Source organism: Nuphar pumila, chromosome 6 (assembly GCF_984573655.1).
Source record: "Nuphar pumila chromosome 6, dmNupPumi1.hap1.1, whole genome shotgun sequence".
NCBI lineage: Eukaryota > Viridiplantae > Streptophyta > Magnoliopsida > Nymphaeales > Nymphaeaceae > Nuphar > Nuphar pumila.
Window position 1 is genome coordinate 127,565,259 of NC_143254.1, and position 144,179 is coordinate 127,709,437.

General features: G+C 37.0%; 4 protein-coding genes across 11 annotated transcripts; 3 read left to right on the forward strand and 1 right to left on the reverse strand.

The window, feature by feature from the left end:
• Nucleotides 1-26,103: 26,103 nt before the first annotated feature.
• LOC149836136 (shaggy-related protein kinase epsilon-like) lies at nucleotides 26,104-43,665 on the forward strand. 2 transcript variants are annotated; one of them, XM_090010800.1, is made up of 13 exons: nucleotides 26,104-26,302; nucleotides 35,470-35,733; nucleotides 35,880-35,972; nucleotides 36,729-36,788; nucleotides 36,885-37,157; nucleotides 37,261-37,335; nucleotides 38,894-38,950; nucleotides 39,060-39,200; nucleotides 39,939-39,989; nucleotides 40,081-40,176; nucleotides 40,284-40,367; nucleotides 42,948-43,050; nucleotides 43,156-43,665. In XM_090010800.1, exons 1-13 carry the CDS (start codon nucleotides 26,243-26,245, stop codon nucleotides 43,215-43,217), a joined length of 1,419 nt encoding a protein of 472 aa, XP_089866926.1. In that variant the 5' UTR covers nucleotides 26,104-26,242; the 3' UTR covers nucleotides 43,218-43,665. The 2 variants fall into 2 exon arrangements, with proteins under 2 accessions (XP_089866926.1, XP_089866925.1); XM_090010799.1 differs by having other exon boundaries at nucleotides 35,871-35,972; nucleotides 43,156-43,350.
• Nucleotides 43,666-53,422: 9,757 nt separating this feature from the next.
• On the forward strand, nucleotides 53,423-96,575 carry LOC149836137 (E3 ubiquitin-protein ligase XBAT33-like). Of its 6 annotated transcripts, none has more exons than XR_016432396.1 (11): nucleotides 53,423-54,452; nucleotides 54,549-54,608; nucleotides 55,111-55,182; nucleotides 55,291-55,463; nucleotides 55,798-55,958; nucleotides 56,064-56,122; nucleotides 56,315-56,361; nucleotides 56,463-56,606; nucleotides 81,848-81,939; nucleotides 95,859-95,929; nucleotides 96,028-96,575. XR_016432396.1 is itself a non-coding variant. In XM_090009019.1 (11 exons), the coding sequence occupies exons 2-11, from the start codon at nucleotides 54,276-54,278 to the stop codon at nucleotides 95,367-95,369; spliced, it is 1,530 nt and encodes a 509-aa protein (XP_089865145.1). In that variant the 5' UTR covers nucleotides 53,423-53,941; nucleotides 54,207-54,275; the 3' UTR covers nucleotides 95,370-95,652. The 6 variants fall into 6 exon arrangements, 5 of the variants coding, with proteins under 5 accessions (XP_089865145.1, XP_089865147.1, XP_089865148.1 ...); XM_090009019.1 differs by lacking the exons at nucleotides 95,859-95,929; nucleotides 96,028-96,575 and adding an exon at nucleotides 94,825-95,652 and having other exon boundaries at nucleotides 53,423-53,941; nucleotides 54,207-54,452; XM_090009021.1 differs by lacking the exon at nucleotides 95,859-95,929.
• Nucleotides 96,576-105,643: 9,068 nt separating this feature from the next.
• Nucleotides 105,644-106,618, reverse strand: LOC149836138 (CEN-like protein 2). The gene is made up of 4 exons (XM_090010801.1): nucleotides 106,418-106,618; nucleotides 106,241-106,302; nucleotides 105,963-106,003; nucleotides 105,644-105,861 (listed from the first exon to the last, which is right to left on the reverse strand). The coding sequence occupies exons 1-4, from the start codon at nucleotides 106,616-106,618 to the stop codon at nucleotides 105,644-105,646; spliced, it is 522 nt and encodes a 173-aa protein (XP_089866927.1).
• Nucleotides 106,619-120,211: 13,593 nt separating this feature from the next.
• Nucleotides 120,212-127,561, forward strand: LOC149836139 (E3 ubiquitin-protein ligase At1g12760-like). Of its 2 annotated transcripts, none has more exons than XM_090009025.1 (5): nucleotides 120,212-121,062; nucleotides 125,102-125,221; nucleotides 125,311-125,443; nucleotides 126,661-126,825; nucleotides 126,996-127,561. In XM_090009025.1, the coding sequence occupies exons 1-5, from the start codon at nucleotides 120,521-120,523 to the stop codon at nucleotides 127,167-127,169; spliced, it is 1,134 nt and encodes a 377-aa protein (XP_089865151.1). In that variant the 5' UTR covers nucleotides 120,212-120,520; the 3' UTR covers nucleotides 127,170-127,561. The 2 variants fall into 2 exon arrangements, with proteins under 2 accessions (XP_089865151.1, XP_089865150.1); XM_090009024.1 differs by having other exon boundaries at nucleotides 120,261-121,062; nucleotides 126,658-126,825.
• Nucleotides 127,562-144,179: the final 16,618 nt, after the last annotated feature.

Sequence of the window (144,179 nt, forward strand, 5' to 3'; positions counted from 1 at the left end):
CCTTTTCACCCTCCTCTTTACCACGAGCGATGATGTAAAAACTGCAGATCCATGCATTCCACCTTTCTCCTCTCCTGCAGACTAATCGTTGGGATCTGTACTACCATGAAGAGAGCAACATAAAAAAGAGGAGAAGAAAAAGAAAAACAGTACGAAGATGAAGGGCAGGCTCTGCTGGTGCTGACTTTGTATGCTGCTCTGCTCTATCCCCAATATGGCCTTTTCTACCCCATCAAGTGTTTCTTCTGCTCACTTTTTAACCCACTTTTACCCTCTACCCCTTTCCCCATCTGGATGAAGCAAAACCCTTTTCAAATTAATTAACCAATGGTTTTGAGCACAAATAGTTTTGGTGACTCGGAACTATGCGTCTCGATTCGGTTGTGAGTCGGAAATAAACGTCTCGAATCGGTTGTAGCTCGGAATATCGTCTCGTATTGGTTATGACTCGGACCGTTTTTTTCTAATAGATGGGTTATATTCTACCAATGACTGAACGTGTGGCACTGCAGGTCGTTTCTGTCAATGGTGTGTTTTGAAAAAATCATTGTCAAAATATCCCGATATTTTTGAAAAGTTCACGAAGATATTGTTGCCCTTTGTCAGTCGTTGTATGCCCGTTCAACATATCGTAATACTTTTGTTCCTTTTACCGTGATATTTACGTTTTTATCAACTGTTTTTTTAAGCAATGATCGTTTCTATTATTTATGTATTTTTTACTTTTATTTTTTGTTGCATGCTTTATTATTTATTTATTTTTTGATATTTTGCTGATAAACAATTTAAGAAAAACAAAATTTACAATTTTCCATGCCTAAAATATAAAGATCTTAAATTCGATGCTCCCTCAATCAGATTCAATACTTAACCCAATCAATGCTCCTTCAAGAATGCTCAAATTTTATAACTGTAGGGATCAGTGACTTGCGTACCTATCAACTTAATCCGACCACCCTACCTTATATGGTCCACCTCCGAAAGCTATATACACACTCATGCACTAGCAGGGTTTGATCCAATGCCTTTATCTCAACACCCTCACAACCACCCTGCTAGCCACAAGGGCGACCCTTATGGGCGGATGTTATCCTACCTTTCCTATTTTCAGTTTAAGAATAAACTATAATCACACAACATTCAATGATGTATTAACCAATGGGTAATCTAATTTTAACTTTATCTCGATCCAGTTAATGGCATTTTGGTGGGTTACACGGTTTTTTTCACAATAAATAGCCGTTTCAAACTTAAATATCGCTTTTAAATCATGGTATTTTTGTTTTTTCATAAATCTTGCGAGAAATTGCCGTTTTAAACTTTCAGGCAATTTCTCACGATATTATCGCGAGATTTTCTTAAGCCACTATGGATAGGACAAGAACCACCAAATTACTCTCTGAAATAAGAATTGAATAAGAAAAGGAGTGCCATTAAAGGCATCATTAAGGGCAAACAAGCAAAGTGTGGCTCTTTATTGCACAATGAATGAGAAGCAAAGCTAGGGGATTCCCTAAATGTTGTGCTTTAAATAACTAACAGTAGCCCTTCTTACTTCGTCATCACCTAACATATTTCCCTCCATCTTCATTTTCATTATTAAAATCACATTTGATTTCTAATCTTGCTTGTCTATTCATTGTAAAGGTGTCTTAAAGAGTTGAAATAACTTCAAGGCTTGTCTCAGAACTTGGCCAAAACCAGTGAAGAGCAATCTGTCAAGCTCTTTTGATTAAATTATTACTCATTTTTAATTAATGAAATTATTTTTAAATTTTGAGCTTGTGTTCAATCATTGGTACCATGACAGGACCTAGCTCTGCCCCGAATAGTCCACTCAGATAGTTGTGTCAGTCTCCACTATCACTTATGATTAGGGATGTCAATTAATCAAATTTTATCTTATATCCAACAGATTTGATTCCATTTAGTTGCATTTGGTAAGCCAAAATAATATTCAATTATACTAGGATGCCGATATGTTTTTTGATTTTTTACAGCTGAATCTGAAAAATATCTGAATTTGATCGGTACTTGAACCCGTTTACCTATGAAAAAGCGGATTTGGTATGAGTTTTTCACCATCTAAATCCAAATCTGAATTTGAATCCATTTAGCCAACATCTGATTAGTCTAATATGATATTGACCACATCCGATCCCAATCCAAAGAGTTTACATTCCTATGTGTGATGGCGTGCATCACATGTCAATCCTAGCCATCCAACTAGACTAATCTTGATTGTTGACATTCTCATGTGTTTGTACATATGATCCTAACCATCTAGATGAATTTGGTTGAATGTCTAAGACTAATATGCGTGATATATTAATACATTTTTTTAGATCCATGTTTTTTTAAAAGACCTCACCGTTCCTTTTCAAAATCAATGTGAAGCTTTGATCAAACCTCAATGAGTTGCTTGCATGATCTAAGCTGGTGGATAATGAGGTCTCCCTCTATCTTGATGACAAGTCCTCAAGTGATCTCTCATTTCTACATGGACGCAAACAATTCGGATTTGGAATAGCTAAATACATGGGAGAGTCAGATTTGGGACAACCAAAATTTGCAAAACCTCTATCCTAGGTCTGATATGTTTGCATCCTTAAGAAGGAGGGTGTTTCTTGGGAGTCAAGAAGGGCACCCACTAAAACCTTGTATAGACTTAAACAAATTCTTAAGCAATGGCACGAGAATTTTGATAGAGTTTTATATGTTAATGGTTTTGTAATTAATAATATCAATAAATGTGTTTATATTAAAATGTATACGGATAATAATGTTATTATTTGTTTTTATGTGAATGATATGATGATAATTGGTTTTAGCATGTATCATATTGAAAACACAAATAAATTTTTGTCTTCTAATTTTGAAATTATAGGTATAGGTGTTGAAGATATGATTTTATGAATTAGACTCGTTATGGCTAGTAAAGTGTTTATTTTATCTCAATCTCATTATATAGAAAAGATTATTAGATAATATAATCATTATAATTGCAAAATTGTGATTACACCTTATCATACCAATGTCAAATTAGAGCTTAATAAAGGTATGTGTGTTTCTCAATTCGAATATGCTAGTATTATTAGTAAGTTGATGTATGTTATGAATTGTATTAGACCTGACATTGCATATATTGTGTGTTAATTACGTAGATTTACTAATAACCCAAGAGCAGTACCTTAGAATCTAGAGTTCTTAAATATCTAAGAAGAATAGAATATAGAATTCACTAGTAATATCCAACAATATTGTAAGGATTTACTGATTTCAACAGGATTACGAATCTTAATGAATCAAAGGCCACCGGTAGATATGTTTTCACTATTGGTGAATGTATTGTTTCATGGAGATCTAAAAAGTAAACACGTATTTCACATTGCACCATGTAAATGAAATTTATTGCTTTGGCAGCAACATGTAAGAAGCCGAATGACTTAGATACTTATTAATAGATATTCCATTAATTGAAAAACCTCTACCTTCAATATGCTTGCATTGTGATTATCAATGATTGATATTAAATACATGTAGCGAGGTTTATGGTGAAAATCAAAACATATTAATCTTAGACATAACTATATAAAAGAATTACTTAAGTAATGAACAATTAAGGAAACTTTTTTAGATATGGCCAAATTTTGGTTGATTTATTAACAAAAGGCCTTATAAGAAATATAATATATCAAACTTCTAAAAGGATGGGGATCAAACCTATAATGTCATAAGTTACTAATAACTAAAACTCTAACTAAAGTTTTTTGAAATCCCAAAACCTAAATTCAAATGGACAACCAAGTTATTGGGTGATTAAGAAATTAACAACACTTAAAATAAAAAAAATTAAAAGAAATTTTAAAAAAAATTGTTTAGAATTCTTATCTCCATCTATTAAAGTAAGTAATACTTGTGACTATAACAATTAACAAGATGTGATTTAATCATTTAAAAAGTCTATATGCTTATAATGCTGAAGAACTTTAGTTAAGGGTTTTTTTTTTTATGGACTTACCTATGTAGATGTGTAAGCGAAGCCAGTTCCTATAGGATGTAGTCCATCCCTAGAGCATCTACTACTACATGAAGGCAAGCTAAATGCCATAATGTGCTGAGTTGATCAAATGCCTACATGAATATTTAAAATAGTATATGTGTGATATATCTAGCGTCTTGATGAATTTTGATGTATTTATACTAAATGAAGATTCAAACCCACAATGTACCTTCAATTATGCATAAATTTCTTGATGAATTTTGAATTTCATATCTTATTATTTTGAAAATATGTAGGAAACATTGTACAAGTTTTGTGAGTTGGTTTTAAAATTTTATTTGGGGTTGTTTGTAAATATCCAAAACTCTTTTCTTGTCTCATCTTCTATTTTTATCTTTTAGCGAAGTACTCTGATTGATTTTGTTGTTCTTTTTATAAGCCCCATTTTATATGTATGATTTCAATTTAGCTAAAATAATTTTTTGGCACTTACATCAAATTATTTGACAAGCTAAAAAGTTTAGTGTGAGAAAAAATCAAGTGAGTTTATATAGGTTAGGTTTGTCTTAGAGAGAAAGGTCTTTTGGGGGCTAGTTAATTGCATTTACATTTGCTTATGCTTGTGATTGTGCCTAGGTACAAGCCTATGCCTCAAGTTTGGCCTTGGCTTAGCTTAGGATTGGTTTGATTTTGAATCAAAACCCAACATTTATTTTTGTTCATGTTGGCTGCTTTATTGAGATGTCAAATGGGTTCAAAGGTTGTTACTCTTCTTTGGGTTTACAGGATGTTCAAGACCATCCAATTTGTTGGATGAGTTTGATCATTCTGAAGAAGTTAATCAGTGAAACCATGTAGTTTTCAAAGGGCATGTCTTGAATGGAGGCGACAGCTGATAAGTTTGCCCCTACTCTATTATAAATGGTCACCCTAATTGACAAACCTTATAAGAATTCTTTGCTAACTCTCTCATTTCTTGATATTATTTTTTTTTTTGCATGGGTTGTTAGAACATTGTCAATGTTTAAGCATCTTGATATTTTGTCAAATTTAATGTTCAGCCCCCCGGGCTTTAAGTGTGGCCCTTCTCAGAGATGGTCGGGCTCACTTATTAACGGCCTGGGTTTTGAACCCAGGGTTTTAACGAGCTCGGGTTTGAAGAACAGCTATTGTGAGGCGGGCCCAGACCAATCCAATATCCGGCCCAAATCCATTTATAAATAGTAATAATTAATAAATTCTCAACTTTCTATGCACCCAATTAATTATCTTTCTAGTTTTTATAAGATTAACCTAACTAATTAGGTAAATATTAATAGTTACTAAATTATTATGCAATAATTAAAATTTTTAAAGTTTTATATTATTAAAAATTAATAAATAATTTAAGCCCATCGAGCTGGCTCAGGCCCGACCCACGTATTTGACCCGGTAACTAATGGGTCAGGGCCTATAACATTGGCCCAAACCCAAACCATGGCTTGACCCATCAAACTATCCGGCATGTTGCCCACCTTTACTCTTGATAATGCAGTTAAAATCACAGTTTTTATTAATGTAGTCCTGCACTAGGGCCAGTTGAGTTCACAGTTTTGTTTGATGAGAGTTTGGCTTAGCTCCCCAATATATATATATATATATATATATTTTGTACGTGAACCCTAGGTCCTGGACTAATAAATTAGACTATGATCTGAACAAATTGTGTTGAGAAATGTCTCGACTTTGGGGACAAAGTTGGCTGATTGACATAGAAAAGGAAGGCCATATTGAAGAAGGTGTGGCCCTAGAAAGAAACCAATCAGAAACCACCAACTCTTGTGAGTCCCAGAGTCAAAATGTCTTTGTCACTTTATATTTCAACATGACGTTTGTCCAAGGAAAAAAACCTTCATGGAGAAAGGTAACTTTTGTTTCTTTATTTTTACTACTCTAAAGGCTATTCTAGCTATGCAGTGTAAAAAAAAAATAAAACTTACTTTTCAGTCGGCCATTTTCAATATGGACGATTTTAGGGTGAAAAATAAACAGCAACCCAATGAGTACAATTTGTCCATATAATAAATGACAAAAATGATCAATTTTATACTTCCTAAAATATGATGTTATGTACAGTTTGGCGTTTATGATAACCCAATGAATCAATCAATGCCATTGTTAGACTTTTAGGTGCCAGTTGTGATGGGTCATTTTCTAGAATCATCTTTTCCACTATTTATTATGATGTTCAATGGAAATTCCCATATTGTTGATATTTGATATTGGTATGTATTTTTTATTTACAGGTTTTTACAAAATAGTCCCCATTTATTGCCAAATAGTCTCTACCTTATGAGATTTTGCAAATTGGTTTTGCCTTTCCATTAACCCTTGCAAATTAGTAGTCGAGGTTTTTTTTTTTTAAGGGGAAAGTTAACATAATTTTATTTAATCTAATTGATGATTCCACCATCACAGGACTATTTTGCAAAAACAAAATAAGACAAAAACTAATTTCGAAAAAGTGAGTAAAAATTATTATTCTTCCCTCTTATTGAGAACAGTTTTGCAAAATAAAAAAAATAAAGCAAAGACTGAATTACAAAAAATGAACACATTTCAGATTGTATGAGGGCCGTTTTTTTGTTAATATACAACCGTGGTTGATGCCTAACTGTAGTTAACTTGACACCAACCCAATGGAAGAACTATTTTGCACTAACAGTGCAAAAGGCAGGGACCAATTTGCAAAATCTCACAAGGCAAGGACTATTTTGAAAAAAAACTTTTATTTAATAGAGCAATAGAGGAAAATTTGAGAAACATGAATATATTATTGGATATCAGTTTGGATTCTCAGTCAACTCTTCAATATAATTAAATCCCAAGTTTTGTAGATAGTGATGTCTTCCCTTTGTTTTTTTCATTAAATTATACCATGCAATAATTGTTCATTGAGCAAATCCAGGGTTCTTCTCACTAGAATCAACAATTCAGCAAAGTCTCCCCCAAAGTTGGATTTTCTTCTAATTTTGGGGGAGACTTTGCTGAATCTTTTGGCCAACTATTCAGCTGTATCAGGTTGATACGATACTCAAGTGCCAAAAAAAAAAACATTACATGTCAATCAGAATGTGATACTTGTTAAAACTATTAAAATAATATTTAAAAATTAGTTTTTATATTTATTAAAAAATAGCCAATTCAAGGATGATGCATAATTGTTTACATCACAATCAAGTAGCCTCTTGATGCCTGGCATGCACATGCATGGAAAAACTTGCAACCAATATTGGCCTAGTTGCCCAAGTTATGGCTTGACCAACCAACTAATTTAAGACCGCCCAATTTGGTGACATCACATGCATATATGGTTTGATCTGTTCCTTACTCAACTTGCAAAGGCTTCTTGAATTGAATCCCTTTTGCTTACCTTAGTTTGTATCTTGTTGATGCAATTTATTTGATTGTGATTGTTTTAACCAATGTTGTTAAAATCAGTTCACTAGGTGAATCGGTTTCTTAAAAAAAAATGAAAAAACAAATCGAAAAAAAAAATCGAATAGATCTTGAAATTGCCCCTTTTTACCATTAGAAAACCTGCCATTAAAAAATAAATTTTTTTAATGTATTTCTCTTAAAAATATTTAAAAAGTGAATTTGAATCGGTAATCGTCTTTGGGCCAATTCGATCTGAATCGGCCGATTCAAACTGGTTTTGAAAACATTAATGAGTTTTAACTATTTTGACTGGTAGGCAGAGTACTCATGGAGTTTTATACCATGAACACAAAAACAAGGAAGCCGATCAGGTCATGCTGAACATTAGCGTTTTTGCTCATGCCGACATCGTGGCCGTCTGTTTGCATTTTGGATGAATGCCAAGTGGTTTTGTTGACTTTTGATCTTTTTAAAATGCAAATCAGACGGCGTCGGCATGACCCAAAAACGCTCATGTTCAGCATGACCTGATCTGCTTCCCAAAAACAAGGCCATGGTCAACACGAAACTCAGGATGTCCAAACCATAACATTGATTTTTTCCTTATTATAAGAAAAAAAATTAACTATTTTTTGTCGCATAAGCGAGATGTATTCCACCAACTAACACACACGAGGTTTGTATTAAAGTTTTAATAATGTTTGTCCAGATTAAATAGAACTTTACATATTATTCTGCTTGTCCGGCGGGCGCAGTTAGGGCATGTTTGATGGTGCATCCCACACATTGCTCAGGACGAAAAGCCTGATTTTCACATGTTTTGTAATAAAGGTGGGATGCGGCAAACACGCGGAACGCCGTCTAGAATAGGGAGTAAACACCATTCCACCTCCTGTTAAATGAACAGGGATGAGGAGAACAAATGAAAAAAAATGCATCAAATGAAGAAATAAAATGATAGGGGTCGGCATTTTTTTAAAAAATGACTGCCACATTCTCTTGTAATCGCAAGTTTGCTTTGAACTGGACCTCATTGTTGGAAAAAAATGAGGTGAAAGTCGACTGAACCAATTTGTAGCAGAACTGAACCAGAAACCAAAGGAAAGCATCAAAGGGGACCAGGTGGTGGTGGTGGGATCAGCACCAGATGGCTCACTCTCTTCTGCATTTCTAGCTTCTGCTTGGGTGCTCTAATCTCCAACAGGTCTCTCTGTCTAGAAATTATATGTGGGTGCTGTTTCTGTTGCCGGGTAATGGTTGTTTCACCTTTCCATTGTCAATATTTTCTGGTTTCTGCCTCTGGATTGAAGATGGAGTGCTTCAAACGGGGTTATTCGATGAGATGTTGGGTGTTGTTTTGGAGGTTTTCTAAGAACATGTTTGTTACTTGTGCTCTTTGTGGTTTAATTTTCTGATTGCCTTGGTTGAATCTTTGACACTTTATTTGGGGCTAAAACAAAATGTAAACATTCTTGTTGTATTTGGATCCGGTTTGAGATCTATATTTGTTGCTAAAATTCATAAATTTTTGATAAACTTTCATAATTAGATTTAATAAGACATCGCTTAAAGCATTCATATATATAAAAAATATCAATTCTTATTTTTTTCAAAGTATCCAACTTTTTAAATATATTTTTAGTTTTTAGATCCATTTTGATATCTATACGCAAAATTAAAATCCATAATAAAAACATTAAAACACTCTTATGGTTGGGTAGGTCGGGTCATAAATCAAAAACAAAGTAATCCGACCCATTATTTATGACTGTCTAAGTTGTCGCACATGGATATTTAGAACACAACATCTGAGTACGGTACAAACAAACCTTGAACTTAATACAATTGTTACAGTGCCAACGTAACCAGTGTTTTGTTCTGTTTTTTTTTTTTTTCATTTCATCCTACCATGAACAAACCATCAAACATGACCTTAGTGCAGATCACCGTGTGTTGACTTGGCAAGTTCGAATCCCAACAGTATACTTATATAAGTGGTCGGGCTAACCCTAGCTTTGTCTATAAAAAAAATATAGCTTTTATTAAATTAGAAACTAAGAAAAATTTTGTCCTCACATACAACTTAAAAAAAAAAGTGTAGTTCTTGCCTTGTATTTTTAACGAGTCTGAGTCCACGTGACAAAGTGCACCAATACTTGCATGATCCTTAAAACTATATGAAATTGGTATGTACCATGGACGGAGCCAAGATTCTAACCTACGGTGGGCACAAATACAAAGTAAAAAAAAAAATAATTACTAACAATATGTTTCAAAAAATAAAATCAAAACCCTATTTCTACAAACATCATAAATGGTTCATTTATGCTAGATAAAAAAACTTAATATTCTAACAAAAAATTAAAGCACACAATTCATTAATTCATGTCGAATGGCAATTAAAAAAGAAAACACAAAAACTTTAAAACTATAAACTAATAATTTATATCTTTTTGAAAAAAATCAAAACCAATAACTACAAACAACATAAATTATGCATTTATGCTGAGTAATAAAAAAAATACTAATATTCTAACCAAAAATCACATCTTGCAATATTCATATATCCATACCTAATGATAATTGAAACAAAGAATAGAAAAACTCTTAAACCATAATTAAACATTTATGTCATTTAAAAAAATTTTAAACCCTAATCCCTATGACATTGTAAATTATGCAGTTATGATTAATTAATAAAAATTATTTAATATTCTAATCAAAATCAAACCACACAATATTCATAGATTCATGCCTAATGGTAATTAATCGTACACACATTAAAACCATAAACTAAACATTTACTTTATTCTAAAAAACAAATAAAAATCTTAAATCCTAATATACATCACATTATAGCCATGCTAATTTAAAAAAAAAACTTAATTAAATATTTATGTCATTTAAAAAACAAAATAAAAGGCATAAATCATGACAAAAGTCAAAGATTTAGGGGTTAATTTGATAACCAAAATCAAGCATTTATTAATAAAATCACCCTTAATGATAATTAAAACGAAAATAAATGATAAAAACCCTAAAACCCTCATTATATAATCATGTAATTAAAAAAAATAAATCAATACCCAAAATCTCAAAAAAAAATCATAGATTTATGCTAATTAAAAAGAACAAATAAAAGCTCTAATATTCTAACAAAAAATCAAGCATTCTTTATTAATGCTTAATGCTAATTAAAAAAAAAGACATACATACAAAACGCTAACCGGAGAGAGAGAGAGAGAGAGAGAGAGAGAGAGAGAGAGAGAGAGAGAGAGAGAGAACCACCAATCACAGCTGGAGCAAATGGTCGGCACCAACCTCACAGTGCAGGGGGGCGAAGAGAGAGAGAACCACCAACCACAGCAAGGGTGAATGGTCGGCATCGACGAAGCCTCACAGGGAGTGCGGAGAGCCGGAGAGAGAGAGAGAGAGAGAGAGAGAGAGAGAGAGAGAGAGAGAGAGAGATTGGAAAATGTGTAACCAAAGGAGGGTCGTTGCCCTTTGGTTTTGGTACCCCCACCTCGACCCGGTCATGGTGGGTACTACCCAATGTATCAGATGGGTCAGGGTGGGACCCTGACCCAAGCTTCACACTCTGATTGACAAGAAGTATTTTTAATCATTTTGTAGTCGATTCAAAACTATTCACTTGAAAATCAGTGTCGGCCAATTCACCTGAATTGTTGGCCAAACATTCAGGGCCAATAGTGATACAGACAACATTGGTTTGGGTGTTAGCCAAATTCTTGAACTTCCTAGATCTTGAATTTCTTATACCATTATGAGTCTAAGATATGTTTCACATATTTTGTTGACGATGAGGAACCCAGTGGTAGAAACGAAAACCTCGGGTAGGGCTCAACGACCACCCTGCCTTACATGGCCAACCTGTAAAAGCTATCAACACACCCCTCCACCAGTTGGGTTTGGTACAACGCCTTTATCTCAGCACCCTCACAACCACCCCGCTGGCCAAGCAGGCTACCCCACCGCGTGTTCCACATTTAAGAAAACAATTCTATGCTATTGGAATTTCAGTATTTTAGGGAAATTAAAATTCTATATATATATATATATATTTTTTTTTTCTTTTTTCTTTTTTTATTAACAAATGAAGTTACCATCGAATAGGCTCAAATAATTATAGGACACTTTTAGGAAAAATTCCTAGCTGGGGCCCACATGGCAGCATGCTGGGATAAGCAAGCTCTTAATAAATGCAAACAAAATTTACACGCTATAATTGACATATAGAACATATTGAAGGCTGAAACCTTGAAAAAATATACATATAGTGTACGGCAAATTGATTGCCAAATTGACGCAATAAAAATGACAGAAGTGTTTGAGCTAACCATTAAGATAATTAAATGCTAGAAATTCAACTCAATTTTTATAATTTATTTCAAACAAATGAAAACTCACATTATTATCCAACCATTACATTTTTAGGGATGGCTCGTGAAGGAAAACAGGTTGTTGAAGCTCGGCTCAAGCTCGAGCCGAGCTTGAACAACCAGGTTTAGAATCGGGACTCGGCTCAAGTTGAAAACCTTTAATTTAAAAATATTTTTAAATTTTTTGAAACTTGTGTAAAATGTTATTTTGAAAGAGATGCAGACAAATGAGTTGTCCATTAAGGTAAGACACACATTGGTATTAAGAATGTGAACAAAATATATAGATATATAAATAGATTTTTTTTTTATATAACTATATGAACAAGCCTAATCGAGCTTACTGAGCTTATTCGAGCTGGACTGCCAGTTCAAGCTTCGCTCATTTATGTGTTCCGAGCCTGAAACCTTGTTCAAGCTTGGCTCATTTATTTTGTAAACAAGTTCGAGCCGAGCTTAAATGAGTCGAGCCCATGCTAGCTTGGCTCGTTGTGCATCCCTAATTACATTCAATAACAAAAAAATGAATGAATTCATAAATAAACCATTTTATGCTAATTTAAGCATGCCTCAAGTAGAGGAAATATTTGAAAAAGAGAACATAGCACAAGCAAGTTAGTAAAACATAATTATCAGAATGATTATGAATTTAAAGGATATTTATGTATACATAACTTCAAAGCTCAAACAATTTTATGTGATTGGGAAGTACTACGAAAGGAACCCTTTTTTTTTTATAAAAGGAAAAAACCCCTCGTCAGCGATTGCACATTGGCTGGCCTCTGGTTGGTAAAACCCTTGAGGTCCTCTTGCCCACCGGGGAGTGCACCCAGCTTCGACCTTTCGACAAGGGATGCCACCCATGGGTTTCGAACTTATGATGCCCTGTTAACTTGGTGATATTTATAAGTCGGCCCTACCAGACGAGCACAGCCCTTGTGGGTAAGGGAATCCAATTATTTCAATAAAACATCCCTTAATTGGCTTGTTATTAAAATTAGGACAAGAATAGGAGAAATTTTGAAAACCACAAAGATTGGAAACAAGATCAACGGGATGATGGATGTTTAGGCATACAGTAACCATATTAGCTAGTATAGAGCACACATATATGCTATAAAGCTAACCTCATTAAGGGCTAGTTTGAAAAGTAACCGAGTGATTTATTTTCATATGAAAATGAATATTTTCTCACTTGACAATAAATTCAAGTTACACCCAACTTTATGTGTCTTTAATAACCAAGAAGTTAAGTTTTTCTCACCCATAATTTATGCCTATTTTTGTCGACAGAGAAAGCTGGGGTTAGGCAGAATTTATGCCTATTTTTTTTGCTCTCTCTCTCTCTCTTTTTAAAAATGTAAATAGGTTGGATATGAAATTTACCAAAATTAACTCAATGACATCTACATAATGTAAAACCTTGATTTGGATTTGATATTGGATAAGATAGTTAGATGTTCAAATACATTTTGTTTTGCATATAATACAGTTTTTTTTGTTAAATTTAAATTTTATCATGAACTGTAACTAAATGAATAATATTGAATTCAACTTATTATGAGATCAAATCTTACTTAAAAAGTTTGGTTGTATCTCCAATTTATTATAACATAAAACAGACGTGACAAATTGAATCTCATCTCAAATCATAGTCAAAACAAGCATAAGAGACTAATACATTGGATTGCAAATAATATGATACAGTTATATATGATTTACTTCCATATGTGAAAGTGAATTCCTTTTTCCAAAAGTGCCCCAAATACATTTTCCTATGTGATTATAGATTATTTGGGTTTCCCAAATGACTTGTTTTCACTTTAGAAAAATCACATCTCATATTAACTTTACATTAATAAAATTCTCTTGTCAAATATTAACTTCCTGGTGATCAAATTTGCACAATATAATACCTATAGTTACTATATGGTAAGAGTATGTATGATAACTAGATCAAATGTCTTCATTGTGCAAGTATGCCTTATGAACTTTTGAAGTGATTAGAGGTTTAAAGCACTGTCTTTGCTTGTTATATGTAGTTGATTTTGCAGGTTTCCTTTCTGCATTTCAATAATTTGCTGTAACAGAGCTAGTTATGTTAGCCCCAAGGGGTTTGGTGCAGTCGAAGGTACCTTGGCCATTAGACGCGTGGTCAGGGTTCTATTCTCATGAGCGTCAGCCGCGTGCTCAGTCGAAGGTACCTTGGCCATTAGACGGGTGGTCAGGGTTCTATTCTCATGAGCGTCAGCCGCGTGCTCAGCCGAAGCTTGGCGACTCCTCGGGAACAAAGGGTGTGGCACAGGTTTACACCATTGGGATAGCGGCTGTAAGTATGGCAGGCTTAGCCAGCACGACTAGGTTTCTGATTTCGAGGGAAGGTGAAAAAAAAAACAGAGCTAGTTATGTTAAATTGGATGTTGTATACAATTGGATGGGTTATGCATATGGCTGGCAAAGAAGCTGACCTACTCGTAGCTTGGCTCATATTTCGCTCATAAAGTGCTTGCTCAAACTTGTAAAATAAACTCGGAAAGCTGAACATGAACAATAGGTACTCGTCTCAGACTAGTATGAGCTTGTTAAGTAGTAAGAAAATATATTTTGGATATATTTTTCATCATATAGTATATGTAGAACATATGATTGAACTATTTGGCTTGCGAAAAATAGGTTTATTGGTAAATCTTATCACTTCTAGCTCTGAAAACAATGCATTTTTTTGTAATCTTATTCTTTCCAGATCTAAAACTATGCATTTTTTTTTGTAAGCAAGCCAGCTTGAACCCAGCTCGTTTAACTCAGGCTCATTATGAGCTCTTTGGGCTGGTTCACCAGCTCTAGTTATGCATGTGTTACTGTCATCTTCTTAACGAGATTAATTTGGACTATGACGCTAACAAATCCTTTTTTCATCAATTGGGACCTCCAAGGAGATCTCTGGTCACTTTGCTTAAATATTCAGTCATACCTGAACCTGCACCTGAATCAAACTGGATCAGATTTGGGTCTATTTGTTAGACCCCATTAATAAACTGGTCTATATTAGTACCAAACCGATTTGCACCCGAACCCATTGACCCATATTGGTCATCAATTTTAGCCATACCAAACCCAAATTAAATCAGGTTGGTCTGGGATCTAAAATTTTAAACCCAATTCAGAAATGGGTCCGACAAGACCCAACCATAACTCGAACAGAGCCCGACCCAGATACACCTCTAATCTCATTGCTGGAAAAGAACATCCTGGTCAAGCCCACATGAGCTTGGCCCCTCTACCCTACTCATCTATGTTTACCTCTTTCCATTAAGGAGCTTTTCTTTGACACAATTTTTGACAATGACTATCTTCCCGTCTGGTTTTAGTCCAAATGACGTGGGTTCAACTCGCAAGTAGGATTTTTTTTTGGAAATGTGGACGTGGAATTTTTATATTTTAATTAATAGAAAACTATTTATTATTTTAATACCAAAAAGTGTTTTTATTGAAATAATATTTCAAATAATTAAATAATATAAAAACAATGGCTGTACATATTGGACAATGTATCCACGTGTCAGTCTCCATGTCCATGTGTCCACGCATGTCCTATCATGCCACCAGGGACACATGTTCATGTGACATAGAGCAACTTTATTTTCAAAATTACCGAAAAATGTCTAAAGCATAGTGACAACTATCGCGAGATTTATTAAAATCTCGCGATAATATCATCATGAGAAATTGCTTGAAAGTTTAAAACGGCAATTTCTTGCGAGATTTTCAAAATATCGCAAGATTTATGAAAAAACATAAATATTGTGATTTAAACACGATATTTACTTTTTAAACGGCTATTTATCACGAAAAAAATGTGTATTTTTATTTTTAAATAAATTTTTATAATATTTTCTTATAAAAAATAATTTTTATCTTTTTTAATTTATTTTTTTATTGCCAAGATTTTGACAAAAAATGCAAGATTTATGAAAAAATTTCAATTTCTCACGAGTTTTTGAAAAACGAAAAATTGCCGTTTAAAACGTTTGTCACTATGGTCTAAAGTCGTCCCTTGTGCAAATGTCTTCTGATACAACTTTCCCACTGCCTTTACCTGGTGATGTTCCCACCTTCTAGGATCTCTGATATACCTCTCAAGGCTTATTGGGGATGGCAGTGGACCGGGGTGGAGGCAAGGTCTCCACTCTCGTCTCGTCTCGAAATCCTGATCTCCATCTCCATCCTCGCACGGGTTTTGATTTTAACCTCCATCCCTGTTTTATGTTCTCCATCCCTGGTCCAAACGTGGTAAGGCGGGGTGGGGTCCCATTTTTCCTTGGTCCACTGCCATCCCTAAAAAAGGATTGGGGATGAGGTAGGACAGGGCAAGGCGTGGATTGGAACAGGAACAAGGGAAATCATAAGTTCATTCCCACCTCCATCTCCGCACAGGTTTTGATTTTAACCTCTATCCCCTCCATCCCCGATCCAAATGAGGCGAGGCGGGGTGGGGCCGTTTCCCCCAGTCCACTGCCATCCCTAAGGCTTATCCCTTGTTTATATTTTTCAAAAATGCCTCATCACACCTCACGCCTATAAAATCCCTGGTGTGAGTGCATCCAAGGTGAGCCTAACATATATATATATATATATATATATATATATATATATATATATATATATATATATCTTTTAAAAGACAATTTACCAATATTGTATAGTCCAAGGTCTAATAATACAAAAAGTAATTGGTCACCCAAGGTTGTCACCTTATGCTCATCTGGTAGGGGCAACTTGTGAATGCCACCGAGTTAATGGGACTTCTCAAGTTTGAAACCCACGAGGAGTGTCCTTTGCCGCAAGGTCAATGGCGGGGTTCAATATTTTTTTTTTTTTACCAACGGGATGCAGTCAATGTGCACTCAGTGATGGGAGAGTTTTTCCCCTGGATTATCCAAAAGAAGAAAAAAAAGGTTGCCACCCTACCTGCCCGTGTCTCACATTTTTGTATTATTTTTTTATTTTGAGCTATGTTTGTTGACAATTCAGTGATTTCTGAAAAAAGAAAATCACCATTACATTTTGCACTTTAAAAAAATCCCTTCAGCATTCAGCTATTTTTTGTAGAAGACATCGTTAATGAAAAAACAGGCATGGTAAAGTACTCGAGCCACACAAAAAATAGAAAATTGCGAATGCATGCAACACAAAAATTTGTGAAGTGTGCAGTGATCTTCTGCATAAAATGCAAAACAGAAAAAATTTGCTACACGTTTAACAAAAACATAGGGCTCCTACCAACCAATGGGGGCTCCGCTTGTCTGGTAGGAGCAGCTAGTGCATGTCACCTTGCATTGGGACGTTGCAGGTTCAAAACCCAATGGTATACCACAGCTTGCCTTTCAAAATAAAAAGAAAAAAAAATAAAGGAAAACATAGGGCTCCAGCTGGCCAGGATATGTGTGTTGCATTTGGATGGCCAAGCACAAGGTACTCAGTCTAATTACTAAATCTCGTCTTAAAAATAGAAAAGAGTTGTGTACCAAGTTTAAAAGGCCAGTGCATGAACACCACTGAGTTGGATAAGTTAAATAGTCTTATATCTGAATATTCAGCTGCACTGTAATACTATATGTAGGCTCTGTTTGGAAACTGACACTTGGATGGAGTTTATGCATTTGGCAAAGTTGTAGCTATCGAATCCTGAATTTGGCTGCCACCAAATCCAGGTTTAGTGCAAATACAAAGGGAGACGAAGCCGCTTCCTTTCCCAAATGCATAAACTCTCACTCCGGGTGCTCTCTCTCTCTCTCTCTCTCTCTCTCTCTCTCTCTCTCTCTCTATATATATATATATATATATATATATATATATATATATATATATATATATATATAGTGACCCGTATCATCAAACGGATATATATATATATATACGGATATATATATATATATATATATATATATATATATATATATATATATGCCAAAGGCGTGTTTTTCTTGCATTCATTATTTTTTCAAAACATTCTACAAAACCAAGAACTTTTTTTGATATTTACACCGAGAAACCGCCTCCAGGATCAGAGACCTAGTCGTGCTGCTCTGCTTGCTTTTCTTACCGTCGCTGTCCTGTCAGAGTAAAACTCTGTGGGCTTACCCCTTTTTCTGAGTGAACAAAACCAAGAACTTGAAAATAAAAAAAGTAAGTTTGAAAACCCTTGCACAAAGACAAAGTAAGTTTTGAAGAAAGAGGCTTTTTTCCAGACTAACGTTCAACGTAGTAGTTAATGTGCTGGTCCCAGCATAAAAACCAAAACCACCCATCCTAGAGGCCAACCATGTTTGATGCGGCTGACATTTTCAAGTATTGAATAGCAATCCTTTGTGGAGATGCATTCACATTCCACATGCAACCTTTTATCAGCTTTCAGATGGACGGGCATGCAGATTTTTTAAAGACCATTTAAGAAAAGCAAATGTAAAATGAAGTTATAATACAAATCATGTCACAGATCCCCATTCAGGAGTTTCTGAACATGAGAAAGATCTCATCATAAATTTGTATTATTTGGTAAAGTTGTGAGTTCAATACATGAGATGTGCTCTCGTCTCAAGGCTAAAGCCAATGAAAAACTATCTCCAATGGGTAGGGGAGGGTGCTCATAGAATTTACATAGCAAACATTGAAATAGGTCTATGTTATGCCCAAACCATACTTACCGAAAACTTCTTGCTATATGGGTAAGCTCAATTCAAAAGTAGGAAACTCTTTACTTTCCTAAAAAAAACAGAAGCCCTGAGAAACTCACTTCGAAAATATGAAAAACCTGGTTCCTTTTAGTAGGAAGCTCGCTTCCTCTTTGTTTCACAAATCAATTCCCTTTTGCTTCCTTAATGTTGCCTTCTCGCTTCACTTTACTTTCCTTGCACTTTTTATGGTTTTTATATTAGAAAATTATAACTTTTTTTTGTAACAGGCTTGCTTGTTGGTTTTATATGATTTTATTTGTTGTTCATGAGATCACAAAAGATAAATAGTACCATACTCATGCTGTCGCCCATCATGTTGAACTGACTTTGAGAGAGAGAGAGAGAGAGAGAGAGAGAGAGAGAGAGAGAGAGAGAGACCACATGTTTTTGATATGGACCCAAGTTAAGTTCATTTAGATTTTGTAATAAGAATCTTACTTTCACTAGCATTTGCACAATTGCTTTCCAATGTTATTTTGATGGTAAACTAGAGCGTTTAGTCAGATTCTAGCTTGCAATAGTTAAGACAATATTGTGGGAATATTGAAGCTTCAACCTCCCCATGTTGGTGGCTGTAATGAAAAGATCAGGTGCATTATGATTGCACAAATCTTTGTGCATTAAGCACCTGATCACCATCCATCCTGCGGACAGGGCCTGTCAGTTGTGGGGTCCAAGGCCTGATGGAGGGCAATCAGGTGGTTAATGCACAAATTTTGCTCCATGTGATTGCACCCAGTGCCGACTTGTCTGTAAGGTTTCAACTTGATCCTAGTCTTTTGTTAGCCAAGTCAGGGATGGCTAGACCATCAGATAATGCACGGGTACCTTGCCAGCGCTCTGCATTTTTCTAATAATGGCATATTTTACAAAATTCACCGAACTTCTTAATCCATCTATCTACAGAATGACATATATGCCATTATACATCTAGGTAAATGTTACAATTATTTTTATTCAATAAATTTGATTGTTTGATACGAGTTGATTTTCTGTTATGATAGATCGAAGAAACAATAGCTGGTTGGCTGCAATAACAATAATAAAGACCAAGAAAATGCCATCATTGTACTATTCAGGCCTTTTTTTTAATGTAAAAACCTCCAGTTTCAGGAAATCAGCAATCGATAGGGACTTTATAAAATTGGAAGGAAGAACATGAATTTTTTTATTTTTGGGATTTAAGATATCATATCCAGCAATAAGAAGAATGATTAATATAAATAACTCACTTCTTGGTTTCCGGCCCATTCATCTCTAAAAGTACCTTCCAATCAATGCACCGAGATGTGTCTATTTATCTATCTCTTGACAGGATAGGTTTGAAAAAGAATTTTAAGAAGTTTTATTAACACTTTTTTTTTTTCTCATCAGACTTATTTCACTGTCATGCCATTCATTTTTAAGGAAGAAAGGGCAACAAGCACACTCGAAGAGCATAGTACAATGGAGGTTGTATGTGTCGTTTGAGAAGGATGAATTGTTCCTCAAAAAAATTATATTATTTCTCTCCTGATTGGTTGGATAATTAGTGTGATGATTTATTTCACGAAAAATGTCTCTGGGCATCAGATGCTCGGAGTTGATAAAGTGAAGCTCTTGTGATTGGATGTCTAATTGTCTAGATGATAATGACATTATGTTGTACCTAAACTGATGGCTTACTTTTCTAATTAATAGAAAAGAGGATTGAAACATGCCCTTGAAGACTCTATGGAGAAAAGTAGGAGCTGTAAAAAAACCTAGAGGAAGTAGGAGGCTGTTGGTCAGATCGAGTATCGATCATAAACACTTGTGGAAAAATGGGGACTATTTTAAGTAAACGATATGCAAACTTTCCCCAGATAAGCCTCTTCTTGCACTGTGAATATTGTAGCTGCTCATGAGAGATTTTCTACCAGTCAAAATGAGCTTTTGTTTCATTTTTCTTAAAAGAGTTTGAATGATGGAATGGAGAGCAAAATCAATTCAAACCTACACTAACAGCAAGTTTGGCCAAGCCTACATGTGTTGCATAGAATAGAAAGCACTGTGTAGCGAGTGATGCGATTGTTGACACCTACCCTTTCTCCACTGCGAGTTTCGCTTACAAGAAGTGTGCCTATAAAACTGTAAGCGTGCATTGGTTGCTTGAAGGAGGTTGCATAAAAAGCCAGATAAGCCAAACAGGAGACTAATGAATTGGCTTGCAAATGAAGGAAGGAGAGTGCCAATTGACAATTCAACGAGTTGAAAATCACTATTGTGTCCATCATATGAGCAGGATGTGTGTCATGTTTGGGTGGCTGAGTAACTTTCAAAGTACTCAGTCCGATTATTTGATCTCATCTTGGATGGCTTCCTATGGGATTCAGACTATATCCTTTTGAAAACCCTCACTGATAAGAAGAATGTAATGGAATTGATAAAGAGAGGCATAGACCTAGGTTGGATAGGAGAATTGATAAAGGCAATAGAGACGATGATAATAGATCATACTGAGAAATAGAAGAATTCCATACAGGTACAACTCTTATTTGAAAGAAGTGCAAAAAATGTGATATTTGTTGAATAGAACATTGACTAATACTGTTTTAGCTTAATTTGCTTCTCCAATGTAAGCAGGTGATGATGCATTTAAATAGTAACAAGAGGAAGGGGATACTAAATTGGGAGAGCTGAATTGGTGATGGATGTCTCTTTGCAGTACCATCTATATAAATGTGGTTTTCTTTTGAACACCAACTTCTCACCTTAAACAAACTTTTGGAGCTTAAGCGGCTGAGCCACCAAGCATGTACTAAATGTCAATTATATTCGGGCAGAAAGGCCACAATCAATACACCATCATCATCTTTAATATAAGAATAATTGCACAGACATTTTCATACAGAATGGCTGCAAAGTGCAATGCTAAAGGAGAGCTGAGAATTCTCTTGAAGAACCAGTAGTACACAATATAACTTCACCGAAATTCGAGGGAGGATCAGGTGCAATGTGATTTCACGCTTTTAGGTGCTGCTGCACTTGATCACTCACCATCTTTGGCAAGTGCAGCAGCACACTAAAAGTGTGCAATCACATTGCACCTGATCTTTTCTCCCATTATACAGTATAATTATTATTGACCACACTGTACTGCTTATAAAATTTCAGCAGTACTGGACTTAGCTAGATGGTAATGGGTTGAGGACAGTGTCTTTGTGCCTGGGCAACTTATGTGTATAAAACATTGTGAGTTCAATACCCACGGTGTGCATCCTTTGTTGCAAGGTCGAAGCCAACAGGAAATTATCCTTAGTTGGGGGAGGGAAGGGGGAGAGCAGATCAAGTGATCTGCCAAATCACTTTTATAAAAGTGATTTGACATCCTCACCGAAGCAATGGACGGTGAAGATGTCAAATCACTTTTTTAAAATGATTTGACAGATCACGCTCTAGGAAAAGGGGGTTGGTGGGGAGAGTACTGGTGGAGTTTTACACTGCAGACACCGAAACAAGGACATGGTCAATGTGGCACCTCTTGGCCCTACAATGGAATGCCCAAGCCAGGATGGTGGTTTCTTATCATATTCGAAAAAAGAAAAAAATTTGTTTTAAGTGGAATACTTAGAAATGGGATGTGCTGGATACAACCCATTGCATAATAAATGCTGTATTGAGATGGACAACCATCATCCTTGAGGTTGCTATGGAAGATGGTTGCACACTGCAATGAAAAGTTGCTGTCAAGTGGGAGTCATGCCCAAGAATGCTTTAATTGATATCAAAATTGCTATAAGCTAATGTATGACACAGCTGGATTTGGTAGAGTAAGCATCTGATCCATAATCAGATTATAATTCGGCATAGAGATTTACAACTGGATCCGAATCAAAACTGAATTTAGCAGATATTTGAGACCATTTTACATGCAGAAATGCATCTGTTTAGCTGTTTGAGCTTATCAAATCTGAATTTGAGCTTATCATAAATGCGAGAGAATGATTCGAATTCTTGAAAGAATCAGAGTCACGGGGTGAACCCTATGACTCCGATTCTCACGAGATTTAGGGAAATGACAGAGAATGTGATTCATTCTCTCACGTTCCCATGTTTTCATATTTGCTTGCACGTGAGAAAATGCAGCTCCTGAGAATCATTCTCATGCAAATCTGCCTCTCTAAGCTATAATGTATGCAATTATTGAATCAAGGACACCAGATTCTGCTACTCTTGCAAACTGCATAACTGAAGACAAGAAACCAATGGGTGTTGCTTCCCATTGCGATCTTCTGCCTATAATAGTTTATTAAACCAATCCTAATGTATTTTAAAATAGTGTTGATGCAGTTCTAGACCTAGAAAGGTCTTCATTTGGAAGGATAAGCCATTTAGATTGGTTCCCGTCTTCTACTGACTTGTAATTGACTCACGCATTTTAATTGAAATCTTGATCGAATATTAATCCCACGTTTTAGTGATCAAAATATATAATACTATATGCAGGGTTGAATGAGTGAGTTGGATGTTTTTTTTTTTGAGAGGAAAGATGAAGATATTATTAAAGAGAGAGTTGGATGGTTAAGTCGTACTATTAACAGAGGGGTCCCAGGTTCGAATCTGCTGGAGTTAACTCCCAGTATTAATGTGCATTTATAACTATGTCGACATGCTTACTTTATATATATATATATATATATATATATATATATATATATAGAGAGAGAGAGAGAGAGAGAGAGAGAGAGAGAGAGTCACTGAATATAGAATATGGGAACTAGAAATATGGGCATTTTCAATATTTTTTTTTGCAAATCCAAACCATGTGGATGTGCTTGGCTCGGTGAATTTGCTAGGAATCAACAATTGGATTGTTTATTTTCAATGAAAGAAGTGTGATTTTTGAATGTTTGAATTGTTACGAAGATTATGATTCATTAATTTTAAAGCCTTAAAAAATCTTGTTTATGCATCAAAATCGGATGATTCAAGAGGGGGTTCTTATAAAGCCTAGATCACATCCCTATGCTTAGATTGAAGAGAAAAGAATAAAAAATCCATAAATATCTAGGTTGACACACTAGTTCTTATATTTTCAGTTCTCATATTCTAGTGAATATATATAAGCATGTTATATAACTTATCTTTAGACTTGACCGGGGCCAAATCCCTAAAACCCGATACGGCATAGGGCCCAGAATCCATGCCCAACAAAGAACCCAAATGGGTCAGATTAGTTTTCAAATGTAGGCATTATTGAAGCAGACATGAGAAGGTCTCAACCAACTTAGATTTGGATTTGAATTTATATAAAGATGAAAAAGATATTGCTTAATCTGGATCCAATTAGCTCCATCTTGTAGACTTCTACATGGCATTGGGATACATATGTTAGTTAGATTCAGATTCATATATAAAACCATGACTAATATGGCATCCCGTTTCTCACTCATTTTCCCTTAGCTTTCTCTTTTTTTAATGTATTTTTCATGTTATTATTCATTTATTATTTTTATTTTTCCCTGGTCTCTTTCATGTTTCCTTTTTCACTTCTCACATGCTTCCACAATCGCTTCCAAGACAAATCTTGCTTCACGCTTCATGCTACTTTTTAACACTTGTTTTTCCACGGTTGCTTCAAAAACAAATCTTGCTTCACCCTTCATACTACTTTTTAACACTTGTTTTCCTGCTTCTGCTCCGCCCATCATTTCCCATATCCATTTTGCCTTGTGGTAACTATGATCCATCCTGCTTAATTAATTAAATCTGGATTTTTGGTAAGTTGGATATCTGAAGTAAATTTGATCTGTTGGCATCCCTACTCTTTTTAGTTGCTCTGGAACAATTAAGAAACTAAACCGGGTTTGGGTTGTGTATCCAAATCAACTGACTACCATTAATCTGTATCCAGTAAGCTCATCGTGTGGGGTTGATTAGTTAATGGCCGGTTCTGTTCATTGAATTTCATATCCAAACCAAGTTCTCAATCCATTTACATTTAAAACCAGATTGAACCAGGGTGGAAATGCTAATAAGATGCAGACCTAGCGAGGACTTTGTACTTATATTTGGATCTGGATTTTATTGTCCTACACACAATTGTTTAGGATGCAGTAACCGTAACACCCACATTGGAACTGACTCTGAACTGTTTGCTATTTACATCCCCAGACCTAGATCCAATCCCCCATCATCAGGAAGGCAGAGACTAGAGAACCCAAAACTTTTTTGGCCCATCACGGATGAAAATTTGGTCAGGTTCCGACCCATAGTTAACCCACACCAGAATGCCAGTCGGATCCATAACTTATTTGCCCGGTTCTATTTGGATCTGGATCCAGAACCAAAAGTTTTTGAACCATCATAAATGAAAGATGGCCAGGTTCTGACCCAAAACCATCATATATGGGTAATCCACACCCAAATCAGGGTTGGATCCAGAACTTATTCTACCAGCTCTGTTTGGATCTGGATCCAGAACCAATAGTAAATTATCAATGGATCCAAGTCAAAACCAGGTTCTAGCACGGTCTGTTTTACATCTTCTATTTCTATACTAAAAAAACTTAGCGGAGAATGTGATTTTTAGGCTCTGTTTGGCATCCGGTGTCGGAAGCAGAGACGGGGATTTTCGAGATCCCCAACTCGACTCCACTGGTTGTTTCAGGTTAGTTGAGAGGGGAGAGAAGTTCGCATAGGAGTTGGATGATCTGCTCGTTGTTTTTGGTGAAGTTCAACATCATCTCTGTCGACCCATCTCTTCTCCGGATCGTATAAAACGGTGGGTGACACTTGAATTAGTACTTGTGATTGTTTTTATACTATCCATATTCTCTCTTCTCCCATCTCCATTCTCGTCTCCCTCTCAACTCCGAGTCTCCGACTACCAAATAGAGCCTTATCGGATCTGGTATCATGAAAGTTCAGGACATAATCATATCCAGAACCCACTGTGAGATCCGGTTCAGATTCGGAACCTGACCCGGATTGTAGAAAACTGTCACGACCCGACCCGACCCGGAAAAAGCCCTACTTAAAGAGACAAGACCTACCAAAAAAAAGACCCAAAGAATAGTTAGGGCAAATACAAAAAGCTAATCCGGACTATGGGTCCCACGGGCCACACACCCACTCCGGTCCGAACTTTCAAAGTCCGCAACCACCCCGGCCCTCTGCCTTTTCCGCGGGGCCCACCACTTCTTCCATGTCCCGAGCCTCGGTAATCCCGTCATTTCACGCAAAATCCAGGGGCGATTCCATAACCCGAAATCGATGGAGACGAGTAGGAACGCCAATCAGCAAAAAAACCGCAGATCACTGGGCCCACCTCCACCCAACCGATCGCCGTTCGTTGTATAGATGGACGGACAAGATCCTCCGGTTCCATAACGGTCAAGGGGTTCGCATGATTGTTGTGGCGGAATTTCGCCTGCGAATAAAATAGCAATTTTTTGGCCCGGATGTGGGCTTTGACTTTGACCGGTCATGGAAGGGGAAAAGCAGGCCCCCCCTTGTCTCCTCTCTCCTCTCTCCTCTCCTCTGCTTCGTCTTCTTCGCCCTTCCTCCCAACCACATTGCTCTCTGTAAATGGAGAGAAGGGCGAGAGGCGAAGATAAGAAGGGGGAGGATTGATCATTGAATACGACATATAACGTTTTGTATTTTTTTTTTTAAATTTTGGTGATTTTTTTGGGGGGGTTTGGTGAAAATTTTCGGCAGCCATGCATGTAATGCGACGCCTCAAGAGCATTGCCTCGGGCCGCTCTTCCATTTCGGATCCTGTGAGTCTTCTTCTTCTTCTTCTTCTTCTTCCTCTCGTGTTTCCTGTGCTCTGTTTCTCGTTTTGTTGGGGATCCCGATTTCTAGGGTTTCCCTCTTCGTTTTTGCAATTTTGATTGGGAGTTAACTTGATATTGTTGATTTTTTTTGTTGGAATTTGAGAGAAGGATTGTGGTAAGTGAGGAAGATATATCTTTTTGTGATTTTTTGTGGATTGTTGATTTGATTTATTGTGAGGAAGTGTTTTCTTTCGTTTGTGTTCTATTTTGAGATTGTTTAGGGGTTTTTTGCGGGTTATTGAATTTGTAATTAGTCTAGATGCCGTGATTTTTTATTAACATGTTTTTTTTTGCTTTATTTTCTTTTGTTTGATTGCGAGAATGTTGGAGTGAAAAGGATTGATTGGGTGAGTGATATGTGGAATGTGGCATTTGTCTATTTATGGATGAGAATTTTACGAAATCTTTTGAATGGAACTCCTACCATATGACATATCTAATATGTTATTGAGGGAAACTGTATCAGCGATTAGAATGGATATGCTATTAGATGTTGCAGGGTTGTTTTATGAGACTGATGAAAACTTTTGCGCGATCGAAATGCTTATATCATGCTAGAGTCAATATTTGAAGCACGATACGTGCTTGGAAGGTGTGAATTTTCTTACCACGGTTTGAAGTCTGCATATTTTATTTTATATAAGGACTTGGTAAAGTTGGGTAGTGCGTGTTGCGTTTTTATGACAATGTTGTAAATATCGTACTGTATTGTACTATACATGTAGTAACTATGGCCTAACTCGATACAATACAGACTTGTATTGTGATACGAGTGTGTATCTGTATAGTCATGTATGGTACCATATCATACAATATATGTCTGACATATTTTAAAAGGGCAGAAACTTGACTTTTTTAATTTTGGGTTTTAAAGACCTCCCTAGGGTCGATTCTCTGATTTGTGTAGAGGCTTTTAGAGGAGAACCCACGCACTCTAAGATGCATGCTAATTTTTTGAGATGGTTCGTGCGTAAGGAAGATGACTTTTGTAGATTTCTCATATTATAGTGCATTTTCAACATTTTTTGACTCAAGAGAGGGGGCTAAAGTAACAAATCTGTATTCCTTGTTTTCTATTGATTTTTTTCACTCAAGGGAGTGGGCTTCAACCGAGTGCTACTATTGTCATCATATTATTTCGGGTAGTATCTCTCAGTTGAAGCACATTTAGCCGGGATACATCATAATGTTGCCCCTTGTATGTCAAGGGATGTGTTGGATGCTGTGAAATGACAATGCCAGCAATTAGTTACTTAGTTACTGGTATGAGAAAAAAAGATGAGTAAGGCAGAAATGGGGTATGTGCAAGCCTGAGAGGATATGTATGATGAAGATGAGCTCTCTGAAAAAGTAGGGTTCATTATAATTTGGGTCTGGACATTATACCAGACCCGAGTCCATGTTGTGTACAGTATATATTGTATTCTGGGTCTGGATATTATACCAGACCCGGACCCATAGTGTATAGCAAAACAATAAATACATGTTTTAGGTCACAATTTCATTTAGGGATGGCAGTGGACCGGGGAAAGCGGGGCTCCGCCCTGCCTCGCCCTGTTTGGACTGGGGATGAAGGGTATGAAACAGGGACGGAGGCGGGGATGAAGTTAAAATCCATCCTTGTTCGGGGATGGACTTGCACTTTTCCTTGCCCTACCCCGCCCCGCCCCATCCCATCCCCAATCCTTCTAAAGGATGGCAATAGACTGAGGGGAAATGGGGCCCCGCCCCGCCTCATCCCCATTTGAACCGGGAATGGAGGACATGAAACGGGGATGAAGGCGGGGGTGGAGGTTAAAATCCATCTCCGTGCGGGGATGGAGGCGGGGATGGAGGTTCTAATTTTGAGACGGGGCAGGGGTGGAGACCCTGTCCCCCGCCCCTACCCCCCCGGTCCATTGCCATCCCTAATTTCATTATTGAAATCGTGACAGCCGCAACCCTCATTCTCTTTTGCTTTCTCTTTCTCACAAGACAGGTTCTAGGGAAGATTCTCACATGGTATCAGAGCCTAGATCCACCTAGGGTTTGAAGGGGCTTCCAAAAAAAAGGTACGACCAGAACCAGAGGTTTAAGGTTTCGATTCTTTATCTCTCTCGTGTTTTTCACTTTCGTTTCTTCAACCAAAAAAAGGTACGACCAGAACCTAGGGATTCTTTATTCTCTCGTTCCCTTTGTTTCTTTTCTGGTGGATTCACGTCTCACGTGAAGTCTAATATCATCATGTCTAACGTGAATCTCTTAAATATCCAAAAAAAAATCACGTGACTCTCCTGTTTCACGTGAATCCCTAAAGTCAACCCCTCTTGGTCTGATCGTCTGGTATTGGAAACTACCTCAAATATTTTCCAATATTCGACTCTTCTTCTTCGTCTGGTATATCCAGATCTAATCGTGCCTTTGCACCAGATCTGGATCACTTCCCTTCTATGCATTTTCCTTCTTCGTCTGGAGCATTTTTCTTTTCGCTGTCCAGATTTGTTTTTTTTACAGCAGTTTTCAATCTGATTCTATTTCTATCCAGCGTCTCCATCTTTAGTCTGTTTCTTCTCGCTGTCACAACTAGCATTCACATTGCAGTTGTCTGCCCACATCGTATTCATCTAGGTTTTGTCTAAAAACACAGTCATTTTAAAATTTTGTTCAACGTGTGAAACATTCTTATTGCATCAATCTCAAAATTTAAAAAAAAAAACGGAAAGAGAGGAAGGGAAAATTCAGACCTGATTCCCCTTTAAATCTGACAGTCTCCGTTCGACTACTTCTTGAAGGTTGCTCAGCCGCAAAAAAAAAAGGCGACCAACACACTTTTCGGGCAATAGACTGATCACATAAATTTTTTTCTCTCCATTTCCTTCATGGATTCTCATTCTTCTCAATCGAGTCTTCCCTCGTGTTTTCTCAATCAGCTTGTTTCCAAAAAGTTAACCACCTCAAACTTCTTGATTTGGAAGAGACAAATCATTCCTTTTATAAGGAGCCAAGGTCTCTTAGGTCACCTGGATGAAACCACTCCAGTCCCGCTGGAATTTGTTACGAGAGAAGAGAAAGATGATAAAAGGGAAAGTTCAATTGTGTATGTCAAAAATGCAGAATATCTCAACTGGGAAAGGGAAGACCAATCAATAGTTGCATACATCAGATCTACCTTGTCCAAGAGGTTCTTATTGCAATTCCTGACAATTGTACAACCCTGCAACTCTGGGAAATATTGGTTCAGACGTATTCACAAGTCTCACAGGCGAGGATGGTTTTCCTCAAGAGAGAATTTCAGCTGCTGAGAAAAGACTCCATGACCATCATGGAATATCTAAACAAGATGAAGACTATCACAGATCAACTTGCAGTTATAGGATGTGCAGTGAGTGACAGTGATATGGTGCAACAAACTCTGAGTGGATTGGGATCCAACTATAATATGATCGGCACTTTATTACTGTGCCTGCCTGCTCTTCCTATTTTTGATGAGTTGCGAGCTAAATTAATTCAGTATGAAATGACTTTGAAGGGATTTTCTGAAGAAACCCATGTTCATGCAAATTCTCAAAAAGTTTTTGCCATTGGCGTGACTTATGGTTGAGGACAGGGGCGAGGGGGACAAGGGCGAAATGGACACGGAGGACGTGGATTGCTTCCTACTCCAAATATGTTGACTCATGCTCAGGGACAAAAATCTATTCCCACTTGCTTTCTTTGTAACAAAATGGGGCATATCAAGGCGAATTATTGGCACAATCCTAAAAATAAAGGAAAGACTCCACAGTCAGAACCAAAAAGAAAGTCCAACAATATCAGAGACAGTGGGGAGCTTAGAGATTTGTTGATATCCACCTTATCAGAATTGAATTTAAAGCAGAATGATCAAGGAATTTGGTTCGTTGACTCAGGGGCAGCAACTCACGTGACTGGCGATGCAGGTAAACTTTCTAAACCTATTCCTTATTTTGGCAAAAGTAAGATTGTCACTGGTGATGGATCCTACCATTCTGTTTCTCATATTGAAAAATCTGTCATTCCCATGTCACATTCTACTCTTGAACTTTCTGATGTCCTTCATGCTTCAAATATCAAGAAAAATATTGTCTCTGTTTCTAAACTTGTTGATGATAATCATGCTTCAGTCAAATTCACTGCCTTTTCTGTGTAGGTCAAGAACCTGCGCACGAGGGAAACATTCGTTGAAGGAAAGAGACAAGGCAATATGTATGTCTTTCAAGAAGCTCCATGTCACCACCCTCCGCCCTACTCATCTGGATTCAAAGCTTTCATTAGAGTCGTGTTATTTCTCTTCAACAAATGTTTTTAGTATTTCTGAATGTAATAAGCCTTACCTATGGTACAGTCGGTTAGGACATTGTGGGAGTCATTTTATTGAGAAACTTGTTTCTAATAATCTCATTCCAAAGGAAAGTCTCAATGTGGATGAGAAAAGTCAGAAGTGTTCCAGTTGTCTTTTATGCAAAAGTCATGTATTGCCTTTTCATTCTGTTAATAAGAGAGCTTCAAAGCCTTTTGAGATAATATGTTCTGATATATGGGGACCTGTCCCAGTTGTCTCTGGATCTGGAAGCAGATATTACTTAATTTTTGTTGATAGCTACTCTTGATACACCTGGATATATTTCATAAAAAATAAGTCAGAAGTTTTCCTTTTGTTTCAAAACTTCTTTTCCTTAGTAAAAAATCAATTCTCTGAGTCCATCCAATTCTTCCAATGTGATGGAGGGTGGGGAGTTCTCATCTAGTGACTTTATTTCTTTTCTTCAAAATAATGGGATAGGAAGAAGGGTGTCATGTCCACACACACACCTCAACAAAATGGGATTGCTGAGCGAAAACACAGACATATCGTCGAAAGTGCCATGAGTATGCTCCATGACAATAATCTTCCCATTAATCTGTGGACAAAAGCTTTTCATTCTGTCGTACATGTGATAAATAGAATGCCTATGGTTGTTTTGGAAAGTAAGTATCCTTATTACTGTCTCTTTGAGGTTCATCCTAGTTATCATGATTTACGTGCCTTCGGATGTGTTTGTTATGTGCACATTGATCGGCCTCTGAGAAACAAGTTTCAGGACAAGGCTCAAAAGTGTAGATTTGTGGGATATGCAGATGACTACAAAGGATATAGGTGTTATGATCCCGGCAACAGACGTATCAGAATCTCAAGAAATGTTGTCTTTGATAAACAAAATTTTGATCACCAAGCTGGCACAACGGATATGTCCCCTACCACAACCGAAGTTTATTATCCTTGGATGAATTTAGAACTTTTTGCTAGCTCCAATGCAGTCTGTTCTCCAGATTGTGTGCAGCAGGATGAAGAAATGTTCGCGACTATTGGTACATCGGGAGCACAAAATGGGGGAAGAAGTACCATCATCGGTACCGGGCAGATACAAGGGCATTTCATATACTAGACAGAGAACGTCATCATCAGGCCTTTTAAATTGCGCCCCAGCAACTGCGCCTACTTCATCTCATACTTTCGAGGTCGGAAGATCCAATCGCATGCGACATCCTATTGATCAGTGGGTCAGCTATAACAACTTCTCCTTGGATTTTCAGCTTTTTTTATCTGCCCTCAATAAGGAAGATGAACCTATCATGTACTATCAGGCAACCACTTCTACCAAATGGGTAGAAGCTATGATTGATGAGATGCAAGTCTTACATGAATGTGGAACTTGGGAAATTATTCCCAGATCACCTGACAAAAATGTTGTCAGATGCAAATGGGTCTACAAAATAAAGTATAAACCAGATGGAACCATTAAACGATACAAGGCAAGACTGGTGGCAAAAAGGTTCACCCAAGAAGCAGGTCAAGACTATGATAGAAACCTTCAACCCAGTGGTGAGAATGGGAACGATTCGAATCATTCTTTCCTTGGCTGTTGAACATGGATGGAAGCTAAGTCAACTTGATGTAAAAAATGCATTCTTGCATGGGGATTTGAAGGAGGAAGTCTACATGGAACAACCCCCTGGATATCTCGCGCAAAATTGTAAAACACGTGTGCAGGCTAAAAAGAGCTATCTATGGCCTAAAACAAGCATCTCATTCTTGGTTTAACTTTTCACTTAAGATTCAAAAACATGGATTTCCACGCTCTCTACTGGATCACTCATTATTCATTTTTAGAAGTCAGAATGTGACCATGCTATTATGAATTTATGTTGATGATATTGTCATCATAGGAAACTCTGAAGATCATATCCAAGAAGTGAAAAACCTATTGGGTCAGAGGTTCAAAATGAAAGATCTTGGTGCCTTGCACTATTTTCTTGGTGTATAAGTCGATAGCCAGACTCATGGCTTGACTCTCACTCAGCACAAGTATACGATAAATGTTCTCAGCAAGGCAGGTATGAAAGACTGCAAGCCTCTAGGAACTCCAAGTGTGCTTCATAAAAAACTAAGTGCTCATGATGGAAACCTGTGTGAGGATCCCACCAGGTACCGCAGTCTAATAAGGATGTTACAGTATCTCACATTCACTCGATCTGATATTGTTTATTCAGTCAATCAAGTGTCTCAATTTATGCATGCGCCACGTACTGGCCATATGGAGGTGGTTAAGCGGATACTCAGATATCTGAAAGAAACCATTGGAGATGGGTTGATATATTCTCCACAGTCGTCTGGCAAGGATGTGCGTGAACTTACTATATATTGTGATGCAGACTGGGCAGGGGACCCTGATAAACGAAGGTCTACATCAGGATATTGTGTTTTTATTGGAAGAAACTTAGTCTCTTGGAGTAGTAGAAAATAAAAGGTTGTCGCTAGATCAAGCACAGAGACTGAGTATAGATCCATGGCTGCTGCTACTGCTGAAGTCACATGGGTCAGGCATTTACTAACTGAAGTGGGAGAAATAATCTCTCGTTCTACATTATTGTGTGACAATCAAAGTGTTCTCAACATGTCATTCAATCCAGTACATCATAGTCGTGCTAAGCATATTGAGATCGACCAACATTTTGTAAGACAAAAAGTTGAAGAAAAAGAAATCGAGCCTGAATTTGTTAATACTGAAAAACAAGTTGCAAACATATTTACAAAGGGCTTGACAAAAGATCGTTTTTTGATGCTTAAAGACAAGTTGTTCATGGTTCAAGACCATGTTCAACTTGAGGGGAGGTGAAAAAGTAGGGTTCATTATAATTTGGGTCTGGACATTATACCAGAGCCGAATCCATGTTGTGTATAGTATATATTGTATTCTGGGTCTGGATATTATACCAGACCCGGACCCACAGTGTATAGCAAAACAATAAATACATGTTTTAGGTCACGATTTCATTATTGAAATCGTGACAGCCGCAACCCTCATTCTCTTTTGCTTTCTCTTTCTCACAAGACAAGTTCTAGGGAAGATTCTCACACTCTCTTCTTCTGATCCTACAACCCTTTGCATTCCATCATGAGAAGAAGATAATGATGATGATTATTGAGGTTACAGAGGAATAGTTAGGTACCTAATGCTTTTTGTCCTACAGATCTTAGATAGGGGTTTTCAGGCTATGTCACACAGACTCGACTCCAAGGTCGACGCACCCGCGTCGACACGCACCAACACGGGTGCGGCTCGGACTCGGTCAACCCGACCCTGGGTGCGGTCAACGCACCCAGGGTCCATTTTGGTCCATTTTTTGGATTTTTTTTTTTAAAAAAAAATTGGGCTACAGAATTAAAAAAAAAAAATCTTGGGGTGTGTGTGTGTGCTGCCCCCTATAACCCCCATCCAGGGGCGACCCCCCCGGACCCCCGCCCGCAACCGTGCAGCGGGACCCACACCGGGGAACACCCCCCCCCTTTCCCCCTCCTGTAAGGAAAAAAACCCTGAATCAGGCTTCACAACTCATCATTTGTCCCATAATGGGCACAACTTTGACCGAGTCTTATATATATGTATATATATATATATATATATATATATATATATATATATATATATATATATATAGCCTAGTCCCCGTGTCCAAAAATTTTGAAATTGCGCCACACTCGTGTCGCACCCGCACCTGCACCCATGTGACATAGTTTTCAGGTTTTTTTTTTTTAAATCTGACCTTACATATGTGTTTTAGATGATTGATTTGGGCTAAAAAATCACACTTGGATCATGTTTTTGAGAAAAAAGATGACTTTTAAGCAATGAATATTTTTTATTAAAATTGTAGACCGCTGATTTTTGAATGTTATAAAAACCTAACTTGGTGTTGGAATGACGATCCAAAAGTCGATTCCAACAAAATCAAACTTGTAGATCACATTTATATGGTCAGATTTTAGAAAAAATAGAAACAATCTTTCTAAAGCTCAGTAGGCACGTGGTAGGCACAAAAAGCGTTAGACACCTACCCATTATTCTGAGGTTATATTTTCAAAAAACTTAGTTATTTAACACTTAATTATTCATAAACTTGGTTATTTTGTTTTTGTTTATATAATATAAAAGTATGAGTCTTGTGGCATGTTCTTAATTGCAAGATATTTAATATTTTACATTGTTCTTGTGAGATATGCATGCAATATTATGTATATTAGTTGATGTTTGATGATGTCTTATGCAGTTGATAGAGACATAAATTCTTCATATATGAATTTATAGTTGTATTTTGTGCAATTCATCATTGTTTCACGTGTCATGATTTTTTTAGAAATTTTTCTGTTTTTCTTGATTTTTTAAAAAATTTGAACAAAATTTATTATAAATTTATAATTTTTTACGATACGCTATGATACGTATTTAACTTTATGCGCGACCGATATGGGTAACAATATGCTACTTACAAACTTGGTTTATGGTGTGAAGATGCAGGTAAAATTCATGTGGTCTGGTCTCCTTTTGTGACAGCTTCATTTTGCTTTATTGTTCAGAGTTGCCCAAATATCGATTTGATTGAATTTTTTATTTTTTTTGGAACTAAGCACAACTTCCCCTGAATCATTGTCTATCTAAATTACAGTGTAAATGGTGCTATTTCTGTAACTTGAGATTAAAAAAAATTCCTGACTGTTGAAGGCCATCACTTTAGACACTTGGTTGCGATTGGTTTTGAATATAATTGCATCTTTTTATTTCTGTTGAAACCAGGTTGGGGATTCTGGCTCCAAAAGAGCAAAGTTTGATCAGGGAGGAAAAGGCAAAGTTCCAGCGGCATCGGATTCCGTGGAACATGCTGGGATGAGCCTCCAGCAGCCTGTGGCTGCTGCGGCTTCAGTGACTGATATGGTTAATGTGGATGCACCAAATGCCAGATCTATTGCTAAGAGTGAAAATGTTGGTGTTGAAAACCTTCCCAAGGAAATGCATGACATGAAAATTAGTGATGATAAAGTTGATCGTCACAATGATAAAGTAAGCTTTTCCTCGTTCACTTTTGTTTATACAGTTTTATGAGAAGAAGTTCTACAAATGCCAATATATGCTATGGTTGCATTTGTTGCTGAGAGCCTAATGTTCTCATTGATGTTGCCTGATTTGTTTGTTTGAAGGTGACACAGGGTCAGGAGGCAACTGTTGTGAATGGAAGTGGCACCGAGGCAGGTCATATCATTAGAATGACTATAGGTGGTGAAAATGGCCAGCCAAAACATGTACGCTTCTTGAATTTATCTCATGTTGTAATGAACACTTGTCTAAATGGTCTTGAATCATTGTTCCCTTGGTGGCATGTAGCAAGTGTGTCTTTTATGGGTTCATAATGATTTAATTTGACCAATATTACAAAGCTTGTTCTCTGGAAAATCTCAGCAAGGGAAATTCCGGAGATAAAATTAAAAAAAAATCTGAAAATTTTGTCCTGTATTAAAATATAAACACATGTAAATATGAATAAAAGTATGAAGATAACATATGAAAGTATTTTTGTCACATTAAAATGCAATATTCTAAAAATAGATATTTGAAACTGTATTTTTTTTATGCGGATTATATCTGCTTTTGTAAAAATCATGATATTTTCAAAATATCACCAATACTTGTTGTGTAGATTTTGTTTCTGCTTCATGTTGGCTTATTCTGTAAACAAATGATTTTGGTTGCCATCCTCTATTGGGTTGTACACTTTCTTGTTGACTATCATCCAATCTTTGCAAAAACTAATTTAGATCTCTTGCGAACATGGTCTAAACATGAATTCTTGTCTGTTAATTATGAAGCTGTCCAAGTTTGCATTGTTCTGCCTACTCTCTTATCTTGTTTCTTCCTTCAGTTTTTTGTGCTTGATTCTTTGACTTGGGAATTTTTTGCTTCAACGAACTTTCTGAAATTTAAATTGAATTTGATAATGGCCTCTAAATGGTTTAGCATGTGCTGATAACATTTCTCCTGTTGTTTGGATTTCTATGCAGTCAATATCATACATGGCAGAACGTGTTGTTGGAACTGGTTCCTTTGGTGTTGTCTTCCAGGTATGTGTTGCAAGTTTATGATCTTTTATTTAGAATAAGGTTTTTGCTTTTCCAGAATTTTCCCCATTTGGATGCACTTTAATGTGTTATATGCAGGCCAAGTGTCTAGAAACTGGTGAAGCAGTTGCTATAAAGAAGGTTCTACAAGATAAGAGATATAAAAACCGGGAGCTCCAAATAATGCGGTTGCTTGAACATCCTAATGTGGTTCAGCTGAAGCATTGCTTCTTTTCAACTACTGACAAAGATGAGCTGTACCTTAACCTTGTGCTGGAGTATGTTTCTGAGACAGTTTATCGAGTTTCCAGACAATACACCAGGATTAACCAACAGATGCCTATCATCTATGTTCAGTTGTACACTTATCAGGTAAGTTATGTTGATGCCATTGGCATGTTTATTTCTCTTCAAATGGTAGGCTCTGGTATTATCTTTGCCTTTATTGATTAAACTTGTGTTCTTTCTTGGTCAGATTTGCAGATCACTAGCTTACATTCATGGTGTTCTTGGTGTATGTCACCGTGACATAAAACCACAGAATTTATTGGTGAGAGTAGTATTAATGTTTCCATTTATCTTCTTTCTTCTACTCTAGCATCACCTCTTCATTTTTTTAAGTGTAGGTTCTAAGTGAAACTTACATATTTAGGTTGGCTTGTTACCAGACTTTTCTTTGGTACAAAATGTATATGGGGTTGGAATTGGAGTTAGTGTGCTAGGATTGAAAAGCATAATATGCACTACAAGTAAATGAAAATTTATGGTAAAAAGAAATGGAGACAGTTTATATATGAAATCAGCTGCATGCATCTTTTACACAAAAAACAATAATTCTATGGAGCTTCTACATATGAACACTGAGGGAAATCGGAAAAAATTGAGAATCACATTCTTGGTACACCTGCATTCAATTTGAAAATTTTTAGAATTAACTAAGATGCATAGTTCAAAGAATTATAAGCTAAGCTATTTCATCTTATTTTTTCAAAAAGACAACTTTCGAAGTGTGCATGCATGTGTGGGTGTTCCATGAATGACGACCAATTAAAGAGAGGGATGCCTGCGATTATGCATATCTTGCTGCTTCTACCTAAGAATCTTTTATTCCCTTCTAGGAAAAGGTGGAGTTTGAACTTTGCACCGAAGGTTTCTTGTATAAAATGATGCCACTTTTCCTTCACCATTGTTATAAGGTTTTCCTTCTATATATTTTGTCTTTACTAGTGTTCGGTCAAATAAATAATGATCATTTTTTCCATTAAAATTACCTCTGCTGATGATATAAACCATGATGGCATCGTGTGCATTTAAATGAAAAAAAAAGAGAAAAATCCTCCTTCCAAAGACTCGGTATACAGTTCTGCTATGCTTCCATATCCCAAATTTTCTTTGTTGTCCATTGGGTGCAAGCATTAGTGCCTTACTAGTATCAAGTACGTAGACCACATCCTACATTGGTTTTGGCAACTGCCATTATGACCGTTTCATGGAAATCAGTGTCATCATTATTGGCTAAGAACATAACATGATGTGAGGTGCGATGTCTGGTAGTCTGGCCATCTTGTTCAGGTATGGTGCTTCATGATCCACTGGAAAATTGTGAACTGTTAATAGTATTTAATACTGAAGAGGAACACATCATACTTTTATGCTTATTACTGGTCATGAATTTGGAAGTCACTTCCAGAAAGATCAGACTTTCTCTTTCTTTGTTATACTTGATATTTTATGGTATTGTAATCCTTCTCAAGATTCTCAAAATCAATGTATGATATATATATATATATATATATACACGAAAAAAAACAGCCAGAAGTTTTTGGGGATTTTGCTATTAAAATTGTATATATTTATATTCATTTGAAAGATAAAATTATGAAATCTTTTACATCTTGGGTATTTATTGTGTTTTTGCTTTACCAAAATGTAGCATCTGCTTGCAAGATTTGTATGTATAGAATGGTGGATGATCTACCATTTGTATGTATACTCGAGTTATTATTTGTTCCTTGTGAGTAAATTACTTATTCAATCAATAGAACTACAAGTGAAAATAATGATAAAATCTTTCTTGATAGTTACTAGAATATGGCATAGTTTTGCAGGTTAATCCTCACACTCATCAACTGAAGCTTTGTGATTTTGGGAGTGCTAAAGTGCTGGTAAGGTCTCTCTCTGTTCATGTGCAGGTGGAAAGCACCTTAATGTATTTTTATTCTGAATCGCCTTGGAATGTTCATATACTAAATGGCCCTTCATTTGTTATTGCAGGTGCCAGGTGAACCAAATATATCGTACATATGCTCACGATATTATAGGGCTCCAGAGCTAATATTTGGAGCTACAGAGTACACAACTGCCATAGATATGTGGTCGGCTGGCTGTGTTTTAGCTGAGCTTCTCCTAGGACAGGTTGGTATACTTGTTTTTTGTAGTGTTTTCTCCACCATACTGGTGTAAAAAAAATGGGCAACTCTGGCATCCACTTGGGTTTTTAACTTTGATAGTAGTGAAGCAAGTCCAAGGCAGTGAACAAATGGCTTTTCTATGTGATTACTGATTTGGAAATGTGGAAATTATTTTGTTAAAGTTTAATTGTTCAGTTTGTCTTGTTTTTTTTTTCCTTTTGCAAGCTGGAGTTTGGTCCTACTAGCTGTATGGTTTCAATTATGGTCCGTAAACAAGCATGGAGAGAGAGAGAGAGAGAGAGAGAGAGAGAGAGAGAGAGAGAGAGAGAGAGAGAGAGAGAGAGAGAGGATCTTGATCCAATTCCGACCTGACTGAAAAGAATATAGACGGATACGGATCAAAATTTTGATTCCATTTTAGAAATGGATCAGATTTGAAACCTGCAGTTTCAGGTTGATTCAGATCCAGGTCAGAACCAGATAGATAAATAATCATAATCAATCCGACCCATGTGAAATGTGTTGCACTGCTTACCCTCTTTTCTTACATGTCATGGTAATGCTACAGTATAGGTCTGAAATTCTGCATACATGGCATTTTTCTTTTATCAATTTCCATAAAATAAGTTATTCAGTTGAGACCTTGCCCATCACTTCTTCCACTTGCTATTACTAAATGGACTGTCAGCCAACATAAGTTTGGAGTCCTTTGCTGAATCAATATGATTGTTTCTTTGTGCAGCCCCTGTTTCCAGGTGAAAGCGGTGTTGATCAGCTGGTGGAAATTATTAAGGTTTGAATTGTGATGCCTGACACTTAGTGTCACACTTAAGCATGTAATTGTTGTATTAAATCCTTAATGTGGCTGTTGATGTTTTTTTTAGATTTTGGGGACTCCAACTAGGGAAGAGATTAGATGCATGAATCCAAATTACACAGACTTCAAGTTTCCTCAGCTTAAAGCTAATCCTTGGTACAAGGTCAGGCAGAAACTACTATTGATTATCTGTTTATTTTATTTTCTTACTATCCATGTCATGTTGTGATTCTTGTCCAGTCAGCTTATCTTTGAAAGATACATGTGTAGGTTTTTCATAAGAGAACACCCCCTGAAGCAATTGATCTTGTCTCAAGGCTGCTCCAGTATTCCCCTAATATGCGTTGCACTGCTGTAAGGATTTCCATGCTCCGCTCTTTGTGATGCCCAAATTTGTTCTTCAATAGTTTTTTCATATAACATGTGCATTATGCTTCTCTTTGGACACATTCTACATTTAACTTTTATAGCGATGATATTTCCAAGGAAAAGGCCTTGGTTTTCCAATTCTTCAAGGTGAAAAAAAAGAGCATTGTCTACTAGTTCTTTTGGTGGTTACATCTATTCTAGTAATGGAGTGTATCCTCAGTTGTGTTTCTATTATGTTCAACCTGTTACTATTATGTTGAGTTACAATAACCTTAATGGTTGCATGAGTTGTCATCATTGTTGACATGCTTTCTTGGTTGTTTATGTGTTCATTTCCACCAGCTGGTGCAATTGAACACTAATCTATGAGACTGACCTTTCAGTGGTTGAAGTATGCAGTCTGTCTTGGTATGTTCTTTCAGACTGCCAGATTTAGGGTGCTACTTAAAAGGGGAGGTGTTTCCAAAATATATTTGTCTGCATCTAGGCTTTTTTATGTATAAAAGAAAGGAATAAATAGAAGCAAACAGTATGAACACTAATGGAATTCCTGCCCATAGGTCGCCCATAAGTCGTATATGTTTTTTGTTATTATTAGTTGCAAGAATTTACTTATTAAAATATAATAATGATGGACTATATAGAACCATGATATCTCCAAAAAGATTAGCAAAAATATAGATAAAAAAACACAGTTAGTAAATGTAAAACACAAAGAAATTGAATAACTCAGATAAATATATCTACATACATACAATACTTACATACCTATATACGTATAGATGTATGTAGAGTGAGTGTGTGTGTGTGTGTGTGTGTGAGAGAGAGAGAGAGAGAGAGAGAGAGAGAGAGAGAGAGAGAGAGAGAGAGATGATGGTGATGATAAATTCATGTAGCACTTTGGTTTAGTTTGACTGTAGAAATAATAATAATAATAATCACTGAAAACAAAAGGTGAACCACCATTTCAGTAGGCATGTGAACTTTTTACAAGTTCTATAAAGAGGTAAAAGTGTGAGGAAGGATGGGGGTTGGGGAGAATTAAGTTAATTATGATAAAAATATAAAGATGAGATCAATCTACTTTTGGGAAAGGATGGATGTGTCTTTTGAAATATTTTACCTAATCGAATTATTGTAACTAAATAAGTAAAAAAGATTTGTTGAGAAGATAAGTGAAAACCCTTTGGAACATTGTTATAAATATTGTATCGTCTCATGTGGTATGATACATTGTGATGTATCGTAGTATCTCTAGCCAATGCGATACAATATGCCCCCCTGAATAAGAAAGAACTGTGTATTGGGCTGTATCATACTATACATGCCTTATCCTAAGACATGGTTATTTTCCACATTTTTTGTTGAGAATTTTCAGGTAATTTATTTTGGATCCTTTTTCACTTTTAGTGACAACTTTTTACATAAATGAAGCTTTAGTAGAGTCTTATTCACTTATTTCATAAGCTATGCGAACAAAAAAGTAGAAATTTCTTCTTAATTTATTGTGATTAGTGAAGACAAGAAAGAATAGAAGTATTATTATGGAAGAACACACATTATTCAACTTTTTTGCTTATTGTAATTAGTGAAACTAATCAATGAAAGACATTATGAAACTTTTTTTTAATTATTACTAATGAAATGACATTACTTTCTTTTTTTTACTCTTTAATGTTTAATCTCGGACTCTTTTGATATATGTAATAGATATATTGTTATAGCATCATAAGTATATCTTTTATACTTGATAATTCTTACATATTTAATCATTCTCAATTTATTTCATAATTAAGTTTACTTAATATTGTAGTTTGACTACTTAAATGTGTTTTATTTCTCTTTGTGGTCATATTTTTTAATTTTTATAGCTATTTTAAATTGTATTTTATTTTGAATTATGTGATTGTTATAGTTTGTTTATTCAAAACTTTTTTCTTTTGTTTTGTTATCTAATGTGACTCTTTAATAGTAAACCTTTTGTTTTGTTAGTTGTTAATTTGTTACAATATTGTTTCACATGCTATAATAATACGTGTATGTTTAATTGTTCATAATGCTTCATTTGATTTCTTTTTTTTCCTATTTCATTCTATGATTTTTTCTAATTTTTCTGATTTTGTGTATTTTTTGTGATTTTTAAAATGGAGTTTTTTCCAAATCTTACGATGTGATATGATTCAGTATAATACATCCATATCGCCAGCCTGTCCAATGCAGGTTCCAATACGATAGTTACAACATGGCTTTGGAAGGTTATTCATCTTATTACTAGTTTGAGCAACCATTTTTTACAGAGCAATGATTGGTGTCAAAACAAAATTGTAAAGCTGTGAAATATCACTCGTAGTGTCATGTTTTGGAAAAAGTTTAGAACAACAATTTTTTGTCTTGACTTCCCACTTCTGATTTGTGTGTGTGTAACCCAATGTTCCTTGCAAAGTCTTGATATCATCGACTTTGATGTTAAGTTGACCTAGCAATTCAGCCACATTCTCCCTGAAGCCATAACATGGAATCTGTATGATGTTTCTATTATTCTAATGAATTTGTTATGCTTGGCAGTTGGAAGCATGTGTGCATCCGTTCTTCAATGACTTGCGAGATCCTAATGCACGCTTGCCGAGTGGTTTGCCCCTTCCTCCACTTTTTGACTTCCGGCCTCAAGGTAGAACTTGCTGCCCTTAAACACAATCAATCAAGTACAATTTTAGCTACCTGTTTTTGTTTAATTCAATTTTATGTATTTTTTGCCTTGCAAAACATCAAATAGAGCTGGCAGGTGCTTCTCCTGAGCTGCTGCAACGTCTCATCCCGGAGCATGCAAGGAAATAAAAGTCATTTTCCGGTCGTTCAGTGTTCTTGTGATGGTAGAGTAGCACATAGTACCTAATAACTTCAGTATAGCAGCAGAAGAGAAATGTCGCTCTCACCGAACTAAGGATGACCTCTTTGTCCTGCTACAACATTCGTTGGTGTCCATAAGCATCCATTCTGTTTGCTTGTTGAGGGTATATGGTGAGCAAGACAACAGAGAAATGGAGGGGCCGTGCTCTGCTAATTTGATGTCAAAGTGAATGTTACCTCTTTGAATGTAATGTCCTAATATGTATGTGCTGTACGCAAAGAAATCTGAGTTGTGTTTTTTTTCCTTTTTGTCTGTAATTTATATTTGGAATAGATGGGAGGATTATTTACCACTTGTACAACTCTCATCCTGGATGTTTAGTATGTAGAATTTCTCAATCTAATGGAAGTTCTTGTATCGATTTGCGTTGCAAAATTTCTATCGACTTGTGGACATTTATTATGAGAAAACTTGTGTTTAAGGGCATGTCTGAAACCTATCAAGTGCCATTGTCACATCGTGCGGCACCTGGTGATTCCCTATCATCAGCCTGATGAGCCTAAGGAAGCCACTGCACACACACAAAGACGAACGCAAGATCACAAACGAGGTGCCACGGCTCCGTCTCACAATCACACATGCAAAATATCAATGCAGATCATTTGAAGAAAACATCTATGCATTATAAGAAAGCAATTGTACATCAGTAAAATACTTGTACTCATTGAAGTTGCAGCGAGTGCAATCGAGCTTCCACTAACGCATACAGGTAGGCTTTTAGGTTGGCCCAACACTTAGCAAGAAATGAAACACCCATTACAAATAGATCGTTCTAAGGGACAAAACATGAATTTACATCATATTTACAAGCAATTGGCCACACAGGGCATATGTAAAATAGTACAGGGCTGGTGGTAGTGCAAAAGAGGGGGTCGGTGGAACATGCTCCCTTGCCTAAGTTTGCACTGTCCTCCATGCTATTTGCTGGTGGTAGTTTTCATTCTGCTATTGAAATTGGTGGATGTTGTGTGGCGTCTTTCAACTTCGCTTTCTGACAGACCCTTCCACTACAATAGGTATTTATTCACTTCGCCAAGGTAGTTGTTTACATGATCCATTATAACTCAACTTCTCCAAAAGCTTGTGTGCATGTTGATGAGGGTACTTGTTGCAGGATGGGCGCTCGCTGAGAAATGCTCAAGCTAGGATATTCTTTGTCTTCATCTTCATTGAAGGGTTTCAGGTTGTATACAGGAAAAACTAAATGAACTTGGAAACTGGTGGAAAGATCTAACTTTTACACCAGGTTATCTACCCACTGGGTGATGACGAAGGGTCCATCATATACTTCTGAATGAGCCCACTATGATGTCTTCAAAAAATCACTACCCTTTCAAGGTATAACTTGACTAGCACCTTGTCCGCTACTCAAAATTTAGCTGGCTGATGGTTCTGGTATGCCCACTTCTTCATTCACTTAGTAGCTTTATATAAAAATGCCCTCACCAATTTTATTTGATCTAATCAATTCTTAACAAATTGGTTGGAAAATGGTGCATTTCCTTGACCCTGGACAACTATGGAATGAGGTGTTTGTGGTTGCTACCGGGTAGCAATCTTGACAGACTTGTGACCTGAGACTTCACTTTTCTGAAGATTGTAGAAAATTGAGCAATATCGAGCAACTTCGTCTAATTCTTAATTATTAGCACTAACAAAGTGTTATAGATACTCTTCTAACATCTCATTGGTGAGCTCTGGTATCTATTTGTGGATGAAAGCTAGTAGAGAAGTGTAGTTCAAACCCTAGTAAACAAAAAGCTTCTCTCCAAAACCTACCACTGAAACAAGCGGTCATTGATAATACTTTTAGGAATGCCTTAATACTTTACTACATGCTTCACAAATAATCAAGTCATATCTTCGGCTGAGCAAGTGACAAGAGAAATTGCAAACGTCGCATACTTAGATAATCAATCAGCCACTATGAATATAGAGTTGTGTACTCTATCTTTGGCAGGCTAACAATCAAATTCAGTGATATGCTCTCCCAAGGCCAATTTGGGATGAAAAGTGGCTCTATCAGTCTTACAGGCTTTTGATTTATAGTTTTATCTTGCTAACATATCAAACAAATGTGCATATACCCATCTACATCATCATGCATTTACGGCCGATAGCAATGCCAAAGTTCTCTCATGTTCTGGGTGCCCCCTGCCCATGAAGCGTGACAATCCTTCAGTACCTATCATTGCAAGAATCCCAATCAGAACACATATACCTAGCTTTTAGTTGTCATCAATACTCCATCTTGTTGCCAAAATTGTCTTGTCTTTCCCTCCCTTGCAAGAAAAATGACGTGTTGCATTGTCAGGGCTTCTCGTAGACCCTTACGAATCCTATCAAGGAGGAAGCTTCAAAGTTCTACAATTGAGGTATCCTCCCTAACTAAGGCCACCAATTCAGCCTTCCTATTCAAGGCATCTGTCACCACATTTGTTTTGTTAGGTTTGTACTCTATAATCATATCAAACTCTGCAAAGAAATCTTGCCATCGAGCTTGTTTAGCATTAAGCTTTTTCTGCATCTGAAAGTAGCTTGTGGCAACGTTGTCTGTGTAGTATTGAGCTATTGCCATCGAGCTTGTTTAGCATTGAGCTTTTTCTGCGTCTGAAAGTAGCTCGTGGCAATATTGTCTGCATAGATGACAAACAAGGATCTCAAAAGGTAGTATAGTCAAGTATGTCGGCAGTGAACAATAGCAGTCATATCTCTTTCAAGCATTGTATACCAACACTTGACATTATTCAAAATTTGACTCCCATAGGCAATGGGATGCCCATCTTGCATCATCAACACACCTCGATGACATAATTAAATGTATGTATATAATTCGAAGGGATTCATGTGGTTGGACAACTGTAGTACTGTTTTTTTGCCATGGCCTCCTTTAATGTCTTCTGGCACTCCTCCTACCACTTCCACTTTTAAATCTTCTTTAAGAGGTTAGTTAATGGTGCTACAATAGCCAAGAATCCCACAAAGAACCGGCGATGGTGATAGTAGTTAGCTAGTCCCAAGAAAGAGCGGGGTTCATGAACTTGGTTGGTGTCTCCCAATCTTAAATGACATTCACCTTCTGGTGGTTCATTATCAAATGACCATCCCAAACTATGTGACCCACACAGTTGATTTCCTTCCAACAGAATAATTACTTCTCTTGCCTCAGATACAAGTTATTGTCTTTCAAGGTTTAAAACGCCACATACACATGTTGCACTTATTCTTCCAGACTATCACTATAAACGACGATGTTGCCCAAGTAAACGACCATGAATTAATCAAGATACAAGTAGATCTGATTCATCGTAGTTGAGAAGGTTGCAGGAGCATTAGTCAAGCTGAAAGACATTACCAAGAACTTGAAAGCGCCATATCACGTGACACAATTAGTCTTCACCTCATCACCCTCACGATTTTGACTTGTCAATATCCTGACCACATGTACAATTTTGAGAAAACTCATGTCTTCTCCAATTGGTCGAACAAATCAACAATTATAGGCAGGGGTATTTATTCTTTATAGTCAACTTGTTGAGTGCCCTTCCATCATGGTTGGATTGAAACAACACTTGAGGACCAAAGGTTGCTTTTGATGGTTGAATGATCTTAGCTTCTAGCATATCGTCAAGTCGTTTCCAAAACTCCTCTAACTTGGGTGGGGAAATTTTGTATGGTACCATGGTAGGTGGTCTCACCCTTGCATCAATTCTATCCAATGATTAACTTATCACTATCGTGGTAATCTCTTTGGCAATTCTAGAAGCATCACTTCTCGAAACTCTTTCAATGCGGACATGACTATTAATGAAATATTTTCAGGCGGTTTCACTTCTTTGTCCTCTCACACTGCCACTAAAAATGTTTGATAATCTCCTTGCAGGCTTCTCTTGATTTTTATAGCAGAAACCATGTAGGTGTTTGACCGTAGCAATATCGATGTGGGGATCATACTCAGAGACTTCTCACCCATAAAGCTAACGACATTCAGATGTAGCATTGACATTGCTTTGTTTGCTCGTATAAACTCTATGCCTAAGATCACCTTGAAATCGTCCAACAAAGCAATAAAAAAAATTAGTTTTACAAATCCACTTCTCAGCCCTAACTACCACGTCTTGAGATACCCCCATGATGAGTTGTGCAGTGTAGCTCACTGCCTTCATGCAACTCATCTTCTTATCCTATCACAAGCCAAGTTTTTTTGCCTCTTCCTAAGCGATAAAGTTGTTTTTGTCCCCTGTGTCGATCACCGCTTGAGTAGCCCTCCCATTGATGGCCAGTTCTAGGTATATTAACTCTTTATTGATTGTGGGCACTATGAAGGTAGACCCATCTAACGCGTTCACCCTCTACAAGAACCCCATCTTGATTTTTTCTCTCGTAGGTTCATCTTCAACTTAAATAACATTGATAGCCATGTTCCCTGCATTTTTCAAGTTCTAAGTGAAGCACTCCTGAGCGAAGTGGTTTCTATTGTAGTACCAACATTGAATGTTTTGATTTCTCTGATATTGATTTGGTGGTGCTGGTCTATTTCCTTGTAGTCCCTCTAGTCAAGCATTGTTTTGGTTTCCTTGATCTTGAGGAGGTGCTTGATGTTGATTTCTACCTTGGCCACCCGCTGCATGCCTCAATCATCCCTATAAAATGGTCTCGTCTGAGGTCCATTATGTGGATTATGTTCAACCATTTGTTATGTCACGACCAAAGCACTAGACAAGTCGGTTGGCTTCAATCTAGTTAACTCTTGTTGAGGCTAGAACTTAAATCATTTCTTAAAGAAGTATATATGGTCCCTCTAGGCCATATCTTTATCATTGAGCATAAGGACAAGTAGGCCGTGACATATTCTTGAATAGTCCCCGTATGCTTCAAAGTAACTTGTCACAAGTTATTTCTTCAACATTCAGCATAAGAAAATTTTCTCTCATTTCCATCTTAAATTCATCCCACGAATCAATCATTAACCTTCATCTTTCGATGTTCTTACAATGTGTTCTCCACCTTATCAAAGTATTGTCGGTCAGACATCTGGCCGCAATGTGAATTCGTTCGACATCATCTTTAATCTCAGCTTGGCCGAAGAACTCTTCTTCTTTGAACTTCGCCAACTCTACAGGTTTCAGCTTGGGTTTTTCGCGTCAAACTATCATATTGTTCCTGCCATTCTAAGCATTTTAAAAATTTCCAACATGACCAATACTACCTCAATTTCATTCCCCAACAATCTTTCTAAGACTTTGTATCCCTCTCGGAGTTCATGCAACTCGGTCTCTTGAGTACCCAACTTGTCCGCCAACTCTCGAACTGTGACCCTCAATTTCTTGACCTTCGCCTTTACTTAACCCTCTAGCTTAGCAAAATTGTCTTGTGCCCTATAGACAACACCAGAACTCGCTTGAACATCTACCGATAACTTTGTCAACTTTTTTTCAGTTATCATCACTTGTTCCTTAAACATATTAGTTGTTTACTCTAGGTGGGACCCTTTCACTGTCTCTATAGTAGGAGAGGGTGTTGCGTGTTCTCTCCCGAACATGCACTGTAGCTACAGTGCGTGTTGGGGGTGCGTATATAACCTGCCCCGCTATAATAGCTTTATCTTTGTCTCTCTTTCTACCCTTATATCACTTATTTTTTAGTTCAATTGAAACAACCATTGAGGGTTTTGATACCAATCATTCTTTTCCTTTCCCCACTATCAAATAGGCTATGATACCAGTTGTCACATGCTAATTAGAAGCATTGTGCAACACCTGATGATTCCTGACCAAGTCAGCCTCACGAGCCTAAGAAAACTACAGTAAACATACAAAGATTAATGTAAGATCACAAACGAGGTGCACTTGTGCAATCTCACAAGCATGCGCTTAAAATATCACATAAGCATCAAGCAAGAACACAGATCACTTGAAGAAAATATTTATGCATTAAGAAAGCCAATGTACATAAGTAGAAGACCTGTACACTTTGAAGTCACAACGAGTGCAATAGAGCTTCCATTAACGCATACAGGTAGGCTTTTAAGTTGGCTCAAGACTCTGCAAGTAATGAAATATCTACTGCAAGCAGATCATTCTAAGAAGGGACAAAACACAAATTTACATCATAATTTAGATTTAAGATAAGCCATTTGTGTATCAAAATCTTATTTGTGCATCATAATTTAGATTTAAGATAAAAGAACAAAAAAATCATGAAAATCCTAGTTCACACAATGCTTGTAAAAAGCTAAGGTAACAATTGTTGTTCTCAAAAGAAGATCCTGTCATCATGGCTGGAGAGAGAGTGTCCATCCCAGATAGTGGTAAGTCACCGGTTCCCCCACCCCCGCGCCTTCCCCTGGACGAGCCTACACCAGAATCAGGCGATGTTGGTTCTGCAGCAGGTCCATGGAAATCCTGGCGATTGTTAAAGAAGTAATGACTAGAGGAAAGAAGAATTTGCCTCCAGTGACAATCACAAAGGGCCCCAATAACAATCATTTGTTTATTCTAAGGGTGTCAACGGGCCGGATTTGGTTCGGACCCAGGTAGAACCAAACTTGGACCTGGTTTCTGGATATGGTATCGGATACAGACTTGGGTTTAATCGGGTCCACTACAAGAGAAATCATACCCGGACCCAATAAGAACTACATGAACCAGACCCGGTAAAATAAATTTTTTGATCAATTTTACATTGAAAATTTGTGTGTCTTAGTCAAAACTCGGGTTGGATATAAAATTTCAGAAACTATACATGAATCCATGTATTAGTCGGACCTTCGGGTCCTGACTTGGGTCTTATTATTTATCACCATACCAGGACCCTACAGGGTTTGGTCTGGGTCGGGTTTGGGTAAACCTGACCCGTTGACACACCTAATTTATTCCGGTGTCTAACTATGATCACATGCTCCAACCTGTCAGATGGAGCGCAATAGCGGGCCTTTCTGGTGGTGAGAGATACAAGAGGATGGATTTCAAATTTATATATTCATCCTCGCCAAAGTTATGGGCCAATATTGCCGAACTCTGATTCACAAAACTCAATAACGGCTTGTTTTTCATCCGAGTAGCCAATGAGAATGATCTGAAGATGATATTGCGATGAGGTGCACAGGAGGTTGCACGCTCACAGGAAATAGGTAGCAGCCCGGCATGCCTCTGAAAGCTCATATCAGAGTTCCTATATGGACTCAGTTACCTAATCTATCGTTTGGAATTGTGGAATATGGAGTATTTTGAAGGCATGGCTGAATATCTTCATGGGGTACCTTATTGAGGTTGATCACTTCACTCGTACCCTTTGGAAGAGGACACTTTGCTAGCATTCGTATTGAAGTTCCATTGGAATTCAAGCCTCAGACGGCCATGGAGATCCAAATTGAAAATGGTAGACTCTTTGAACAAATTATTGACTATGCTCAACAACAAGGTTGGTTTCAAAATAATAGAGAAAAAGGTTGGTTTCGAGGACAGGGTCAGGATGTTGAAAAAATAATAAATCAGGCAGTGTAATATGTCAATATTGTGAGAAACTGAGGCATACTACAAAACGTTGCTTTCAAAACACACAATGTTCAAAGAAACTTCAATGAAGATCGTGTGATGACTCCTCAAGCATATCAGGCGTCAGCGAATAGTATGGAGGAAGGAAACCTGTAACCCGATTTGGGAGCTTCACACCACATTGCACATGATTTAAATTCTCTTTCGTTACATGCTCCATATCAAGGCAAATATACGGTGAAAATAGGTGATGAAACTGGTTTGCAAATTTAGAATATTGGTTCTTCTCATTTTGCTATTAATGGTTCAAAATTTGAGCCTAGAAATATTTTACATGTTCCATGCTATCTTTGAATTTTACCATGAATATTGTTGTGTTAAGGATCCTGCTTTAGGGACATAGATCATTTGAAGACGGAATAATGACGGTCTTTATCAATTAAAGCTTGCATTGGACAACTTGAATAAAAATGGATAAAAAACAACATTGTGGGGGAACGAACAACCATGAATCAATGGAATGCCTAGGTCATCCAGCTATGCCGATAGTTCAAAAAGTGGTGAATAAATTTGGTTTTCCTTATTATTATCATGCTTTGAATAAAATATGTGATGCTTGTCAACAAGGAAAGAGTCATGCTCTTCCTTTCTCAAGTTCGAGTCACAAGTTATTTGAACCTTTACAACTCATTTATTTAGATGTTTGGGGGCCTGCCCTAATTATTAGTTTGGAAAGATATTGATATTACATTCATTTTGTTGATGTTTTTTTGAGATTTACATGGATATATATGATTGCAAATAAATCAGATGTGACATGTGTGTTCCGTGATTTTATGGTGAAATATGAAAATCTCTTTGGAAAGAAAATAAAATCTCTACAAACTGATGGTGGTGGAGAGTGTAAAGGGCTAGAACCATTTTTTAGGAAATGTGAAATCACGCATAGAATCTCTTGTCCACACACACATGAATAAAACAATGCAGCAAAGAGAAATTATCGTCACATAGTGGACACCGGTTTAAGCCTAATGAGACAAGCCTTTATTCGTACTAAATCTTGGACCTTTGCGTTTAATACTGTAGTCTATCTAATAAACCGTATACCTTATCCTATTTCTCACAATCAATGTCTTTTTGAAAGTTTGTTTAACTGACCACTTGACTATAAGTTTTTAAAAGTCTTTGGTAGTACCTATCATCCTTGCCTTTTGCCCATATCGATCCTCCAAATTAGATATCTTTGTAGGCTATAGTAATTCCTACCATGATTACCAATGTCTTAATCCCAAAATTGAAAAAATAGTTGTTTCACAAAATGTTATATTTGATGAAAATAAAATTTTCTTTCAAGATTCGACTATGGTATCCCCTCCAAACTCGATACCCATCTTCCCAAAATCTCTAAACCCAGTGTCGATTCTCACTGCCCCCTCCTATCCCATTACCTATCATACCTCTTCAACTTAATACTCACCCGAATGTGATGGGTTCACCTTCATAGACACCCATTCAACCAGTTTTATCCCATAATTCTTTCGTTGAACTTTCTCTGAATCTTATAACTGAATCCATCCTCATTTCCATAGTTGACACTATCCCTGAACCTCCTTCGTAAGAACCCTTGACTGATCCAGCTCTTATTGCACCTCCCTTGCGAACTCATTTAATGACAGCTAGGTCCCAAGATGGGACTTGCATTCCCAAGATATATTTATCCACCAACCATCCTTTATCGATTACTTTAGTAAACACTATCCCTGAACCTCCTTCGTAAGAACCCTTGAGTGATCTTGCTCTTGTTGCACCTCCCTTGCAAATTCATTCAATGACAACTGGGTCCCAAGATGGAACTCACATTCCGAATATATATTTATCCACCTACCATCTTTTACCGATCGCTTTAGAAGCCCACTTCTTTCAAGATTTAGAATCTAAAACCTTTCGTCAAGAACATAAAGTCCTTCACTCGTGTGATGCTGACAAAAGAATTTGATGCCCTGCATCAAAATTTAACCTGAAGCCCTGTTATTGGTTGTATATAGGTATTCAAAATTAAAAGAAAAACAGATGAATCTCTTGAACCGTACAAAGCACGACTTGTCGCAAAAGGCTATGATCAATAAAAAGATATTGACTACTTTGATACTTTATGTAATCAAACCAACCTCCATTTGCCTTAACAATTACTTTTAATAGCCCATTAAACAATTAAATGTGCAATGCCTTTCTTCGTGGTGATCTTCACAATGTTTATAAGAAACAATTTTCAAGCTTTCAGGACTTACAGTTTCCCATCATGTCATAAAATATATATTTTATGGGCTCAAACAAACTCCTAAAGAATGTCCCAGTAATATGCTCCTCACATTGGGCTTGATCGATTCTCTCACTAACTCCCGTTTGCTTACATTACGAACTCATACATTGAACATTTTTCTGTTGGTTTATGTATAATATTTTAGTTAGTTTATTATTTCTCGTTCAAACCAGGATTGATACTGTCTCTGTCTCAACGTAAATACATTGTGGTTCTCCTTGCCGGAGCAGATAGGGCAGGGCCAAGCCATGCTTCACTCCGTTATCTACTTTGTCTGCCCTCTCTACTGGATCTGGACCTGCTTTTCATAATCCAACGCTTTACATTAGCATAGCTTGGACACAAATCTGTAATTCATTTTTGTATAGTTGTACCTCGTGTATTCACCGAATACTTCTTTTCTTTATTAGTGTTTTATCATCTTCTGCTAGATTCTTCTTTTCTTTTTCTTTATGAGTGTTTTATCAGCTTCTGCAATGTTCTCTTCTTTTAGCAACATCTACATGTAGAAGGGTGGCTCGGAAGTTGCGGGACGCTAGAAGGATCGCTCCCTCTTCTGCCATTGGTGGGGAAACTTTCAAATTTCACGCCACCTCACCACCCACATCAAGAGAGAGAGAGAGAGAGAGAGAGAGAGAGAGAGAGAGAGAGAGAGATGTATGTCAAGGGGAAACCTAACCCTAGGTACCAGCAACCACAAACCATTGTTCTGATTACCACCTTCATCATCGTCGTCGGCTCCGTCTTCATCATCTTCCCTCGCGTGACCTAGTCCCTCGACTTTTTCTTCCTAACAAGAAAGCAACACCACCAAGAAAAAACAGAAGAAAAAAAGGTTTTCTATTTCGTTGGTAGAATCGTTTGTATGATAGTGGTTGTTAAAGAGTAGATAAATGATGGTTTTTATTTGGAATTGATAGTTTAGAGAAATTTCTGAGATGGGTTTTATGTTTGTTTGATGGTTCGTGGGGGATTTTTCTTAATCATGCAAATGTAATTGTGGTTAGGGTTGATAAATTGGGGTTGTTTTGATAAGGCTGTTCTGTGTTTCATGATTTGTGTGAAATTTTGATTAAGGTGTATATGATAATGGTGTTTAGTGTGGGTCTTCGTGTGGGTTTGATGATTTGAGGGGAATTCAAGTTGATGTTGTTCGTTTAGCTTTGGGGATGGGGAATTCGTTTGGGTGTTCAGCGTCTGGAGAGCGTTTGGTTTCCGCCGCTAGAGATGGAGATCTTATTGAAGCTCGCATGCTCCTGGAATTAAACCCCTGCCTTGCCAAATACTCCACGTTCGGCGGCCTCAATTCGCCTCTTCATTTTGCCGCTGCAAAATGCCACAATGAGGTCTGTTCTCTACCTCCTCCTCTGTTCTTCACCTTTCTTTTTATGAATATCAATCAGCCATTTGGTTTATTTTTTGTTTAATTTTATTTTCTGCAGATTGTAAACTTATTGCTTGAGCATGGGGCAGATGTCAATTCTAGGAATTATTGTGGTCAGGTGATTCAATTTCTTCTCATATGTTTATGTTTCCTGATTTCACGTAATTAGGTTTTTGTTTGAGTTGTGAATTGGTTGATCCTTTTTTTTTCGAAGTTTAGAAACGTTGGTTGTTGGTAAGTCTTACGTAATTGTTGTTCAGGCCAGTGTTTGAGAGAAGATTAGTCTGTTATTGCAAAATATGACCAGAAAACACTTAAATTCATTCATTTTTTGGTATTGCTACGGAGAAGTATTGGACTGATGATGAATTTGGTTCTGAAGATGGGTTTGTTATTTGGATGATTGACTATTTGTTCTAGGCTGATACATGGTGTTTTATGCAGAGATTGATTCTTCATCATGGTTTGCTCATTTTCTGAAAGAATTAGACACTGGGTCGTTTAGTTTGACATTGGAGCTTGTTACGAATTGACATTTGCTTTTGCTTGTGTAACGTGCATAAATATTGTTCATCATTCTTAAATCTTTTCTTTTCCTTGTTTGGTTTATCATGATGCAGACAGCGTTGATGCATGCTTGTCGATATGGACACTGGGAAGTGGTTCAAACCCTTCTCTTGTACAAAAGCGACGTAATTCTGCCTACTATTAGCTGATTGTTGCTGTTAAGACTCATGATCTTAATCTTCCAGTTTTTTTGCCTTTGTTTGTAATGTGATGGTAGGGTTCTATTTATTCAGGTTACAAGAGCGGACTACCTTAGCGGTAGAACAGCATTGCATTTTGCAGCAGTTAATGGTCATGTCAGGTGTATAAGACTCGTTGTCACTGATTTTATTCCTAGTGAGCCCTATGCAATCAGTTCTTCAGAATGTATTGATAAAAGCTCCGAAAGGCAAAAATACAGTAGAAGGTATGTTAATTTTTTTCTTTGTTTGTTCTCAAAGGATGGATATGCATTTTTATTTTGTTCTGTTGGCCTCCGGACCATGGTCAGCTATGACCGTTTCTTTTTAATGCACTACTTCTTGTTCTCACATTTCAGAATACATTGCAACTTACAAATGCTCCTAATTTGTTGCTTTATATGGTTTTGCATGCATGTGTTTAGTTATATGCATGTAGAAGATTGACATTTTGTGTTTCTTCAATGGTCTGTTTTGTGTAATTCATGCCCAAGTATTATATGGCACCATGCCCATCCAAATGAATTACAAATATTTAGTTTTGCTCGTCCTTTGTTGCAGTGCCCTTTCCAAATTTGTGAACAGGTCTGCTGATGGGGGAATAAAAGCACTTCATGTGGCTGCACTGCATGGGCATTTTGATTGTGTGCAATTGCTACTTGATATAAATGCAAGCGTCTCAGCTGTAACGTTCCACTATGGTACATCAATGGACTTGATAGGTACTGTTTATTTGCATTTAATTTATCAATTAATTTATTTTATTATTTTCATATGGTTATTTTCCTGTTTGCGATTCTGTTATCAATGAGTTCTGTTTTCTCCAGGTGCTGGAAGCACTGCTTTACATTATGCTGCATGTGGAGGAAATACGAAGTGTTGCCAGGTAAGGCACCTTTATTCAGTGTTTTTATCAATCTATGGATTTTTTTAGATTTCTACCCTTTTTTTATCATTGTAGTACTTGCTGCATTTCATTTAGCCTCCTTGATCACTGTTTCTTTTTTTTTTCCTTTTGATTTTTTTTGTTTTCAAAATCTTATTCTCATTCAGTTTTCCATGGTGACTTTTCTTTCAGATTCTTATTGCAAAAGGTGCCAGCCGAATTGCATTGAACTGCAATGGGTAATCATTTTAGAACTTTCTAACATCTGCTAGAAATACAACAGTCAGCGTGTGGTTATTCTGATTAATTGTACACATGCTAATCTTACATATTGGAATAGGTGGCTACCACTTGATGTTGCCAGATTATGGGGAAGGCATTGGCTTGAACCTTTGCTAGCACCTAACTCTGAAATGATTCCTCTAACCTTTGTTCCATCAAAATATCTAGCTTTGCCTCTTTCAAGCATAATGAACATTGCGAGGTAATATTTCAATATTTGGTTGCTTCAATCTTGAAAGTGTTCCTTTTCATATGTTATGGTCTACCTCAGTGTCATGATGCTTTTGCATCACCATCAAACTTCTACAACACATGAATGCATGTTTAAACAAATAAAACTCGCTTCCTTGCAGGATGCAGATTCAATTTGAAGAATTCACTTGTGGAGATAATCTAGAAATATTTATATTTAATACACATTATATGTAGCCGGCATTACGCATGCTTAGTGTTGTGCATACATCATTTCTGATGGTTCTGGACAAATCTGCATAGGAACACCCATTGCACAATACAATCTGTAATGTTATTGTCAAAAGGGACTGCATTGGATGAGTTTAGTGTGTGTTTTGATTAATAGGATATCTTATATCATTCTATTTAATGAATTCAAAAGGTTCTTGTCATTTATAATGATTTTGTAAGTAACCTTAAGCAATTAGAGTGTCATAATCAGTTACTATGAAGTTAGGCATGACTTTGAAACCTTCCCCCATCCTACCCCCTATAGACCTTGAAATGAAGTGAATAATAATCACAATAGAATGCCACTAAGGGCTACAAGAGATCACAAACACACAAAGACCACTATTGGGTCAAATACAATCTCACTAAGGAGACAATCACAGGAGCACAAATCTTACAAGAGTCACAATGTAAAAAATATAAATTTATGTAACCTCAAATATGCTTGTAAAAAGCATAGATTTACACCAAGAAGAATAAATCTATTTATAGAGCCAAGAGAGCGCAAAGGGAGGCAATCCAACTAGTTGGACTGCTTCCAACAGTCAGCCCCAACAGTCATATTGACTGTAACAGTCAAAAACAAAAAACGGAGAAATAAAATTAAACAAAATTGCAAAACAATCTCTACTAGACTGTCTCTATTACAATAGAGAAAATGACCAAAATACCCTTGATATATATAGTCATATTTTAACACTCTCCTTCAAACTTGTGGTGAGATCACTGAAAGTTTGTTAAGGAGAAAAATAAATCGCAGTAATGGAAGTGCTTTAGTGAAGAAGTCCGCGATCTGAAATTCAGACTGTACATATGGCAAATCAATAATCCCATTTAAGTATTCTTCTCGAACATAGTGGCAATCCATCTCAATGTACTTCGTTCGTGAAATGTATGATTGTTGACAATATATATGACACTTTTGTTATTGCAACACATTTTTGAAGGTTCCGGGGCATCAACTCCCATATCTTTAAGCAAAGACCTTAGCTACACGATCTCGGTTGTTGTTATAGCCATCACCCTAAATTCAACTTTCGTAGAGGATAACAACATCTTTTGTTGCTTTTTACATTTCAAGGATATAAGGGAATCACCTAAGAACACACAAAAACTTGTAGTTAAGTGTCGGTTATGGGATTACCTCCCCGGTTAAAGCCAGTATATGCAATAAGATTTAATGATGAAGAAGAAGATAAGAATAACCCTTTAGATATAGTATTTTTAATGTATTAAACTATTCTCAATATAGCACTCATGTGGACCGAAGTAGGCGCATGTTGAAATTGACTTGCAGTATGCACTGCATGCGCAATGTTCGGTCTATTAATAGACAAATACATTAGTAATCCAATAAGTTGTCTATAAAGGGTTGAATTATACGACATGACTCCATCTTCAACTCTCATTTTGACATTGATCACTTCATGAGTGTCAATATGTTTTTCATTTGCGATTCCTGAATGTGCAGCAATATAAGTTGCAAACTTCATTTGAGATAAAATGTATCCTCTTGGTGAATAGGCTACTTCAATACCTAAGAAACATCTCTAGAAACCAAGGTCAGTCATATAAAAAATTTCTTTAAGCATAAATTTAATTTCTTCAACTCCTTTCTTATTACTCTCTGCAATGATCATATCATCAACATACAAGAGCAAAATGACAAACGTAGAACCTGTAGATCTTATAAAAAGAACAGTGTTAGTATAACATAATTTAAAACCAAAATCTAATAGCCTTACTGAATCGTTCATACTAAGCTTTCAAAGCTTGTTTAAGCCCATATAAAGCTTTACAAAGGCGGATAACCATACATTTTTCAATACTTATACTAAGGGGATGATCCTGTTAAAACAATTGTAACAATATATATATGTATTTACACCATAATACCCGATAGGGGTATTATGGTCTTTTCACAAGTACCCCGATAGGGGTACTTGTTTTTATTCTTTTATTTTTTCTGTATTTCTTTTCTTCTTTTTATTTTTTTAAAATCCTTTTTTTGAGCCACTTAAGGGGCCCCACCATAGAGTCGTTGGGGCCCGCAATGGTCATAATTGTGACCGTTGGGGGCTCCCAACGACTCTATTGGGAGCCCCTTGAGTGCCTCCTTGTGTATAAATAGGGGTGCATCCCCTTGTATCCTTCAATGCTTTTAGAGAGCTCCTCTCCAATAAATGGAGTATTTATTTTATGTGTAGCCTTGTTGCAAGTCCTTTCATATTGTTCCTTTAGTGGATTTATTCTCTTGTGCTAAGTCCATTTGTTGGACATTATGAATACATTTGCATTCTTGATTCTTCCGCATACTTCATTACATGGTATCCGAGCCATTCGATTCTTTAAGGTGAAAATCTTGTCTCTCTCTACTTCCTCTTGTTTGCATCTTCATACCAAAGCAATGAAAGCCAAGATCGACCTATCATTCAAGTTCAATGGAAAAAAATACATGATGTGGGCATCCGCAATGGAAAATAATCTCAAAGGAAAGAAGCTTTGGAGTTATGTAATGGGGACCATTCCGGAACCCCAACTAAAGCTCACAAAGATAGAAGGAGATCAAGAAAAAGCTCTTGAGGGTGATGCTCGCCTCAAAGCAATAGAAGATCATCAACGCCAAGTGGAAGATTGGGAGAGTAACTATGCAAAAATCCTAGCATGGTTTATGAATAATGTTGAACTTAAGGTATGTGCTAATATTGCCAAATTTCACCGAGCCAATGAAGCTTGGTTTTTTTACGAAGGGTATGTGTATCCAAAAAGATCTTGCAAGAACTTACTTTTTGCAAGAAAAAGTGAGAACCACAAAACAAGGGGATATGAGCATACAAGATTACTATAGTACTCTAAACCCTTTGTGGGATGAATTGGCTCTCTTAGAGCCTAAATGGGTGACTATGGAGGATATGGAATTTAGACAAAAGCAAATGAAACAAGATAGATTGTTTCAGTTTTTATTTGTGCTTCGTCCCGAATTTGAACACGTTAGATTTTCTCTCCTCCATAGTTCCACTATTCCTCCATAGAGGATGCTATTGCTGAAATTACTCAAGAAGAGACTAGGCATGACATGAGTAAAAGTATGGATGAAGTTCTTGTCGTGTCTAAACCCGGCAACCATGTTAAAACATACAAGCCACCTCATTTTGGTAAACAAGGGAGTGGTGGAAGGAAGATGATTATATGTCATCATTGTTATGAGCCGGGACATATCAAACCCGTTTGCCCAAAGCTTAATGGGACTTTCAAGCCGAAGGTGGCTTCCGTTGAGGAATCCTTCAAAGAAGATGAAGACAAAAACGGGGATCTTAAGGATACTCTTGGTCAAATTTTCATGGCTGTCCAACAACTTCTAAAGGCCACTTCCTCCACCTCCGGTGTCGCTATTGCCTTCTCATCATCCCCCAGTACGTATTCTTGGATTTTAGATTCCAGAGCTTCTTTTCACACGACTCCCCATGAAAATGCATTAACCAACGTGTGCACCAATTCAAAAATATCTTGTGTCTCTACGGCCGATGAAACCTTTCTCAAAATAAATGGTATTGGGACTCTTAATCCAAAAAATATTCAAAATTTTTTTGATCCAAAAGTAAGAATAGTTCCTAAACTAAATCTTAACCTTTTCTCCGTTTCTCAAATTGCCGACCATGGATGTGAAATATCTTTCTCATCTCAAGGGTGCTTTGTGCAGGATCTCCGGTCCGGGAAGCGGACTGGGCAAGGCCATAAAAAGGGAGATCTTTATTTTTTTGATCACTTAACACTCCCTAATACTTCTTTTTGTACTTATGTCCGAGATAAAAGTATTGAGACTTGGCATAAAAGACTTGGACATCCAAGTTACTCTAAAATGTATCTTTTTCCTTTTGGAAACAAATTTTGTAAAGAAAAAGTCAATTGCAAAGATTGCATTTTTGGAAAAATGAAGTCTATTCCTTTTACTACTAGAACCTTTGTGTCAACAAGACCATTTGTATTGGTGCATTCCGATGTATGTGGACCATCTCTGGTTCTATCTAAAGCTGGTTATTCATATTATGTTACATTTATTGATGATTATACTAGATATGTATGGATCTATTTTCTTAATTTTAAATCGGAAGTTTTCAACTTTTTAAAGAATTTTGTGCAAAGGTTCAAAATCAATTTCAAAGCCGCGTTTCCATTCTTCGATCTGATTCGGGTGGAGAATACTTATCAAATGAGTTTCAATCATATTTAAAACAACATGACATTTGTCATCAAAGATCATGCCCAAGAACTTCTCAACAAAATGGCCTAGCAGAAAGAAAACATAGACATATTTTAGAAACCACTAGATCATTACTTATCTCTAAAAATATTCCAATTTTTTTTTGGGGCGAAGCCGTGTTAACCTCCACCTATTTAATTAATAGAATGCCATCTTTGAAATTAAATAATGTCTCTCATGAAAAACTTTTTAACATGACGCCCAATTATAATCGTCTTCGTATTTTTGGATGTAAATGTTTTGTTTTTTTACATAAAAGAGATAAATTATCACCAAAAGCAATTGAATGTGTATTTTTAGGATATGGTGAAAATCAAAAGGGTATAGATGTTTTGACCACAAAAACAATAAGCTATACGTCTTCAAGGATGTGACATTTTTAGAAGATGAAAACGATTTTGAAATATTAGATAATCCAAATGAAATTGAATATATGTTTCTCAATGACCTTTTAGATGATACAAATGATGACTCTTTAAGTCATCCGAAAATCTTAGAAAATACACATAATAGTGATGATTCTCATAATATTGAAGTATCACCAACTAATGATGACAATCTCCAAGTTTACACCCGGCGTGAACAAGAACAACCTATTAGTGCTTTGGAAAAATTCTTGCGGCTTAATGAACCTCTAGAAGAGACTTCCCTTAGGCGATCCTCTAGAAAATCAATTCCTCCTAATAGGTTTGTCTTATATGAATCTCTTTCACCTAATTATAGAGCTTGTCTAATAGCTTTGCATTCATATTATGAGCTTTCTCATTATAATCAAACAAAAAATATATCTCATTGGGTTGAAGCAATGAAAGTTGAACTAGATGCTTTAAATAAGGCTAAAACTTGGGAAATAGTTCAACTTCCTCCAAATAAAAAAGCTATTGGATGTCTTTGGGTTTATAAAGTCAAGACAAAAAGCGATGGTTTCCTAGAACGATATAAAGCCAGATTGGTAGCTAATGGATACTCACAAGAATATGGTATCGATTATGAGGAGACTTTTGCTCCCGTGGCTCGCATGACAAGTGTTAGAACTTTAATTGTTATTGCATCATCTAAGAAATGACCTATATTCCAACTAGATGTTAAAAATGCCTTTCTTAATGGTGAATTAAATGAAGAAGTATATATGGATCCTCCGCCGGGAATTAATGTCAACCAAGGTCAAACTCTTAGATTATTAAAAGCTTTATATTGTCTTAAACAAGCCCGTAAAACTTGGTATAATAGATTTAGTGCTATCATGATAAAATTGAGTTTTCGTTCATGTTATATTGACACTGCTCTCTTTGTTAAAAGTGCAGGTAATAGTATTGTCATCCTTCTGCTTTATGTTGATATGATCATCATAGGCAATGATGAAAGTGGGATTATTACTGTTAAAAATATGTTAAAAGATAACTTTGATATGTCTGATTTGAATTTTCTCAGGTATTTTCTTGGTATCGAAGTAACATATTCTACTTGAGGGTATATTTTGTCAAATATGAAGTTTGTTGCAAATATATGTTCGAAATCTAGGATTTCAGATGGCAAAAAGGTGGAGCCTCCAGAGGTTATCAACGCTAAACTACGGTTGGAGGATGGAGTTCTACTGGATGATCCTACACCCTACCGACAACTTATTGGATTTCTCACCTATCTGACTATCACCAGGCCTGATATTGCTCATGCTGTGCACTCCGCAAGTCGGTTTCAACATGCTCCTACAATTGTGCATATGAGTCCTGTGCTTCGGATTATTTGCTACATCAAAAATACTTTAACTAAAGGGCTATTCCTATCCTTACTCTCTTCATTAAATTTACTTGCTTATACTGATGCTGGCTGAGGAGGAAACCCAAATGATCGAATCTCAACTACGGTTTTTTGTGTCTTTTTAAGAGATTCGTTAATTGCTTGGAGATGCAAGAAACAACATAAAGTATCGTTGTCCTCCACTGAGGCTGAGTTTAGGGCCATGACAACTACTACAATGGAACTTGTGTGGCTTCGAAGTCTTCTTAAAGATATGGGAGTTGAAATTTTCGGTACTTCGAAGCTTTGTTGCGACAACAAAAGTGCGATCTATATTGCTAGCAACCACACTTTTCATGAGAGAACTAAATATATTGAAATAGACTGTCACTATGTTCGGGATGAGTATCTTCGTGGGACAGTTACACTGCCATACGTCACTTCTGAATATCAGCTTGCAGACTTTTTTACCAAAGTACTTCCTGCTCCTCGCTTCTTGTTTCTCCTTGGCAAACTTTCGGTCATCTCCCCGTAAAGTTTGAGGGGGGTGTTAAAACAATTGTAACAATACATACATATATATATATATATATACACCATAATCCTTGATAGGGGTATTATGGTCTTTTCACAAGTACCCGATAGGGGTACTTGTTTTTATTCTTTTATTTTTTTGTATTTCTTTTCTTCTTTTTATTTTTTTAAAATCCTTTTTTTGAGCCACTTAAGGGGCCCCACCATAGAGTCGTTGGGGCCCCCAACGACTCTATTGGGAGCCCCTTGAGTGCCTCCTTGTGTATAAATAAGGGTGCATCCCCTTGTATCCTTCAATGCTTTTAGAGAGCTCCTCTCCAATAAATGGAGTATTTATTTTATGTGTAGCCTTGTTGCAAGGCCTTTTATATTGTCCCTTTAGTGGATTTATTCTCTTGTGCTAAGTCCATTTGTTGGACATTGTGAATGCATTTGCATTCTTGATTCTTCCGCATACTTCATTATAGATCCATGTAGACTTTTTCATTCAAAATTTTATTTAGAAAGACATTCTTAACATCTAACTCAGTGTTGTGAAAAGCGTTGAGGCATAGCGAGGCGCTCCACCAAAATCTGAGGCGAGGCGTAAAGTGTAAGCCTCAAAGTTTTTTTTAAAAAAAACTTAAAAAAACTATAAAAGATATCTAAAATTATAAAAAAATTAAAAAATCTTTATTGATGAAGCAACAACCAACAGGAAATAAAAAATCTCAAAAAATAGTGAGTTCATAAAAAATAATAGTGAGTGAGTTCATCAAAAATAAAACTTTAAGCCTTAGGATTTTTCTTCATAAGCTTGAAACTACAACACACATATCTCCAATATTTAAGCCCAAACAAGAATAGTGAGTTCATCAAAAATAAAACTTTAAGCCTTAGGATTTTTCTTCATAAGCTTGAAAATACAACACCCCATATCTCCAATATTTTCAAACTATCATAATGTTTTAGCAGTATTTTCATGAAACATTATTAAAGTATTTTGTCATCATTTTTTCAAAATAATGAAAATTTGAAGCATGCAATGATATTATCATGAAACATTGTGATATTTCCCCTTCCTAGATTTCTGATTTAACATCTTTTTCTCAATTTCATATTATTTCTATCTATTATCTTTTTTCTATTTTCCATCTTTTTTCTATTTTCCATAGTTTGGCATGAAAGACAGCCTATTTCTATTCTGTTTCCTGACTTTTCCATTTTTTCTCTCTATCCACAATTGCTAAGCTTTTCTCATGGAAAATAGGTGTGCTTGAGTTATCTCATCTAATCGACTCACTGAACATTGATAGTGATATCATGACTAGCTCAAAAATTATATCTTAGTCAGTAGGTTATGTATCCCCTTAACTTAAATGTTAAAGTTTAGCATAAACATGCTACAAGATCAACAATAGCACCTCAACCAAGGTGACTGCAGTCAATCATGTCAAAAGGCTCATCAGAAGCAGAAGAGCTGTGGCACTCCACAATCATCATCATGACTGATTGGTGACTATGCCCTTAAGTAGCAGAGGCTCTAAAATGAACAAAGTCCTTCACACTGTTAAAAGCTGATAATCCAAAAGCCATTGAAGGAAGGCAAAATGTCAGCCAGCCCTTTCTTTTTAATTTTCCTTTTTTTATGATATGCAGGCTGGGGTTAGCCTCTCAGGTCTTGAACATGAGACTCTTTGTTGTGACAGTGCTACTTTACAATCCAGCTATCTCATTCTTTTAGGCCTGTCAACATGTCACCTAGCCCATGTCAACAGACCTAAACAGAATTTCCACAGGTTCCCATGTTGATCATCTATGTCACATAGGTGTGGGCGCGTGGTTGCGGCACTTTAAAAAAATTGGGGTGCGTGGTTGCGGGAGGGTATGAATTTGCGCGATGCAGCACCTTTACTAAGGGGCTTATGGTTTTCCACATTAACTGAAAACAAAAAGAATAAATTAGAATAGTTGAATGCATTTTCAGTGCATGAACTACAACAAAAAGAGGCGTGTACGCCTCAGTCCGAGGCACGCCTCACCTCAAGGCGTGCGCCTCAAGGCCTATGAGGCGCACGCCTCATGGGTGTTGCGCTTTATACCTGCAACTCAAGGCACAAAGGCCCTCGCCTTGAGGCGAGGCGCGCTTTTTGCGCCTTGAGGCACATTTTTAATAACACTGATCTAACTAATATATATGCCAATTTCTAATGGATGCTACCACAATAAGAGTCCTAACTGTGACCATATGAGCTACTGGGGCAAAAATCTCCTCGTAATCTATGCTATATTCCTAGGAATACCCTTTCTCTACCAACTTAGCTTTATATCTTTTTAGGGATTCATCACTCTTAGTTTTAATCTTGAAAATCTACCTACATCCTATAGTCTTCTTTCTCTTAGGGAGATGTTGGATTTTCCAAGTATCGGTTTTATGTAATGCCTCTAGTTATAAGTTCATAGCATCAACCTATTCTTTTATGCCTTTGGCTTCTCTATAGCTGGATGGCTCAAGATGTGAACGAATGGCTAGAAGACATGCCCTATAATTGAGAGAAAAGGATTCATATGAGACAAACCTATTTGGAGGTCTAGATATGCGTTCTGATCTCCTAATACTAGGTCCCTCTATTTCAAGCGATTGCCTATATTTTTCAAGTGCACATGGATGTTTCCCATTACTGCGTCTAGGGTAATGTATGAGTTCACGAGTAGGTTCTCTACCAACACTTTGTTCATTTCTCAGTTCAAGATTGTCACAAATTTCATTTTCAACATTTTCATAATCATCAATCTCAATATTAGACTTAAGCAATAAGTCAAACAAAAAAGCATACTCTTATTTCTCCTTAGATTCTTCAAGATCAAATCATTTTTCTTTTTCAAAGAAGGCAACATTCCTAGACACATAAAGTTTATCATTTATTCAAATCATAACACTGATAGCCTTTTTGGTTATCGGCATGTCCAAAGAAAATACATTCAATAGCTTTGGGAGAGAGTTTATCATGTTTTTCGGGAAGCACAAAGCACTTACATAAAAAAAACCCTTAATCTTTTCAAATCGGGGTTAGTTTTGAAAATCTTTTCTATTGGAGACTTGTTTTCTAATATTTAAGAAGGCATTATATTTATTAAATAAATCGTAGTAAGAACGACTTTGGCCCAAAACCTTTATGGAACTCTTTTTGAAATAAGGTTTTAGTAGTTTTAACAATATGATGATGCTTTCTCGGCAACTCCATTTTGTTGAGGAGTCCTAGGACACGATTTTTAATGCACAATACCATTGGTTTTTAGATAAGTTTGAAATTCATTTGAAAGAAATTCTCCCCCTAAATCGGAGCGAAGGATCTTAATATTTGTTTTAAATTGACTTTTAACAAGAATATGCAAATCTTTAAAACATGCAAACACTTTGGATTTAAATCTAAGGAAGTAGATCCAAGTATTTATACTAAAGTCATCTATAAATGTAACAATATGAGAATTCACCTTTTACCATAACCTTAGCGGGACCCCATATATCCGAATGCACCAATTCAAAGATTTCATTGGACAAAGAAGTTTTAGTTCCAAAAGGCAACATTTTCATTTTTTCAAGAATACAATCATTACATACAAAGTCTTTTTCCTTAGAATATTTTTTTAAAAACGAAAAATGAGATAATTTGGATATACTTGGGTGTCCTAATTGTCTATGCAAAAATTTAAGTCAATCTCTTGGGCATGATTACAAAAAGAGTCTTTAGGAAGACACAAAAAATTCATATAATAAAGGTCTTCTTCTATGACCTTGCCCAATCAGCTTTCCTGACTGGAGATCCTACACCTAACAAGCCTTAGATGAGAATAAGATCTTATACCCATAATCGAAAATTTGGGAAACTGAAAAAATGTTTAAATTATGTTTTGGAATAACTCTAACATTTGGAACAAGGAAATTTTTTGAATCATTTAAAAAAGTTTTCAAATTTTTTGTACTTTTCACATTTAAAGAGGTTCCATCGACGGTTGACACATAGGAGAAACATGAATTGGTGCAATTAAAAAGTAAGGACTTATTAGGTGTCATATGAAAAGAAGCTCTCGAATCTAAAATCCAAGAGGACTTACTCGAAAGAAAAGAGGTAGATACAACAACACTGGATGTAGATGGAGTGGTTTTTAGATATTGTGAAACGACCTCTGCAATTCGAATAGTCGTCCGGTCATTGTCACCTCTTTTGCTTGTTTCTCGTTTTGGAGTCTCTTCACTCATCAAAGCCACCTTTCTTTTGAGTTTTGGGCATTTTGATTTTATGTGTCCTGACTCATTACAAAAATGACATAATTTTTCTTCCTCTTTTGTATTTTTTCTTGAAGTGGGGAGGTTTATAAGTCCTCACATGATTATCGAGCCTTGAAACGACAAAAACATCATCACTAATTTTGTGTATCCCAAGCCTAGTTTTTGCTTGACATATTTTGTCTAGAGCCTCACTTATAGAAGGAGCAGAAGTTCTATAAAGAAGGATGACCGTACTTACTCAAATTTTGGTGTAAGCCCATATAAGAAAGAAAAAAGATTTTCTCTGTCAACTTGTTTTTGCCTTATTTCTATTGCCGATCCTTCCTACTTGAGCTCTAGCATAGCCAATTCATTTTGTATGGGAGATAAGAGACCATAATAATCTCTTACGCTTCTATCTCCTTGTTTGGTAGTGCGTACCTTATCTTGGAGATATTATAAATGAGCCATATCCTTTTGAATAAACGTGCTCTTTAACATCCATGCATCACATGCTTTCTTGAATTTGATAATATTGGTGCCAATCTTGAACTCCATGGTATTCATGAACCATGAGAGTATTTGAGTATTGTTTGCCTCCCAATCCTCTATCTTTTCTTGATATTCTTGTAGAGCTTTCATTTTTTCCTCTTCGAAAAGAGCTTTGACTTGATCTCCTTCTTTCCTTGTTAGCCTTAATTGGGTTTGTTAGTAGTTCCACTAACAAAACCCCATAACTTCTTCCTTTTGATGTGGTTTTCCTTAGCGGTAGCCCACATCAAATAGTTGCTTTCATTAAGCTTGTAGGAGATGAGGAAAGATTCTCTTTTGGTCATGATGATAATCACATAAAAGAAGACTTGAAGATGACTACCACCATTGGGAGAGCACGATCAAAATGACTTTCAAATAACAAGATCCCTAGGCTCTAATACCATGAAATGAAGTGAATAATAATCACAATAGAATGCCACTAAGGGCTACAAGAGATCACAAACATACAAAGACCACTATTGGGTCAAATACAATCTCACTAAGGAGACAATCACAAGAGCAAAAATCTTACAAGAGTCACAATGTAAAAAGTATAAATTTATATAACCTTAAATATGCTTGTAAAAAGCATAACTTTACACAAAGAATATATCTTTTTATAGAGCCAAGAGAGGGCAAAAATATGACTGTTGAGAGCAGTCAACCCCAACAGTGATATTTGACTATAACAGTAAAAAACAAAAATGTTACGGACCCTTTCCTGATCCTGCTCTAGGTCCGACCCAGAGGATCCGCCCCAATCAAGATCTGATCCAGAGGAACCGCCCAGCTTCAGGATCCATCTCAGGGAAACCTGCAGGCTGGGACTCTGGTGAGGCGCTCCCTCTTGAATCCCATCTAGGGTGGGTTCGTGCTTGTATTTTTGCCATCTTGCCCCTTGTAAATTCTATAAGTAGATGTACTTAGTTTACATATTTCTTAATGAAGATTATTGAGAGTTTCCTATTTTCTTCGTTCGTGTTCGTGTGTGTGCTTGCTCCTTGAGGTAATGTTTCTTTTCCCTCACCCGTTCGCCTTCCCTGTTCGTCACCGGCCAGTTAGGAACACTTTTCTCCCTTCCTTATGTTGCCCACACCATCCACCTCCCATGCCCGAAATAGTCAGGAGAGACGTCCGTCCCCCTCCTTGCCATGTACCCCCTTGATGTGTCCCTGCCTTGGGGCACGACCCTCTCCCCCCTTTCGCCAACAATGCCCAAGTCGTATCCTCCCACGAGACGTGCCCTGCGTTTCCCCTTGTCGCACACCTTCAGCGTATCTGTCATCCTATCGGATGCGCCCCAACCCTGACTCGTCTTCCTGGACCTGCATAACCCATCATTCCAGGGTTTGGGTTCTACCAGTGATATTAGTGCATTTGCCTCGAATCTCGTGCAACCTTCTCGGTTTTCATGCAGCGATCCTAGGAACTATGTCGTCCGGCCGTTTGCTTTTGATGACACAACAATGACCCACACCCTTCACGGTTTCCATATAGGTTCGATTCAACACTCATTTATTTTCTGAATCATATTTTATTCAGTTGTGTTGGATTTTTTATTGTGAGTGGTGTTAGATCAGTCCCAACGCTGATCTACGTTGAATTTAGAGGATTTGATTTGGTTCGCGTCCCCTAGGACGTTTTCTGTGTCTTCTGGAGCTAGAGGACAATCCTGACAATTTAGTAGTCGTGTGGCTGGATTTTTTCTAACTCGCACCAAGTCCGGATTCGTATTCTGGTGCAACTTTGATGCTTTTGGGAGGGTCTGACCAACCCAAGCGATCGACAGTTGTCCTGGAACATATTTGCCTTGTGTGCAGGAGCCCCACGCCTACCTGACCGTATGTATGCACATTCTTCGTGACTGGTACTGTTTACCGTACTTCTTCCCGCACATTCTGTCAGAGCTCGTGTTCCCTTAGGACTGGTTCCAACGACCAAAACAAGCTCTGTTATTCTGGACTTATACTGTGAGGGCTCAAGCCCTTCTCATATTCGTAACCCTGAAAACCCATAACATGACGATGGCTCATGAGATGGTAGGGGAACTGCATACGGAGTTCCAAGCTCGGTTTGATCAAGTGGACGCTCAAATCGCCCACCTGACGCTAACCGTGGGTGACCTCAAGGATAGTGTGGAGGTGCTCAACGGGAAACTGGACAAGCTCTTCCAGCAACTCACGATTATGGATTCTATCCAGAATCGGTTGAACTATTGAAACGATCATAACAGGGAGTCTAGCTCGGGTGGCCAGTCTTCAGGTTCCATAAACGGATCCTATCAGGCCTGCCCAACCAGGCTGGAGTTTCTGAAGTTTGTCGGGGTGGACCCCACGAGCTGGCAGTTTCGGGCAGAGCAATATTTTCAGATTGCGTAGACGCCTGAGGAGGATCAGGTTGCCTTCACCTCTATTTACCTAGAAGAAGAGGCTATCTGTTGGTTCCACTGGTGGGAAACCTAGCTCTAGACGCCTTCTTTGGAGGCTTTTTCGAGAGCCTTGGTGTTAAGGTTCAAACCGTCTACCTATGTCAAACATCACATTACGATGTCTAAGATCTGCCAGCAGGGTAGCGTCATCGACTACCAGGCAGGGTTCAAGAGGTTGAGCAACCTTGTTACCAGATGGTCTCAGGAATCGTTGATTAAAACTTTTATTGTGGGTCTTAAGCCAGACCTGCAGATTGAGATTCAGGCTGTGAGATCCATCTCCCTGATGCAGGGTTTTGAATTGAAACATGTAGCTGAGGAGAAACCCTCTAGGATGAGCTCATGCTGGACCCGTACCAGTGCGACCAGAGCCGGACCTGTCAAGAGGCCAATGAGGCTTGGGCCTCAGGGCCCCTGGGCCAAAAAAAAATTTAAGGGCCCATTTTTAATAGGGATTTCATTTTCAATAGGGGCCCCAAAAAAATTGGAGGCGCTGCCCTCGAACTCCTACTATTAATAGGGGGCTCAAAAAATTCTGAGGCGCTGCCCCCGAACTCCTACTATTAATAGGGGACCTATTTTTAGGGAGCCCATTTTTAATAGGGGCTCAAAAAATTTCGAAGTCCTGCCCCCAAAATCCTGCTATTAATAGGGGGCCTATTTTTTTCCTCCGCCTCAGGCCCCATAAATCACAGGTACGGCCCTGAGTGGGACGTCCAGCCAGAGGTTCACCCTCCAAGTGAGCTCGTCTTCTAGCAGGGCCGTGTCTCGACCCGCACAGGAGACCGTCCCTCAAAGGCTTGCCAATTGGGCCACAGGTCACCCTCTATGACTAGGGCGTTCGTTGGAATCATGCGTTAAGGTTTAGTGAAGCGGCTCTCATGTGATCACATGGAGGAGCGCCACAAAAAGAGTCTCTGTGCAACGAGTTATGGATAAGGGACCACAAGCGTAAGGTCCTGAATCTTAATTAAGGAAAGCTCAATGTAGCCCAACAAAAATCATGGAAAAATTATGTTGCTTGGTTCCTTATGTCCAAACATAAGCATACCTCTATAATGGGAAATTTTGATTAGGTGCATTCAAAAAAATATGTGGAAGACCAAACATGACACATTCAGCCTTTCTAACAAGGACATTATCAAATTCACCAAAGGCAGTAGTTCTTGATAAGTTGTCATGAAGCATGAATTTTGAGAATGTTAAAAAAAAGGGGGTGTTTTTTCAGCACCATACAAAAATTCATATGCTCTCCTCATGCACATGAAGCCAAAACATAACAGTATGGATGACCACCATGTGTTCGGTATTGGGATTGTGAAGGACGGAGGCTGAGCATCATCAGCCCATACGTGCCACATCAACCCATGTATGAGCAAAAGGTCCAACTCGTAAGTATAAGAAACTTGTTGAAATTTCAAAAAAAAGGTGCATTGATGACCACAAAAAAAGAGGAAGAGAGATTGAGAACATGCTTGTTTGATCGATGGTGACAACTAAAACTCTTTATCTTTCACCAATCTGTCGGTTTGACATCCTTGCATACCCAAATAATGAAAACTTTTCAACAAGCTTTGCACATGCCCTTCACAACCCAGTTGTAGTTTTCAATCTTCATAAAAGGTCTCACCTTCACAAAGCTACCAATGGGATCTGTGAGAACTTTAAATGTGAGCCCTAAAAAAAAGAAAAAGGGAATATCCTAATTGATAAGGATCTCAACCAGCTCACATTAGCAAATAAAAACTATCCAAAGGGATGTTGGATCTTTCACATCCAAAACCCTATCCAACTGCAAAGAAACAAGTCTTCTAACCTCACACAATATGTCCACCAAAGATTCAAGAGAACAAGCACAAGTGTCCACAAAGGGCACACTACAAAAACCCACACAAGGGGTATTTACAAGAAGACTAAAAATAAATAATATTTTATTCATCACCAAATGCAAGAAGCATTACATTGAGGAGGGGGGATAACCCCTATTTATATACATGAGAGAAAAGGGACGGAGAGAGACTCAATAGAGTCGTTGAAACTAGTCCAACGACTCTATTTATAGTCGTTGGACTAGTTCCAACGGCTCTATGACTAGTCAACTTAGTTGTTGACTAGTTAGAGCTTTAGTTCATTTTGAATTAGATAAAAATACAAAAAATAAAAAATAAAGAAAAGAAAAAAATAATTATATATATAATATATTCATACATGTATATTTTAAAACTCTCCCTCAAACTTACAGTATAATAACCAAAAGTTTGTCTAAAAGAAAGTGATATCTGGAAGTGGCGAGAGGTTTGATGAAGAAATCTTCTAACTGATATTTCGATGTCACATAAGGCAGATCTATAGTCCCATCAAGATACTCATCTCAAACATAGTAACAATCTATTTCAATATTTTTAGCCCGTTCATGAAAGGTACAATTACTGGCAATATAGATCGCACTCTTGTTGTCACAACACATGCGTGAGGCACCAGTTACTTGAACTCTTATATCAACTAATAATCTTTTGAGCCGGACCACCTCCATCGTTGTAGTTGTCGTGGTCCGATATTCAGCTTCAGTTGATGAAAGCGAAACCTTCTGCTGCTTCTTGCATCTTCACGAAATCAGAGATTCACTTAAAAATAAACAAAAACCCGTGGTTTAGTGTCTGTTATTGTGTTCACCTCCCCAGTTAGCATCAGTGTAATCCATTAAATCTAATGAAGATGAAGCAGGCATAAAAAGTCTTCGTGAAAATAAATTTTTAATATATCTAATAATACGCAGAACAACTCCCATGTGAACAAAAGTGAGAGCGTATTGAAATTGACTAGTTGTTGTACAACTTGTGCTATATCAGGCTTAGTGAGTGAAAGGGAAGTGCTCCAATGAGTTGTCGTTAAGGGGTAAGGTCTTCAAGAGGTTCCCCATCATCAATTCGTATTTTGGTGTTGGCAATCTCAAGAGTATCAACTTTCTTATCATCCGTGATTCCAGACCTGAAAATAATATTAAAAGCAAATTTAGATTGAGATAATAAATACCCTTTAAAAGAGTAAGCAACTTCGATTCCTAAGAAATATTTGAGAAAGCCTAAATTATTCATTTCAAAATATTTTTTGAGAAGTTTTTTAATATTTTCAACTCCCTGTTTGTCCCCTCCGGTGATGATCATGTTGTCCACATAGAGCAGTAGGATAATAATACCTACATCAGAAATCTTAACAAACAAGGCAATACCCGTCAAATAAGATCTGAATCCTATATTAATCATAACATGACTAAACCTGTCATTACCAAGCCTTTGGTGTTTGTTTAAGACCATAAAAAATCTTTTTTCAGACGAAGAGCTTTATCTTTAGGAATATTTTTACCGGGAGGTGCCTCTACATAGATTTTCTTAACTAAATTTCTATTAAGAAAGGCATTTTTGACATCTATTTGAAATATAGGCCATTTTTTAACTGAAGCTAAGGCTACTAGAGTCCTAACATTGGTCATTCTAGCAACTATTACAAAAGTTTCTTCGTAATTTATGCCACACTCATGGGAATAACCGTTGAGAGTTTCATTATTCTTGGTTTTGATCTTATATACCTACCTGCAACCTATAGGTTTTTTGCCTTGTGGGACATCTTGAATGATCCAAGTATTAGCCTTTTCTAATGTTTCTAATTCTATCCTCATGACTTCTACCCACTTGAATTGATCTTTAGCTTGATCTTAGGTTGATGGTTCTATATATGAGTGAATTAATGCAATGAATACTTTGTATTTTGGGGAAAATGAATCATAAGATACGAACTTCCCAGGTGGTTTAGAGATCCTAGATGACCTAGTTTGAACTTCAGATTGTTTAACCTATTTTTCTAGTGCACATGGGTGATTGGATTCCTTACGCCTAGAATACTACAAATAGTTTTGGTTCCTATGAGAATGCTCTTTGTTAATTTTATGATCATTATCAAGATTACACTCATCCATTATATCATTATCATCATTAAGATCACATTCATAATCATGTTTTTCATAATTTGGAATCAAATCAAATAAAAATGAATACTCAACTATTTCCTCTGTTTTTTTAAAGTAAAAAAAACTTTTCTTTTCTAAAAAAAATACATTTTGTGAAACACAATTTTTTACTTTTGGGATCAAAGCACCGATAGCCTTTTTGGTTATCTGCATAACCTAAAAATGCATAGGGAATAGCCAAAGAGGAGAGTTTATCATTTCTGTTAGTGAAAACAAAACATTTGCATAAAAAAGCTCTCAATCTAGAGTAATCAGGAGCTAATTTGAAAAGTTTTTCAACTGGTGTTTTATTTTTCAGAGAAGAGAATGTCATCTTATTAATAAGATATGTGGTAGTTAGGGCTGCTTCAGCCCAAAAATCCTTTGATACTTGGTTTGCTATTAATAAGTTCTAGTTGTTTCTATAATATGTTTGTGTTTTCATTCGGTCAAACCATTTTGTTGTGGTGTGTGAGGACAAAATTTTTGATGTGTGATGCCATGTAGATTTAAATAATCTTTAAATTCTTTTGATAAGAATTCTCCATATGAAACAGTGCAAAAAATAGAAATGTCATTTTTAAACCTATTTTTGACTAAGTTGTGAAATATTTGAAAATGTAAAAAAACTTCAGACTTATGCTTAAGGAAGTAGATCCAAGTATGCCTACTCAAATGGTCTAGAGGAAATAAAAGTTCTTTCATGAAATAATAATCTCTTCATTTTAGTAACAATGTAGTCTTTACATTTAAAATTTTCAAAGTTACAATTTTTTTTTAGATTTGAAAAATATTGAATTTTGGATATATTAGGATGACTAAGTCGTTTGTGTCATAAATCCAAGTCAAATTTCTAAACATTGGAACAAAAGGTATCCTTAGGCATTTCCAAAAAATTCATGTAGTATAGGCCTCCTTTTCTATGGCCATTCCTAATCAGCTTCCCTGATTGGCGATCTTGCACCCAACAACCATCAGAAGATAAGGAGACATTACACCCATGGTCAGATATTTGAGAAACTGACAAAAGATTTAAGTTTAATTTAGGAATATATCTTACTTTTGGAATAATAAACCTTTTAGAATTTTGAAAAGTATTTTCGAAATTTCTAATTTCTTTTTATTTCAAGAGATGTACCATCGATCGTAAAAACATTTGATACACTTAAGTTGATAGGACATTCAGATAAAATATTGTGATTGAGGGTCATATGAAAAGAAGCACCAAAGTCAAGAAGCCAAGGAGTTTTACCGGGATCGGAAAAAGAAGAAACTGCGACTCTAGTTGATGCTCCATTTGAAGAAGATACTCCTTTAAGTAGAGGTTGGAGAATCTCCATAAATTGTGACATCGATACGGGTGCATTATGAGTTTCACTTGGTTCTTGAGACTAACCAATCGAAGCCACCTTCTTTTCTTCCCTCTTTCTAAATCTAGGGCATTGAGGTTCAGTGACAACTATAACAAATAATTTTTTTCTTGTCATATTCATTGCCTTGTTTCCAATAAGGCTTGTTATTATACTCGTTTTCTTGTTTCCAATGAGGTGACTTGTAAGGGCGCATGTAGTTTCCTGGTATAGAGATGACTAGAACGAAGTCATCTTCATTTTTCAAAGAGTGCCCTCTTAGCCTATTCTCTTCCATACTCAACTCTTCAATAGTGTCAACAATAGAGAAAAAATTTCCTCTATGGAGAAGAGCCGATTTGGTACTCTTAAATTTTGGTCACAAACCATTTATAAATTGATAGAAATGCTCTGCATCAAGTTGTTTTTGTAAGAGTTCTATATCTTCTAGGCAATGCCATTTAGGCTCAAGAATAGATAATTCTTTCCAAAGTTTAGACAATTCATTGTAGTATTCCCTAATACTTTTGCCTTTTTTGAGTCATTGTCTGATTTTTTTTTTTGTAAATTACACACATGTTCAGTATCCATAAGAGAATACATATCCTTAAGGTATTTCCAAGCTTTGGTGACATGCTCAAACTTTGCGAGACTAGAGCACTTTTTAATATCCACGCTATTGATTAGCCAAAACATAATCTTGGCGTGCCACATTCTCCACACTTTCTACTTTTTCTCCTAAGTAGCTAGTGTTCTTAGCTTTCATTTCTTTTTCGTTCTCTACCTTGTAATGACTAGTTTAGGCTCCGGATCATAACCATCAATTAATCCTCACAATCTCTTTCCCCATATGTAGTACTTCATTGTTGAAGACCATGTTACAAAATTAATATCATTGAGTTTCATGGGTATAATGGTGACCTTTTCATTGTTATCCATTCTTACAAAGAAGAGAGAAATAGATAAGGAGAGAGTGAGAGAAGAGAATAGATGAGAAATGAGAGAGTAATAGCATAGGTACACCACCACGAACACACGAGCTAATGAACTACGCTTACACAATCACACAAACACTTGAATAATCAAAGAATTCTTTCTTTCTCACGAGCACGAAAAACGAGGTAACAAGCAATCCTCAAGAGCAACCCTACTCTGATACCATGTAAAGAAAAAAGAGTCTTCTAATCTCATGCAATATGTCCAACAAAGATTCAAGAAAACAAGCACAAGTGTCCACAAAGCGCACACTACAAAAACCCACACGAGAGGTATTCACAAGAAGACTAAAACTAAATAATATTTTATTCATCACCAAATGCAAGAAACATCACGTTGAGTTGGGGCGATAACCCGTATTTATATACATGAGCGAAGAGTGAGGGAGAGAGACTCAATAGAGTCATTGTGGCTAGTCCAACGGCTCTATTTGTAGCCGTTGGAGAGCTCTAGTTCATTTTGATCTAGATAAAAATACAAAAAATAAAAAATAAAGAAAAAGAAAACACACACATATATATATATATATATATACATATATATATATATATATATATATATATATATATATTCATATATATATATATATATATATATATATATATATATATATATTCATATATGTACATTTTAACACCAACTTGGCAACTTAAGACTTCAAAAGAAAGTAGATAGTTTTAGTTACCAAGACATGGGTAAAAGGAAAGGGAACCTACTAACAAACTTTTATCTAGAAACCTATGGCCTTTGGGGTGTTAGGAATGATGGAAGAAAAATCCCTAAACAAAGGAAAATTTTCTATCAAGTATTTTTTTTTTTAAACTTGGACCAAACAAAATTCTAAAGAAAAAAAGGAAAAGCCTATTTAAAAACGCAGTTAGGGCCCCCATAAATCAAGAATTGATTGAGTTTGTGAAAACTTTTAGCTTGATTAATATCTGAATAAATCCTTATGGAAAAAAGAAAATTAAAACAATGAAATGGCTCAAAGCCATCAAAGTTACAAAAAATAAATAACTTGGAATTTTTGCAGACCAAATCTGACTCATAGATATTTAAATTGATCAAAACCAAATTCAAACTATAGATGAAACCCAAATTCATACAAATTTTGGATTCAAGTCCAACTATTACTAAATGGATTCTTATTCAAATCCACAATCCAAATTAACAAAAAAACTAATTCATTTAGCTAAACAAATTTTAGAAAAGGCCAAATGAATGTGATTTCTTTACATTTGAAATTGCTTTTAAACGTAAGAAATTGAGGGGCAAACTGTTTACACAAAAAAAAATCATTATTAAATTAAATAAATTCAAGAATTTGTGTAAATGCATTCAAAATAAAGTACCAAACATATGCACTCATTTGCATATAAATAAATAATGAACAAATAAATAAATAAATACCTAAATTAAAGCCAACTTGCACAATATGTGCAAGTTATGGCAAATCACATTTTTAACTTGCTTGCAAGTTCAAGTAAACATTTGCACTTACATGCAACTCTTGTCTCACTTGCGTTCACGGTCAAGTTATAGTAAAATTAGGTTCTTAACTTGCATTACTATGCTTGAAAGTTATGGTAAATATTGGTTTGCACTTACGTTCAATGTTTATCTCACTTGCATTCATGTGCAAGTTGTGATAAAAGGGTGAGAACTTTTTACTATTACTTATATCAATGAAAGTAAAAAAGTAATCTCACTTAAATGACCCGTGGAAGTTGAAGTAAAGCTCATTTTAACTAGCACTTACATTATGCAAGTTAGGCAAAAATAAAAAGATGTATACCTTTTTTGCATGACAATACATCTAATTGGCACGTTGCACACTCTTTAAGTGCAAAACTACCTACTCCAACTCCCAAGTACCCACGTTGAGATTGGCTCCCACAAAATAGGAGCACAAGAACGGTGGAAAGTGTTGCGGCAACATGGCCAAGTGGCAACTTTCCAGCAAAAATAGCACCATGATGGAATAACTTCCATCATGGGGTGCTAAACTTGTGGGACAAGCTATGCAGTTAAAAACGTCGACTAGGCGCCTAGTTGGGCTAGTCGCCTGAAAACCTAGGAATCGGTAGGATTCCTAGGTAACCCTTTTTGGGGGTACCAATTTTCTCGACTAGGCGCCGACCAGTCAGTGCCTAGTCAGCGATGAAAATGCCCTAGCCTAGGCTTGAGGGCAGTTATGTCTTTTTTATTATTATTTTTACAATGCTTTTTACGAGAAAGGAGGGGTTTAAAAACCCTAACCCCTCTTTTTTTTACTTCTCTCTCTCTCCTTTGCTTTTTGTGAAATTATGTTTCGGCTGTAAATTGTGAAAGCATGTTTAGTGTATATTATATATTTTTGTTAATTTTTATTTAAGAACCTGAAAGCATGTTTGGGCTGTTTAGTGACTGCTTTTTAACTGGGTGAGTAACTGAGTTTAGTATTACTCGTTATGTAATACATATATATATATATATATATTTTGGTTATGTGTATATGCAAAATTATGCAATTGTGTACTTGTTTGATTCTTTTATTGTTGTGTGTGTGTCTATATACATGTATAGTTATTAATTTCATATTATATACAAATACATATATATTTGTTTCTTTGATTTTCCTCTAATTTTTTTATTTGTATAAATTTTATTCTTTGATTCTAATATATTGTTAGCACTGTATTTATATATTTTAAAATTTTATATTATTTAATTAGGGTAACGACTAGCCCCGCCTAGTCTCCCACTAGTCTTTTTAGGGGTCCACTGACTATTGCTTTTGTATGCATAGAAAACAAGTCTCTTATAATTCTATAAATAAGTTTACTACGAAAACATCAACAAGTGCAAGTTAAAAAGGAACAAAGTAAGTTCAAGTGTTTTACATGCATGGGAGTTGAAGACACAAGGATCCAACCTATGTAACACAGACTCTTCTAACAGGGCACCGCACCCGCACCCATGCGGGTGCGACACTTGGACATGACTTTCCTTTGTGTCAGGTGAAGTCAACTACGTGCGGGTGCGACACTTGGACACGGCTTCCTTTGTGTCAGGTGAAGTCAACTACACTGAGGTCCATTTCTGTCAAAAAGTAGATTCAGTTAACCCTAACCAAGTCCAGTTATATATATATATATATATATATATATATATATATATATATATATATATATATATATATACCCTCCCCGCACCCAAGTTTTTTGAAGTGCCGCATTCGCGCCCACATCCGCACCCGCACCTATGTAACATAGGATCCAACCAATCCTCTATCCTTCTTCTATTCTTTCTCTCTCTCTCTCTCACTTTTCTTTATCTTCTCATTGTATATTCTAAACTCTACGAATCAAAAGCTATTGTAAAGGTGAAGAGTCCCTAAATAAAATTTCAAGTTTCCCACATCTCTTCTTGAGTGTTAAAAATAAAAATCAACTGTGGGTTAGTGTGAAAATAGGATGTTTTTGTCATTGACACCCCTGCTCACCCTTCTCTTTATCCATTTCTTAGATGACGATAGTGCCCCCATTTCGATTGTGAGGAAATCAGCTCTTTGTTTCCCAACTTTTACCGGCCTTCCACAGTGATGGTGCTGACTGTGAAGGTGTCGAGAGAAGTGGAGGACGATGATGATGAAGTTAGGGATGGAGTTTCAAGCAATGGGGATGAGGGGCTTTTTGGTGATGGATAGGGTTTCTACTGAACCAAGGCCTAACAGGCTGGTGGATTATCAGTTTGAGGGATCGGGTGTTGGGGATGATGGGAATTTGGAGCCAAAGGTGGTGGAATTGGGGAACTGGGGGTTGCAAAGGTTGGGAGAGTTTCGTTTAGGTTTAAAAGGGCATATTCTGCCGATTTGGTCTAATTATCGCACTGAAATGGGAATTGAACAATTTGCTTTTGAGGTGTTAGACTGAAAGGAGATTGGCATTTTAGACGCAAATATAAATTTAGTTTTGGAGAATTAATATGTTAGAACATGGATTAGAATGTATCCCTGCCAAAGAAACCATAGAATTAAATGCAATTGATGTCATTGAGGTCAATGAAACTAGGGATTTTTGATAGGAAAACTGAGTTAGCAGTCAAATCAAACCTTCCAGGAATAAGGGTAAGATGGTCATTTCAATGCACAACTGGTGGGTTTCGTCGCTTATTGTTACCCAAGTGGTGATTTGAAAACATAATTGCTAACCTAGGTGGTTAGTTGTAATATCTCAAAAGGCAAGCGTGTCTTTGTAAATACATCAAAAGTTAGGCGCCCTTTTGTAAATTGCTTGAAATTATACAAATATAAGTTTTTTTATGTTTTAATGTTTTTCTTTTAACTTGGACAATTTTGGGCATATGTCACACCGGCTGCGACACGGGTGCTTTGGGGGTGTAGAAGCACCCACGTTACATAGCTTTTGATGTGTTTCATTTCATTGCTAATTTATTATCTTTAGTCGGTTTAATATGCATTTCATTTTTCTTTTTTCTTCGCTTCCCTTATCTCATAGAACAGTAAGGTACATTTTGTGGCTGCTTACCTTTTTGGATGTTTGATAGTGTTCCTAACGTATGGTTTGATAATCTTGTAAAGTCTAAGACCACTTTCTCTCTTTCAGTCATTATAGTCTTTCAATTCATTTTTACTCGTTACTGGTGGCAGTAGTTCCTTAGATATTATGATCCTACCTATTCCAAACCCTGACCAACAGAATTTTCTTTTTCTTTTTTCCTAGTGATTTCTGCAATCATTCGATGTAAACTGCTAGAGTGCATTGGATTTACACCAGTTCCAGTCAGTTGGCATTCAAATGTACTGTCATTCTTGTTCATATGTGTTTGTGTGCTTGTGTGAAGATGTGCATTTGTAGCATATGATCAACCAACTTGTGTATGCAGAGAGTATGGGATTCAATCAGCTGGTGCCTCATCTGATGACATTGATCTTTGTGCTGTCTGCTTGGAGAGCGCCTGTACTGTTGCTGCTGAAGGTCAGTTTCACGTTGGTCCTATATACTGCTGCGCTCTCTTTCTTAGTTCCTATACTGAGACGTTTTCATTTTTTTATGTCATCTAATCTTTTGTTTGGATTAGGCTTACTTATGATTTATGTGATTTGAGAGAGAGAGAGAGAGAGAGAGAGAGAGAGAGAGAGAGAGAGAGAGAGAGAGCCTCAACGCCCTCATTGATCATCCTACTTTGATTCTAAATTTTGGGGGAAAAGGGAGTTAGACTTCCTTTTTGCTCTTATAAGCTTTCTTTCTATACATTTTTTGTGGATTAAAAACATTTAAGGAACCCCCCCCCCCCAAAAAAAAAAAGAAAAAAAAAAAGCTAACTTCACATCACCACCTTCTTTGACTTTGACCCTGACCTTTTCTAGAGGGGTGGTTAGGCTCATGGGTGTATAGTTTCTGTTAAGATAAGTCGACCTCTTAAAGTTTTATTTATACTTCAGGTTGTTTTTGGTATTTTCTAAATAATGAGGGACCCATATGTAAATATATTCATTTGGCTAATCTCTATTTAAACAATAGGAGATTAGACCTAATTAACCAGTAGACGTCTTTTCCTCTCTCTCTCTTTTCACTACATGGTATCAACGTAGTCGACCCTGGGAGCATCATCTCGTGTTCTGCGCCAAAGCTCGAGTGAAGGATATTAGATTGCGTGAAGGGGATCAGATAAAAAAGGTGTGCTTGATCTATCTTTTTAAGACAGAGTGGTACAGATCTGATAACAGATATGAGGTCTGACAAGAGTCATGACTCAGATCTGTAATCCGATCTAAAAGTTACGGTGGATTCATATACCTTTGTCGACCAGATCGGGTAGCGACAGGTATGGTTGTTGTGCAAAAGCCGTGAAGTGGGTGCCGGTTGATTTTTTGTTTGGCTAAATGCAGCCTACTGTCGTGGTTTTTTTTGTACACTCTGGTTAGTTAAGATCTGATCACAGATCTGGTGTCGTCGTGAGTTCTGTATCGAGTGGAGCAGTTTGTTTGAGATCTGTTCATATGATCTAAAAGTTGTGGTGGAAATATGAGTTTCGGTCGACCAAATCTGGTGAATACACGTTCGGGTGCAGTAATAACGTCGTGACGTGGGTGACGACCTGATGTGTCGTGGGTCAATTTTTTTGTTGTCGAAAACAAAAAAGGGTATTCTTATATAGTCGTGGATCTGCATTTTTTTTGGATTTGATCGTATGTTCAGGATGCTGTGAAGATTCAAAAGCTCATATCGTTGTCTTTTTTTTTTCTGTACCGTGGATCTGCATATGGTTTTTTCTCTTATACCCTGGTCGGTTCATATCTTATTACAGATCTGGGTATTGTGGTGAAGGCAAATCACCATAGTGGATCTGTATATTGTGGAGCAGATCATTTACAAACCATGACAAATTTTGTGTGTGCATGTGGACATCTATTGCAACAACTATATTGGTTGTGGATCCTTAGTTCGTGTTATTCATTGTGGGTGAAGTTCAAAAATCTGATTATAAGAATGAGATTTTTATTAGTAAGCAAAGTTAGCCAGTTTGCTTTAGCAGCTATATTGCTTAGCAGTAAGCAAAGTTAGTCAGTTTATGGACAAACCAACTGAGGTACACTAGAATGCAGCTATAATGATTCTCAAGTATTTAAAATCCTTTCCTGGAAAAGGGTTATTGTTCAGGAAAGGTGGAACTCTGGAGATAGTGGCCTATTCTGATGCTGACTATGCAGGATCTGTAGTAGATAGAAAATCTACCACAGAATTCTGTGTGTTTCTGGGAGACAACTTGATTTCATGGAGAAGTAAGAAGCAAAATGTGGTCTCTAGATCGAGTGCAGAATCAAAATATAGGGCTATGTGGGTTCGTACTATTCTTCATGATCTTCAGGTGAAGGTTTCCTCTCTTATGACCATGATGTGTGATAACAAGGCTGCCACATATATAGCGAACAATCCTGTCTTTCATAAGAGAACAAATCACATTGAGGTTGATTGCCACTATGTAAGAGATATGGTTCAAGCTGGTCATATCACTACCAAATATCTAAAGTCGGAGGACCAAGTTGCAGATATGTTTATAAAACCTCTTGCTAGACCAAATTTCTCAAAATGTTGTGACAAGCTGAGCATGATTGATATCTATGCTCCAGCTTGAGGGGGAGTATTGAGATTAAGAGGTTTTATGTTTAAGTTTTCTTAGACTAGAGGATATTTGAATTTTTAGTTTAATGAGGGACTTATATGTAATTTCTCTTGTTGGCCTCTCTCTATTTAACATAGCGATTAACCCTAATCAGAATTTACTTGTTCTCTTATTTTTGCAGCCGTCTCTCTCTCTCTCTCTACCTAGGTGTCTGCGCATCTCCTCTACCTTCTACAAGATGCATTACACAAGGCTCATACTTTGGCAATTAACCTCTTCCTATCGGAAAGAAGACAATAGGGTGTAGATGAGTGTTTAAAATTAAAACAAAAAGTGACGGATCTCTTGAGAGATATAAAGCAAAACTTGTTGCAAAAGGATATTCTCAAGAATATGATATAGATTATGAAGAGACCTTTGCCCTATCGTATGACTACAGTTAGAACTCTAGTTGCTATAGCATCCATTAGAAAATGACCGATATATCAGTTAGATGTTAAAAATGCATTCTTGAATGAGAACTTAAATGAAGAAGTATACATGGATCCTCCCCCTAGTCTGTCTATTGAAAAATGCATGATCCTTCATCTTCAAAAAACCCTATACGGGCTTAAACAAGCCACTAAAGCATGGTATGATCGATTCAGTGGTACGATATTAAAACTTGGATTTAAATCTTGTTACACTGACACTGCTCTTTTTGTGAGATCTACAGGTACCTCATTGATTATTCTTCTTTTGTATGTTGATGATATGATTATCACAGGGAATGATCAAAAGGAAATTGAAGATATTAAAATTTTGCTTAAAAAATCTTTTGATATGACTGATCTTGGTTTTTTGAGATACTTTTTAGGAATTGAAGTAGCCTACTCACGAAGAGGATACATTTTATCTCAAATCAAGTTTGCAGCTGATATTGTTGAGCAAGGTTGTTAAATGCGATGAGGCGAAGCGAGGCGTTGAGCCTGCACTTTGCCTCTGAGGCGTACGCCTCAGTAGGCGTACGCCTCAGTAGGCGTACGCCTCAGTAGGCGTACGCCTCAGTAGGCGTACGCCTCAGTAGGCGTACGCCTCAGTAGGCGTACGCCTCAGTAGGCGTACGCCTCAGTAGGCGTACGCCTCAGTAGGCGTACGCCTCAGTAGGCGTACGCCTCAGTAGGCGTGGGACTCTCAAGCAAGGTTGTAAATGCGATGAGGCGAAGCGAGGCGTTGAGCCTGCGCTTCGCCTCTGAGGCGTACGCCTCTCACAACACTGTTATTGAGCGTTCAGGAATCACTGACACAAAATATGTTGATACTCCTGAAGTAATAAATGCGAAAATGCGAGCTGAAGATGGAGTATTGTTAGATGATCCAACCCCTTATCGACAACATATTGGATCGTTGATGTACTTGTCCATTACAAGGCCAGATATTGCGCATGTCGTATATTTTGGAAGTTAATTTCAACATGCGCCCACAACCGTCCACATGAGTGCAGTATTAAGAATAGTTCGATACATCAAGAAAACTATATCTAAAGGACTATTCTTATCTTCTTCCTCATCTTTAAGTCTTATTTCTTACACTGATTCTGACTGGGGAGGGGATCCCAATAACCGTCACTCAACTACTGGCTTTTGTGTGTTTTTAGGTGATTCTCTCATTTCTTGGCGATGCAAAAAACAACAGAAAGTATCTTTATCCTCTACGGAAGCTGAGTACAGGGCAATGACTACCACAACCACTGAAGTTGTGTGGATGAGAGCACTACTTTCCGATATGGGTGTTGATGTCTCAAAACCTTCAAAGCTATGCTGTGATAATAAAAGTGCCGTCTATATTGCCAACAATCACACATTTCACGAGCGAACAAAACACATTGAGATGGATTGTCACTATGTTCGCGAAGAATATTTGAAGGAGACTATTACATTGCCATATGTCCAATCCCAATTTCAGATTGCAGACTTCTTCACCAAAGCTCTTCCACTGCCTCAATTTTTGTATCTTCTTAGCAAACTTTTGGTGATTTCCCCATAAGTTTGATGAGGAGTGTTAAAAATAAAATTGTATTCAAATACCCGATAAGGGTATTTTTGTCTTTTATCATATAGTACAGTCTACTAGGGACTGAAATCTAATTTAGCATTGTTTTAAATAAACTGCCCAACAATCATATTTATGACAGTTGGGCACAACAGTCAAAATATGACTGTTGGGAGGCAGTCCAACTAGACGTTCGACTGCCACCCAACAATCATAATAATGATTGTTGGAAGTCAGTCCAAAGAGCTGGACTGCCTCCTATGTGCTAGAGTGAGGCTCTATAAATAGAGCCTCACTCCCTTGTTATTCCTCACTGCTTTTAGAAGCATTTGAGGGTTTTCTCTAGAGTTTTTTTCCATCTTATAGGCTTGTATGCCTCTTGTGCTGTTTGGTATTTTTATCTATTTTGAGATTGTATTTGGTCCATTAGTGACCAACCTTAAGTGAGTTTATTAAAGCCCTTTGTTGGCATTGTGTTTGTTTCACTATTGTTTCATTGTACCTTGTTTCATTACACAAACTCCTCAAACTTTTCTTAAAATTCATTTAACTCCCTGTAAACACACTCTTTCTCATTGTCAAGCAACGTTGTTCGCATTTTTTCATATGATGAGGGTTTATATTCTGACACTTTACTAACTGCAGATATCATCTCCTCCCAACACGGTGATTGAAGCACATTGAAAGGTATGCCATTGGTACATAAAAATCTGATAATTTTATGATCTACATCATCTCTTTCTACCTTTTTAAAGGTATCACGAATATCAACTATGTTTCGGCTTCCACTAGAAGATGTAGTCATACTAATAGGTTTCAGTTTATCAATTTTTGATCTCTTCAACTAAAATGCAGTTTATGAAACCTCCACTCGTCGAACTTGCCTCTTATTTTTTCTTGCTAATTGTGCATTTTTTGCAACTACAGGACAAAATGCAATCCCGGCACTTTGTCCCTTTGGAGCTCCCATGTAATGTGCAAAAACTCGAGTATATGACCCATGATAAATATTTTTGTTGTGCCTGCACATAAAAACCTGAGTTCCACCTTGCTTTCCTTACCCACTCTTCTTTTGTTTCAATACATGGCGCCATAGCACTGTTGTTATGCTAGGTGGTTCATCATCTTGGTCATCTTTAGAATAGTAGTCATCCAAGTCATATTCTTCTTCATCTTCCTCATCAAAACAATTTTTTTTTTTGTCGTCAAACTGATATGGACAATCAGAAGACCCCTTGCCCTTTCTTGCATTGTCATTCCAAATACCACTAGACGATTCATGCTCCAAGTCCAAATTGTACAAAGAATCATTATTGTCGTTATCATAGCTTGTGATGGTCATTAATGAAGCAAAGAACAAACAAATATACCTACATCATAAAAGTATAGGAATCAGCCTATAAAACACTTTAAAATTTTAAATAAGCATCATTCATTGAGGTGAAAGATCTATCTATAATATACAATGATGAAGCAGATAAAATTAAAAAAAGAAAAAGAGAAAAAGAAAGGAAGTTCTTTCAAAAGTTTGCATTTATGAAAAATTGTTAAACAAAGACAACTGACAACATCACGATGAAGAAAGACAAAATTCAGATTGACACTGAATGAGAATTGAGGGAGGTAAATGTAATCTGAGACAGAAATATGCATCTCATGTCTCAACAGATTAAGACCATTAAAACATATATGGTTGTCTTTATACAGAGACAAGTTCACATCGACAAATACAACAACAACAACAACAACTACGCCTTAATCCCAAAACAATTGGGGTCGGCGATATGAACCAAAAAAGAAAATCATTCTGGGTCTTCCACATGAATCCTTCTCCTCCAATCATTTCTATCCAATGCCATGTCCTCGGTGAGGTTCAAAGCATTCATATCCTTTCCTATCATCTCCATCCAAGTCTTCTTAGGCCTACCCCGACCTCTTTTAACTAATATATTTTCCCATTTCTCCATCCTTCTAATTGGAGCATCATTAGGCCTTCGTCGAATATGTCCAAACCACCGTAAACGATTCTCTCTCATCTTATTTTCAATAGGTGCAACGCCTACCTTCTTATGTATCTCCTTGTTCCGAATCTTATCTTTTATTGTATTTCCACACATCCATCTAAGCATACGCATCTCAGCTACACTCATTTTTTGAATATGATGTCTCTTGGCAGCCCAACATTCCGTACCATATAGTAAAGCGGGCCTAATAGTCGTCCTATAAAACTTTCCCTTCAACCGCAATGGCATTCTACGATTGCACAACACTCTCGTTGCACTTTTCCATTTCATCCACCCAACCTTTATCCTATGATTTACATCTTCATCAATTTCTCCATACTTTTGAATGATAGATCCCAAATATTTGAAACAATCATCCATCGGTATTTCTTGCTCACTAAGCTTCACTACACTCCCATCACTACTTCGTTGCTTACTAAACCGACATTCCATATATTTTGTCTTACTCTTACTCAACTTAAAACCTCTTGCTTCCAATGTCTGTCTCCATAATTCTAACTTAGCATTAACCCCAGCTCTAGACTCATCAATCAAAACAATATCATCAGCAAACAACATACACCATGACACATTTTCTTGAATTGATCTCGTAAGCTCATCCATCACTATAGCAAATAGGAAAGGGCTTAAAGCAGATCCTTGATGTAACCCAACCGTTATAGGAAAATTGGTTGTCACCCCTCCACAAGTGCAGACATTGGTTACTACTCTTTCATACATATCTTTAATTATACTAATGTACTTGAGAGAAACGCCTTTCTTCATCATTGTTCACCAGAGAACGTCCCTAGGTACTCTATCGTATGCCTTCTCCAAATCAATAAAAACCATATGCAAATCTTTTTTCCTCTCTTTATATCTCTCAATAAGTTGTCTAAGAAGATGTATAGCTTCCATGATCTTCCAAGCATAAAACCAAATTGATTCTCCGATATCATGACAACCTTTCTCAACCTAGACTCAATCACCCTCTCCCAAAGTTTCATAGTATGACTCATGAGTTTTATACCACGATAGTTTGTGCAATCTTGTATATCACCCTTATTCTTATATAGAGGCACCAAAGTACTCTTCCTCCACTCATTAGGCATCTTATTTGTCCGCCAAATCTTGTTAAAAAGATTTGTCAACCATTATAAACCTTTCTCTCTCAAGCATTTCTAAGCCTCGATAGGTATACCATCTGGGCCAACTGCCCTTCTTGATTTCATTTTCTTCAAAGCCTCTGCAATTTCTTTCTTTTGACTCTTGCGTATGAAGTCACGATTCATCTCATGAAAAGGAATGGACAAGTCTCCAAGATCTTGAGCATGACTTCTATTAAATAGCTTATCACATCGACAAATGGATGACAATAAAAAAGAATGTAGATAACAAAAAAACTTGATTATGCAGCACATCAAGTACCAGTTCTTACTACCCATCGACAAGTTACCTTCAGCCTAATACTTGTAGTAATTAATTTGAAGTCATTCATCTAAATATGAAAAACTTTGACTAGCAAAGTTGTTGGAGCAAATGCATTACTTCATAGAAATTAACAATATGAATCATTAATTACTATTTCTGAAGTCTCCATCAACCAATTGGCTACCAATCTAAAGATTCTAAACACACAAAGTGAAAACTGAAAACTCAGATGGCTCAACAAATACATTTTTGCTAATCTAGAATCTAGGCACACTAAAAAATCAATTTATGTCATGCTGCAATCATCTATAAAGTCTGATAAAGTAATGCAAACATATATAAAAGCAGATGCATTCCAAAAGACAGATTGGAAAAGGGCAAAGCAATCAACTGTGAACAATTTCAAACTTTGGGAACCCAGACCCAAACAAAAATATGTAGTTCGGTTCTCAAGAACCAATAGGTGAAGGTGAACTGAGCTATGCAGAGTCGTAGACCCGTGCTCAGGCTCAAATACTTCAGCATGAATAGGTCAACACAGGTATGCCTCACAGATCTGCAATGTTAGGGCTATTTCGGTCTGATCAAGAAGCAAATGCTTGACTAGGCAATGACATGTCAAGTTATTAGTACAAAATACAAATAACAAAATCGCACAAAAAGTGTGTTGTGCCATCTTCTTGGTGGCATGTGCCTAGTTTAGATGCAGACACCGCAAGATTTAAGATGGTTATGACATTTTTTTTAAAGGAGACATGTTTGTTATTTGAATCCAACATGTACTTTTTGGACAGAGAAAGCTGGGGTTAGGCAGACCCCTACCAGTTATGTACAACCATACCATTGGGATTTGTACTTACAATGTTCCAACACAATGTAACGTGCACTAACTGCTCCTGAGCTTCCCTGTTGGTGAATCCAACATGTTCCAAACGAAGAAATGGAATAGCCCTAAGGGCATTGGCCACTAGGCGGGTGGGGTTCCATTTCCATGAGCATCAGCCCCTTGCCTTAAATGAGGGTAAGGGAAGTCCCTTGCTTAGGCTGAAGTTTGGCGACTCCCTAGGGCAAGGGGTACACCACATGTTTACACCATCTAAACAACAACCATAAGTATGCCAGCCTTAGCCAACGCGATCCGACACCGTAGGTTCACGTATGGAAACCTGTTACGACTTCTCCTTCCTCTAAATGATAAGGTTCAGTGAACTTTCCGCGACGTCGTAGGCGGTGAACCGCCTCCATCACCGCGATCCGACACCGGACCATTCAATCGGTAGGAGATACCGACGGTGAGTAAGGATAGAAATTGTACCTGAATATAGTCATCGCCGGTCGGTAGAGGTCACCAGACGTCGGGAATGTCGCCAGAAATGTCGCTGTAAAGGGTCGTCAGAGAAGGTCGCCGTAAAGGGTCGTCAGAGAGGGTCGCCAAATCGGCTGAGCGAGAGAGGGAGGAAGAGAGGCTCAAAAGAGGCGTGAAAAAAAACCCTAAGCCTCTTTCGAGTTTTATTTTTCACGATTTTTAAAAAATTTCCATTTTACCCTTAATGAAAAAAAAAATTCCTTTAAAAAAAGGGTAAAATGGTAAAATGCCTATGTCGCCCCCTCTAATGGGGTGCGTACGCGCACCCCATTATTTGGGTACGCATACCCCATTAAAGGGGGACACACTTCCTGTCATAAACGTGCGCTTCCCCGTGTGTTTCGGAAGCGCTGCGTTCCGCACTTCCGAAGCGCGTATCGGGGAAGCACGCTTCCCCTACATCATAGGCTCTTCCATTAACTCTGGTCCAAACAAACGTTGGACTTGGTACAATTCTTACGGAACGAACAAAATCAGTGTTTTGTTCCATCTTTTTTGTTCATTTTGTCCAATCCTGGACAAATCATCAAACCAGTGTGTGTGTGTACGTGTCTGTGTGCATGCATGCACGTGGTGTGGGATGCTCTTGTGTGTGGATGTCTTATGCTTAACATCAACTGCTGCATTTAGTAGCCACTAATGAGTTAACCAAATCATTCTTCCAGACTGTGCCTAGAGAATATTAGGTGATTATTTGACATTAATTGTCACCACCAAGGTGATTTTGTAAATTTATAAGGAATTGACATAAAAGATTGTTTTTTTCCAAACGCACAACTAAAACATCCTTTTCTTTTTATAGATTTACTGTACTATACTGATGGCAATTAATGCACAAAACCATCATGGCATTTTAATCTTCTGAGGGGGCAAGAAAAAATTGTTTACATGTTAATTTCCACAAAAGTCTGGAATGTTAAAAACGCCTTGTGCATTCAATTGCATGCATGCACCGCAAAAATGTGTTAGGTTGAAACTCTTCCTTTGTGTACATCTAATTACCAAAAGCCAAAGCATGATTTCTTGTGCTAAGGTTCTGTAATATTGAAATTTGTGTTATTTACAGCCATGGTTAGTATTTGTAGATCATTAACTTTTTTACACTTCAAAAAAAAAATGCAAGTTATTTGCCTTAGTGAAGCCCTAGCAGAAATCCAAATAGATGTTGAACATATCCAAATTGTAACTATTGATTTTCATTTTTATTACTTTATCTATGCAAACAAAAGAGCATAGCATTCTCTCTCTCTCTCTCTTAATGCATTCATTGGAACCACACAAAAATCACAGTTGCAAGTGTTCTCTTCTTTTTTGCTTAATCTTAACATGTGGATGTGTTTATCATAAATTACTGGGTAAAAAGTGTGTAAAAGATTAGGTATTTTCAAGCTCAGATATGTTTCCAGAGAGGTAAAAAGTCAACAGCTCATATCACCTTAAAGGTGCGATTGGAAGCAAGAAAAACTCAGGAAAATAAAATTTTGCCTATAAGAGGTTTTGATATGATAATTTTTTTAAATGAATTTTTTCACTTGTTTGGGTAACATGAGAAAAATAAAATGGGAAATAAAAAAAATGAGAGATTGGAGGGTGGTGGAGCTTCTCGGCGCGGTTTTTCGGAAGGTGGCTAATGATGGGTGGTAGTGGTGGTGGTGGTGAAAAATCATCGTGGGGTAGTGGTGGTAGAGCTTCTCCAACACTGTTTTCCAGAAGGTGGGTGATGGTGGGTGGTAGTGGTGGTGGTGAGATGGGTGGGTGAGGAGTGTAAATCACCATTTTTTCTTGGTAGAAAACATTCCTCCACCTCCCCCATGGAGGAATGTTTTCTATCAAAAAGTATACTTTTTAGAAACTCTCTTAGAGAAAAAGTCTCTCATATGGAAGGGTTCCAAACTAGAGAAAATTTCTGTGAGAGTTTTTCTAAAAAGTACACTTTTTGATAGGAAACATTCATCCAGGGGGTGGAGGAATGTTTCCTATCAAAACCGAGAGAGAGAGAGAGAGAGAGAGAGAGAGAGAGAGAGAGAGAGAGAGAGAGAGAGAGAGAGAGAGAGAGGTTTTGATAGGAAACATTTCTCCACCCTTCATGGAGGAATGTTTTCTATCAAAAAATATACTTTTTAGAAACTCTCCTAGAGAAAAAGTCCTCGTTTGAAAGGGTTCCAAACGAGAGAAATTTTTTTCTGTGAGAGAGTTTTTCTAAAAAGTACACTTTTTGATAGGAAACATTCATTCAGGGGGGGTGGAAGAATGTTTGCTATCAAAACCTCTCTCTCTCTCCACCATTTTCTGGTGCACCGACCATCTCTCCAGCCACTATCGCCCTGCTTCCACCACACCAAGGTAGCCAAACTTCCGGTTGTCTTTTTTTCGAAGATGGGGTGGCCGAAAAAAGGTCGTCTTTTCCCTTCGATCCTGAAACAGACGAAGGCTGTAGAGAAGATGATGGTGAAGAGCCTACCTCTTTGCCATTGTTGTTGGTGTAAACTACCATCATCATCATCAGTGTATGGGGTTGTGATGTATGAAGAAATCTCATGGGTCTCGGACCAACTCTCTGTTTCAGGATCAGGAAAGGAGGAGGGTCCATCACCTGAGTTACAGATGGGTTGGTGTTGCATACGCTTTAGCAGAGACTCCATTTTCTAAAATCATGCCATTTCTCCCATATGCACCCATAGTACTATTATGAGCATAAATATCGGCTCAAGTGATACCTCCTTCAAGATATCTAAACAAGGATTTTGCTTGATTATTATACAAAATCAGCTATCTCGTTGAAATTTTCATTTCCCTTAAAGTGTGTGGGCTTGATCTGATATTTTTTCGTTCTTTTTCATGATCTGATACTTGTTGGGCTGAGGATCAAACTTGGTATTTGACTGGGTCAACCAGTGTGAGGTTGACCTTTAGATGACCTCATCTGCTGCCATCCCTAAATGGGAATTCAAGAAAATCAAACTAGTTTGAAAAAGCTTGTGTTATGAAGCTTTTAGTGAGCATTAGGCAGCTATGTGATGCCATCAGAGAAAAACTGCAGTATCATTAGGGGCAGATGACGTTCCATCTTGGTCTTAAGCTGGCTTACATTTATCATTCTGTGCAAGAAATTAATCGAGATGAACTGCCTTATTGTGGTCTCCATTGTTAGTTAACATAATTTATTACTTCTTAGCTAATAGACTTTCTGGCTGTTATGGCTCTTCTTGTGGCACTCTGATGATCTGGACATGACATCAAGGCACCAATTAGTGGACTTTTTCATATAATTCTACAGTCCTTTGATGTGTTATGTATGTATAACTGGCTATTCTAGGTGTCAGTAAAGGGGCACCTGCTTAGTGTAATTTTCTTTTAGTTATTTCATGTGCTTGTTGAAATATCGAGGTGACATTCTGCTAGATGATACCACTGCGGGGGTCGCCTGCATGGTCAGCAGGGTGGTTGTGAGGGTGCTGAGATGAAGGCACGGGATCAAACCCCACTGGTGCACGGGTGTATCCGTAGCTTTCAGAGGTGGGCCATGTAAGGCAGGGTGGTTGTGGGGCCCACCTGGGATTTTCCTCACTTCGGTGAGGGTTCATCGTAATAAAAAAAGCCCTGCTAGATGACACTTGCTTTTGATGGAATGTAATGGGCAAAAGAAACCGTGAATCTTTATTTAGTTTTCCCATCCTTATTGCAAGCCCATATTATGGAATCTCAGGTTATGTGCAAACATTATCTTTCATCTGATTCAATCTTGTTAGATAAGAAGCTAACAATTTTTTTGTTCTGTTCCCTTCTAACCTGTTCAATGCTATTGTCATTGTTGGATTGTTGAAATATCATTCCATGTTGCTTGTACAGTACCAGGGTTCCTGTTGGTTAGTTGAAACTAAAAGTGTTATTTTTCACATTTTCAGGTTGTGCTCATGAATTCTGTATCAAGTGTGCTCTTTACCTCTGTTCAACTAGCAACATCACATCTGATGCTATTAGTCCCCCTGGTTCCATTCCATGTCCCCTTTGTCGCAATGGCATCCTTTCTTTTGTCAAATTGCCTTGCTCCCCTACCAAGGATCTGGAACTGAACCACTCTCTTGGTCTCTGTACTTCTTGTATGCTTCAGACTCATCTCTCTGCTGCACCACCTACCAGTGGTGGTAAATTTGACTTCTGCAAGAATCAGGTTGCTTCTGCTCCTTCAGATGTGTTCTGTTCTGTCTCTTGCAGCCCATTCCCTTCTGTCACATTGCCTTCATGTACCTGCAATGATGACCCTTGCCCTTCACTTGAATACCACCAGGACGAAAATAGAGATGAGACACCTCATCTACCAGATAATATTCCTGCTGAGCAGGATAAAACGGAAGGGCCAAGAATTGAGAAAACAGGCTGCTCTAAGCTCTTTCGGCAACGAAGAAGTTGTCACAGAGAGCATCAGTGCAATTTGGAAATAGGTGTTTGACTGTTCTTGGTTTTTGCGTGAGGTTGTTCTTCAAATCGCTTTACAGAAAGCGCATGTAGTCCAAGTTCAGTGCAGCATCTCACTCCATGTGCTTCACTGTGATGTCATATCATGCCTGAATTCTTAGTGATTGGACCAAGTTTGGCCATCCTGGTATCAACTAATGTATAATGTTCAGGAAAGCTGCTGTATTATTGTGTACAGGCAACATGTAATGGTTTTCTGGATGATGATTGAATGGATACAGGGAGTTGTACTTTGCAATGTCTTTTCTTCTGTGCTAGTTTCTGTTTCAAGTTATTTTGGTTGAAGTATTGAAGATTTTGTTATATACAGTGTAAATGCGTGCATGTACACGTACACACACGCACACATTTTATTTTTTCTTTTATTTTGGTTAATCAAGCTTTGCTTTCATTATCCTTATTAGTCTAAGCTTTCTAAGAGAACAGAAGTATCTGACATCGTTAAATGTATGAATGATTCTAGTTCACAACAAGTTGTGAGGATACATGTCAGGTGGTGGATTAAATCTATATATAGCTGCGTTGAAAACTGAGGTTTGGTGATACTATATTGTTCAATAGTGGTATGGTATTTATGAATGAATTCAACCCAATATTTTGATCTTGATATGCTTGCAATGCTGGTGTTCAAGGAAATAACCTTACAGATTATGGAGACTTGCACAACTGGTAGGGGTGACTTTGTGAACGTCCCCAAGCTGAAGGGATGCGACAAGTTTGAAACCTATGGGGGTGTCCCTTGCTGCAAGGTGGAAGCTGGTTTTACTTCCTGATGGACCAGGGGATCTCGAGAGTTTTGCCAGCCAGAGGCCTCCCAATGTCTGGTAGGTGATGTAGGCTCTCATGCAACCATTTTTCAAAGGGCATTACACTGTCCTCGTAAAGAATTGTATGGAACTGTCAATACTTGTGCTGTTGATGCTTATCATAAGGGCTTCCTATGAAATAAGCTTTCAAACAATCGGCACAATAATATTTTGAAATTGGCCAACACCGGCCGGTTAGTAGCTTTTCTCCACGTGTCGGCAGGTTATCAATTGGCTTAAGAACGTTATGCTGGTCTCAGGCCATCCACTTCAATTGAAATGCTAGAGGAACAAAAAATCAGGTTCCCCTCATGTCATATTGCCATTTGTAAACTAACAAGATATATTTAAAGCCAAGGTGATTTCAGAGAGAACTTTGGGTCTGTTTTGGAACTGGTAGATCAGCTGGTATGAGAGTTTATGCATTTGGTTAATGCATGATCAAACAGCCTTGGTGGGCGATGTTTGGAAACTAGCAGGTGGGATGGGAGTTATGCACTTGGGAGAGGAAGTGAAACCCTCTTCCCTTTGTATTTTCACCAAATCCTGGATTTGGTAACTACCACCTTCTAGATGTGGTAGCTGCCAAATCCAGGATTTGGCAGCTACCACTTTACCTCTGTGAGGTCCATAATCCATATCATAGACTCATGGAAATGTAGAGAATAATGGTATGTAGTTCTTAACTGGCAATGCTACTGTAGTTGAAAATCCAAACAATGCTGAAAAACTTGGAATATCATCCAGGGTTCTACCTTGTTACGTGTTTAGCACTGCCTTGCCTACTACATCCATCTTCAAGCATAAGGAGCGTCACATGGTAGATGTTTAATAATAATTCATGGTTAAGCTTCATGAATAAAAATGTGGATATTGGCTATAAAAATAAAGCGAAATCCTACTAATGTCCGTATTCAATCCCTTATTTACGCATATTATTAAAGTTGCTTGCATATGAATGGAGTTGGCATGGATCTTATTAGGTATTTTCAACCCATTTTTATATCGGAAAATGACCGTACTGTACAATTTTCAATTTTTTTCTGGATAATCAGGGGAAGCCACCTCATTCACACGTGAGCTCATTGCTGTAAAAACCCTTGGGTTTTTGAACTTGTGGTGTCCTGGACCCGAGGGGTTAGCGTGGTTGGAACGGTTCTCGCTGTTAGACAGGCAATCGGGGTTTGATTCCCATGGGCGTTGCCCCCCTTGCATAAGCCGAAGCTGGTGGCTCCCTGGGGTCGAGGGGTGTGCTCGGGTTTACACCCTTTCGGGGTGGCTTTTGTGCTTATAAAAAAGTGGGAAATGATCTTATGTTTCAAGTAATTTGACATGTTTTTTGAAATGCTTTACAATTTTTTATATTTCTTCATGTCTAAAATTGCAAATATTTGAATTTAAAAAAACCTTTTTACCCTTCGCACATTCAAACTTCTTTCTATATTTGTAAACTTCCTCCCAAATATGTAATTGTTTTTTGCAGAATAGTTTTTTTCCTCAGATCTGTACTTCTTCGATCCAATGTCAAAAATTTGTGCTTATAACTTTCATGTTTTGAGTCTGAACAGAAAACCTCTATACGGTTCTTGTTTCTAAGTTTCAAAATTGAAATAGAAATCTGCTCTGCAGATTGGAACAATCGAATAATTTATCTTTCAGAGGATGTTTTGACTCAGAAAATGAAAGATTTTGAAAAAACACAAAAAAAATAGACAAAAATATATTTCCAACGATACCTGATTCGCTGAAAAAATAATAAATGAGCATTGAGATACAACCTTGACAATATTTCTAAAACAAAAGATGAACAAGAGTGGTTGCACCTTTTTCATTAGTTTTATGCTATTTTTTCACCACCTGCACCGAAAATTTGAAAAAACAAAAAAATAAATAAAAAAGAGACAGATCAGAGCGTTAGCTTTTAACTGCCATCAAGATCACCTTTATCTGATGAGCAGTTAGGAGAAACATCCTCTGGAAGATAGATTGTTCCTCCTGAACATGCGAACATCGAACAATATAAGCGAGGATGAGGAAATTCACATATATTTTATGCAAACTTTCTCATTTTGTTCAAGTTTGAAAGGATGTTCACAAATATTATTACGTGAACTTCGTGAAGTCTGCAGAAAAAAAATGTGCATACCTCATTTTAAGTGAGAGTTTGTGGCACACGACAAACAAAGTGATATTTTGTTCCAACTTTGTGAGTTTCACGCATGTGATGGGTAAAAAGGACATTTCAAAGCTGGTTATTTGCAATTTTGGACATGGAGAGAATATCAAAAATTGTAGGGCATTTCAAAAAATGTGTCAAATTACTCCATACAATATGGTCATTTCCCCAAAAAATTTGGCGTCTGATTTTACGAGAGACAACTTATAAGGCGCCTGTTTTTTTCAAGGGACAACTTACATGGTGCCTGATTTTTTCAGGCGACAACTTAGACAAGTGGTTCAACCAAGGCGTCCAATTTTTTTATGCGGCAAAGGTAAAACTGTTAAAAAAAATAAAGTGACATTGTTTGATATATTTGAAATAGTGAATTGGCCATGTTTGACATATTTCTCTAGTCTTGGTCAGAACAAAGATTCGTGCCAAAAATGTGTGCCATCTATGTTATTGTCAGTAATATTTTAAAAGCAATCATAATACCAAGAAAAAAAGATGATTTTAAAACGTAACCAAAATATCTTATTTTATCACTATATTAACAAAATAAAAGAACACTTTGCGCAATATATTTTACAGTGTTAATATTAGGTTCTATTAAAGACACCGAACTATTGAGTATAAGTCAATTTTTTTTATTTTTTTTAGTTTTCTTGGGGAATCAGACCTTATGTTAAACATAGCGTGTCTAGTAGAAAATGAGTTTTGAATAATGTGATTGCCACAGGTTCTTTAAAAGGATTAGAAACCAATGGCTTATAATGCACTAAAATTTCACGATAAAAAAAGATATATTTTTAAATCCAAATAACACTATTCAAGGTTTGATCCTTAGCTAACAAGCCATGTTGAACACATCTGTCTGGTCAGATTGAGTCATGAAGCTTGAACCTATGATTTTCAGCTCAATTGTTCATTGGTTTCAATGTTATTTATATGGGTGCCTTTATTGTAGTACTCATCCACCATAACTTATAGTGGTACATACTTGATTTACATAAATCTTATCTCCAAAAGCAAAATCTAATCTTTGGATCATCTTTAGCATGTTCTACTTACTATTTTGGTGTGCTAAGTTAATTGTAATGTAATGTTATATGCCATTTTCAAAGTACCCTTACCTTCATTAATTGTGAGTAATTGATCTTTTCAATCTCAGAAATTGAATCCTTTAGTGCATTAAACATGATAAAACCTCCTAAATAGTAAATAAACCATATTAAATAATAGTAATGCTAAGGTGCTCTGGGAGCACCTACTCCACATTACTAGAAATCGTAGTTGTAGGTTGCATCTTCTCAACCATGCTTGATAGAAGTACTTAACACAGTTTATTTGATCGGAATCATGATATTTGGACATAAAAATAAGATTTATTAAGTCATGAAATTTTGATACATTGTGAGCCACTGATTTTTAAAGATCATAAAAAACCTGCATAAATGTTATATTGACAAGATCCAAAATTTATTTGTCAAAAAATAATGTTGTAGATCATATCTGTAGGGTCTTATCAACAAAAAATGCTGAGATTTTTTGAAATTTTGAAGCTTTAATTAGGTTGGGAGTAGGTACTCCGGGAGTACCCTGTCATTACTAATTAAATAATAGTAAGATTTAACATTTGTTGGATATATCTATACAAACAATTCATGGTACAAAACCACGAGTTAACATTTGATCATGTCCACTTGACAAATTGAATGAGGTAGAAATCATAGGCATAGGTCTTGTCAATCCCATCGAACTTCCTATATGGATTTAACATGGTCCAAATGGTACAAACCCACTCTTAGATCTTTTTTGTCTCAAGAAAAAGGCTGATTTCTTGAGCTGAGAAAACATGGCACTTTGTAGGCCATTGATTTTTTAAAGCTCATAAATATCTTGTTTATATGTCATAATCAGACAATTCAGAAGCTGATTCCAATTAACCAAACAAATTAAATCACATCTTTGAGGTAAGCTTCATGAAAAACAACACCCAAAAAAAAAACTCATTTTATCCCTCGTTCACCCTCTCAAGATACAGCCAGCCTTCGTACCCTAGCCGGCGTGCAAGCCTCCCCCGTGCATCAAAGAGTGAGTTGACAGATAAAAATTGTGAAAATCATCCATTGACGCCTGCTCTGCTGGTAGGACACCAATCTTCTCCTCAAATTCTCCAGCAAAAAGAATTGGTTTACTCAAAGAAGATAATATCATGTCAACCTGATCAAATAACTCCAGAACCGCAATTTCTATTTATATTCTTATTTATATGTTATATAAGTTATATTTGTGTGTGCTGATATTTTTCTAAACTAGGTCTAATGACACACAAATCAAATATGATGAGTAAAAATATACTTACATAAACACACGTACACACAGATCAAAGATAATGAGTAGAGCTTAATCTAGTAATCTCTCTCGCTCTCTCTCAACCCCATAAAATTTCATGTAAGTAGCTTTCCTAATATCTCTCTCATCCCCATAAAATTTCATGTAAGTAGCTTTCCTAATATCTCTCTCATCCCCATAAAATCTCATGTAAGTAGCTTTCCTAATCTCTCTCTCTCACTCATCCCCATTAGTCTCATGTATCTTTCCTAATTTTTCTCTGTTAAAATATATTTTTAACATAATCAATTTAGTAAATGACAATAAAAATCATAGCTCACCTTGTCATTTTACAAAAATGTTGTGTAATGTAAGTGCTTTTATAAAAACAAAAAAGAAATGGTAAATTACATTAAACTAAACCACTCTGCTTTTATCATTTTTAAAACGTTACAACACAACTAATTTTTGGCTCCTTTCCTTCAAAAAACTATTATTTTTTACTCCCTAAAGTTCCTCATTGCCACAAGGTGGCAGCTGGGTGTCCCCCTGTTGGGAGGGTGACCTCATTGGTTTTACCAATGTTGTCAGTATGTGCCTGAATCAGCCGATAATCGATACGATACTCACCTGAATCGGCTATTTTTAATAAATATATAAAAATACTTAAAATTAATTTTTAATGTTATTTTAATGATTTTAACACATGTTACTTTCTTATTGACATGAAATATTTTTAATTAATTTTTAGCCGATCCATAACGATTCACTTGAGAATCGTTATCAGGTGAATCGTTGGTCAAACGATTCAGGGCCGATACCGATACTGACAACATTGGGTTTTACATACCGGAGGCCAACCAATGTGTCGTAGGTGATTGAGGGGTTTTTTTCTTTGAATTATCCAAAAAAAAAAAAAAAAGTCTTTCATTGCTCTTTTATTAGTAGTGTAGGGAACCAGGTTTCTTTAAGTGTTCACATAATATGCAGCGGATCTGCATCATGCATCGCCCATACAGCCATCCATCTTGGCATTTCTCGAGATGGGCGTGTTCTCCATCTCCAGAAATGTTGAGATGGGTGGCTGTCATGCAGCGTTGCTGCATAAAAAAATGCCCTTTCTTTTTTTTTAAATAAAGAGATTTTTTCTCGCCGATTTTTCAGATAAGGACACGCCCCCCAGGCACATAAACAACGTATACGAGTGCATCAGGGATGTAGCCCTCTATCCCTGTAGGGTACCTTATTGATTGTACTCTCCCTTGTAGGGAGGGAGTAGACACCCCTTGAAAGTAGAGGGGATCAGGTCAGGGGCACCCTGCCTCGCTCGTAAGGATCCTCTCCCGGCGGCCTGCCCTAGATTACAGCCAGTGGGGTAGGACTAAGGGGTAGAAAGCACAAATTTGGGAATACGTAGGACACGTTACGCCCCAAGAGCCCTTGTCCGTAGGGTCCCCACCCTAGACATCGCGTGAAACGTGGCAGTCAAGTGGTCTGCCCCTGAAGCAGGTACCCTATCCGAGTGCTAATTTGGGAATCAAATGGGAGGGAAGGATAACGACCTAACTTGTCTGCCTAGCTTGAAGAGGGTTGGTGCAATGGATCCGAGTGATAATTAAACGTGATATTTATGTTTTTATCGCCTATTTATCATGAAAAAACCGTGTGGTCTTTATTTTTGAATATTTTTTATTTATATTTTTTTTAAAATTTATTTTTTTAGATTTTTTATTTATTTTTTATTGCCGAGATATTGCTGAAAATGAGATATTTAAAAAAAAAATCAATTTCTCGTGAGTTTTTGGCTGCCAACATTTTGCCGGTTTTAACTTTTGCCACTATGGATATGGGTGCCCTTCCACCCACTTCCCTAGAAACAAAGATCAAGTGGACTAGGCCCAAGGGGTTTAGTGTAGTGGGAGGGAGCCTTGGCCACTAGGTGGGTGGTCAAGGTTTCATTGTTAAGCACATCAACTCCTTGCATATAAGAATAGGCATTATATCTCATGTTTGCGTCGTCGCGAAGCAACTCTCTATAGGCAAGGGGTGTGCCACGGGTTTATACCAGCGGAACGTACGGCAGGCATAGCCAACGCGATTAGGTTTCTGATCTTGAGGGTGGTTTTCCCATTTTTCATGAAAAAAAAATCAAGTGGGCTCGCTAATGGATACCCAATCCAGGTGTAGTTCTATTTGGATATAGGAACGACCTGGGATATTGTTATGCATGCAAAGGTATACCCGATAAGAAAGAGCAAAATTCTGAGAGGGTAACAGGTTTGTTTGGATTATTCAATTTCATACCTACAAATGTTTTAGGGAATTTTCCATTTAGGGGCCAACTTTTTGCCCTTAATTTTAATAATGAGCCTCATTTTTTTTTTAAATGTATTGATACAGGCCACAGGTTTCTTAAAAAATGTCAAAATATGGATCTCAGTCTAACGTCATTCATTTAAACTAGGGTCGGTGCGATGGGCCAAGCTGACCCGGCCCGTCATGGGCGGGGTTTGGGCCATGATTTTAGGCCGAGGCACCCCCATTAGGTACTAGGCCGAAACCTGGCCCGTTATATAAGTGGGCCAGGGCCAGCCCGTCCCACAGGCTACTGAGTCGGCCCGATGGGCCTGAGTTATTTATTAAAGTTTTTAATAATATAATTTTTTATAAATTAACTATTATAATTAATTTATTTTTTGTTAATTTTAAGAATAGGTAACTATTACTAGTTATTAATTTTATGTTTTTCATTTAATTTATTTTTTTTTGGTATTTTAAGAATTAATGTATTAAATTTATTAAAAAATAATCCACAAATGAGTTTGGATTGGGCCAGGCCGGACCGACCTGACCCACTTCACATTGGTCCATTGGGCTAATGGGCCGGGGCACGGGCTTCTCTTCAAACCCGAGCCCGTTAAGAACCGGGCCGGGCCGGTCCATTAGCGGGCCTGGCCGGCCTGATGCCCGCCCCTAATCTAAACTGACTACTTTTTCAATTTTCCAAATATGGAAACTGTAGTTAGGGACCTAAATGGTTAGGATTAGATTGGGATGGTGGCCAATACCAGATCCTACTAATTGGATGTTGGCTAAACATATTGGGATTTGGATGGTGAAAACCTAAAAAAATATCCAGTTTTTTACATGTAATCATATTCGGATATCATCAAATCTGGATATCTGTAGAATTTAATTACAAAAAATCAAAACCATATTTGCATCCAATTGTAATCGGATATGGTTTTGGCTAATCAAATCCCACTAAACAGAACCGTTCTCAATCAGATATGGGACAAAATTCGATCTATTGACGTCCCTAATAATAGGTCTTTGTTTAGGAAACATGACGCCTCGGCTTGTCTGGCACGAACAACTAGTTCACGTCACTTTGTGTTAGGATGTTGTAAGTTCAAACCCCAAATGGTATGGTTGTATGACTGGTAGGGGTCGGACTAACCCCAGTTTCTCTGTCGAAAAAGAAACAAAGTGCACCTTTTGGACGTTGCAGGTTCAAAACCCAATGGTATAGTTGTATAACTGGTAGGGTCTACCTAACCCTAGCTTGCCTTTAAAAAAAATGACGCCTATATCAGGGAATTCAAAAACATGAAGCCAGTTTTTTGAATTAGGGGCAAAGGTTGGCCCCTGAATGAGATTTTTCCAGCTTTTTAGCTCGTTAAGGACACATATTTGTGCTTTTACGGCAGAGTCTAGTGATCGATCTAGTTATGGTGAAATAATGGGAAATATAACCCCCAGCCTCTATTTCAATTAAGATTTCTTCGAACCTTATGTTACTCCAGTAGCAACAATAGCTGCCGTACTTTGCTCTATTTTTTTAATTCACATTTTTTAACTCGGAGAAACAGCTCTCGGGGTAGAGACCTCGCTGCGCTGGCTCAGCCAGGCGTACTTACAGTCGCTATCCTGTCAGCATAAAACTCGGAGGGCTTGCCGTTTAACCTCAAGAAGACGCCGAGCTTCGGCTTATGCGGGGTGGTGGCGCCTATGGGATTTGAACCGCGCGATCCTTACTGTGCCAAACCCCTGGTGTCTTTTTTACTTCACTTTTGATGGCAGCCACTAACCACAACAGCCATTCAATACGTACTGGTGCAGAAAATAGAAAATCAAAAGAGATCGAACAAAAAAAAATAAAATGTTTCAGGTGATTCGGCAAAATACAAATTTTTGTATTCTAAAATCACCACCATCCATGCGTTCATTCACCACCCATTTCTGCGAAAATTATGATATCAGCATTTTTCGTGGGCCCCACAGATTGCACTGGCAGTGATTTCAAAACATTAAAAAAGAAAATTGTATTTTGTCAAATCACGTAACTATTATGGGTTTCTAGCTTGGGGGCTCCACTTGTCTGGTAAGAGCGGTTAGTGTACGTCACCTTGTGTTGGGACGTTGCAAGTTCGAATCTCAATGGTTTCTATATATAACTGGTAGGGGGTCTGCCTAACCCCAGCTTGCCTATCAAAAAAAACAAAAAAACTATTATGAGTTGCTCAGAGGGACTTTGCTCAGTTGGTAAAGGCAACTTGTTAACGTTATCAAGTTGACAGGACATCACGAGTTCGAAACCTGCAGATACCGTCCCTTGCCTCAAAGTGAAAGCTTGATCACACCTGGATATATAGGCCAGGGGAACCTCAAGGGTTTTATCAACCATGCCCACGAGACTGTTGTTTCACTTTCAATTGTGCAAGCTCTTGAACCATGTATGAGCACGTGGTGCGTGGAGTAGTACATTAAAAAAAAACTAAGAGACACAAAAAGAGTACTAAATGTCCATTCTACTGTCCTTCTGCCATTGTTCACCCCACCTAACCCTAACCCTTAAAAATCCACTTATATTAAAGTAAAACTTCAACTAGTTTTTTTTTTTTTTTCATTATTGGATGATATTCTTTCTCTCTCTTCTTTGGTTCCTTAGCGTCTTCTGGCAGCTGTTTCCCTCCGTGCATTGAAGTAAACAGCAGCAACAGGAAGGCCCAAACTGTTCACCTCTGCAAACCATCGAGTGTTGAAGCGATCTCGTGATGATGGTGGGCTGATGGATCGTCTCTCCTTCTGTTTGAACAACACAAAGACGTACCTATGGATGCCTATATTTGGCTTTGGGATCTCATAGCTCACCAGTTCAGTGCCTAATATACATCATCATCACCAATAATCAGTAAACCGGAATTATCATGACATGCTACTCATTTTTAAGCAAATCCCATAAAACAAAGGACAAAAAAATTACCAAAAGAAGCATCAGTTGTGCCAGGAATGTTGGTGACAATCCTGCAATCACACCATGCATGCTTAGATGGAATAATGAATACAAAATGAAGTGTCTGACAAAGTTCCTAGCAGCACACTTGAAGTGTGCAATCACATTGCACCTGATCTCAATTCCTTAAAGCTAAGCTTGTGCCGTGCAGGTGAGGTGTTCAAACCAAATTTATCTTGATAAGCTTTCTGATCAAGAGCTAGATAGCTCACCATTTTGAAGACTAGTTAATGGTTTCTGCTACTTACCAGTGAAGATGTTCACTTAACTGCGGATCGCTGGGGGTCGGCGAATCCGGATCGATCATGATCTTCATGAAACACAAAAGATATACGTAATAAAAGAGAATAAGAGCAAAAAAAAACAATAAATAGCATAGCAAGTTAAAGATGGTGATCTGTTGTGTGGAGCACTGCAACACTCACCAATGTGAAGGAATCTCTCATATCTTCACCACCAACTTCAACTCTAGGCCTTTTAGTTAACGAAGAAGGCGTGTACTCGTGTCCATTGCATACCAGCTTGCTGGAGTTGTAGGTGACTTTCATGGTTACGCTTGGTGTGAAAATATCAAGAACATCTCCTACTACTCTTCCTAAGGTGAGGGGCTCAAGCAACCTTGACATTGTTAAGGCTAATATGAGCTATGAGAAAGGTTTTTGAATAAGGGGTCTCTCCTTTCTTTCAAGAAATAAGAACAAGGGGTCTCACCTAGGGCGATATAGTGTTGATAGTAGTCCAAAATGGTTTCTTCTAGGAGCAATATGATGGTGAAACTGGGAAGAAAGGAGGCCTTTATAGACAAACGCTAGGATGCCTGTGCTTGAATGCAAGCAGTCATTTATTTAATACAAACTTCAGGAAAAAAGGATCCCATCATTTGACATTGGATACAAAGTATCCTATGTCAATCCTAGCCGTCCAACCTATGTATCTGGACGGCTAGGATCATTCCACATCCTGGTGAATGTAGGACCAATCCTAGCCATTGGTTGGATGGCTAGGATTGAATGTAGGACGGAACCCATCGTATGTCAAATGATGGGATCCGTACAAAAGTTCAGGGGCTGGCCGTTTAAGGAAAGATTCAATCGATCAGGTTTCAGTTCTCGAGTTGTTTATGTGTCAACCATATAAGAGCCTTTGGACAAATATGACAGTGTGAAAGGAGGGAAGCAGAGCAGTCTTTCTGGAAAGCAGGTAAACTTTTGTGTAAGGAAGGTCCTTGATGGTAATAAAATATTTGGAGAGAGAATTCTATGTCTTGGTAGTGGAGAATATATCTTCATTTTTTATATTATCTTGAAATTATCTGCAGTTAACGGAATTTAAAATTTTTATGGTTCTTCACTGACACCACTTTTCTATTCTTCACTTTTCTTTCCTTTTTTTCTCTTTTTTGTTTGTTGACGTTATATGCAGCAGCTCTGCACGATGCAGCGCCACTGACAGCCACCCATCTTGGCATTTCTTTAGATGGGTGTGGTCTCCATCTCGAGAAATGTTGAGATGGGTGGCTGTCAACGCTGGCAATGGCGCTGCATAAAAAACGGCCTCTTTCTTTTCTTGGAATTCAAACAGTGGGATTTGAACACCAGGTCCCTGCTTTGTTTTCTACTCATCGATCTCAAGGGTGAGTTTCATGAACACTACAAAAAAAAATACCTAGATTTTGCAGAGAAGGTTTGAGCAAACAACTCTGACCAACGATTTTTTGAAGACCAGAAAACCAAATGTATGCCGATATTTTTTTTTGGTTTTTTATTTTTTTTCGTGCTATGAAATGCATTACCATTACCAAATCGTGTTTTTTAGGTTTATGCTTCTTTCCTGAATTAATAACACAACATTCTCTTTGGATTCTTGCGTAAATACATACTGTAGAGGTAAATTTAGGGCTTTTGAAATGATGCATCAAGTTAAGGTTTTAAGTGAATCTTTTTTAGCCCAAAATTCATTTTGGCTTTGTTGTGATTAGCGGATTTCATATTTCTATTTTGTTTTTTAAATATAGGAGCCTATGATTGACTTTGGTGTATGATGAAAAAAAACTTGTGTTTCAGTTTTTTTCTTGTTTGTAGAAGATTGTTCATTTCATACATTTCTAATTGTAGATTGGGCTCGATATGGGTGCTTAATATTCTCTTGTTATTGATTACTCATTTTGGTTCTTTTCTCTGGTTTGATTTCATTTTTCTTTTCAAGTTTGATGGTAGGGAAGCTTGGAACTTAAAGTTGAAAGATGAGAGAACCTCACTGTAAATGAAAAGATGAGTGATAAAAGAAATAACACTTAGTGGTTAGCGTGGTTCAGTAAAAAAATCACCACGAGATTCAGATCTCACACACTCAACTCTCAACGTGTGTGAGGAAATCACTATAAGAAGCATATAAACAATTTTAGGAGATCCAGAGGATCTCTCGTGATAACAAGTAATTTTGGTACATCTGTTTTTGATATCCTGATCGGATAGAGTTTCAGACGTTGACTCTTGTGGAGATATGATAAGTTTGGTAAGCTGCTTATTTGACTCATCTTTGGCCTTATCAATTCCTTTATCCTTGCTAAATTTGTGTGCTTGATTATTCTTGGTAGTTGGAGTATTTCCATCATGGACTTGTGGATAGGATCATGTGGAGTGAATCATATCCATTGCTAAATTTGTGTGCTTAATATTCTTGGTAGTTGGGTCATGAAAGGCAGGTGCAAATCCAGTAGTGAGAGCAACTGAAGTAGATAACATAGTGGAGCAGGGTTGGGCGCCAGCCATGTCAGCTCTAGTGAGAAGGACCACAATGTATTTGTGTTGGGATAACATCAAGCCCTGCTTAGTGAGTATTGCCTTGATGCCCAAAAAGAAATGAATATTGCCAAGATCCTTAACGGCAAAGGACTTACTCAATTGAGAGATAAGTGAGTTTTCATTACCAAAATATCATCAACATAAACCAAAAGAATTTTTTTGAATGATTTGGTTTTTAATATAAATAAAGAAGTATCCGTGAGAGAATTATGGAATCCCAGTGTGAGCAAAGTATTACTGGGTCGCAGATACCAAGCTTGAGGTGTCTGTTTTAGCCGGTATAAGGCCTTCTTAAGATGTCAAACATGACGTGGAAACCTAGAATCTTGAAATCTTGGTGGTTGTTTCATAAAAACAACTTCATTGAGATTCCCATGAAGAAATGCATTTTGAACATCAAGTTGCTTGATAGTCTATTGATAGGGGACAACTAAAGCCATCACTATACAAATAATTGTGGACTTGACTATGGGACTGAATGTTTCAAAGTAGTCAATACCCTCTTCTTAATCATATTCTTCATAACAGTACACCAACAAAAAAATTTATTTGCTTGCCTAAATGTTCCAGGTTCTTTGTCTTGAGAGGTGTGGGCTAACAAAGCAATGCGAAGAGAATATGAGGTAGACAAGTACACTTTGAGAATCTGGGTCTCGTCTTACGATCGAGTGAACATCAAGTGGGTTCACAAAGGAGGCAGAATCAGATCAAGTTCATGTATGAGATCTAAAACAATAGGATGGTTATCGACTTTAGGTATTGGGCTCGAGTAAGGGATTGTAATAGGTCCAGTATCATTAACTGTATCATTGGTTAATTAAGGTGGGTTGGGTTGATGATTTTGGTTGAGGTAAATTAGGTTGGTTTGGTGGGCTTGGTGTACTGCATATGATTGGTTCGAGATTAGGTATAGGGTATAAAGTAGGAAAGAGGCTTGTGGGGACCGGTAACTGGATGGACGAATTTGTAGGAAATAACATAGGATAGTCTTGTAATAGAAAGCATTTTTTATCAAATATGACATTCTTGGAGATAATGATTTTGCCAGTATTGGGATTAAGGCATTGATATCCTTGGTGGGAATTGCTATATCCAAAAAGACATATTTTTTGGTTTTATAATCTATTTTGGTTGAATGGTATGGTTGAAGGCATAGGTAATAGGTGATGCCAAATTTTTAAAAAAAATTATAATATGGAGATTGTTTGAATAGAATTTCAAAGGGACACCGACTTTGGGTCAGAGGGGAAGGTAACTGGTTTATTAAATAGATTGTTGTGTTAAAGACAAATGTTCATTATTTGGTGGAGACGTCTACTTAACTCATAAGACTTAGCTCTGTGTCCACTATGTGTCGATGCTTTCTGTTTACAACACCATTTTGTTGGTGTGTGCGTGAATAAAACACCTTGTGAGTGATAGCACATTCACATAAATATGGTTCCAGCCCTTTGTACTCCCTGCCACCATCAATATGTAATGATTTGATTTTCTTTTAAAAAAGAGTTTCAACTTTGACTTTAAAATTGCAAAAGACAGAGGCCATTTCTGACTTGCAAGCAATCATATATATCCATGTAAACCTTGAAAAGGCATCAACAAAATGAATGTAAAATCAATACTAGTCCAAACTAATAACTAGAGCAAGACCCCAAACATATAAATAAATGAGTTCTAAAGGTTCAGAGAATTTATAAGTTAAAAATGGAAGAGCATGACTCTTCCCTTGTTGAGAAGCATCACAAACTTTATTTAAACTATGATAATAGTAGAGAAGACCAAAATTATTCACCACTTCATCACATGCATAGCTGAGTGCCCTAATCATTGTTGCCACTAATCTAGAGTTGCTTGTTTGCCTACCAATGCTCTTTTCTGCACTTCTTTATTCATATCACTTATAGGAAGCTTTATTTGATAAAGTCCTCATTGAACCGCCTTTGAATGATCTCTGTCCCTAAAGGAAGATCCTTAACACAACAATATTCAAGGTGAAACTCAAATATAACATTATTATTGTGAGCAAATTTATTTACTGAAAGCAAATTTTGAGAGATATATGGAACGTGTAAAATATTTCTAAGATCAAATTTTGAACCATTAATGAAAAAATAAGAAGTTCCAATATTATGAATGTTCAAACCTGTTCAGCCACCTATCTTAAACAATATCTTTGCCTTCATACAAGGTATGTAATGAGAGAGAATTTAGATCATGAGCAAGGTGGTGAGATGTTCCCGAATCGGGACACCAGTTGCCTTCTTCCATAACATTAGTTGTGGTCTTATATGCTTGAGGAGTGATTTCATGGGATTCACTTGAGTTCTTCGAAAAGTTATGTGTAATTTGGAAACAACATTTGGCCATATGTCTTGGTTTTTCATAGTACTAACATATCACATGACTTGACTCATTTCTCTCTCCATGTCCAGAATTTGTTCCTCTAAATTGACCTCTTCCTCTGTTATTATGATATCATCCACCTTTGTTGTTTTGGTAAGGTTTTGATTGATTAAAACTGATTTAATGTTGGACATAATTGGTAGTTGGGTTTGTGAAAGATCCTTCATGACTAGTGTCGATAATCTGAGCTTCTTCGATCAGTAGAAGGCTGTGAAGATCTTCTAAAGTGATTGATTCAGTAAGTGGAGAAAATGTTTTGAAAGTTCTATACTCTTGTGGAATCTCTCTTAATAAATGCAAAAATCATATCTTCATCATTCCCTGGGCATGAGACCATATCCAATTGATGAGACAACAATCTAGCTTTTTGAAAATACTCATCTATGGTTTTCATACCTTTCTTCGAGTTATGCAATTGATTTTTTAATTACAGTATCTTAGATCAAGATTTTGCAACATAGGTATTCTTAAGTGCACTCTAAGCCTCATACGAGGATTTGAGCCCAACAATCTGGGCATGAATGGATTCAGATAGAGAAGATATGATCCAACTGAGCAGAAGATGATCATGTCTTAGCCAAATCAAATAATCAGGGTTGACAATATGAGTTTTACTATCACTGAACAAAATACGTTTGCCTAAACATATCATAGCATTAAGGAAGTGAATTGAGACTCCCAAAAAAAGTAGTTGTTAGCTGTCAATTTGATGTTCAAAAAATATTGTAAACTAGCCAAAGCTGGCAATATAGAAGGAGAAATCAGACTTATTTGAAATGCTGATGACAAGGTTGTCATTGATTCAAATACAAGACCAGCAATGATGATGAGAAGTACCAAGAAGATGGGTGGTCATATCAAGGCTCTGATACCATAAAACACAAGAGAACCTCACGATAAATGAAAATATAAGAATTAAAAGAATTAACACTTAGTGGCTAATGTGATTTAGTGAAAAATAACCTATGTCCATGAGATTCAGATCTCATACACTCAACTCTTAACATGTGAGAAAATCACTATAAGAAGCAATTACAAGATTTTAGGAGATCCAGAGGATCTTTCATGATAACAACTAATTTTGGTACATCTATTTTTGATATCCTTATTAGTTAGAGTTTAAGACGTTGGCTCTTGTGAAGTTTGGTAAGTTGCTTCTTTGACTCATCTTTGGCCTTATGAATTCTTTTATCCTTGCTACATTTATGTGTTGGATTATTCTTGGTAGTTGGAGTATTTCCATCATGGACTTGAGGATTGGATCGTGTGGAGTGGATCATATCCATTGCTCTAACAAAAGTGTTGTGTTCTAACTACTCTGAGTTAGGCATAATTAAGTTTGAAGATGTAATATTGGACAGAGATGAATGGTTTATGAAGATCAAAACAAAAACTCAAAATAAAGCAAAAAAATTTACCTTTTTTTTAATTCCAAAAGGTCATACTTGTTTGGGATCAAACACCAATTCTTTCTATTGCCAAAACTACTTGGAAACTGAGGAGAGCTCCCAAACCAATCATAGAGTTGGCAGTACCTCTCATTTTCAAAACCATGTTTTATCAATGCATGAAAATAACCTTAATCCAATTATTGTTATAATTGTTCCCTTCAAAGGATTCACAGTTTCACCCTTGTCCAACAAAAAACTCTTATATATATATATATATATATATATATATATATATATATATATATATATATATATATATATATATATATATAAAGAGTTGAGAATTGAGAGTAATTAGATATTTTTTTATACAAAAAAAGGCACAATAACTCCCAACCATGACTAAGCAACTTATATGATTCTTTTTCTTTAGTTTGCGACAACAAATTTAGTTATGATTGATTTCAGTCAACTCAATAACTAAGCTCAAGTTGAGCTCATATTATTTCAACCAATTGAATTGAATTACCCAAGCTCAAGTTATCCATGATCTCAACAGACTAGCTCATGAGCATTGTCAACAATGGCTCTAACATCTGACCAGGTGGGCCAACCTAAGGCATTTAAGTTAGAAGGATGTCATAACTTGATATGTGTTTCTTGTCATAGGAATCACATTCAACATATTTGGTATTTAGGGTGGTTAGTGTTCCTTGTCATAGTAATCATATTCAACATATTTTGCACTTAGGCATGTGTGTGTGCATGTGCATGGGCGACAAGACCAACAATGGTAGTCACCGTTGTGTTGATGTTTGATGTAGTGGCAGTTATTAGACTTTATAGCGGCAGTTTTGACTGCCTCTATAGATCTATATATTTTGTTGTAGTGTGATTAAATACAATGAGGTCAAGGCGAGTTTAGCCCATGGTTTTGAAACGCAGTGACTCATCACTCCGCTCGTCCTTGAATGACTCGTGACTCGGCTGGGTCAACTCGGTGACTCTGTCGGGTTATGTTAAGATTATATTTTATATAAAATATATAAATATATATCATGTATATTTTATAGTATGTTATCAATATATTATATATAATATACGTTATATGATATATTTTTTATAATATTTTAATGTATAATATTATTAATGCATGTATAACTATATTTTTATATGCAATATATAATTATACATAATATTTATATTATATTTCATATAATATATGTAATTATATATATAATATATCATATATGTATATATAGGCATGACTCAGCTGAGTCATGGGCAAACTCGGTTGAGTCATGTTAAAACTCGGTTGACGCGGTCATGACTCGATCGAGTTAACCCATGACTCGGCCGAGTTTTGTACATGGGCGAGTTGTATTGGTTTTTGACATAGTACTTGAACGATCCGGGCAAAGTTAATCAAGTCACCAGTGTCTAGATCCAAATTGATTAATTGTTAGTAAATAATCACTTGCCTCCAAACACATAGTTCTTTGACAATGTATAACTGTCAGATTAAACAAAAATTATAATTAATAGAAAGGTTGATAAATTATAATTAGTACATGTTGCACATCTTAGAGGATAAGAAATAACTTGGAAGTGAAATTAAGTTCAACACTTCTCTTTTCTTATATAAATTGGCTCTGAGATAGTTTCTTTTCTACACTACTTGGCTACCTCACTATTTTGTATGTATCACACATACAAAACTGCATCATAGAACCTATGTATCACCTTTTATTCGAACCACTATTGTCATCAGGTATGTTGGAATTAATAGACTTACTCACATGAGGAGACCTGATTTGCTGTAACAACAAATTTTTATTTTCTTTTGATGAACTTTTGTTAATAACTAATTCTTCTGACTAGGTTTGAATCTTGGGTTGTGCATTGTTCATATTTATTTATTTATAAACGTTATTTAGACTTGGACTTCTTGCAAGATGCAAAGAAAACACTTATAAAAGAGAGAAAATTGATGTCAATCTCAATTATTTAGTAAGTTCATCAAGATTTATAGTCCCACATAATGGATAATATCATTATGTCAAAAACCATCATGACTTAAATCTATAAACTTAGGGCTTCATACCAATATCATATTTTTATTTAGGAATTTATCCTAAGGTTTCATGAGTCCATATATTCTCATGCAAGAGGTCTATCTAGATTTAATATTTCAAAAATGAAGCCTTTATCAATGACCATCAATAAAACATGATGCATTAATATATTTCAAATAAAAATTTTCTAAATTTGATATGGATCGATAATCCTTACTCAATGGAGATTGCATTACTAGTTTAATCCAAACATAAAGTGTTGTTCAACACATAAGATAAACAATTATCACATCGACTAAGTTAAATTGTGCATAGTAATCAAAATATGCATATTTGACCCAAAATACAAATTTAATTTTAAGATTGTAATAATATCCAATTTTCAATATTATGGATCCAAATTGAATCCAACGACAACAATCGTAGATAAGAATCAACTTGGGTTATGATAGAGTCCAATCCATTTTAAACAAGTATACTACTCATAGACGTATAACACTTTAAAGATATCAAGCACAATTGGATATAATATACTAGAACAAAAAGTATGGTTCCATATCCAAAAACCATAAGAAGTATGACAATAGATAAATGGACCAAATCCAAGATTTGGTGAAGGTCATTAATACAATGCATCTTTTATATGCCTCATTGCAAATAAAGGCTAGATGGATTATAATCTTAAATTGATAAAAAAAATGAATCCAGTTCCAATATGGGATCTCGATCCAAGATAGGATCTAGATCCAAGATAGGATCCAAAAACAAGAAAAAATAATAATGAATTCAAGTGAATACACCACTTTTAAAGATTAACTCTCATCGTTATTAATGGCAAAAAAAAATAACTCTAATTTCAAGAAGGTCAAAAACCCTAAAGTGGATATAGATATGAATCTGGATCAAAGATAAGTTTCAAACAATAAAATTTGGATCCATTGTAGGGTTAAAATAAAAGATCATGCATCAAGTTATTTTTAACTATTAACCATGAAAAACACTATTTTTTTATGTATATAATATTAACTTTAAAATCTGGAGAACATATCAATATATTCTCAATTATTTTATTAGATAAACTAGCATGCAACCATCTCTCATACTATTTATATAAACAAGTATCTAGTTAGATAAACTAAATATAAATTTAAGAGTGTACATTATGTCATTCACTTTTAACCTTTGATGTCGTCAGCATATTGCAAACTATCACAATAAATTATTGGTAAACTATCTCATTAGTTATGGCAACTGAGTTCAAATCAGGTATGTTTGGAGGCATACGTTAGACGCATAATCTTAAAAACGATAGTTGCTCTACTTAGGACTTGGTCCTTGAGAAAGGAGTATTTGTGCAACTTCGCTCTCAAGATACAATCGAGGTTTTGCCTACTCGTGAATGTCAGTTCACGCCCTATACTGGGTGAGACTAAGTAATTTGACACAAACCACCTTGAATGACCCCTTGACTTGATTAAATAGACCTTAGGCTCAAGATAAGCATAACTTGACTAAGTCAATGCCTAAATTTCCTAAAAAAAGGAGAGAGAAAAAGCACTATAAAGAGAGACTAGGCTCATTAAAATGATAACAAGAGAGAAGAAGAGGGAGTACACTAAAGAGCTCATGCCAGAGAGGAGATAACTCTGGGTGATTATAGAAATGAGAGGCATGTTGGGGTACCAATGTCAACATCCACTTACAGAGGGTTAAACTGCTAGCAATAAAGGCCTACAAAGGTCATAAATTAGGTTCAAACGACCAATAGAAGAAGAGTTATAGACTGGTCTAACTCCAAGGTTGAAAAGGGCATACAAAGGGTCGAGAATGACCCTATGAGGTCCAAAATAGTCTAGTCTAAGGGGCACGATCAAAGGTCATTTGGTCTGGAATAAAGAGGGTGGCTAGGAGATGTTGAAACATTTAATGGGACATGCATAAATGTTGGGCAACTTCATGTCATGGTCAAAGGCAACTTAAATGGTGCACCATGACCAGGTTAAGGCCCTAAAACAGTTCATAAAGAAAATGGTTGGTCAAAGACTTAAGGATAAAACCATCTCAAGTTTAAAAAATAATGGTCAAAGTCCAAGCGTGACTAAGTCAAGACCAAAACAAACTGAACTAAATCTAAACTCAAACTCAAACCCAAACCCAAACCCAAACCCAAATCGAAGTACAAGTTCAAAACAAAAATTTAAGGTCCAATGTTCAATTGAAAAGCCCCCCCCCCAGTGGGCTTGGCTCATACGAACAAGTCTCCACTATATAAACACCCCCCACCCCCATCAACGAAATCAGGTCATGTTGAACATGAGCGTTTTTGCTCATGCTGACATCGTGGCTGTCTGTTTGCATTTTGGATGAATGCCATGTGGTTTTGTTGACTTTTGAGCTTTTTAAAATGCAAATGGGATGGCCCCTTCAACTCTTCAATGCAAAAACACTCATGTTCAGCATGACTTGATCTGCTTCCCCCCTTCAACTCTTCAATCTAAAACTAAACTTTTAGAAAGAGATGAAAACCTATTAACTTAGGTAAATCTAAGGAAATGAAAGGCAAAGTTAGGTTCTAACCCAACAATTTTTTGACAAAACCCCAACAAATGCACCCTCCCATCATGTGATATCTAGGTGACTTAAGGATGGTTTTGCCATTGTTGGGAAAAAGAGAGGATGATTTTGAAAAACAAGATGATTGTGGGTTTGCCTTATAAAAAAGATGCTTATTATAAAAAGGATTTTTTGGTGGTTTATTGGATGTACGGTGTTTAATATAAAATTCAACCTTTGGATAATTTTGCTCTGTCCTTTCATCTTCACCTACCAAAGTATCCGTCACTTCATCACTTCCCCTTTCTTTATCCACCATGATTCCCAACAACTAGTCCATCCTTTATACACATGCGCCATCAGGTCATGCTGAACATGAGTGTTTTTGCTCATGCCGACATCGTGGCCACACGATTTGCATTTTAAAAAGCTCAAAATTCAACAAAACCACGTGGCATTCATCCAAAATGCAAACAGATGGCTATTATGTCGGCGCGAGCAAAAAACACTCATGTTCAGCATGACCTCATCTGCTAACCCTTCTCACTCACCATTAAATTCACACCCCACCCACTAACCCAACACCAGCTGGCATGCCCCCCATTGAGCAAGGATTCTGGTAGGATATTCAGCTCCATATGAATTAGATCCAACCTATCTGTTATAATCTTGTGAGAACTATCAGCTTGAGACTGGTAGGTTAGAATTTTAGCTCTTTCACAGTAATATTTCACAATAAAAGGAGGTCTTTTTTGCCTTTCACTTAAGCTGTGCAAGAAAACTCCAAAACCAATTCAGAGAACAGTAAAGCTTCATAAGGTTTTTCTGTCCGGGTGCAAATAGTTTGCATCTTCGCAAACATGTTTATTTCACAGTGAATCTAAATAATATATATCTGGATCTAGGTTGGATTCAGAAAAAAATATAGTCGAGTCTCGTTGTTGAGTACGGGTCTAAATCATGCAAACAACATACTCATGTATGACAAAATCAGGTCTAGATCCAATGGCATTTGTTCTAAATCCATTGACCCAGTTTTCAATGGATCAAGTGCGCTAGGGGCTCTGATCATAATTGGGTGGGGGGACTTCCTTTTGGTATTTGAGTCAGATCTGTTGTATAACAGAGTTGTCTAATTTAATGCAAACTTGTTTTTTTTTTTAAGGCAAGCTGTGTTTAGCCAGACCCTTGTTATACAACTATACCATTGGGTTTTGAACCTGCAACGTCCCAACACAAGGTTATGTGCACTAGCTGCTCATACCAGAAGCAAGCAGAGCTCCCTTTGATAATTTAATTGATATTATTATTTTTATTATAGGATTGCAATATTGATTTTTTCGCTTGATTTAATGTCTAGGTATGAAGGGTCCTTTCCTTTTATGAGAAGAAGCTGTCAGTGCAAAGTCTCGTTTGGGACATTGCAGGTTCAAACCCCAATGGTACCTTGAATAATAAGAGGTGGGGTTTGCCTAACCCCAGCTTGCCTTTAAAAAAAAAAAAAGAATTAAAAAAATGAGGCCGAAATTTATGACTCGATGTTTTTTTGTGATGCGAGAAATTGAATGAACTGCTCGTGGCTCAGCTTTTGTTCGACTCGAAAAGAGCTCGTTCAAACTTGTAAAATTAGGCTCAGCAAGTCCAACATGAACAAGCTCGTGTAGCTCTTTAACTACCAATAAAATATGTTTTATACCATAGAGTGTAGGTGGTTGAACTATTTAGCTTGCAAGCAATAAACTTAAAGGTTAAATTCAAGCTTAGAAATTTGAAGTAATTTAGTTGTTTTGTAAATGAGCCAGCTCAAGCTTTAATAGTACCCATGTGAAACCTATTCTATAAGTCGCCGACTCGGCACCTGTTATAGAATCACACGATTCAATACCGATTCACCTCAAATTAGGGAGAATCAGCCCTTATGTTATTATATTACTTTATTATATTTTTAATTAAAAAAGTAAAAAGTTATCGATTCACCTCAATTTGATTCGAGTTTGAATCGGCCGATTCTCCGGATCGATTGAAATAGGTTCGTAATCGATAGTCTAAATTCTATTAGTAGTAAATGAGCCAACGAGCCAACTCGAGCTCACCCAAAAAAAAAATGAGCCAAGCTTGAATAGGGGTGGGCAACGAGTTCATCGGGCAGCCATGAACCAGGTTTGGGTCAAGGTTTTAGGCCAAGGCCCGTTAGCTATCAGGCTGAAACCCAGCCCATTATATACATGGGTCGGGTTCATGGCGGCCCGATGAACTCGTTGGCCTGCAAACTACCGAACCAGCTCAATGAGCTTAGGCCATTTATTAATTTTTAATAATACAAAAATTTTAAAACTTAATTAACTGCATAGTAACTTGATAACTATCATTATTTACTTGATTAGTTGCATTAATTTTATGAAATCTAAAAAGATAATTAATTTGGTACATAAAAACTTGGGTTTGGGCCAGCTCGGCCTGCTTGGCATTGGCCCATTGGACCAATGAGCCGGGTCATGCCCCGTTAAGAACCAGGCCAAACCCAGCCTATTAGTAAACAGGCCGAGCCATCTCCAGGCTGGGCCACACTTAAAGCCTGATGGCCCGAGCTCTACACGAGCCGGGCCAGCCCGATGCAAATAGTTTGATTTGTCCAAAATAGATTTTTATTAATAATTGTAGCCATTTTTTATTTTATCTCAAAAAAAAAATCGGGCACGCCGTTTTTTTTTTGATACACCCCTGTTTATGACCCCCCCCCCCCCCCCCCCACCCACACATATACACACACACATGAATCCTAGCTACGTCACTGCTTAAGCTTGAACAATCCACACTTGTGTTCGGTTCGTTGGGCTCGTTTACCAGCTCTATCTGGGACATTGCCTAAACGGGTCGGACTCGGGACTAAATCCCATTTAAGAGAACGTTTCAAGTCCGGCCCCACACGCTCGACGACACGTCATCAACCGCACACGTCTACAATTCCTCCCTCGCCCGCGAGCCGCGACGACGCGACGCCCACCGCATAAATGCCGTCTCCCCCGCGATCAAATCCCTGCCGTGAGTTCCGGGAATTCAGATTTCCCCTCCCTAAGGAATTTACGGTTCCCCATTTCCGACCTAAGCCGAAACCCTAACGGCCCTTCATTATCCGGAGATTCCCAATTCTCACTCGGATTCTATCCCGATGGACAAGACCTCGATCAATTTCTAGGTTCTGGTCGACCGGTTTCGTTAGGATTTTGGGGAATTTTTTAGGGATTTGAGACCCGATGGATTAGGGTTTTGTCGGAGAATCAGAGGGTTTTGGTCGAGAGGAGATGGAGCGGGCGAGGGGGGCCAATCCTGCCTCGGACGACATCGTCGACACCACGCCGCTGCTCGGGAACGCGGCCGGGACCGGAGGGGACGACCGGAACCGGCGGGGGATCAGGCGACTGAGCATCCTCGGCGCAGCGCGGTTCCTCCGCCGCACGAGCAGCGGGCGGATCATGCGCGAGCCGTCGATGCTGGTCCGCGAGGCGGCCGCCGAGCAGCTGGAGGAGCGGCAGAGCGACTGGGCGTACTCGAGGCCCGTCGTCGTCCTCGACATCATCTGGAACCTCGTGTTCGTCGTCGTGGCGGCGGCCGTGCTGCTGCTGAGCAGGGACGAGTCTCCGAAGATGCCGCTGAGGCTGTGGGTTGTGGGGTACGCGGTGCAGTGCGTCCTGCACATGGTGTGCGTGTGCTCGGAATACGACCGGCGGCAACAGGCGACGACAGAGCAGGGAGGCAACGAGAGCCCTCCGTCCCGCCGGCAGCAGGAAAGTGAAGAAAGTGGAGAGTATGAGACTCTGGCGGATCAGTCGGAGGAGAGGACCAGGTACACAATTATGCATTGTGCATTGCCATATGGAAAGAGGCGTTGATTTGAGAAGTTTCCGACTTCTGAATCCGTTGCCTTTGTTCTTACTTTGCATGAATTTTAGCTTGAATTTGATTTTCTGGGTATAGAGTAATCTCAGTACTCTTTATGGTATGTTTTATAAGGATTGGTGGTTTAATATTTGTATTGCTAGAGCTTGATTGCTCGATTGTCCTACAGGAGTTTCTTCTATTTATTTTGATTTCCTATTAAATTTTGTCATTCTTTTTAAGGGTCTGTTTGGCAGGTGGCATTTGGGAGGAATTGATGGAAAATGACTTGGAGGGAATCCAGGTAAAATGGATATGGAAGGAATTTGGAGGAATCCACATGTTTGATCGCTCCTTGCTGGAGGTTTTCAACAGGAATCAGAACCCTTACGGGGGGAAGTAATTGGCAATTATCTTTTCTCTGTGAAGGAATCCAAAACAAGGATTTGGAAGGAATTGGTTGATGTGAATTCTTATCCTTTGTTCACCATATCACCGATTCCTTTCTTCCAAACAAGGTCATGTATGAATTAGAAAACTTGATTCCTCATAGCACTCCAATTCCCTTCCGTTCCTCTCTGATTGTTACTTCCTGAACCGACCCTAAGGGCACGTTTGATGCCGGGGAGAGGGAAAAAGTCGCGAGGTACCTTTTCTCCCCTATTTTTGGGGAGAAACTCCCCCAAAACGTGGGGGAGTGTCTTCCGTGTTTGCTGGGGCACGTGGGACCCACTGAAAAGGAGGGGGAAGTTCCCCCAGCGGAACTTCCCCCCAGGCATCAAACACGCCCTAAAAGAAGGGCTTTGCAAAAAATGCTGCTTGTTGGATTTTGGTGCGCTAATTGTTTGAACAATGAAATGAGCTGTGTGCTGTAGAACTAGTTTGACTGATTATACACATCTTTGTTCGTTTAAGTCATAGGGATTGTAAATGTTGATGACTGAAGCAAGATCTATTTGACAAATAAAGCTAATTTCAAACAATTAAACTATCAAGATCAATATAAATTAAATTTTACAGGGTATCATTTGATTTGATCTATATTTACTGCTAATGATGAGAAGGTAGTGTGAGCTCCTAGTTTGCTTGAGCCTTTTGTCGATTGTTTAGCTCTGAGAGCTTCTTAATGCCAGTGAGAATCAGGTTTGCCATCCCATATCAACTGCTATCATGTTGGTAACCATATTATATTGCATGGTTTTGCACTATCATGTTGGTAACAGCTTTGTAATGTCTATGTTGGTAACATCATTATTTAGTGTACAAATTTTCCCCAGAAATGAGTTTTGTCTCGCAAGGTTTCTTCAAATTTCCTGTCATCTAGCCAATCTCTTTACTAGAAAATGGATTGTTCCATCCCCAGTTTTGCACCTGAAAAACAACAAGGATTGATTCCCCACCTTTTTTAGAGCATTCAGCCTTTTTTTCTCAAATTTCCTTTAGTTCAATTACTGTTCAAATAAGAATTAATTTTCCTAAATATATTCTTTCAAACTGCATGTATAGTGAAGACCAAGCCACAAGCCTTTTTTTGTAATGTTCAAACCATTGAAAAAAAATATATGTTCTCAATTTTTGGCATTTTCAGGAACCCTACGTTTGGAGTTTTGCTTTCATTTTTTTCCTAATCCAGTTGTGCAACCTCTAAAATTGTGCATAAAAGCTGGTTTTGTCTTCAACAACCATTTTTAAGATGAGATCTACTAGTAGCAAGAAGAGCAAGAGGTAATCGAATATTGGAATTTGATGGATTGGTTGGTGAAGGCTGGATAAGAATCTTTCTTGTTCCACAATAGTTCATGGTAGGGTATATTAGTTTAATGTTTAAAAATCTTATGGGTAAAAATGTCTTTTATAATGCCATTTTCTCCCCATCTTTTAAATGATATGCGAGGAAAAATGCTAGGCAAGATGTGAAGAATATGTTTTAGCATAAAAAGTAATAAAAATATGCAATATTTATTCATTATCCTATTCCTTCTTCCAAGTGTAGGATGTGTTTTTTTTTGGTATCTTCACTATCGCCATGGGACTGGTTTACAGGGTTCATAACTACTATTGCTATAGGATGGTTACCTAGCCAGCATTTAGATCCAGCTCTACCCACACTTTTCTAGTTCACCCCAACATTACCCCATAGATATTAGAGAGAAATGATAGCTTAAGTATAATATTGATTTTGCAATTTGTACATTTTGTTGTAAATTGAATGGGGTATTTCCCTATAAACTATTTATCAATGACTGAACAATATGAACTAACCACCTTCAATCGTCAATTCATCATGAATTAAATTATATCGAATTGCTTCAGGTCAGTTACCAATGTCTGTAACACAGTTTGAACAATTGTGAATTCAACTCAAATAAAAATATCTATTGATAAGTGCCTTGATTCAAGAATGATTACTGATTAAATTAAAAACAAGATTATGTTTTGATAAAAAGTAAAGTAGGCAAGTTTATTTAATGTCAATTCGAGACTCAAAATCTCGTGCTAGAGAGCATGGAGGTTCAAGTCATCTTCAAAGCATAATATTGAGAATGCTCATTAAATGAGCAATTAATTATCAGATCTTGGATCTAATTGATATTGATATATCGAGTATCTTTGATAGGAAATACCCCAGTGATCCCTATGGTCTGAATTCGAGCTGTTGGAATAGGTTCAATGTTCAACAGCAGAATACAAAAACTTTGTGACCTTCTCTACCTAATTAATGTATAAGCTATTTTGACACCCTGCAACCACCTTCAAACATATGCTTTAACAAGAATCACACAAGGTAACTGCTGGTAAAATACACACCCTTAACTTGCATTTAAATACATTACATAATTTTGAGTTAGGGATTGGCTGACTGACCCATTAGATGACTTTGACACTATATGTTCCTATAAAGGATACCTATTATCAGAATGGCACATTTAGTTCAATGTGAGCAAATCATTATTTGTTTTTGTCATAAGATGATTATTTATTGAGATGATCGAATGAAACAAAAGGTTATTCCTGATTTGATCTTATTCTTCTGTTATTTATCGGGGATCCATTTCGAAGTCACAAACAACCATTTTTCCTTACACACCACAAGTCTGAATATTTCTAAGCATGAAGGAAAGGGATCATTTTTCTTATTTGATCAAACCAGAAAACTTTGGGATTGCTGAATCATGGAAGAGAGACGAGACAAATATATTATTTACTGTTGTTGTACTTCAGCTTGGTCTACTTACATCAAATTTTCAGGTATATGTCGCAGGCTTCAATTTGGTTGGGATTCTGTTGATACAGAGAATAGAGCAACATGCTGACATTATTTATGTGGTTTTATTGATTTGAAGGCAGTGCTGGAGATCATCTCAAAATTATTTATGAATTATGAAATATTCATGATTTTTAATCTTGAAGCCCCATTAACTTGCACTATTTTATGATTCATGCAAGAATTATTGTAGCATCCTATCATAAGTTCATGTTAGGCTGAAGGCTTCCATAATCTGGACACTATGTCAAAAATAATGGGTGGCTCTACCTATTTAATATTTGCTTGGGTGAAGTTATAGATATGCACAAGTATGTAAGTCATTTCATGGTTTCCATATGCTCGTCATGATGTTCATCTATATGACATGGAAGGGGGCTTATCCGGAGGTTTTCTTTAATCATATCGTTGTTTCTGAAAAGTTTTCATGTCCAAAAGTTTAACTAAGTATCTATAAAGTAACACATTACTGTTTACCATTAACAGAAAAGTGAAAAATAAATCTTTTGAGCTGGAGAGTATTTTCCTTTAGATTTTGAACCTAAGCTCTCGATATATCCTATCGAAATGCAAAACCTTGAGTTGTGGTAATTCATGATGAAGTTCCATGTTTCTGTTAGGTGCACCATACTTTTGTCCATTCTATAGTTCTTTATAAATGCTTTATTGTGTAAAAACGAAGTTGTTGAGTCAGCAAGAAGTTTTCCTGCATCTGATTGGTCAGTGTTTTTTTCTATGACAGTGTTGCAAAGCATCTGGAATCTGCAAATACGTTGTTCTCATTCGTATGGTGGATCATTGGATTTTATTGGGTTTCTGCTGGTGGTCAAAGCTTGATTCGTGATGCACCTCAGCTTTACTGGTTTGTTCAAACCCAAGCATACTGATGCTATGTTCACTTCCTTTTCTATATTATTTGTCTGATTGCTTATTACATTTTCTGATTTGCAGGCTCTGTGTGGTTTTCCTTGCCTTTGACGTGTTCTTTGTAGTATTCTGTGTTGCCTTGGCATGTGTCATTGGTATAGCAGTCTGTTGTTGTCTACCATGTATTATTGCAATTTTGTATGCGGTGGGAGATCAGGTACCTCACATTTGATATTGTTGTTTTGTGTTGTGCTAGATTATTGTTATAGTTGTTTATCCTATAGTTCCGTCATATGCTCTTGGCTTGTTGCATAGAGTGGTAAAAATTAGGTTGGGTGTGTATTAGTGATATAAATAAATAAGTATATATATATATATATTATTAGTTTTGGAATTGTAGTCATTGATGATTTCTGATGGCTACAAGAGAAAAAGGTAACCTTTCTATAAGCGAAGAAATCAACAGTTCTAAAACTTTTAAGGATGTAAAGTTGACCAGTAATTACCCAGCTGAAAAAATCAGTCAAGAAAACAAGTTAGATCCAACACATGAAACACTATTTCCTGGTAATTCATGTTGTCACGAAACTTGCATATATTTCGCATGTATCATGGCTGTACTGCTCCTTATCTCTGAAGAAGCTGCTATCCTTTCAAGCCTACAATCTCTGAAAAGGGCAGAAAAGGTTTTAGGAATGGAGTGCCTTGAAGGCCTTGAGCTAGGTTCAATTTATTACGAGTGAAACCATATGAGCTTAGGTACTGAGCTTGGTTGTCCATAGAGTTGTGGCTGTTGAAATGCATGTGAACAGTTGTGCATATAGCCTTCTTTGGATCATATGGCATGGACAGATTGGCTGCGGAAGAGGATATGCCTTCATTTGCAGATATGGCATGGATAAAGGTGGTTGTGATACAGGGGTTCACATATCTGATTGATGCATTATATTTACTGCAGAATTAATCAAACAGTAATCTTGCTATAGTGCTGAGTTTTCTCTTTGGCTGGTTATGATGTCCTGCATCCAAGTGGCAGGCCATATAGGGTGAGGTGCTTGCATAAAATTGGTGTCTTATGCAGCCCAGGGCCTTTGATTTTGCCTGCCACTGCTAGCTGTTGATGGCTAACACCCAAACTGGAAATATAAATTAGATTATAATGCACAAGAAGCAGTATTCGCCCATGAAACTTGAGCAGCACAAGTGCCTCTTGGATCACCGATGATTGGGTTTGAGTAGTCCAAAACTTGTTAACTTTTACCACTTTTGACCACACGTAACATCAGATCAGTAAATGATTACCTAACCATCTTACTCTCCCAGCTCCTATAACTACTAATGCATGAAATTAAGTTGAAATACATTAGCTTCTACCATGTTTTTTTCCTTCTCGTGGTAATTGTTATAATACTGATGGTGGTGCTTTTGAAGCAGGAAGGTGCTTCTGAAGAAGATGTCCGCCAACTCCCCAAGTACAAGTTCCGATCAGCTGGAGCTATCGAGAAGCTTAATCTAGAGAAATCAGAGTCGTTTGGTGGGGTAATGACATCGTGTGGTGGTGGGGTACCTTTTGAGCGTGTTCTTTCTGCAGAGGATGCTGTAAGCTGTTCTAGAATTTTCTCTCTACTTCTCCAGTAATCAGGAGTCCATCTGATTTAAATTCCTTCAACCAAATTGATTTTAACCTAGTTTGGCTTATGGTAGATCTGAGCAGCTATTTTTTTGTCGTTTTGCTTACTGTTACTGGTTGTACTTCCTACTGCTTACAGGAATGCTGCATTTGCCTCTCTGCATACGAAGATGGCGTGGAGTTGCGTGAGCTTCCATGCGGGCATCATTTTCACTGTGCCTGCATAGATAAGTGGCTGTACATCAACGCTACCTGCCCACTCTGCAAGTACAACATTATAAAGAGCAGCAACAATTCAAGAGAGGAAGTGTAGTGTGTAGTCATTGTTCTTCTTGCACTCCGTCTGTTCATATCAGTTCGTTGCAATCGTTGGACAGATACCCATTTCTTTTGTGTTTGTGTGTACGCATTCACCCAATGGGGCGTTTTGCTGTTTGCTGACAGACTGCAGTTGGGTTACCTCACAATTTGCGAGAAGAAAAGGTTGTAACTGTGGCTGTGTTTGTGCATGCCCTCATGCACGTATACATGTATGTTCATGCTTCATCCATAGTCTTACACATGTAGCAAGTCTTTACTCATGCTTGCAAGTTTGAGGATACTTGGTTTGTTATAATGAGAGCAGACTTTTAAGGGATGTGGGAAAGAGTCTTGTATCAGTTGTGGTATTAATGTGGAGGTCGTTGGATCAGTGAGTTATTTGCAGTTCCATTGCGGCTCTGGCTACAGTTTCTGATACTCCGCCCATTATGTGAAGACCCAATATTCAGGAGATTCCTTCCCCAAACTTGTGTTTCTGCGGGTCTTAGTGAAAACCTTTTTTGCCAAGCGTGCTTCAGGGCTGGCTTATCTTCGTCTTGGCCGGTATGAGAGGCGGAGTGTGAATTCTGTCATGCTTTTGGTGTAAGTTTTTTCTGTTGAACCAAGCCCTTTTCAGTTCAGCGCAAGGGCCAATTCAGACCCCTTATAAAATTGGACGATTTCAGCCCAATTCAGCTTGAATTGGGTCTCAACCGGCCTGTATACTAACCCTTTTTTTTTCAAGTCTTTTTATGACTGATTCAAATTGAATCGACCAGAGCTATTCTGGCGTTTTTTCAGAAAATCTAGTAGATTCAGAAACCGATTCTGAGAATATTGATCCAACTACATTGTCACTGACTACCATCTTGGGAAGGCTTCTGGTTCTTTCTTGCTAGCTGTTCCTTGATGCTTGCGTTGGCTGTGGATGTGCATCTGCGTGGTGGTAATCCGTCATGTTTGGTGTATGGGCATGTCGGTGGAGGAAGGACCAGGTGCAATGTGATTGCACACTCTTGGTGTGCTGCTTAAGCTTATTACCCACCATCTTTTGGGATACAACCTGTCAGCTGTTGGGCGCAACAGCGGATAGAGGGTGATCAGGTGTGACAGCACACCAAAGGTGTCCAATCATATTGCACCTGATCTGCTCTCTGTCGGTGCCATGATATTAGTGTTGGGATTTTCTTGGCAAGGGCAAATCTGAAGATACCATCTTTTGGGATACAACCTGTCAGCTGTTGGGCGCAACAGCGGATAGAGGGTGATCAGGTGTGACAGCACACCAAAGGTGTCCAATCATATTGCACCTGATCTGCTCTCTGTCGGTGCCATGATATTAGTGTTGGGATTTTCTTGGCAAGGGCAAATCTGAAGATATATGCATTTTCGTGAAAAATTAGGGAAAACCCCTCTGTTCAATATGAAAATAAAAAAGATTTGGAAAATGTGTGAAAACAAAAATATGAATATATTAAAGCCTTATTAAATTATGATGTAAAAATAAACATGTGAAATCTATGTTTTTTATTAACTTACTGCCATAATTTGTGTTAATAAAATATCCGTGATATTTGTGAATTAGGTTATCGAGTAGTGTGCATTAGGATTTTCTTTTTTTTCTTAATGTTTTTGGCTTAATTTTCGGTGGAGGACTCGGATGCATGCAAAGAGGAAATTGCCACATTGACTTTCAAAATCTCAACATTATATACGACTATAATTATCATGTTATACTCTGCCTAACTAATTCTAGAGTTCCATGGGTATCCTTGGATTTGGACAGTGCTACAAAGTTACCGTTTAATCTTACAGCGTGCACAATTTTTACAAGATTCTCGAGTACTGGGAAATATGATTTTATAATTGCAATTACAACTTTTTCAGGGATATAAGAAAAAGCAACTTAACCTAGCCACTTTCTCAAGGGCACCTTTTGGAAGAGAGAAAAACTCTCATAGAAAAAGAAAGTTTTGCCTATAAGAATTTTTTATATGAGAAGTTTTTCAAAAGAAAGTTTTTAGTTTGTTTGTGTAGCATGAGAAAAACAGTGTTTGCAAACTTGAGAAAGTGCAGGCTGAAAAAGTGGTTGACAAGTTGAGCTAAATGATGCGCACTTATTTGAGAAAGTTGGTTACCGAAATAAGCCCGTGACTGGCTTTCTCGAGAATGGAATTCTCATACTTCGTGACACTCATAGCCAAGACAGTGGCAAACGTGCCCTAAAGGTTCTCCAAAAGCCCATCTTTAACAGCTGCAAATGATAGAACATTACCATGAAAATTTGAAAGCTATTAATGGAATTAGATGGCAAATTTGTCGACATTGAATACATATGCATGCTTATAAGATTCCCAATTATGGGATACAAATGTAATTTCAATTAAGTTTGGGAGCCTTACATTGGGATGGAAACATGTTTACCATGTATTGCCCAAACATTGGGTTGGGATTCATTTTTTATTTATTTGAAAGGCAAGCTGGGGTTAGGCAGACCCGTACCAGTTATACAACGATACCATTGGGATTTGAACTTGCAACATCCCAACACAAGGTGACGTGCACTAGCTGCTCCTACCAGACAAGCAGAGCCCCCATTGGTATTGGTTGGGATTCCTGGTATTGCTAACTTCACAAGAAGTTTGGGAGTTCATTATATGCATTGGTGTTGGCTCCCAAACAAGTGAGTTTTTTTTAGAACAAGAAGAGGAAAAAGAAGAAGAAGAAACATTGGTTAGGGTTTTGAGGGAGAAAGAGAGAGGTCATACCTTGGTGTTGGGAACCTTAGAGAGCTGCATGGGAGCAGCATCGTCTATGTCCATTTGTGGCGTTGCCAACTACTACCTCTATGTGAGGGAGTCAAAATGATATTGTGTTGAAGATGAAGTTTTGTGGACAACTCCAACGCCAATGCCAATTCATTGTTTTGGCAACACAAGGGCTCCCAAACACATAAGGCTTATGGTGGAAACCACAAGGCATCCCCTAACCCATGGATTCGGCACTCCCAAACATAGCCTTATATTTTATCCAAAGATGCCCTTAAAGAAACGCAGAGTTACCCAAAAGAGAATGCTACTTGGGTATTCCGAAATGTATTATAAAACATCACAATCTTAAACGAATATGATTATTGATGTGATATTTCAAAAGTGTTCAACTTATCATACCTTCACTTTTAATACTTTTAAAATGGTTATCATGTTTTTAATGTCAAAAAATGGGTCACTTCTGGTCATGTGAGTTAAACCTTGGATGGGGTTAGGGGTGTCAACGGGTCGGGTTTGGTTTGGACCCAGGTGGAAACAGACTTAGACCAGAATTTTAGGTATGGTATCGGGTCCAGACTTGATAAGAACTACATGTATCAGACTTGGTCCATGCCTGGTAAAATAATATTTTTTTTATCATTTTTACATTAAAAAATTGCGGGTTTTAATCAGAACTCAGGTTGGGACCTGGTTTGGTATAAAATTTCACAAACTATAATACCCTGGTCCAACCTTCGGTTCCAGTCCTGGGTCTTAATTGGGTTTTCTTATTTGTCTCTATATTCAAATTATATAGGGTTTGGTCTGGGTCGGGCCTAAGTGAACCAGACCCATTGACACCCCTACTAACACTTAAGCCCTTACAAAACTCACTAGTTAAAAGCACCTGCGCGTCCCATGAGAGTCAAACCTGAGACTAAGGGATCAGCGCCTTCTCCCCAAGCCTACTGCCACTCAGGCCTAACATGTCAGGAACTTGTTGAACTCTAGTTCAACGGTCTTCCTAAATATTTCAAAGACATTTCATAATCCACTATTTTTAATAAATTTAAAAATACTAAAAATAAAAATTTAATATTGTTTTACAATTATTTTAATGATTTTAACATGTGTCACACGTTAGGATTGACACATAATATTTTTTATTATTTTTTGGGCCGATACAGAACGATTCACTTGATTATCGGTATCAGCTGAATCGGTGGCCAAACGATTCAGGGCCGATACCGATACTGACAACATTGATTTATGTGCATTCTAACCGCGCGTGAGCATGTAGATTTTAAATATTTATGCTAAATGTTTAACCTAGGTGACCCTTCAGTTGCATTTTTTTGTCTCTGAAATTGCTTATTTGCACTTACGAATATAAGCAGGGTGTAACAACAGTGACATTAAATTATTTATTAAAATAAAAAGCTGAAATTATCATTTTAAAGATTTGGCGACAGTTGGGTGAAACAAAAAATAACTCGGCCTCAGGCAATCATTTGAGCATTTTTTCAAAAAGGGTTAAGATCTATTTAAAAAAAAAATGAAATCTGAGGTGGTTAAACTTAAATATCACATACGTTAGGAGACTATATGTAGGGGTGGGCATAGGTAGCTCGAGCCCGTTTACTAAAGGGCCAGGTTTTGGCTCGGTTCTTAATGGGCTTTGGGTTTAAAGAGCTGCCCATGGCCCGGCCCATTGGCTTAGTGGGACAATAATGTAGGTCGAGCCCGTTCCAGCGCAACTCAAATTCATTTGTAAATAGTAATAATTAACAAGTTTTCAACCTCTGATGCACTCAATTAATTAATTTTTAGTTTCTATAAAATTAATGTAACTAATTAAGTAAATAGTAATAATTACCAAGTTACTACCCAAGAGTTAATTTTAAATTTTTTATACTATTAAAAATTAATAAATAACTCTACGAGCCAGCCTGATAGCCCGTGGGCAGACCCAGGCTTGATCCACGTATGTATATAATGTGCTGGGTTTTGGCTCGGTACCTAACAGGCCTGGTCCTAAAACCTTGGCCCAAACCTGACTCATGGCAGGCTAGGTCGGTTTGGCTCATCAGGCCGTTAGGCCCGTTGCCCAACACCCGTAATTATATGTAGATTATGGTAAAATTTTTACACTACTGCCGTTAATGGATCATTGGAGGAGACAATAGACATCAAAAGGGGTTTCTTGCAAAAAAAAAACTTTAAATACAGGTTTTTTATGAAATATTCCTAAATGTTTAATCATGGGAGATATCCTCCCCCGACTTAGTTTTTTTGTTTTTTGATAAATCTTGTGATATATTTTTAATTGAAGATATTACTATTTTGCATTGTTCATGTGAGATTTGATGATTCATACGTAAATGCTTCGCATGTTATTTTATGGTTGTATTTTTTGCATTTCATCATTGTTTTGTGTGTAATGATGATCTTTTAGAATTCTTGCCACTTTTTATTTTTAATAATTTTTTTAAAAAATTTAAGCTTTTTTTTTAAAATTTAAGCTTTTTTTTAAAAATTTATGCTTTTTTACATCTATTACGAACAATATGTGGTACGAAACAATACACACAACCTTGGTATACAAATTCATGGCCTGCTGATTGGCTTTTCACCTCATAAGCTGGTGAGGCGTGGTGGGGTGGGGCCTTAGCCGCTATACGGGCAGTCGAGATCGATTCTCATGGGCATCATCCCTTTGTGCAAGCCAATGCATAGCAGAGTTCCCTGGGGCAGGGGTCCTAGCCTTCGAGTTTTAGGCAGCCGGCACTATAACCCCAGGTATGACAGGGTGGTCAGGTCTTTGTGCTAGGTGCGGTTTCTTTGGGTTATAAATTAAAAAAAAGTATCCTAAGTACATTGGGAGGTGACTAAAACTATCAAGATTCACATCTATGCGTTTATATACACTCAGACTTGACTGGGTCCAAGAGGGTAGAGTCTTGAGCCCATGAATCCATGAGCGAGGACGATCTTGTAACTAGCAGATTGGTTGGCAACGCCGGACTCATGGCAGACTAAGAACCGGTCATCGCGGAGCTGGATTCTTGATGCCGTCAAGAACTGCCTGTAAAGATTGCGCAAGCAACACCACTTGATTCACTTCTTTCTCAACATAGTGACTAAAGTTTTGCTGCTACTATTTGGGAACCCCCCCCCCCCCTCTCTCTCTCTACCATACCCAAAAATCTACTTAAAATCTGGTTCCACCTGGGTCCGAGCCAAACCCGACCCGTTGACACTCTTAATATATATATATATATATATATATATGAAAACTGAAAATATGAGAACTAATGTGTGAACTGCAATTTCATGGTTTTTTATTTTTTTCTCTTGAATCTAACCATAGGGATGCGATCTAGTTTCTTGAGAACATGCTCTTTAATCATCCAATTTTAATAAGTAAATGAGATTTTTAAAGGCTTTAAAATCAATGGCTTATATTCTTCATAAATATTTAAGCATTCAAAAATCATATTTTTTCATCGAAAATACAGGATCCAATTCATCATGTCAAACACATCCACATGGTTCGATTTGCAAAAAAAGTGTTGCCATATTTTCAGTTCTAATAGTTCTCATGTTATACTGATTTATATATATATATATATATATATATATATATATATATATATATATATATATATATATATATATATATCACAACTAGGATATGATAACTGAAAATATAAGAACTAATGTGTGAACTGCTATTTTCATGGATTTTTTTTTCTTTTCTCTTGAATCTAACATTGCTGATGGGATCTACATGATTGGTTTTATAAGAATACATTCTTGAATCATCAGATTTTGATGCATAAACGTGCTTTCTTTTAAGGTTTCAAAATCAATGATTCATAATCTTCATAAATATTCAAACATTAAAAAGTCACATTTTTTCATAAAAAATACATGATCCAGGTTGATTCCAAGCACGTCCACATGGTTGGATTTACAAAAAAAGTGTTTGAAGTGCCCATATATATATATATATATATATATATATATATATAGAGAGAGAGAGAGAGAGAGAGAGAGAGAGAGAGAGAGAGAGAGAGAGAAGGGTTGGTTAGTTGAGAAAGAAAATGAGTACTTGGGTGTTTTGAATATAGAGTTTAGCTTGCCAAGCACATGGATTTCATTTTTTTGATCGGTTCCCTTCGTCCCTTATGTATGTCATCCCTATCTTCATACCACTCCTTGAGATTTCATTGATTCATTAGGTGAATGCTGACATTTAAATTGCTGAAATCTGATTTTTTTGGCATTTCAAAAATCAATGGTTGACAAAAAACACAAAATTTCATGATTTTAAAAATATTATTGTTAGTTGAAAAATACAATCCAAGGGTTAATTTCTTACTAATTCGATCATGCTGAAACTATAAACAAGGTCAGATTTGACGAAACCAACTTGCAAAATAAAATTTACTAGGGTTATAAAGATGGGGGATGACATAGGGATGAGTGGAACCGAACTGCTTGGATTGTTGAGTTTTTTCATGAGTCACAACTCTTGGACATAGTTTGGAGCGGATTCAGTGTTCACAACCACAAACCCTGCTCCGCTCTTGTGTAGCTCAGTACAGGTGGGGGTGGGGTTCGCCCCGCTGTGCTTTTGCCCAGTACAAGTAGGGTGGGTTTGTGGTTGTGAATAGGGATGGCGGGGGACATGGTCTCCACCCCCGCCCTGTTTCAAAATATGAACCTCCATCCTGGCATTGTGATGGATTTTAACCTCCACCCCCGCCTCCATCCTCGTTTCATGTCCTCCATCCCTGGTCCAAACAGGGGCAAGGCGGGTCTCCCCTTGGTCTATAGTCATCCCTTCAAAGATTGGGGATGGGGCAGTGCCGGGCAAGGCAGGGATTGGGAAGGGGACGGGACGGGACGGGATGGGGCAGGGAAAAGCATAAGTCCATCCCCCGCCTCCATCCCCACATGGGGATAGATTTTAACCTTCATCCTCGATTCATGCCGCCCTTCATCCCCGGTTCAAACGGGGCGAGGCGGGGCCCCGTTGTCACCCGGTCCACTGTCATCCCTAGTTGTGAACGCTTAGTGACATTGCTAATTCATTGAATCCGCTCTCGATATAGACAACCAACCACCCATCGGAGGCAGGGGGCCTCCCTCTTAATGGAGCAGAGCAGCGACTACATGGCACAACCTGGTTGGGGCCGAACACCTTATAGGTGTTTGGTCTCTATCATTGAATCTGCAATATCTTGTACCTGCCTATTCAAGACAAGGACTGATCTACTACTGGAGTGAAAGTACTCGGCCCACTGGATGCATCCTGGAGTACTCACCATCTCCAAGATGGTGGTCAGTCAAAGGGGTTTCCCTGTCTCAAGGGATGGTGGGCCCCAGCACCAGGACCTGATCATTCATTATTTGGCAATATCTTTTGGTGTGAAAGCTTGGCGACTCCCTGGGGTCGAGGGTAAGCTCTGACATGGACAGTCACGGTAAGTAAAAATAGAAAAAAAGATTGTTTGGTGTGATTTTGTTAGTATTTGATTGACAGATTGTGTTGCCATGCTGAAGTTATTAGACTGGATTCTGGCTTGATCCTACCAATTTCTTTAACCTGTAACAACATCCGAATATGCCAGCCCATATGTTCAACAATGGATCCTGTTAAGCGGGTCACATTAGATTACATTCACAAGTCGCCCCTATCATATGAGTGAAGCCCTTGTGGGCTCCTGCCCATAGTTTTTTTTTTTTTTTCGATAGAGAAAGTTGGGGTTAGGCATACCCCTACCAGTTGTACAACCATACCATTTGGGGTTCGAACTTGCAATGTCCCAACACAAGGTGACATGCACTAAGTGCTCCACCAGACAAGGGGAGCCCCGTTGGTGAAAATGGCAAAACTATATTCGTCCTCCTGACATGCACTCCTGAGGTTCGGCCAAGGGGAGCCCCATTGCTTTTTTACATATTGCTAACAAAATGACTATTTTAACCTTCACACAACGAACCTCCTGAGGTTTGCGCAATATATCAGTCCGCTTGTCGGCTATCACAAATACTCACTTAAATGTAGATTCACATATTTTTTTGCGAACCTAATGAAGTTCGCATAACTATATTTACAAACTTTCTGTAACTCAAAACTTATCGAAGTTATCAAATATTTTACTAAATTTGCTTATATTATACAAAGTTCACATAACTAAAATATGCGAACTTTCAGTAATTAAAACCTGTAGAAACTTCACAAATATTTTACTAATTTTGCATATATTGTACGAAGATCACATGATCAAATATGTGAACTTCCCGCAACTGAATCATATAGACAGTTCACAAATATTCACTAAATTTGCATATATTATATGAAGATCACATGACCAAATATGTAAACTTTCGGTAACTGAAACCTAGAAATTTCACTAAATTTGAATATATAGTTTGAAGTTCGCATAGAGTTGTATTAATATCATTTGAGTAACTAATCCTCAATGAAATAGGCAAAAAAATGATGATTTTCACGTATAATACTTTGCAAAGTTTCATGAAATTCACATGCTCGTTGAATCATATCTAAAGTCATTTTTGTTCATTTTAATTTTTTCTCACTTGTTTCAAAAAAGAATCCTAACCTTTTTCCCTCTAAAACCTTTAGCATTTTTCTCCTTCCCTTGTGATGATTCTTAAAAAAAAAAATTGTTGCATTCTGATGAGATTGCAATATCTTTTGCATTGACTTCTCTGGTTAGTTCGAAACGTGAGTTTTATAGCCCCTTGCTTCTTTGTGTTATTTCATTTCAAACTTTTTTATTTTGTCTATAAATATGAGCACTTAACAACCTTATGTGTATTTGTGTTTGGTTGTTGCTTTGGATATTTTTTTATATTTTCTTATGTTTTATTTAATATTTTTATAGAATTTATTATTTAGTGTTTACTAAATTTAAGGTTTTTTTAACAGTATGCTAGATGCTTTGCAAAATATATATTTGTTAAAAGGTGTTTAATGAATTGCTTCTTTATATTTATCTAAGAATTTTGAATGAACGCCTCCAATGTCTTATGTCTTACGTTTTATATATATATATATATAAAGTAGTTTGTGATGAATACTTATAAACATAAAAAAAAAACATGACAACAGAAAGAGATTCAAACTCATATCCTCACCCCAAAGCAACTACCAAGTTGGAATACCTGAGACATAGTCAATGTCCTGAGTTATGGGTAGATACAACCAGTTATATAATTTTATGTACATGTTTTTATTTATTTTTCAATTGGTGAAGTTAACCAAAAGGCAGGGACTAATTTGCAAATCACTGATAAGGCGGAGACCAATTTGCTAAAAACCCTTCAATTATATTTAATAATAGTTCAATAAAAAATATTACATATATATATATATTAAACTATCACAAAATATTTTTAATTAATTAAAAAAAATCTGGGAAAACCATATCTTCATGTCTTATTTTTCAAAATATTTACAAATTTTCATCTCGAACTCACTCACGCATCTGCCTGTTCGATCGTGTCTTGGTGACATAAGAAGAAGAGGAGATGGTAAATGAGTCGATCAATGTTAGCCCAAGTTTCTTTGATGGCTGCTTTTTTCCTCACAAGGTGGAAACTTGTAGAAGTGTGTTGGAATTTGGACTTGTTATCATTTGATCTAGTTAATTCATATGTCCCTGGTGACACAGACACGCTCAGACACGTGAACACGAATTAACACTGATACATACGAACAATAATTTAATATTTGTAAATATTTTAAAGTATTATTTCAATAGAAACATTTTTAACATTAAAAATATCAAAAAACAGTTTTTTATTGATTAGAATTAAAAAGATTTGTGTCCTCATGTATTATTTTCCAAAAAATATTTGATCTTGCTAGTCGAACCAGTATCACACAAACTTGTGTCCAGGTGTCTTTGTGACATAGCTTAATTCAGGTATGTAGATTCACGTTCCAACCATTTGTAGATCTTGGAATTTTGCTTCCAAAGCCAACTAGATACATGCTCAACCTGTGGGTGTGACAGATATCATGATATTTTCAAAATATTGTAATATTTTTCGTTTTTTAATTTCATGACTTTATAGCACTATTTATGTTTTTATTGGGAATAACTCAATCTAAAAACAGTTGTTTCCATGTGTTTTATTTGTGTTCCCTTTTTACACTTTTTTTTAAATTTTAAATATTTTTATTTTTTAGGAAAATGTGAAAATATGAAAAGTTCTAAATTTTCACAAAACTGTTGAATCTAACCATATGGATGTGATCTACATGTTTGATTTCATTAAAACACGCTCTCGAATCATCCGATTTTGATGCATAAAGGAGATTTTTTTAAGGCTTTAAAATCAATGGCTCATATCCTTCATAAATATTCAAGCATTCAAAAATCATATTTTTTTATAGAAAATACATGATCCAATAGTTGAATCCTAGCAAATTCATCATGCCAAGAACAACCACATGGCTGGATTTACAAAAAAAAGTTATTGGAAATGCCAATACTTTCAGTTCTCATATTTTAGCTCTCATATTCCAGTGATTCTATATATATAGTTAAACTTTGAAAAAAAATTACTATTAAATGAAGTCCTAAGTATCAATTCAATGTTTACGTCAAACTACTTTAATAAAATATAGATATATCAAATGCTAAAACAAATCACCAAAAACACAAAAAAATCTCAAAAATCATAATACAAATAAAAAATAGAATCATGATTATTTTTATTTGAAAAACACAAACAAACCCCATGTCCTAATAAAAATAAAAAATTGAATGTGGTGATTATTATGCTAACTCAAAAGAAAAAAGAGAAGCCCAAATAGTCCCTAAAGCCCTAATTTAATCATTTATGTAATTTGAAATGATGCAAATCAAAAAGTTATATCTTAACAAAAATCATAGATCTCACATCTATGCTAATTTATAAAATAACAAACAAACCCCTTAGTATTCTAAGTTATAAGTTCTAACCAAAATCAAATATTCATTCCTTATTCATGGTTAATGATAATTGAAAAAGAAAAACACATAAACCATAAAAGCATAATTCAATATATTGAAAAACACCAAATCAAAACCCTAATTCATACAAACATCTTAAATTCTGCATTTATGCTAATTGATAAAAAAAACCAAAAACCCTTAATGTTTTAACCAAAATCAAGCATTCATTATCAATTATTCATGGATTAATGCCTAATGCTAATTGAAAAAAATTATAGAAAAACCCTAAATGTATTGACATAGTGATTGTCCTAATATTTATAGAAGGATTAGACTGCAATTTTTCGATAAAACCTTTTTGTAGGCTATAACCACTTAAGCTAATCTTGGACACAGTTAACCACTTCTTTGAAAAGTGCTTCGTAACCATTATTATCCTATTTCCAAAACACTTAAAGGATTTTTTTTCAGAAGTTGTGATTTTCCTTTCCTTCTATTTGTTTTGCCAATTACCACTAACCAGTAAATATATACAACCAAACTTTATGTAACCACGGAAAATAGGAGCACTTAAATTAAAAAACTGAATGATTGTATACAAACATTATCATGCAATAAAAACACTCTTCGAGGGTTTTTAAGAAAATATTGACCCACTTTCTGTAATTTCAGATGGTTTGTCCAACTGTTCAGCAATTTTTGAAAAACTAAACAATGTTCTGTTATTATAATAGACGCAACTACTTTTCTGTTACTCAACATAATCTCAAGTTGTTTCTGGAATTTTCAGAAAAGGACCACTGACTTTTCTGAAATTATCAGAAAAGCTATTTTCTGGGAAGAAAGGGAGAAACCGAACTCTCCTTATTGGACCTGGTAACCAAACACGGTCAGCGAACGGTGGTCTCAGCTAGCGGGAGGCCGGCGCAGTGGGTCTCCCATCGGCTCCTTTTGTGTCGGGCACCAGTGCCCAACCTGACCCGGGTCTGGGTCGGCACTGCCCACATATTATGCAGGCCTGGGCCCACCCTGACCCATGGGGGTTTTCTGTGGGGAAAATGAATCTTATTAAGGTGGGTGAGATAGCAGAATACAAAGAAGCAGTGAGCTCACACTGTGAGCCAATAATGGACGTATCAATTCACCCTAAACCGCAGCCAGGCCACTTGAAGCTATCATTTGAGGAATATTATAAGATATAAGTTAGATGATCAATGACGTCATATATGCAAGCAATATTATTTGCTTAGTACAAGATAAGACATGAGGAAAGTTGAACGAGTTAGTCTTGGCATTTCACCTTCAATTAATCAGACCCAAGGGGTTTGGCATAGTGGGATGGAGCCTAGAGACTAGGCTCAAATCCCATGGGCGTCACCCTCCTGTGCAAGCCAAAGCTTTGCGACTCGCTAGGGTCGAGGGGTAAGCCCTTCGAGTTTTATGCTCGACATGGACAAAAAACGTAATACGGCGGGTTGAGCCAGCGCAGCTAGGTCTCTACACCTGAGGCAGTTTCTCCGAGTAAAACTCAAAAAAAAAAAAATCACCTTCAATTAATATTGAGCACACAAAGCTCATGGGTAGGGTTGAGAAACCAGGTAAGCCGCTCATGGATCAGCTCGTAAAGAGCTCATTAGAACTCGTGAATGTACTTGTCAAGCTTGAGCATGAACAATCAATGTTTGGCTCTGTTCATATCATTAATTAATAATAATATATTTTATATCATAGAGTGAAGATGGTTGAAGTGTTTGGTTCGCCAGCAATAAGTTTAGAGTTCAATTCTTATTACTTACAAGTTTGAAATAATTATTTATTTTATAATGAGCTAGTTTGTGCTTAGCTTAGTAGGTTTAGGGTTCAGATTTTATTTATTTTTCAAGTCTGAAAAAATTATATTATTTTGTAAATGAGTTTACTCATGCTCGTCTCATTTAGCTCAAGTTTTTCATGAGCTCAAGCTCGGCTCGGCTTCTTGACACAAAAAAGCAAGGTGAGCTTGAACACCCTCTTTACCATCCTTACACATGGGAAAGATCAAACACACAAGCAAATATTAACACTAATTACATGTATCTCTAGTTGCTAGCACTAACACACCAATAAAAGGCCATAGGCACGTACCAAAGGGGGCTCCGCGTGTTTGGTAGGAGCTGTCAGTATACGTATCTTTGTGGTGGGACGTTGCAGGTTCAAATCCCAGTGGTACGTGGGGTCTGCCTAACCCCAGCTTGCCTTTCAAAAAAAAAAAAAAGACCATAGGCACATGAAAACCAATATTTACTAGATCATTTAGGGTCAATCTTTTTTCTTTAATTTCAAATATGACCACATATTTTTAAAATTCTAAATATAAGCTTTTTTTTTTTTTTTGAAAACCGCCAATCATGGATCTGCATTTATTATTGCAGGTTAAATCACAAGGCAAATTACAACAGTGATCTTTATCATTAAGAGTTCAAACTGTTTTCTTTTTTTTTTTATGATGATGAATGAATGTTTTCAATTTTGAAGAGACAACTAAAGGAACAAAAAAGAATCACATTTTAGAAGAAGCTAGATGTTGACCTCAGGATCAGAGACATAGTCGCGCTGGCTATACCTGTTGATCTTATGATCGTTGTTTCAAGGAGTTGTCTTGCTTGGGCATAAGCAAAAGGTATGATACCCTTACTCTTGATAGTGCAAGGGGCTGACGCCCATGAGAATGGAACCCTGACCACCCGTCTAGCAGACAAGAGCCCCCTCCCCCTATGTCAAACCCCTTGGGACTTAGACCAGGTAGTGTTTCTTGACTATAGGCAATTAGCACTTGGATTTTGGCCTTAGCTTGTGCATTATCCAACTTTTTAATTTTCACTAACCATGATGAACAATAAGATTTAAACTAGCACAAAGGTAACAAATGCATAGGAAGCAATCTTAGAGGGTCCACTTTTATGTTTGAGAAATTATTGGCCACCCACGAGTGTACAAACCCTTTAGTAGAAAATGCATATTCCTTCACATTTCTTGGTTTTTTTGTCAGTCAAGCTCTATCGATATGATCCATATGGTTTGCTTAATAAAAAAAAATGTTTTAGATCATCTGATATGTTTGTGCAAGCAGATTTTTTAAGAGCTACAAAATTTAAAGGTCTATAATGCTTCAAACTTTCAATATTAAGAAAATCATAATTCAGTTAGAGAGTAGCGTACTCTAGAGTATATATAGCCAATATTTTCCCTTTATGATTTTATCTCAAGCTATGTTGATTCTCTTTTAGATTTTTTTTTTTTTTGAAAGGCAAGCTGGGGTTAGGCAGACCCTTACCAGATATCTCTTAAGCTCCATGTGGCAGAGGGATTCGAACCTAGGCCTTCAACTTGGCAATGTTGATTCTCTTCTAGATGGTTAATCCTTATCTCGAAGTTTATAGTTGGTTTTATCTGGTTCTTCCTCTAGGCAACCAACCCTTCATCCTATGAATTCATCATGGTTTTTTAATTTGATTTTATATGCTATTATTTATTTGGATAATATTTGTTACCATCGTGGGTAAGGAACCCTCTAATGAAAAAAATGTATTTTTTTTCTTGTTTGCACATCTCACCATTCGAATATGATCTACATACTAAATTTAGCAGAAACTAACCTTTGGATCGTGTTCTTCCGATATAGATGCAAGATTTTATGATGGTTGAAAAATCAGCAGTTTACACTGCACCAAATTTTTAAGCCTCAAAAACACATATTTTTACATCGAAAAACTATGATCCGAGAGTCTGTTTCTACTATTTTGAGCATGTTGAACACATCTATATGGTCAGATTTTGTCAAAACAACCTCCTTGTGTAAATTCTAATTAGAGAGTTCCTTAAACACGAGGGTAGCAAATGCTATCCCTTATTTATTAAGAGTGATCCATTATGTACCCTTTTCATGTTAGAGTAATGCTCCGGTGCTCCGGGAGTAACTACTCTCACATACTAGAAATCATGGTTTTAGGTTGTATCTTCTCAATTTACCTTATAGATGTACTCAACATCCTAAGAATCATGCTTTGGATTAATTTTTTTTTTGACATAAAAACAGAATTTTTTAAGTCATGAAATTTTGATACATTATGAGTATTTGATTTTTAAAGGTCTTAAAAAACATACATGTATGCTGTAATCACATGATCCTAGACTTGTTTTCTGCTAAATAATGCTTATAAATCATATCTATAGGGTCCGACCAAAAAAAAAAAGCTTAAGAATTTAAAAAGCTGAAGTTTTTATTAGGTGAGACTAGGCACTCAGGGATCACCTTATCAGTACTTGGATAAATATATGCAATAAAGTTAGTTCATGACAGTTGCACCTCTTACAACTTCTGCCTGCACAGGTGCACAGACCCCTCATTTTGAGTCAGGTTTTTCATCATAGCCTAGAAACCTTCTCAAAAGAAGCAACCAATGTTGACACATCCATTGGACCACCACCAACTAGCTCACTCAAATCTTTGATGCCTGCCTGTCCTTCCCTCAATTGTCCCTCTTCTTCTTCATCATTCCACTCCACATTTCCCCTAGATAGGTATTTAATGTCCTTAGTTTTGGTGGGTGAAATAATGTTTTTGATAAGGATGTCAGCACAGAAGACATGAATTTTTTCATACATTTGGAATCCATCCAAAGGCCTACCCCAACTCTGTTCAAATTGTCCCCTCATGCTTAAAATGTTGAAGAAAGCAACTGGCCATGTCTTCTAGCTGCCAACATTGTTTTAAATAGATGAAAGAGCATCTCACATCATTCCACCTTGAAAGCAATGAGTTCAGCCTTTAAACAGCATTAAATCCATTTTCTATAATCTACCACAACTGTGACAGCACTTTCTTGGTAGAGATCAGTAGCTATTTTTATCTTTTCAGGCCATTAGATTCTAACCAATGTAATAGTTGGGACCATAGCCACCTATATGGTTCAAGATATTACCTTGGCGAGAGTTTTTTCTCAGAAAGATTTTCAAAAGTTGGTTTTTTCTTGAAAAAAAAACTCAGGAAAATCTCGAGAGTTTAAAAATATTAAAAAAATATAAATAATAAGAAAATAATAGCCTTTCATGATTTGTCTTTCAAAAATATAAGAAAATAAGTTTTAAAAGGTTTTAAAATATATATAAAAAACAAAATAAAATATAAAGAATGATTTTTTTCCCAAAAATATTGAGTATTGGCAATATTTTGAAAATATCCTGATATGTTACCGACAATATCGGTTGGCCAGATATCGTGATATTTTCCAAATATCAGCCATATCGGTGCCA

Excerpts from the sequence above, each read along its gene's own strand:
- LOC149836136 (XM_090010799.1), top strand. The coding sequence starts at position 26,243 with ATGCATGTAATGCGACGCCTCAAGAGCATTGCCTCGGGCCGCTCTTCC. Across the intron at positions 26,303-35,469 it reads GCTCTTCCATTTCGGATCCT|GTTGGGGATTCTGGCTCCAA; the intron begins GTGAGTCTTCTT and ends TGTTGAAACCAG. Across the intron at positions 39,201-39,938 it reads CTGAGCTTCTCCTAGGACAG|CCCCTGTTTCCAGGTGAAAG; the intron begins GTTGGTATACTT and ends TTCTTTGTGCAG.
- LOC149836137 (XM_090009019.1), top strand. The coding sequence starts at position 54,276 with ATGGGGAATTCGTTTGGGTGTTCAGCGTCTGGAGAGCGTTTGGTTTCC. Across the intron at positions 55,183-55,290 it reads TTCTCTTGTACAAAAGCGAC|GTTACAAGAGCGGACTACCT; the intron begins GTAATTCTGCCT and ends CTATTTATTCAG. Across the intron at positions 81,940-94,824 it reads CTGTACTGTTGCTGCTGAAG|GTTGTGCTCATGAATTCTGT; the intron begins GTCAGTTTCACG and ends TCACATTTTCAG.
- LOC149836138 (XM_090010801.1), bottom strand. The coding sequence starts at position 106,618 with ATGTCAAGGTTGCTTGAGCCCCTCACCTTAGGAAGAGTAGTAGGAGAT. Across the intron at positions 106,004-106,240 it reads TTAAGTGAACATCTTCACTG|GATTGTCACCAACATTCCTG; the intron begins GTAAGTAGCAGA and ends GTGTGATTGCAG. Across the intron at positions 105,862-105,962 it reads CACAACTGATGCTTCTTTTG|GCACTGAACTGGTGAGCTAT; the intron begins GTAATTTTTTTG and ends GATGTATATTAG.
- LOC149836139 (XM_090009024.1), top strand. The coding sequence starts at position 120,521 with ATGGAGCGGGCGAGGGGGGCCAATCCTGCCTCGGACGACATCGTCGAC. Across the intron at positions 121,063-125,101 it reads CAGTCGGAGGAGAGGACCAG|TGTTGCAAAGCATCTGGAAT; the intron begins GTACACAATTAT and ends TTTCTATGACAG. Across the intron at positions 126,826-126,995 it reads TTCTTTCTGCAGAGGATGCT|GAATGCTGCATTTGCCTCTC; the intron begins GTAAGCTGTTCT and ends TACTGCTTACAG.